The sequence below is a fragment of the Pleurodeles waltl genome, chromosome 3_1 (assembly GCF_031143425.1).
Source record: "Pleurodeles waltl isolate 20211129_DDA chromosome 3_1, aPleWal1.hap1.20221129, whole genome shotgun sequence".
NCBI lineage: Eukaryota > Metazoa > Chordata > Amphibia > Caudata > Salamandridae > Pleurodeles > Pleurodeles waltl.
In genome coordinates, this window is record NC_090440.1 from 1,912,838,357 (window position 1) to 1,912,982,535 (window position 144,179).

The window sequence follows — 144,179 nt, forward strand, 5'->3', positions numbered from 1 at the left end:
CCGTGACTCGAAAAGACTTCTTCAAAGAAAAACAACTTGTAACACTCCGAGCCCAACACTAGATGGCAGGATAATGCACTGCATGTGTATCTGCAGCTACACGTGCCACCGAACATGATGCTCCCCTTGCCTTGGCTGTTTCCGAATCTCTTCTTAACTTTTTTATGGTTGTGTCCACTTCTGGCCCAAACAGATGCTCCTTGTTGAAAGGCATGTTTAAAACTGCCTGTTGAATTTCAGGTTTGAAGCTTGAACGTCAGAGCCATGCATGTCATCTAATAAGTATGCTGGTATTTATGCCCCAAGATCCGGTGTCGGCTGCATTGGTAGCACATCTAATGGCATTATTTGAGATTGTTTGTCCCGCCGTAACTATGTGCTGTCCCCGCTTTTGAATCTCTGGTGGAAGGTATTGAAGCAACTCTTCCATCGCGTCCCAATGGGCCCTGTCATACCTAGCTAAAAGAGCTTGCAAGTCAGCTATTCTCCAGTGGTTCGCTGCTTGTGAGGCAACCCTTTTTCCTACAGCATCTAGCTTTTTGCTCTCCTTATCTGGAGGAGGGGCATCCCCTGTTGACTGGCTGTTAGCCCTTTTTCTTGCTGCCCCAACCACTATGGAATCTGGTGGTAACTGAGCTCTTATGAAGACTTGGTTTATATTTTTATCACCTCTAGGAGTCATAATTCTGGCCTTCATTGGTTCTTTAAAAATGTTTGTTGAGTGCCTAGGCATCCAAGGTAGCATAGGGAGACATCAATACTCCTAATGAGTGGATGTGAGTATTAAAGAGAAAATCTTCCTCTACGGGGTCAGTGTGCATCTGCACATTATGGTATGCAGCTGCTCTCGCAATGAACTGATTGTATGCTCTAGTGACTTCTGGGGGAGAAGGTCTAGCAGGGTATAAATCTGGTTCATTGAATGTAATGGGATCAGGGTCATATAGATCCTATGTATCTGTGTCCTGTTGAATTTCACTGAAATCATCCCTGTGTGGTGATCCTGAGGATGTCTGTGGAGAGACATGCATCTGGTATGTGGGTGATGGTAGTGGTGTGGAGGGAAGAAGAAGAGGAGAATGTGGTGGCGAAGGTTGTTTCTGCTGCACTGTCTTTTATTTTGTCCTTTGAGACCTTTTTTGGTGGCGTTCTTTTATCTAGGGTCTCTTAAAAGAATAATTTTCTTTTTATAGTCACTGGAGGAGAGGCAATTATCCTTCCTGTGTCCTTTTGTATGTTTAATTTGTGCTGTCGGACGTCCATAACCTGTAGAATTGGCTGTATTTCTGAGGTTTCTTGTGTGGAAGTAGTAATATTTCTATTTGGAGCTTTCGGTTCCAAAGTCTTAGCTGCTGATTGTTTTACTCTGACCGAAATTATCGGCACTGTAAGAGATGACTGGTTTTTCAGTTCCGAAATGGATGTTTGTAATTTTAGGCTCAACACCAGCACAGCTGGGTCAGTCTGTTATGCCGGTGCTTAAACTACTTTGGTCTTCATTCTTGGTGCTGAACCCAAAGGTTGGTCATCCGGACTTGTTTTTCAGACCTGACCACGGCCCGAAAGCAGTGGAGGACCGACGACCAGTGCTGGAGACTTTTTCAGTGTTGTTGGGTGGTGTGATGGGACACGTGTACTCACGTACTGCACTGAAGATACAGGGTGGCTGTCTGTATCAGAGTCGTGGTCAGAGTCTGAATCTCTAATGGAAAGCCCGTACTCTGTTCTTCCTCTTCTTGCGTGTGCTTCTCAACGAAAAAGTCTGGTGTGTCCTCTGTAGACTTAGACGCCATTTCCAGTTGACGAGCTCTTCGATCCTAGAGAGTCTTCTTGGATCTAAACAGCCTGCAGGTGTCGCAAGTCTTCTCTCGATGGTCAGGAGATAAACAGAGATTGCACACCAAATGCTGGTCAGTGTACGGGAACTTGGCGTGACACTGAGGACAGAATCGAAACGGAGTCCGTTCCATCAGCCCAACATTGAAGAGGGCCATAAAACAGCGAGGCTTTTTTTATAGAATGGTAGAAAACATTCAGAAGGCCTGATCCGATATCCACTGGAGCAAGAGGAAACCCTGCCAAACCTGACGGTGGAGAAAAAAACAATCTAACAAAGGACTCAATGCCTATGCGCAGTATTACCGCGAGGAGGAGTCATTCGATCTTGTAAATCGAAAACCTTCATCGAAGAAAAACAAGTTGTAACACTCTAAGTCTAACACTAGATGGCAGACTTATGCAAAGCATGCGTATCTACAGCTACACATGCCATCAAACATATGATTTTGGCACCGTGGGTCTCTACTGGGTGAGCAAGAGGAGTAAGATACACAATAAATAATGTAGGGCTCAAAGCAGAGCCCTGTGGTTCTCCCACTGTCCGTTCTCGAGTCTCAGAGGAAATGGGAGGAACCAATATCCGTTGTCTTCTTTCTTCCAAAAAGGAAAAGAGCCAAATCAGGGCTTGACCCACTATTCAAATTGATTGCAGCCGCCCCAGGAGACTGATATGAGGGACCGTGTCAAAGTCTGCAGATGGGTCTAGCATAATCAGCACTACCTTTTCCCCTGCATCTTAAGTGCCTTTGATGTATTCACTAACCTCCAAAAGTGCTGTCTCAGTACTAGAGTGGGGTCTGAAGCCTCATTGTCTTGGTTGGGGCATTTTATTGTATTCCAGATACGTGGTAGTGATTCACATGCTTCTCCAATGTCTTGGATAATGCTGGGAGCAGGCAGATGGGACTGTAATTAGACTGTGTCCCTGGATCTGCCAATGGCTTCTTCAGCAAGGGCAGAATTTAGACCTGCTTCCAGGAGCTTGGTACCTTGGCTGTTACAAGTGCAGTATTAAGCACTGTATTTACTTAAGGGTTAATTACGTGAGCCACGTAACACAAACAAGTTGGGTAAACAAGGGTCGGATGGAGAGTGTGATTTTAAATTCCTTAAGGCTGTCAAAGAACTTTCTAATGAAATAGGCTCAAAATTAGAAAGTGACACTTTGGTTACTGAGAACCTGCTTATCTGTATCATGTCCAGAACCTCATTGTTGGGCTGGAGGCCGGAGGTTAGACTGGCCGGGATAATCAGTATCTTAGACTGAAAATTAGATATTAACTGTTCACATCAATCAGTCGAGGGAATCTAGGGCAGGCTGCTGGGGCCAAGCTTTTTTTAACCATGGAGAAAATTTCCCTGGATTTATTACCTGCTCCAGCATTTAAGCCTCAAAAATTCTAGTTTTGCTATTTTGATTTCAGCATGATATTTCTTAAGTTCCTATGTAATTTTCTTTCTGTTTCAGACTATAACCTTTTCTCCACTGTCTGTCTAAGACTATACACTTTTTCTTCTCTTTCATGAGAACGTCGGTGAACCAGGGACTAGACGGCTTTGGTTTGCTTCTCACTTGGGAGTGAGTCTGCCACTCTCTTGGGAGAGAGTCTGCCAAGGTTGTGTCTAAGCAGAGTGGATAGGAGAGGGCTTCTGACTTCCCTACTGTGGGTATTTTAATGTGTACATCAGTACCATGCAGTGTTCCTCACTGTCATTCATATATCAGATTCTCAGTTTCCTCGCCCCACCATTTTAGTTTTTTTTTTTATTTCAGCTTGTAATATAGTTGACCATTTTGCAAGCCCTAGTAGCCCTTCCCTCGGCCCCTCACTCCCACTTTCCAACAAAATTTTGCTTTAGGATATCTGCCGGCCTTTGGTGCACAGTGTTCACCTAGTAATGAAAAAGGGGCTTAAAAGCCTCAGATCATTTAGAACTCCTAAGTCGAGTAACTATTTTACAGACGTGACCTTTGTGACATGCCCTTTGCAGCAGAGTTCTAAAGTCAATGTGCCCTAGCGGTATTTTTGTATTAGGGGACCTACTTGAGACCCTGCCTAGTAATCAAGTTTTTGAATACATTCTGTGAGGTTTTTTTTCCAGTCTTGCTTTTATTTTGAATGCAGGGTAAACATAAGAAAATGCCAACACAAAGTTTGTTCCTGATCCAAATGTGGCTTTAATTATCACACAATTATAATTGAAACATTCCAAAAGAATCATATAAAAAAATTCCTGAAAGTGAAACACACTGATATATGTAAAAAAGTAAAGGACTGTGAGGGGAGCGTCTCTGAAATGATAAAAGAACAAAGCGAGTTCCCCCACATTTTAAATAATGCCTGCAATTACATTTTAATAAATGCCTTAGTAAAAAAAAAAAAAAAATTTGATACTGAAATCATAATGTTCCATGAAATATAATTGCTTAAGTGTTGGAGAGAATACCAGGGAAGGAAAACAGGTGAAGAGCTAAACCCCTCACTCTTGATCAGGGGTTACTTGTCAGTCAGCTTTGTTAGGTATCCAAATAAAGTGTAAAGTCCTCCATTGTGCCATGTCTGACACCAATCAACACTGGATGGTGTCGGAAAAAGAAGATTCTTATACACAGTGCAAAGTAATGAGGGTACCTTGTAACCCCAAAAGAGTCATATTTAAGTCCCTACCCACCATACTTCCTCTGTCCTCCACACGGAAGAGTCAATTCCCCAAGAGGTTTCCAACACCTCAAATATGTTTCCTGCCTTCTATAAGATAAATAGTTACTCAGCACTCCTGAAGATGTGACATCTCAAGAGATAATGTGGTACACCCCCAGGGTGTTTTATGCCTGCTTTGCAATATTTTCAGCACTCCCTCACCCCTTTGTAGTTTTTCCAGCTAGCAGAGGGATGGGTGGATTCTGGTCACAAAAGTGCAATTTCTGATTACCTCCTTTCAAAAGTGCCAATGTCTGCTATGGCAAAAAGTGCTCTGAACCTTGAAATACTTTGTAACTAAGTTGTGTTTCAGTCGTGTGAATGCTTTACTGTTGCATGAATCTAGTTCTAAAATGTTAAGTGACAAGATGCTCTTTGTTACGAGGCTTGGCAAATGAAGGACTGAACAAGCCTCTTATTGCTAGATTAAGATCACACAGAGTGCCCGCATACAGAGATTGCAATGACTGGGATTCCTTTGCCGGCTATGAATTCCTTTACCTGCTATCAGGAAACAGGATGTGGGTGGCGTTGCTAGTCTGGGCCTTAATAATTAATATATTGCTTGAACCAAGAAACCATCTGCTGTACCTGTTGACCTCTCATACATCTGGTTCTGAAGGGCACATGGCCTTGTTAATATGTTGCATGAGCCAAGGAACCATCTGCTGTCACGTTGATCTCCTATACTTCTGGTTCTTGAGTGCACAGGCCTGGGTCTGCATATGAATCTAGAGAAGCTACTTCTTTGTTCCCTGTATTTTTTTTCTAACTCAAGAGTCAGAAAATCTCCTTCTTTCCACTTCTTTGGGAATCGAAGAGAGATTCCACTGTAGATACTAAGGGCTCCTCCGGGTAGTTGCTCGAATAATGAGGGTGAGCACCAGAGAATGGCACAGTGCCCCTTTCACATGCAGTAAAGAAACCAGGAGGAGGGAACTAAGTCTTTATCCAATGTCTAGGACAATAGGAGGCAGGGCTTGCTACAACAGGTTCTTACCCCAGAATGTGTACTTAATTCACAGCTATGAGGCCAATGTGCAATAATTCAAGGGCTTATGGAGTCTCAGTCTGGGTAATAGAAATCTGAACTCCTAGAAGGCACACAAGATGATGCATTAGATGCCCCTGGATCGCCTCATGAAAGACATCCACAATACCCATCTTTCTGCCAACTAAACTCTTAGACTTCAAGCTAAAGCTGTGGTACCCGCTTTGTTGTTGTTACTCTGAGCATATATCTACCATTCAGTCATTTCCTTCTGTTGCATGTAAATAAAATGTTTGTGTGAAGTTCCCTGTATGCAATTCTTATTAAGAGGCTTTGTGGTAGACCCTGATGACCTTTACTGTATACACCTGAGAAAGACACAGTGCATTATTCTGCAGGAAGTGCTCGTCTCTACCCAGGGAAGTCTTAGCTCAGGTAGAAGCGCTATTAGGACTATTGAGGCAGTACACCAGTGGGTTACCCTAAAATGTATTTGCTCTACTAACTCTGCAAGTGTCATTTTCATTAACACCAAAACTGCAATTTCCATGCCATCCCCCTGGAGTGTAGGTTCAGGTTCCCCTGCAAAGTGTGATATCCAAATATGCCAAAACCTATCCCTGAATGTCACGGATCCAGCCAGACTAAATCAAAAGATGGTCCTGGTTTCTTCAATCCAGCACTGGCTGCGCTGAGGGCCTCACGGTGCTGCACTTTGGGTACGCAAAACTCAACATGCCAAGCTGGGGAGGGTTACAGGTAGAGTTGGACTCGGCTCTAAAAGAATCATGGCATATTCAACTGCTTGGGGGTGTGGAACAAAAAGAAACAGGATTATTCTCTCTAGCAGCAGGTCATATTTACCTATACAAATACTATGCAGTTCATCACTCCGTGCTGCCTCTGTGAAAGGATGGATAGGGCCCCTCAGCCCTAAAAGCACCACAATGGCCTCTGTCTTCCGGGGGTGTACCACTGCCCCACGTGGCCATACAACCCTGAGCTGAGGGACCATAGAAGCTGGCTGCCTCATTCTGCTGGGGGGGGGGGACGTCTTCAGTCTGCATCCTCATTGTAAGGGGGCTCTCTTAACCCAGCTGTCTTGGTCAGTAAACAGTTGGGGTCAGGGGGCAGGGGTAGGTTTCTGTTGTCCTATACTTTTGTATTACTCTGTGAAACCTCTCTTCTGATTTTCCCAGGGCTCTGTGTGTAGTTTAAACTGATGTATGTGTAAAAGAAATATGACAAGCACTATAGTTAATGCTCTGCTCTCACAGCCTGGCGCCTGACTGCATACTGTTGAAGATTACAGTGTCTCGTGTTACGCAGGAGGGGAGTCAGTCATGCAGCAGGTAAGAGTTTCACAGCCGTCGCCAGAGGGCTGTAGTGAGATGCCACCAGTATGGTGAAGATGGGACACGTATTTTAGAACTGGAGCAACACAGCGGGACTAGGTGTAGGACGGGGTATACAGCCACGTAGAGGGACAGGACTCCACACGGTGGGACAGGGTGTTTCGGGGCCTGTAACTGTACAGCCAATCAGAGGCGTCCAGCAGAGCTGCACAGTGGAGCTTTGGGGCATGTAGAGAAAGAGTTTGATAGGAAGGTGTCAGGCAGAGGGGCAATGAGGCCGAGGAGGGCAGGACGGCGGAGCCTGGGGAAGCAGAGTGCGTGCAGGACTTCATACAGCGGGGTAAGTCATTTCAGCGCACTGAGTCCTGCGGCAGAGAGTTCTACAACAGAACAGAACTGAGGAGCTGAGCAGTCATTCAGTGGGGCACAGTACGTTGCGCAGGACTGGGACTTATACCGCAGGGAGTCACATGACAGAATGGATGACTCCATGGCGGGGACTCCTGCAGAAGGGTGTGCAAATGCACAGAGCTGCAGGAAGAGGTACAACATGGTCTTGCTGGTTCAGTAGGGCCTGAGTTGTAGAGCTGGGCACGAGCCCTACAGAAGGCCAGGCCTCACACAACGCGGCCAGGTGCACTAAGTATCAGGAGGTTTAGCTTAGTCTGCGGTGTCGGTGACCCAGTTTTCCTGGACTCTGCTGTCGACCTTCCAGTGGTGGTCCCCATTGAGGGGAGTGCAGTTCAATGAAGAAAGTTCTTTCGAGCAATTGGCAAATAATTCAAGTTGAAAAAACGACCCTACAACACTTGGCAAAGAGAAGAAGGTAGATAGAGGGTCGGGTTGTCCGCTTCTAGGGACCACTTGTGCTACTGATCCCGGGTCGACGGAGCCTGGGCGTGGAAGGCCGTGGGGAGCACCCAAGAAACAGGAGAGCAGTCTGCCAGGGCTACACAAACGCCTCGTGAGTGGGAGAGCCATTGATCTTCAGGAAGAGCTTGGCATCCTCGCTCTTCTGCTGCCTCTGCCGCTCCAGCCGCCGGCGGTAGCAGATGAGATAGAGAGGCAGGCAAAAGCCCATCATGCTCAGGCCCAGCAGACCCACGTTCACCTGCAGCGAAGAAGGGACCAATGAGCGGACGACACAGTGAAGGAGGGACTTAGAAGAGGACAGGGCAGGAGATAGTAAGAAGAGCAAAAAAACAGAACATGGCACGGAAGCATTAGAGGATGGAAGAGAAAGGCAGAGATAACAGGGTAGGATGAGCTCAGAAAGTGAGTGATTTGTGATGAAGGGAAAGTTGAGAAAGAGGGAATGGATGGGTTGATTAAGCAGTGAGTGAGGGAAATGCAAGGAGGGAGGATGATAAGAACAGGAATCACAAAAAGCACAGATTTGTATCTACAATTCATACACGGTGTTAAAAGCTTCCCTTTTTGCACCTACCCCACACCATTCGTTACAAAGGGAGGCCTTCCAAGACAACCGTTCTTAACCTGGGCCAAGACACCTACTGGCATGTCCTCAACTGTCTAACAAACTCATTTCAGTAGGTTAATAAAGTTTATATACATAGAAAAGCAACATGGCTCCGTACGGAGGATACACATGAATTTGGTATCCTTAGCTTGATAAAGCAAACAGAATCTATTAGAGACGACAGGTGGCCTTACTCGAAGCACAGCTATGGGCTGACCAAAGGAGAGCACATATTAGCACAAAATAATATACTAGAATTTAGCATATTCTTATGTCTCTTAGAAATAAACCAAAAAGAAAATCCCCAAACTTCAGATTAAAATGTCAATTTATTCTACATTTTTGTTTTGTGAGTTAGATAAAATATTTTATATTTGGGGTATTTATTTGATGTATACTTATTTCTACATTTTTGTATGTTGTTTTGAGGGCCAAATTGTGGGAACTGCGTTAGATAGGATAAAAATTGCCTAGGGTTGGTCCCCGGCTCCCAGCAGTGATTCGATGGGGGTCTCCAGAAGTCAAAATGTCAAGAACCAGTGTTGGGATAGGAAGGAAGAATATTTGAACTCCCTGCTTTACACTTGCATTCTCACCAGAAAACTCAGCGCCTGATTTGAATGTTGGCGGACAGAGAAATGTGTTGCAGCGTCGACCGAGTTCCCTCCCCGCCAACATTATGGTCTGCCCACCCTATTTAGAAGCAAGTGGATGCAGGCTTGATGACAGCGGAAACTACTCTGTCTTTACCGTGGTCAAACCCTTTGACATATAGGCCATTAGGATGGGCAGACATACAGCTGATTTTCATTACCCGTCACTACCAGCAAAAACGTGGTGGTAAGGGTCATTGAAAGTGCCTGCTGGGTCAGGAACATTTCTAAATGTGGTGGGTGCCACCTCCGCCAGGGCGACGGAGAACTTTATTCTGTTGCCCCGGCGAAGAAATGGACCGCTCGCCATTATGTAAATGCAGTTCTCACTCTCTTAGCAACTTCCAAAAACATGGATCCACTCAGCCCCATTCCTTTCTCACTTTCGCCAGCACCTTTCCTACCTACCTGCACTAAGTCACTCCAAGCATCTTTACATAGCTAGAGGCTTGAATTCTAAGTTGCAGATTGTACTGCGAGGAGGCGAGTTGGAGACAATCATAGCAGTGTCTGCACTGTGTGGTGTTTGGAAGGACACATTTTGAAGCCTTCATTCCATGCCCTTGTAGGGCAATACAGACTTGCAGGCAACAATAGTGAAATAATGGAATGCAATAATGTGCTTGCGGTTTCCGTACCTCCCTCCCCTGGAAATAAAGCACACAGGAAATGCAAGGTTGCCAAACTTATGAAAGAGATTTTAACGAAGTGCCTAAAAGCACCTATTTGCTGCTTAAAATATAAATGCTTTAAGTATAGCTTTTACGGTCGCCTGCTTATGCATACAAGTCTTGTGCTTTCTTGTGTGTTGCAGTTCCTCATTAAAGGAAAATGTTATCCTGTAAGCACCCTTTTGTAGTATGCAGTGCTGTAGAATCACAAGCGCTGCAGACTCCTGCCATCTAGTGTTGAGCTTGGATGTTTGCAAGTTGTTTTTCTTTTTTTTTAAAAAAAGGCTTTCTAGTCACAGAATGCACTGTGACTACATCCCTAGGAGGCAATACGCATGGTTAGACTCCATGTTGTTTTTCTCACAGTGGGTGAGAGTAAGTATGGAAAAGTGAGTGAACGTAGTATGCTGCACCATGTGTATTGTAGAAGTATGTTGAGAAAAAAGAGATGTGCAAATAGAGACCCATGCTTCTGAGGCGGAGGGTTGGTGCATGTGAATCTACAGTACAACATGCTATGAACACATGCTTACAGCATAAGTAACATTTTCTGTTTGTAGCATGTATTGCTGTAAATACACATCCTATGGATAGACTATAAAACAGTACCCCTACAAGAAGTCACTAGTGTGTGGATGATGCAGATATCTGAGAAAGTCCTTAGTACTGTCTGGCCAATCACATCCTGCTAGCAGGCGAAAATGTCCACGCACTAATTTTTAGTGAATGTATGCTGGGTTGATCAAGTAGCTGCCTTACATATGATATGCCAGCTAGAATGATATTGGCATGGAAGGCCATGATTGCTACTTTCTTGGGTGTATGATACGCTCTGAGGTTAACATGGAGAGCTCTTTCAGCTTTATGGTAGCAGGTCTGGATGCACTTGACTATCCATCTGGCATTTAATAATAAACATCCAAACCCGATGACGAAAAACCAGAAGCTAACATGGAGTTAGTGCTCATGCGCATTGCCTACTGAGGATGGAGTAACTGCATACCACAACTCAAAAGTCTTTCTTTGAAGAAAAACAACTTGCATCCGAGCACAACACTAGATGGCAGGAGTGTGCAGAACTTGTGTATCTACAGTAACACATGACAAAAGGAAAATGTCACTTACCCAGTGTACATCTGTTCGTGGCATTAGTCGCTGCAGATTAACATGCTGTGCATAGTCCGCCGTCTGGTGTTGGGTCGGAGTGTTACAAGTTGTTTTTCTTCGAAGAAGTCTTTTCGAGTCACGAGACCGAGGGACTCCTCCTCCTTTGTTTCCATTGCGCATGGGCGTCGACTCCATCTTAGATTGTTTTCCACGCAGAGGGTGAGGTAGGAGTTGTGTATGTTAGTAATAGTGCCCATGCAATGGAATGAATAAGTATGTACAAGATAAAGGTTAAGGTAATATATTTACAAATGTACAAATGTTGGAGATTACTTCAAAACGGCTACAGGCTCCCGGGGAGGCGGGTGGGCGCATGTGAATCTGCAGCGACTAATGCCACGAACAGATGTACACTGGGTAAGTGACATTTTCCGTTCAGTGGCATGTGTAGCTGCAGATACACATGCTGTGCATAGACTAGTAAGCAGTTATCTCCCCAAAAGCGGTGGTTCAGCCTGTAGGAGTGGAAGTAGTTTGAAATAAAGTTCTTAGTACAGCTTGACCTACTGTGGCTTGTTGTGCAGATAGCACGTCTACACAGTAGTGCTTAGTAAATGTGTGAGGCGTAGACCATGTTGCTGCCTTACATATTTCGTTCATTGGAATATTTCCTAGGAAGGCCATGGTAGCGCCTTTCTTTCTGGTTGAGTGTGCCTTTGGTGTAATAGGCAGCTCTCTCTTTGCTTTAAGGTAGCAGGTTTGGATGCACTTAACTATCCATCTGGCTATACCTTGTTTTGATATTGGGTTTCCTGTATGAGGTTTTTGAAATGCAATAAATAGTTGTTTTGTTTTCCTGATTAGTTTTGTTCTGTCAATGTAGTACATTAGTGCTCTTTTGATGTCTAATGTATGTAGTGCCCTTTCAGCTATTGAGTCTGGCTGTGGAAAGAACACTGGTAGTTCTACTGTTTGATTTAAGTGAAACGGTGAGATAACTTTTGGTAAGAATTTTGGATTGGTTCTTAGAACTACCTTATTTTTGTGTATTTGAATAAATGGTTCCTGTATAGTAAACGCCTGAATTTCACATACTCTTCTTAGAGATGTAATGGCAATGAGAAATGCAACTTTCCACGTTAGGTATTGTATTTCGCAAGAATGCATGGGTTTGAAAGGTGGACCCATGAGTCTTAAGACAATGTTGAGGTTCCATGAAGGAACAGGTGGTGTTCTTGGTGGTATAATTCTTTTTAGGCCTTCCATAAATGCTTTAATGACAGGTATTCTAAACAGTGAAGTTGAATGAGTAATCTGCAGGTATGCAGATATTGCTGCGAGATGTATCTTTATGGAAGAGAAGGCCAGATTTGATTTCTGCAAATGTAGTAAGTATCCTACTATATCTGTTGGAGATGCATGTAATGGTTGAACTTGATTATTATGGCAGTAGCAAACAAATCTTTTCCATTTACTTGCATAGCAGTGTCTAGTGGATGGCCTTCTAGCTTGTTTTAGGACCTCCATACATTCTTGTGTGAGGTTTAAGTGTCCAAATTCTAGGATTTCAGGAGCCAAATTGCTAGATTCAGCGATGCTGGGTTTGGATGCCTGATCTGTTGTTTGTGCTGTGTTAACAGATCTGGTCTGTTGGGTAGTTTGACATGAGGCACTACTGACAGGTCTAGTAGTGTTGTATACCAAGGTTGTCTTGCCCATGTAGGTGCTATTAGTATGAGTTTGAGTTTGTTTTGACTCAATCTGTTTACTAGATATGGAAGAAGAGGGAGAGGGGGAAAAGCGTACGCAAATATCCCTGACCAATTCATCCATAGAGCATTGCCTTGAGACTGCTGGTGTGGGTACCTGGATGCGAAGTTTTGGCATTTTGCGTTCTCTTTTGTTGCAAATAGGTCTATTTGAGGTGTTCCCCAAATTTGGAAGTAAGATTTTAGAATTTGGGGGTGAATCTCCCATTCGTGTACTTGTTGGTGATCCCGAGAGAGATTGTCTGCTAGCTGGTTCTGGATCCCTGGAATAAACTGTGCTATTAGGCGAATGTGGTTGTGAATTGCCCACTGCCATATCCTTTGTGCTAGGAGACACAGCTGTGTCGAGTGTGTTCCCCCCTGTTTGTTTAGATAATACATTGTTGTCATGTTGTCTGTTTTGACAAGAATGTATTTGTGGATTATGATGGGTTGAAATGCTTTCAACGCTAGGAATACTGCTAACAATTCGAGGTGATTTATATGAAACCTTCTTTGATGTACGTCCCATTGTCCTTGGATGCTGTGTTCATTGAGGTGTGCTCCCCACCTTGTCATGGAAGCATCTGTTGTTATCACGTATTGTGGCACTGGGTCTTGGAAAGGCCGCCCTTTGTTTAAATTTAGACTGTTCCACCATAGAAGCGAGATGTATGTTTGGCGGTCTATCAACACCAGATCTAGAAGGTGACCCTGTGCATGTGACCATTGTGATTCTAGGCACTGTTGTAAGGGCCTCATGTGCAATCTTGCGTTTGGGACAATGGCTATGCATGAGGACATCATGCCTAGGAGTTTTAACACCATCTTTGCATGTATTTTTTGTGTTGGATACATGGCTTGTATGACTTTGTAAACATTTTGAACCCTTTGTGGACTTGGAGTGGCTATCCCTTTTGTTGTGTTGATTGTCGCTCCCAAGTATTGCTGTGTTTGGCACGGCAGAATGTGTGACTTTGTATAGTTGATGGAGAACCCTAGTTTGTAGAGGGTTTGTATGACATAATCTGTGTGGTGTGAACACTTTGTTAGGGAGTTGGTCTTGATTAGCCAATCATCTAGGTAGGGGAACACGTGTATTTGCTGCCTTCTGATATGTGCAGCTACTACTGCTAGACATTTTGTAAAGACTCTCGGTGCGGTTGTTATACCGAACGGCAACACTTTGAATTGGTAATGTATTCCCTTGAATACGAACCTTAGGTATTTCCTGTGCGAGGGATGTATCGGTATGTGGAAATACGCGTCTTTTAGATCTAAGGTTGTCATGTAGTCTTGTTGTCTCAACAGTGGTAATACATCCTGTAGCGTGACCATGTGAAAGTGTTCCGATTTGATGTAGGTGTTTAGTGTTCTGAGATCTAAGATTGGTCTCAGTGTTTTGTCTTTTTTTGGTATTAGAAAGTACAGTGAGTAAACTCCTGTGTTCTTTTGTGGACCTGGTACTAATTCTATTGCGTCTTTTTGCAGTAATGCTTGAACTTCTAGTTGTAGAAGGTCTAAATGCTGTTTTGACATATTCTGTGTTTTGGGTGGGACGTTTGGAGGGAGTTGGAGAAATTCTATGCAATAACCATGCCGGATAATTGCTAAGATTCAAGTGTCTGTTGTTATCTCCTCCCAAAATTTGTAGAACTGGCTTAGTCTTCCCCCCACTGGTGTTGTGTGAAGGGGTTGAGTGCCTTGTGAGTCACTGTTTGGCTGGTGGGGTCTTGGGACCCTGAAATTTTCCCCAGTTTCTAGGGAATTGTCCCCCTCTGTATTGGCCCCGAAAGCCTCCCCTTTGGTACTGTCCCTGGTAGGTAGACGGTGTTGTTTGTGAAGTACTAGCTTGTGTGGTTTGACCTCGAAACCCCCCTCTGAAGGTTGTTTTGCGAAACGTGCCAAAAGTGCCTCTGCCCTGCGGGGAATAGTGCGCCCATGGCCTTAGCTGTGTCAGTATCTTTTTTCAATTTTTCAATTGACGTGTCCACTTCGGGTCCAAACAATTGTTGTTCATTGAACGGCATATTGAGCACTGACTGTTGTATCTCGGGTTTGAAGCCGGATGTGCGCAACCATGCGTGCCTCCTTATGGTTACCGCGGTATTTATTGTTCTTGCAGCTGTATCCGCTGCATCCATAGAGGAACGTATTTGGTTGTTGGAGATATTTTGTCCCTCCTCAACCACTTGTTTTGCCCGTTTCTGGAATTCTTTGGGTAGATGCTCGATGCGATGCTGCATCTCGTCCCAATGGGCTCTGTCATATCGCGCTAGGAGCGCCTGCGAGTTAGCGATGCGCCACTGGTTTGCAGCTTGTACTGCAACCCTTTTCCCAGCTGCGTCGAACTTGCGGCTCTCCTTGTCTGGAGGTGGTGCGTCGCCTGATGTGTGCGAGTTGTCTCTTTTACGAGCTGCTCCTACGACAACTGAATCTGGTGGCAGTTGTGATGTGATAAAAGCAGGGTCCGTGGGCGGTGCTTTATATTTCTTCTCCACCCTTGGAGTTATTGCTCTGCTTTTGACAGGTTCTTTAAAGATCTGTTTAGCGTGCCTTAGCATTCCCGGGAGCATAGGGAGGCTTTGATAATTGCTATGGGTGGAGGAGAGGGTGTTGAAAAGGAAGTCATCTTCGACAGGCTCTGAGTGTAAAGACATGTTTTGGAACTCTGCTGCCCTAGCTACCACCTGTGCATACGCTGTACTGTCTTCAGGTGGTGAGGGCTTAGTAGGGTACGACTCAGGGCTATTGTCTGATACTGGGGCATCATAGAGATCCCACGCATCCTGGTCATCTTGGCTCATAGTGGTATGAGCTGGTGAATGTGACGGAGTCTGTGCCGGTGATGTATGAGTTACCGGTGGTGGAGAGGGTGGTGGAGTTACCTTCTTTACCACTTTTGCTTGTGGTGTCTTTTCTTGTGGTTGGAAATCGAGTTTCCTTTTTCTCCTGATTGGGGGAAGAGTGCTGATCTTCCCTGTACCACTTTGTATGAAGATCCGCTTTTGTGTGTGGTCTACATCTGTGGTTTGTAAATCTTCCTCAAACCTGTGTTTGCGCATTTGGGAGGACAGTGATTGTTCCTCTGAGTACGAACTGGCTGTCGGTTCAGTTGCTGGTCGTTTAGGCACCGAAACCGTGTCTTTTGTTGTTTTCGGCTCCGACGAGATTTTTCTCTTTTTCGGTGTCGAACTTTCTCGGCGTCAGCCATCTTCGGTGCTGCTGTCTCTGTGCCGAGCAGCCACGTGGTGCTGTCTCAGTGTCGACCCTTTTCTGCAGCACTTTCTCGGTCCCGAGATTGCTGCGTGCCTGTGTCTCGACCCGAGTCGGACGACCTCGGCACCAGTTCGCCTTTTTTCGGTGCCGATGGACGGTCACCTACTTTATGGGTTGAGCCATGGCCTGTTGGCAGTGGCGTCCCCTGGGCTTTGTCTGTTTTCCCGTGTGGTGCTTGCTTCGACGTCTTACTCACGGTTTCTTCGACTTCGAATGCTTCCGAGTCCAATTCATGGATGGAGAAGGCTTCCTCTTCTTCTCCCTGTTCCTCGAACCCTCGTTGTCCTGTCGGCGTGGACGCCATCTGCAACCGTCTGGCTCTTCGGTCACGGAGCGTTTTTCTCGACCGAAACGCTCGACAGGCCTCACACGTTTCTTCCTTGTGCTCGGGTGACAGGCACAAGTTACAGACCAAATGCTGGTCTGTATAGGGATATTTACTGTGGCATTTAGGACAGAATCGGAACGGGGTCCGTTCCATCAGTCTCGATGTTGCACGCGGTCGGGCCGACCAGGCCCCGACGGGGGATCGAAATTACCCCGAAGGGCTACCGGAGCTCTTCAGGATTCGGTGTCGATTCTAATCTAACCCGATACCTAACGAAACAATACCGACGTAGTTTTCCGAAGTTATGACTATCTTTCCGTCCCGAAACACGGAGCGAAAAGGAACACGTCTGAACCCGATGGCAGAAAAAAAAACAATCTAAGATGGAGTCGACGCCCATGCGCAATGGAAACAAAGGAGGAGGAGTCACTCGGTCTCGTGACTCGAAAAGACTTCTTCGAAGAAAAACAACTTGTAACACTCCGACTCAACACCAGACGGCGGACTGTGCACAGCATGTGTATCTGCAGCTACACATGCCACCGAACACAGTTTCCTCATGCCAACTACAACACACCAGTTGGCAGGAAGCATTGTCAAGGCAGGGGACGGTGGAGCATAGGGCAGAAAAAAGTAATGCAGGCTTCGCTCTGCATATGTTTTATAGCCAACAAAAATGCAGTTCCGGCACAAAGCACAGTGGGAATGCATTGTTACTATTTCAATGCAGAAATACATGTCAAATCAGGCCCAAGTCTTTTCTCACATCAGTTCCTATTAAATCCTTCTTTTTATATATTAGTCAATTACTAGCAACTTCGTTTATACATTCTACCATGACCCTCCTTTGTCTGGGGAGTGTCACTTTGCACCTCCTTACAGAAAAACCTTTCTATCCAGTACCCAAAGTTCTTCCAGTGCCTTTTCTAATTCAGAGACTCTTTCACCTCTCTCCATTATCCAGGCACTCTCCCTAAAGCACCTTTCCTTACCAAGATACCAGTTCAGTACCCTTCCAACTTAGAGATTCTTCTGGCACCTTTCCATATCAGTCTCTTTCTGAATGCTCCCTCATCTATGGAATCCCCCTCAAGCACCTTTCTTTGCAAAGATACTCTTCCAGCAATCTTGCAAACCCAGCTATTCTTACAGCACTTAACTTGTCCAAGGAATCTCTCTAGTGCAACTGTCCTTACTTGGACACACGTTCAGTTACCTTTCTTTTCCAGGGAAATTGCTCTCAAGCACATTAACCTTACAGCAGCCTTTCTTATCCAGAGGCTCTTCCATTCCCAGAATGTCGTCAGGCACCTTTCTTGCCCTAAGAATCTCTATTGAGTATTTGTCTTTTCCAAAAGATTCTTTAAACACCCTCCTGCACCCAGGGAAACTTTCTTGAGCATCTTTCCTTACTCAGGGTTTCCCTTGACTCTTTCTTACCCAGAGCGGATCTCCATTAAGTGGACCCATCATGGCCAAGAACAATGGCTGTTGTATAAGGGCGAAGAGAGCACTAACAAGAGACTGTAGACCTGTCAGGCTTCCAAACTGCGTCGAGGGATACCTGGAACAGAAACACTGGATTAGAACCTGGAACTGCAATTTACTCTTGAAAATCAAGGAATGAGATTTCTATCCCTCCTAAAAACACATCCTACCCATTTTCCTCCATAGAGGCAGATCACGGTAGCCCAAAAACACACTCCATCCAGCCCCCACCCCGCTTACCAGCAACAGCACACCATATCCCCAAGCAGTTCACTCCAGGTAAAGCATTGTCCACTTCCCTTCACAGGTTCTGCACAACATATCCCAAAACAGCATTTATCAACATTTAAATGAAGCGGTTTCTAAGTATTTACTTCATTTGTGTCATTATTTCTTCAGTGTGACTTAGCAATTCTGCAAAGCAGGAGTCCATTGTTAAGAGTCTGCGAAAATGGTTCCTATTGTGTTCTCCTCTCTGTGAATCGATATGGTTCTAACGTTTAAGGATTAGCCACTCTGACCTGCCCCCCATCCTGGTGCAACACTACCACTAGATCATTCTAATCTCCCTGTAATTGAGACCAGCTCATCCAACTATTCCTACAGCGTGCACATCTTCAGCAGTGCTCCTGGCACCAAGTGATATGCATGATGCAGTGATGCCAAAAGCAGAGTCATCCCTAAACTTTTAAAGACAGTGACGGTTGCAGTAGGGAAATTATCCATTTTGAAGTGACTTAGATGGGAAAATAAATGCATCTTCCTTATTGGTGTCATGTTAATATTCTGGATAGCAAACTTGCGTTGGTCACGACAGCAAGGTGTTCGAGGACTACAGGCTGGTACCCAGCCTCATGAAAGATCAACCACCATGAAAAGGTTCTGTCACTGGCAAATATCTGCGCAGTGCTGAAGTTCAGAGTCTTTTCGAAGCTCAAAGGATATTCAGGTTACTGATCAAGGGGACAAGTACTTATCCAACTTTAGTGGCACAGAAGGGAAATCTGAGCCAACCAAAGTTCTGCTTTGTTCAAATTTTAAAACATTCTCCTTATAAGGGAGCACACAATTAATTTAGCCTTCGTTTTTACAGGTTTCTGGTGGAGGTACAAGACACAATAGGTGGAACTAGTAAAACATGTGGATAAATATTTACTCCAGACTTAGCGAAGGAGAAGCCCATTATTATAAAGCAGTAGCTTGCAGAGATGCCACTAGAGAATGCAGTCATGAACACTGTGTTACCAAATGGACACTTATATTTGCAATACACAGTAAAGCAGTCACAAACAACAGACACCACCACTGATGACCAACACAACGACAGGGGAGAGCCAGTGGAAAGAGATCCAGGTGAAAATGCATCCATCACCAGTCACCTCATACCACGGATATGGGGATAGTAGTTGCGCTCATTCAAACTGGGGTGAACTTGAGGTTAACCTACTTCGGAAAGGCTACCTTGGGTCCAGCCTATGTCAGGAAAACGTAGCTCTGCTAATCAATGACTAAGCCTAAATGTGGAGCTCCTCTTTTGGACTTATAGTTCACTCAAGGAAAACCTAAGTCAGGGGATGTGACAGGAATGTCCCAAGTATGGCATATGAGTGTGTTTCCCTGCCCTAAGTCCCCTACTACTCATTTATCTGCTCCTTTATCTGATATTCTGACTTTTATTTTGGCACTGGTGTTTGCTGATGAATGACTATGCCGAAATTTGAAGCTCCTCTTCTGGAGTCACAGTTAATTGGAGGAAACCTTAGGCCAGACGGGGTGGGAATGTCCCTTTTCATGGTGTAGGGGCATGTTCTCATGCCTTGCGTGGCTGACTGCATGTGTAGTTGGTATCCTGGCTTTTATATTGGCCTTGCATCAAGCTAAACAAGCAAGTGTGCATAGGCCTAATCGTATTCCTGACTATACAAGCTCCAGGACCTGTCCTGTGACTTGAGGGGATGCACTAAGGATAACCCCATAACGAATAGAGGACTACTATCCCTTTGATGGATATAGCGCATAAAGGGCCTGATTTAGATTGATGGATAGCCCGTCCGCCGAAATATAAATCCCATTATATCCTAGGGGATTTAAATTTCGGCAGATGGGCTATCAGTCACTGTTGTGACAGAGTAACTCATCCGCCAAAATCTAAATCAGGCCCCAGTGGTGGTGGCAGCATAGTGTACTTTGAGACTGATAGTGTGACCAGATGTTTTTTCTGAGTCAGTGAGAGTGTGATCTACTGGCCTTTTTGTGTAAAGCTTAGCTGTTATGTGAATACCCAGAACTTTGAAGTGACACCCTGCATGTATGTTGAGGATGGTGTAGTGTAGCATGTGTGAAGTGGTAGGACTCTGTTTGAGTCTGAGTACGAAACCAGTGAGATCAATTTTGGATGTTCCTGGTTTGCCATGGCATAAGACGGAGGAAGAGGATAGCTTCCCCAGGCAGTGGAAGTGTACTGCCTGCATTTGTGTGGCTGGAGGGAAAATACCCTTCAGAAGGATGGACGCAGGACTACCTTCAGAAATTTCATGATGGCTTTGCTAGCAAAACGCTGCTAATTAATATTTTAGTTGGTTGATGGTTAGGGTGTGAGGTCAGGGGACCCTTTCCTCTTTCCATGATTACTGCTCCAGAGAAGCTAATGACAAACAGCCAGGTGCAGAAACTTCACTCTTCGTTGTGTTCTTTTTGTGGGCGAGTCAGTTTGGGGCCAGTCCCAGTGGTACCTGCTATGAGAAGCAATACAGTACACAAAGGCTACATCTGGAGAGCAGCCTAAAAAAGACAACTGAAAGTGAACCACTCCAAGCTGGTTCTGAGTTTTGAGACAGTGGATCCACATCCCCTCTCTAGAAAATGTGCATATGGTGGGACCCAAACAACCCCATCTTGTCTGAGTTTCAAGTTCTTAATGACCAAGGAATGGCGTGCTCTGCAGAGTACTCAAAGGACTGCTGGTTTATCCGGAATAGTGTCTGACAGCCATTCTTCCAGGGTTGAGGAGATATTACCTGAAGTCAGCATTTGCTGCTAGAAGAGCTGAGGTTTTGTCTAGTGCCTAGATGCCTGCCTGCTGAGAGAGGGAAGGAGCCTACTTGACCCTGCAGGAGGAGAGACTGACCAAGGAAACAAGACCAGTGTGTTTCTAGCCAAAGCCACACCCAAGGGAAGCAAACCGTTGGGGAGTAAAACCAGGAGTGGCCTCTGTTGAAGACAATCTGCTTGACTCTCTGTGGCTCCGGGCTGCAACCACTACCACTTGTCATGTGAGGTTTGCCTGGCCCAATCAGGGCTATAACTCCTGTGAGGTTCACCTGGCCCAACCGGGGTTACAACATCTGCTGTGAGGCTCACCTTGCCTGACTAGGGCTACAACTGCCACGAGATCCGCCTGGCCCAAGCAGAGCTACAATTACGGAGGTACTTTTATCAGCCCAGGTTGGGCTGCCTCGGCTCCAGTGGCCTGACAGAACAGCTGTTATATAGCTGCACCTGCATGAGTCCCTAATCACCAAGGGACAGTGGATCAATTCGGGCCAGTGTGTGCAAGCAAACACAGGTCGCTTACGGCCTCTTAGCGACTGCAACTGACAACGGTGGGCTTCCGCCTCTGGTAGAATCACAACGCAGAGTCCACACTGGTCATGTGTAGGGGACTACGAACTTAAGTTCTACTCGCTACACCACTAGTGGTAAGAACTCACACAAGTGGGTGAAACGATTGTGCACTTGACTTGTGGGGCACCAGTAATATGCACCTGAACCTTATTTGTGCTACGGCGATAATTTATAGGGGCAACTTCATGCAGGGGGAAGCTTTGGGGAGATAACATGGAGGGCGACAAGTGGAGGTGACGTCCTACAAGTATTAAGTGCTGCTGTAAGACTAAAAAGAATGTGCTTTCTTAATAAGACAATGTCTGGGCTGAATATGAAATTACAGATGAGACATACTGGGGTCTCATCGTTATTGTGTGTGTTGGTTGACTGTTGAGTTCTGAGCTTGTATTCTCTCCACTACTTCCCTGAGAAGCCTGCAACTGCTCACTCTTGCTATCGTTAGAGTCAAGTGCAAAAAGGACTGTACTGGGCCCAGTTTACAGAGAGTAGGACAGGCCCCAGGAGGTCATTTGGGACCGGTACCCCTTATCTTTCCTGTGCCCACCAGTTCACCTTCCTCCCCTAGCCTCCCCAGGGGTCTGACAATAAGTCCGAAAAAAATGCAGAGAGAGACACAACTTTCCAAGCCGTGCGAATGACTCATCCCAAACCCCTTTCTTTTTTATGGCTGTTGGCAGTTTCCTCGCCTTGGAGCCTCCTGCTTTCAAATGTTTTTGTCTAATTCAATAACTGGGGATGTTTTTTAGGTTTTTGCATGCTCAAACATTTCACCAAAAACATTCACAGAGTAGGACATCTTCCAAAACACATCTGTGCTATTCTGTAAACAGGACAAGATCAACTACCGGGTGAGGATGTGGTGTAACGGCCAGAGCTGCTGAACTTGGAGCTAGGGAACCAGGTTTGTGTCTCAGCGTTGGCTTAATATCTGGTGATCTGAGGCAAGTCACTAAGGGAATGATTTAGAGTTTGGCAGACGGGTTATTCTGTTACAAATGTGACAGATATCCTGTCCGCCGCATTACGATCTCTACAGGCTATTGGATCGTAATATGAAGGATGGGATACCCATCACGTTTGTGACAGAGTAACCCCCTCCGCCAAACTATAAATCAGGCCATAATTTCCCTGTGCCTACCAAAAACGAAGGTGTCCTTGGAGAATTCAATTGGTGCTCAAGTAAAGTGCTCCAAACCTTCGGATCGGGTTCGCCCTTTATGAAAATAAGGGCTACATGGCGTCATCCGGCAAGCATATAGATGTCATAGAAGGGGGGCGAGGTATGGGTGGTCCTGATTTCAGACCTCTTTTAAATTGACGTTCACCAAAATTACTTGTTTTTCTATGCCTTTCGAGGACTATTCCTTATATAGCCGCTAGATGGCAGGCTAATGCAGTATATTAATCTATAGTAGTAGCAACAAAAAAAACTGCTTACGCCATGAAAAAAGTTATTGGAAAGTACAAATTTGATAAACATGCAGTTATGTAGCGGGAACACTACAAACAGATTCTGCGGATAAGAACTTTTTATGCCCTATGCTTCCATAGCCCATATCCTCCTAGTGGAAGTGCGCCTTGAAAAAAAAATTACATTTGACTTTTGAATGAGCATGTAAGGATGCAGAGCATGTCATGAATGCATACATTAGCTCATATATCATACACTGATGCACAGTTGCGGACAGGGGCTACTCTGAGGAGAGCATGTACCCACAGCAAACACCCATGCGTGAGTTGAAAGCTTACCAAGCATCAACAAAGCGTGGGAAAGTTGCTGGCTTTTCACCCAAAAGACAGCTTGCCAGTTGACCTAGTGACAGAATCCAACCAAAGGTCACAACTCAGGATTGATCTAAGTCCGCTCAACAACATGTATCCACTCCGGGGGTTCTGCTGGAGTATCAGTCACCATGTGTGTTAGTGCAACCGGTTTAATTGACGACTATGAAGACTAATTTGTTACTTTAAATCACAAAATTGGAATCAGAGCTGGTGTGTAGGGAGCTATCTTAGTCTGCAGTTTGTATCCATTAACATTAACATTACCAGATTCTGTTTTCAATAAAAAAGCAATATATAGTGTTAGTGATGTTGAGATTTGCAATAATTTTTGTTTTAATTCTTTCAAAGGAGTTAAAGGTGTTTGCTTGGCAGGCATTTTGGATCAGTATAGATGAGAAAAGCAAGCTGGCTTCAATATGAATGTACACTGCCTCTCATTTTCGTGTTCTGTGTACACATCTTAGAATGAAACATTTCAGCAGGGCACCGAGGAAGGTAAGAACTGCTGAACCACCTTGAATGGGATGCCTTATTCCATTCGGGCCACACAGTGATATTGACACATGCTCCTTAAGCAAATTCATGTCCCTGGAAGTGACTTGTTGGAGGAGGGCCAAACACTAACGAAAACAGCAGGTAACTCATTAACATGGTGCAACAGCTAAACCCTATTCCTCACGTTTGAAGCATCAATAAGAAGCTTCCAAGGTACCGCACACATTCTAACAACTCTTAATAAAGACTGTCATTACCATCTTCCATACTGAATGTCATGGTTTCCCATGAGTGGTCGTAGTAAACGGCTATCGATCGGGAAGTGCGTTGTGGGCATATCAGGAGCACACAAGGGAATGAGGGCTACGTCATCACTGTTCATTCCCTATCACCAATAACACATGGGGTGATCAGGTCCACCCTGCCCGGCTTCATCAGCAACGCGTGTGGAGTCAAAGGAAAGCTCTCCACTGCCAACAGATAGCGACAGCAGAGGAAAGCTGTCACACGCGGAACAAGTGATGAGTTGGGTATGAAGGAACTGGTAGCAAGGTAACAGACTCCGCTCAGCTCTCAGGAAATGAGTCAAGGGGCGATAACTTTCGTTACAAACAGCCTTTGGTGCACAGATAAAAGGGAGTTAGCTAGGCTTACTATTTACCTATCAGTGGAGGTATAGACAAAATAAGAGCAAACAGATGTTGGAAATCTGTGGATATAGCAAGTGGTATTAGAGGAAATTCTGTAATCTCAGTCACAGGACCGAGAAAAATGAATCTTATCTCATTACTAAGCATCCCAATACATGTATGTAAGACACATACTCCACATGCAACACTTCCCTGTGTGATCTAGACAATAAGTAACTTACACAGCTGCATAGAGACCGCCGACAGCAGAGTGGATGAATCCTCTCACAACTGTGTGCAGAATAAAGGAGAGGATCTGGAACAAAAGTAAGTAAGAGAGGAATTAAATCCCTTCCTCTAGAGGACCCTGGACACAACCTAATAACATCTTGCCCCCTTTTTTCCACCTCTGTGAATCCTGTTGGCAAAGTGAGTCTCCTCCAGGGCTCCTGTCCATGGCATCTACACCCCTGTTTACCTCATTCAATGATCTGCTCTCCTCATCTTCCTCAACACACCCGTACCCCCTTGTTAGTGGTGCATGCAACCCCTCTCCCTCCTCCATGACCCTCTCTGATCCTAGATAACCTGCTCTAGGTACAGGGGCTGCTCCTGTCTGGGAAACTGAGGGTCTCTTGGTTATACCCTTCCCTCCTGCCCTTTACCCACCAGTTCTCTCTTCCTTGCCCATCAGGTGCACTCCAACGCTTACCTTTAATCTTACCCAATTCTGTGCTGCCCTCCCAGGCAAATAATGCAAAACATGAGCCACCCTACAGCCGTCCATTCAGCACTGCCATCAGCCACCCCAAGGCATCCATCTCCCACCACTTACTATCCGCCACCACCTCTACCGTATGCTCTGCGTACACCATGCACCCACTCTCCGCGCCCTATGCTGACACCACGTGCCCTGGACTCAGACCTTCATCCGTCTTCCTGTTCCACATCCCTTGCGCCCAGCACCATCTCCTCCTACCGTCTGCCCTGCGCTCATCTGCCTTCATCCACACCAGTGCGACCCTCACCTGTAAAGGCAGATTATCAATGAGACACGTGACTCCGAATCCCACCAGCAGCAGGTTGGTAAAGGCAAAAGCTCTGGTTGCGTTTGTGATCTTCTGGATTTGACGGTCTCTTCTTTTTGGTTTTTTGTCGCCACTAGAAATGAAAGTTAATTAAAACAGCAGGTGAGATTTCATAATGCGACAGGGAGAAGCTAAAACTACCTACCCTTGGGAAAGGATGAGGGTCCTAGAACAAGTGGCAGCATGACCCAGTCAGCTATACTCCATCAGCTGCCATGGTACCAATTTGTTGAACCCCAACTGACAGCCCCCTCAAACCCAGTGTCTTTCTGCATCCGTGTAATTACCCCATTCCATGTGTCATTCACAAGCTCCACAATGCCTTGCCTTTATAGGCGACACCGCCTGAACTCTATTATATCACCAAAGCAGGCCCATCCCACCCGAAGCATTCTAACCCCTCCTTTTAAAGACACACCCTCTGACACCCCATCACACCCCTCAGTTCCAGAATTATTTTCTACAACTACCCAGTGACATTCACCTGCATCTCCTTTACTTCCACTAAGTACATCCCTCTGTTGCTCTGGCAAACTCTTAGCTGTGAACTCTTACCCTATTTACATCAACATGACCTCGGCCCCTTCCTCCACCCCAAATCTTCCACTTTGTATCCCCTTGGCGCTCCTCATTATATCGAAATAGAGCTTCTACCAAAAATAGCCAGCACACGCTTCATACACTATTTATAGAGTACCCCCACTATGTGGCACTGCCTGGTTGTAAGGAAATGCCTCCTTGGCATGGTTGCCCCCTGACTTTTTGCCTTTACTGATGCTATGTTTACAATTGAAAGTGTGCTGAGGCCTGCTAACCAGGCCCCAGCACCAGTGTTCTTTCCCTAACCTGTACTTTTGTATCCACAATTGGCAGACCCTGGCATCCAGATAAGTCCCTTGTAACTGGTACTTCTAGTACCAAGGGCCCTGATGCCAAGGAAGGTCTCTAAGGGCTGCAGCATGTCTTATGCCACCCTGGAGACCTCTCACTCAGCACAGACACACTGCTTGCCAGCTTGTGTGTGCTAGTGAGGACAAAACGAGTAAGTCGACATGGCACTCCCCTCAGGGTGCCATGCCAGCCTCTCACTGCCTATGCAGTATAGGTAAGACACCCCTCTAGCAGGCCTTACAGCCCTAAGGCAGGGTGCACTATACCATAGGTGAGGGTACCAGTGCATGAGCATGGTACCCCTACAGTGTCTAAACAAAACCTTAGACATTGTAAGTGCAGGGTAGCCATAAGAGTATATGGTCTGGGAGTCTGTCAAACACGAACTCCACAGCACCATAATGGCTACACTGAAAACTGGGAAGTTTGGTATCAAACTTCTCAGCACAATAAATGCACACTGATGCCAGTGTACATTTTATTGTAAAATACACCACAGAGGGCACCTTAGAGGTGCCCCCTGAAACTTAACCGACTGTCTGTGTAGGCTGACTAGTTCCAGCAGCCTGCCACACCAGAGACATGTTGCTGGCCCCATGGGGAGAGTGCCTTTGTCACTCTGAGGCCAGTAACAAAGCCTGCACTGGGTGGAGATGCCAACACCTCCCCAGGCAGGAGCTGTGACACCTGGCGGTGAGCCTCAAAGGCTCACCCCTTTGTCACAGCCCAGCAGGGCACTCCAGCTTAGTGGAGTTGCCCGCCCCCTCCGGCCACGGCCCCCACTTTTGGCGGCAAGGCTGGAGGGAACAAAGAAAGCAACAAGGAGGAGTCACTGGCCAGTCAGGACAGCCCCTAAGGTGTCCTGAGCTGAGGTGACTCTGACTTTTAGAAATCCTCCATCTTGCAGATGGAGGATTCCCCCAATAGGGTTAGGATTGTGACCCCCTCCCCTTGGGAGGAGGCACAAAGAGGGTGTACCCACCCTCAGGGCTAGTAGCCATTGGCTACTAACCCCCCAGACCTAAACACGCCCTTAAAATTAGTATTTAAGGGCTACCCTGAACCCTAGAAAAGTAGATTCCTGCAACTACAAGAAGAAGGACTGCCTAGCTGAAAACCCCTGCAGAGGAAGACCAGAAGACGACTACTGCCTTGGCTCCAGAAACTCACCGGCCTGTCTCCTGCCTTCCAAAGATCCTGCTCCAGCGACGCCTTCCAAAGGGACCAGCGACCTCGACATCCTCTGAGGACTGCCCCTGCTTCGAAAAGACAAGAAACTCCCGAGGACAGCGGACCTGCTCCAAGAAAGGCTGCAACTTTGTTTCCAGCAGCCTTGAAAGAACCCTGCAAGCTCCCCGCAAGAAGCGTGAGACTTGCAACACTGCACCCGGCGACCCAGACTCGGCTGGTGGCGATCCAACACCTCAGGAGGGACCCCAGGACTACTCTGATACTGTGAGTACCAAAACCTGTCCCCCCTGAGCCCCCACAGCGCCGCCTGCAGAGGGAATCCCGAGGCTTCCCCTGACCGCGACTCTTTGAACCTAAAGTCCCGACGCCTGGGAGAGACCCTGCACCCGCAGCCCCCAGGACCTGAAGGACCGGACTTTCACTGGAGAAGTGACCCCCAGGAGTCCCTCTCCCTTGCCCAAGTGGAGGTTTCCCCGAGGAATCCCCCCCTTGCCTGCCTGCAGCGCTGAAGAGATCCCGAGATCTCTCATAGACTAACATTGCGAACCCGACGCCTGTTCCTACACTGCACCCGGCCGCCCCCGCGCTGCTGAGGGTGAAATTTCTGTGTGGACTTGTGTCCCCCCCGGTGCCCTACAAAACCCCCCTGGTCTGCCCTCCGAAGACGCGGGTACTTACCTGCAAGCAGACCGGAACCGGGGCACCCCCTTCTCTCCATTCTAGCCTGTGTGTTTTGGGCACCACTTTGAACTCTGCACCTGACCGGCCCTGAGCTGCTGGTGTGGTGACTTTGGGGTTGCTCTGAACCCCCAACGGTGGGCTACCTTGGACCAAGAACTGAACCCTGTAAGTGTCTTACTTACCTGGTAAAACTAACAAAAACTTACCTCCCCCAGGAACTGTGAAAATTGCACTAAGTGTCCACTTTTAAAACAGCTATTTGTCAATGACTTGTAAAGTATACATGCAATTTTTATGCTTTAAAGTTCCTAAAGTACTTACCTGCAATACCTTTCGAATGAGATATTACATGTAGAATTTGAACCTGTGGTTCTTAAAATAAACTAAGAAAATATATTTTTCTATAACAAAACCTATTGGCTGGATTTGTCTCTGAGTGTGTGTACCTCATTTATTGTCTATGTGTATGTACAACAAATGCTTAACACTACTCCTTGGATAAGCCTACTGCTCGACCACACTACCACAAAATAGAGCATTAGTATTATCTCTTTTTACCACTATTTTACCTCTAAGGGGAACCCTTGGACTCTGTGCATGCTATTCCTTACTTTGAAATAGCACATACAGAGCCAACTTCCTACATTGGTGGATCAGCGGTGGGGTACAAGACTTTGCATTTGCTGGACTACTCAGCCAATACCTGATCACACGACAAATTCCAAAATTGTCATTAGAAATAGATTTTTGCAATTTGAAAAGTTTTCTAAATTCTTAAAAGACCTGCTAGGGCCTTGTGTTAGATCCTGTTTAGCATTTCTTTTAGAGTTTAAAAGTTTGTTAAAAGTTTGAATTAGATTCTAGAACCAGTTTTAGTTTCTTAAAAAGTATTCCAACTTTTAGAAGCATAATGTCTAGCACAGATGTGAATGTGGTGGAACTCGACACCACACCTTACCTCCATCTACAGATGAGAGAGCTAAGGTCACTCTGTAAACTAAAGAAAATAGCAATGGGCCCCAAACCTACCAAAGTACAGCTCCAGGAGCTTTTGGCAGAGTTTGAAAAGGCCAACCCCTCTGAGGATGGCAACTCAGAGGATGAAGATAGTGACTTGGAGGGAAATTCCCCCCCTCCAGTCCTACTTAGGGAGAGCAGGGCTTCTCAAGCCCTGACTCCACAAATAATAGTCAGAGATGCTGGTTCCCTCACAGGAGGGACCAACAACTCTGAAATCACTGAGGATAACTCCAGTGAAGAGGACATCCAGTTAGCCAGGATGGCCAAAAGATTGGCTTTGGAAAGACAGATCCTAGCCATAGAGAGGGAAAGACAAGAGATGGGCCTAGGACCCATCAATGGTGGCAGCAACATAAATAGGGTCAGAGATTCTCCTGACATGTTGAAAATCCCCAAAGGGATTGTAACTAAATATGAAGATGGTGATGACATCACCAAATGGTTCACAGCTTTTGAGAGGGCTTGTGTAACCAGAAAAGTGAACAGATCTCACTGGGGTGCTCTCCTTTGGGAAATGTTCACAGGAAAGTGTAGGGATAGACTCCTCACACTCTCTGGACAAGATGCAGAATCTTATGACCTCATGAAGGGTACCCTGATTGAGGGCTTTGGATTCTCCACTGAGGAGTACAGGATTAGGTTCAGGGGGGCTCAAAAATCCTCGAGCCAGACCTGGGTTGACTTTGTTGACTACTCAGTGAAAACACTAGATGGTTGGATTCAAGGCAGTGGTGTAAGTAATTATGATGGGCTGTACAATTTATTTGTGAAAGAACACCTGTTAAGTAATTGTTTCAATGATAAACTGCATCAGCATCTGGTAGACCTAGGACCAATTTCTCCCCAAGAATTGGGAAAGAAGGCGGACCATTGGGTCAAGACAAGGGTGTCCAAGACTTCAACAGGGGGTGACCAAAAGAAAGGGGTCACAAAGACTCCCCAGCAGAAGGGTGATGAGACAACCAAAACTAAAAATAGTAAAGAGTCTTCTACAGGCCCCCAAAAACCTGCACAGGAGGGTGGGCCCAGAACCTCTTCACAAAACAATGGGTACAAGGGTAAAAACTTTGATCCCAAAAAGGCCTGGTGTCATAGCTGTAAACAGCATGGACACCAAACTGGAGACAAGGCCTGTCCCAAGAAAGGTTCCACTCCAAACTCCCATCCAGGTAACACTGGTATGGCTAGTCTCCAAGTGGGATCAACAGTGTGCCCAGAGCAAATCAGGGTCCACACTGAAGCTACTCTAGTTTCTGAGGGTGGGGTGGATTTAGCCACACTAGCTGTCTGGCCGCCTAACATGCAAAAATACAGACAGCAACTCTTAATTAATGGGACTAGAATAGAGGGCCTGAGGGATACAGGTGCCAGTGTCACCATGGTGACAGAGAAACTGGTTTCCCCTGGCCAATACCTGACTGGAAAAACTTACTGTAAGGAAATGCCTCCTTGGCATGGTTGCCCCCTGACTTTTTGCCTTTGCTGATGCTATGTTTACAATTGAAAGTGTGCTGAGGCCTGCTAACCAGGCCCCAGCACCAGTGTTCTTTCCCTAACCTGTACTTTTGTATCCACAATTGGCAGACCCTGGCATCCAGATAAGTCCCTTGTAACTGGTACTTCTAGTACCAAGGGCCCTGATGCCAAGGAAGGTCTCTAAGGGATGCAGCATGTCTTATGCCACCCTGGAGACCTCTCACTCAGCACAGACACACTGCTTGCCAGCTTGTGTGTGCTAGTGAGGACCAAACGAGTAAGTCGACATGGCACTCCCCTCAGGGTGCCATGCCAGCCTCTCACTGCCTATGCAGTATAGGTAAGACACCCCTCTAGCAGGCCTTACAGCCCTAAGGCAGGGTGCACTATACCATAGGTGAGGGTACCAGTGCATGAGCATGGTACCCCTACAGTGTCTAAACAAAACCTTAGACATGGTAAGTGCAGGGTAGCCATAAGAGTATATGGTCTGGGAGTCTGTCAAACACGAACTCCACAGCACCATAATGGCTGCACTGAAAACTGGGAAGTTTGGTATCAAACTTCTCAGCACAATAAATGCACACTGATGCCAGTGTACATTTTATTGTAAAATACACCACAGAGGGCACCTTAGAGGTGCCCCCTGAAACTTAACCGACTGTCTGTGTAGGCTGACTAGTTCCAGCAGCCTGCCACACCAGAGACATGTTGCTGGCCCCATGGGGAGAGTGCCTTTGTCACTCTGAGGCCAGTAACAAAGCCTGCACTGGGTGGAGATGCTAACACCTCCCCCAGGCAGGAGCTGTGACACCTGGCGGTGAGCCTCAAAGGCTCACCCCTTTGTCACAGCCCAGCAGGGCACTCCAGCTTAGTGGAGTTGCCCGCCCCCTCCGGCCACGGCCCCCACTTTTGGCGGCAAGGCTGGAGGGAACAAAGAAAGCAACAAGGAGGAGTCACTGGCCAGTCAGGACAGCCCCTAAGGTGTCCTGAGCTGAGGTGACTCTGACTTTTAGAAATCCTCCATCTTGCAGATGGAGGATTCCCCCAATAGGGTTAGGATTGTGACCCCCTCCCCTTGGGAGGAGGCACAAAGAGGGTGTACCCACCCTCAGGGCTAGTAGCCATTGGCTACTAACCCCCCAGACCTAAACACGCCCTTAAATTCAGTATTTAAGGGCTACCCTGAACCCTAGAAGATTAGATTCCTGCAACTACAAGAAGAAGGACTGCCTAGCTGAAAAACCCCTGCAGAGGAAGACCAGAAGACGACAACTGCCGTGGCTCCAGAAACTCACCGGCCTGTCTCCTGCCTTCCAAAGATCCTGCTCCAGCGACGCCTTCCAAAGGGACCAGCGACCTCGACATCCTCTGAGGACTGCCCCTGCTTCGAAAAGACAAGAAACTCCCGAGGACAGCGGACCTGCTCCAAGAAAGGCTGCAACTTTGTTTCCAGCAGCTTTAAAGAACCCTGCAAGCTCCCCGCAAAAGGCGTGAGACTTGCAACACTGCACCCGGCGACCCCGACTCGGTTGGTGGCGATCCAACACCTCAGGAGGGACCCCCGGACTACTCTAAGACTGTGAGTACAAAAACCTGTCCCCCCTGAGTCCCCACAGCGCCGCCTGCAGAGGGAATCCCGAGGCTTCCCCTGACCGCGACTCTTTGAAACCAAAGTCCCGACACCTGGGAGAGACCCTGCACCCGCAGCCCCCAGGACCTGAAGGACCGGACTTTCACTGGAGGAGTGACCCCCAGGAGTCCCTCTCCCTTGCCCAAGTGGAGGTTTCCCCGAGGAACCCCCCCCTTGCCTGCCTGCAGCGCTGAAGAGATCCCTAGATCTCCCATTGACTTCCATTACAAACCCGACGCTTGTTTCTACACTGCACCCGGCCGCCCCCGCGCTGCTGAGGGTGAAATTTCTGTGTGGGCTTGTGTCCCCCCCGGTGCCCTACAAAACCCCCCTGGTCTGCCCTCCGAAGACGCGGGTACTTACCTGCAAGCAGACCGGAACCGGGGCACCCCCTTCTCTCCATTCTAGCCTATGTGTTTTGGGCACCACTTTGAACTCTGCACCTGACCGGCCCTGAGCTGCTGGTGTGGTGACTTTGGGGTTGCTCTGAACCCCCAACGGTGGGCTACCTTGGACCAAGAACTGAACCCTGTAAGTGTCTTACTTACCTGGTAAAACTAACAAATACTTACCTCCCCTAGGAACTGTGAAAATTGCACTAAGTGTCCACTTTTAAAAAAGCTATTTGTGAATAACTTGAAAAGTATACATGCAATTTTGATGATTTGAAGTTCCTAAAGTACTTACCTGCAATACCTTTCGAATGAGATATTACATGTAGAATTTGAACCTGTGGTTCTTAAAATAAACTAAGAAAAGATATTTTTCTATATAAAACCTATTGGCTGGATTTGTCTCTGAGTGTGTGTACCTCATTTATTGTCTATGTGTATGTACAACAAATGCTTAACACTACTCCTTGGATAAGCCTACTGCTCGACCACACTACCACAAAATAGAGCATTAGTATTATCTATTTTTACCACTATTTTACCTCTAAGGGGAACCCTTGGACTCTGTGCATGCTATTCCTTACTTTGAAATAGCACATACAGAGCCAACTTCCTACATTGGTGGATCAGCGGTGGGGTACAAGACTTTGCATTTGCTGGACTACTCAGCCAATACCTGATCACACGACAAATTCCAAAATTGTCATTAGAAATTGATTTTTGCAATTTGAAAAGTTTTCTAAATTCTTAAAAGACCTGCTAGGGCCTTGTGTTAGATCCTGTTTAGCATTTCTTTTAGAGTTTAAAAGTTTGTAAAAGTTTGAATTAGATTCTAGAACCAGTTTTAGTTTCTTAAAAAGTATTCCAACTTTTAGAAGCATAATGTCTAGCACAGATGTGAATGTGGTGGAACTCGACACCACACCTTACCTCCATCTACAGATGAGAGAGCTAAGGTCACTCTGTAAACTAAAGAAAATAGCAATGGGCCCCAAACCTACCAAAGTACAGCTCCAGGAGCTTTTGGCAGAGTTTGAAAAGGCCAACCCCTCTGAGGATGGCAACTCAGAGGATGAAGATAGTGACTTGGAGGGAAATTCCCCCCCTCCAGTCCTACTTAGGGAGAGCAGGGCTTCTCAAGCCCTGACTCCACAAATAATAGTCAGAGATGCTGGTTCCCTCACAGGAGGGACCAACAACTCTGAAATCACTGAGGATAACTCCAGTGAAGAGGACATCCAGTTAGCCAGGATGGCCAAAAGATTGGCTTTGGAAAGACAGATCCTAGCCATAGAGAGGGAAAGACAAGAGATGGGCCTAGGACCCATCAATGGTGGCAGCAACATAAATAGGGTCAGAGATTCTCCTGACATGTTGAAAATCCCCAAAGGGATTGTAACTAAATATGAAGATGGTGATGACATCACCAAATGGTTCACAGCTTTTGAGAGGGCTTGTGTAACCAGAAAAGTGAACAGATCTCACTGGGGTGCTCTCCTTTGGGAAATGTTCACAGGAAAGTGTAGGGATAGACTCCTCACACTCTCTGGACAAGATGCAGAATCTTATGACCTCATGAAGGGTACCCTGATTGAGGGCTTTGGATTCTCCACTGAGGAGTACAGGATTAGGTTCAGGGGGGCTCAAAAATCCTCGAGCCAGACCTGGGTTGACTTTGTTGACTACTCAGTGAAAACACTAGATGGTTGGATTCAAGGCAGTGGTGTAAGTAATTATGATGGGCTGTACAATTTATTTGTGAAAGAACACCTGTTAAGTAATTGTTTCAATGATAAACTGCATCAGCATCTGGTAGACCTAGGACCAATTTCTCCCCAAGAATTGGGAAAGAAGGCGGACCATTGGGTCAAGACAAGGGTGTCCAAGACTTCAACAGGGGGTGACCAAAAGAAAGGGGTCACGAAGACTCCCCAGCAGAAGGGTGATGAGACAACCAAAACTAAAAATAGTAAAGAGTCTTCCACAGGCCCCCAAAAACCTGCACAGGAGGGTGGGCCCAGAGCCTCTTCACAAAACAATGGGTACAAGGGTAAAAACTTTGATCCCAAAAAGGCCTGGTGTCATAGCTGTAAACAGCATGGACACCAAACTGGAGACAAGGCCTGTCCCAAGAAAGGTTCCACTCCAAACTCCCATCCAGGTAACACTGGTATGGCTAGTCTCCAAGTGGGATCAACAGTGTGCCCAGAGCAAATCAGGGTCCACACTGAAGCTACTCTAGTTTCTGAGGGTGGGGTGGATTTAGCCACACTAGCTGTCTGGCCGCCTAACATGCAAAAATACAGACAGCAACTCTTAATTAATGGGACTAGAATAGAGGGCCTGAGGGATACAGGTGCCAGTGTCACCATGGTGACAGAGAAACTGGTTTCCCCTGGCCAATACCTGACTGGAAAAACTTACACAGTCACCAACGCTGACAATCAGAGAAAAGTACATCCCATGGCAATGGTTACTTTAGAATGGGGAGGGGTCAATGGCCTGAAGCAGGTGGTGGTCTCCTCAAATATCCCAGTGGACTGTCTGCTTGGAAATGACCTGGAGTCCTCAGCATGGGCTGAGGTAGAGCTAAAAACCCATGCAGCAATGCTGGGTATCCCTGAACTGGTGTGTGTGAAAACAAGAGCACAATGCAAGGCACAGGGTGAAAAAGTAGAGCTGGAGTCTGGAAAAATGGCCCAGCCTACCAAGAGAACAGGAAAGTCAGTTGGGAAACCAACTGCAACACAGCAAAAGAAAGGGAACCTCTCTTCTCAGGAAGAAGTTCTGCCCTCTGAGGGAACTGAGCCTTTGGAGCTTGAACCTTATCAGGTTGAGCTCTTAGGCCCAGGGGGACCCTCAAGGGAGGAGCTGTGTAAGGGACAAGAAACCTGTCCCTCTCTTGAAGGCCTTAGGCAGCAAGCTGCTGAAGAGTCCAAAGGCAAGAAAAATGGAACACATAGGGTCTATTGGGAAGATGGGCTCCTGTACACTGAGGCCAGAGACCCCAAACCTGGTGCCACTAGGAGAGTGGTAGTGCCTCAGCTGTTCAGAGAGTTCATCCTAACATTGGCCCATGACATTCCCCTTGCTGGACATTTGGGACAAACCAAGACGTGGGAGAGGTTAGTCAACCACTTCTACTGGCCCAATATGTCCAACATGGTTAAGGAGTTTTGCCTCTCCTGCCCCACCTGTCAAGCCAGTGGTAAGACAGGTGGGCATCCAAAGGCCCCCCTCATTCCACTTCCTGTGGTGGGGGTGCCCTTTGAAAGAGTGGGTGTGGACATAGTTGGTCCACTGGAACCTCCCACAGCCTCAGGAAATATGTATATCCTGGTAGTAGTGGATCATGCTACCAGGTATCCTGAAGCTATTCCCCTTAGGTCGACTACTGCCCCTGCAGTAGCCAAGGCCCTCATTGGTATCTTTACCAGAGTGGGTTTCCCTAAGGAGGTGGTGTCTGACAGAGGTACCAACTTCATGTCAGCATACCTAAAGCACATGTGGAATGAGTGTGGAGTGACTTATAAATTCACTACACCTTACCATCCACAAACTAATGGCTTAGTTGAGAGATTCAACAAGACATTAAAGGGCATGATCATGGGGCTCCCAGAAAAACTCAAAAGGAGATGGGATGTCCTCCTGCCATGTCTGCTTTTCGCTTACAGGGAGGTACCACAGAAGGGAGTAGGGTTCTCACCCTTTGAACTTCTGTTTGGTCATCCTGTAAGGGGACCACTTGCCCTTGTTAAAGAAGGCTGGGAGAGACCTCTCCATGAGCCTAAACAGGACATAGTGGACTATGTACTTGGCCTTCGCTCTAGAATGGCAGAGTACATGGAAAAGGCAACCAAAAACCTTGAGGCCAGCCAACAACTCCAGAAGTTTTGGTATGACCAAAAGGCTGCACTGGTTGAGTTCCAACCAGGGCAGAAAGTCTGGGTTCTGGAGCCTGTGGCTCCCAGGGCACTCCAGGACAAATGGAGTGGCCCTTACCCAGTGCTAGAGAGGAAGAGTCAGGTCACCTACCTGGTGGACCTGGGCACAAGCAGGAGCCCCAAGAGGGTGATCCATGTGAACCGCCTTAAGCTCTTCCATGACAGGGCTGATGTGAATCTGTTAATGGTAACAGATGAGGATCAGGAGGCAGAGAGTGAACCTCTCCCTGATCTTCTGTCATCAGACCCAAAAGATGGCACAGTAGATGGAGTGATCTACTCAGACACCCTCTCTGGCCAACAGCAGGCTGATTGTAGGAGAGTCCTACAACAGTTTCCTGAGCTTTTCTCCCTAACCCCTGGTCAGACACACCTGTGTACCCATGATGTGGACACAGGAGACAGCATGCCTGTCAAGAACAAAATCTTCAGACAGTCTGACCATGTTAAGGAAAGCATCAAGATGGAAGTCCACAAGATGCTGGAATTGGGAGTGATTGAGCGCTCTGACAGCCCCTGGGCTAGCCCAGTGGTCTTAGTCCCCAAACCTCACACCAAAGATGGAAAGAAAGAGATGAGGTTTTGTGTGGACTACAGAGGGCTCAACTCTGTCACCAAGACAGATGCCCATCCAATTCCAAGAGCTGATGAGCTCATTGATAAGTTAGGTGCTGCCAAATTTCTAAGTACCTTTGACTTGACAGCAGGGTACTGGCAAATAAAAATGGCGCCTGGAGCAAAAGAAAAGACAGCATTCTCCACACCTGATGGGCATTATCAGTTTACTGTTATGCCCTTTGGTTTAAAGAATGCCCCTGCCACCTTCCAAAGGTTGGTGAATCAAGTCCTTGCTGGCTTGGAGTCCTTTAGCACAGCTTATCTTGATGATATTGCTGTCTTTAGCTCCACCTGGCAGGATCACCTGGTCCACCTGAAGAAGGTTTTGAAGGCTCTGCAATCTGCAGGCCTCTCTATCAAGGCATCCAAATGCCAGATAGGGCAGGGAACTGTGGTTTACTTGGGCCACCTTGTAGGTGGAGGCCAAGTTCAGCCACTCCAACCCAAGATCCAGACTATTCTGGACTGGGTAGCTCCAAAAACCCAGACTCAAGTCAGGGCATTCCTTGGCTTGACTGGGTACTACAGGAGGTTTGTGAAGGGATATGGATCCATTGTGACAGCCCTCACTGAGCTCACCTCCAAGAAAATGCCCAAGAAAGTGAACTGGACTGTGGACTGCCAACAGGCCTTTGACACCCTGAAACAGGCAATGTGCTCAGCACCAGTTCTCAAAGCTCCAGATTATTCTAAGCAGTTCATTGTGCAGACTGATGCCTCTGAACATGGGATAGGGGCAGTTTTGTCCCAAACAAATGATGATGGCCTTGACCAGCCTGTTGCTTTCATTAGCAGGAGGTTACTCCCCAGGGAGCAGCGTTGGAGTGCCATTGAGAGGGAGGCCTTTGCTGTGGTTTGGTCCCTGAAGAAGCTGAGACCATACCTCTTTGGGACTCACTTCCTAGTTCAAACTGACCACAGACCTCTCAAATGGCTGATGCAAATGAAAGGTGAAAATCCTAAACTGTTGAGGTGGTCCATCTCCCTACAGGGAATGGACTTTATAGTGGAACACAGACCTGGGACTGCCCATGCCAATGCAGATGGCCTTTCCAGGTTCTTCCACTTAGAAAATGAAGACTCTCTTGGGAAAGGTTAGTCTCATCCTCTTTCGTTTGGGGGGGGGTTGTGTAAGGAAATGCCTCCTTGGCATGGTTGCCCCCTGACTTTTTGCCTTTGCTGATGCTATGTTTACAATTGAAAGTGTGCTGAGGCCTGCTAACCAGGCCCCAGCACCAGTGTTCTTTCCCTAACCTGTACTTTTGTATCCACAATTGGCAGACCCTGGCATCCAGATAAGTCCCTTGTAACTGGTACTTCTAGTACCAAGGGCCCTGATGCCAAGGAAGGTCTCTAAGGGATGCAGCATGTCTTATGCCACCCTGGAGACCTCTCACTCAGCACAGACACACTGCTTGCCAGCTTGTGTGTGCTAGTGAGGACCAAACGAGTAAGTCGACATGGCACTCCCCTCAGGGTGCCATGCCAGCCTCTCACTGCCTATGCAGTATAGGTAAGACACCCCTCTAGCAGGCCTTACAGCCCTAAGGCAGGGTGCACTATACCATAGGTGAGGGTACCAGTGCATGAGCATGGTACCCCTACAGTGTCTAAACAAAACCTTAGACATGGTAAGTGCAGGGTAGCCATAAGAGTATATGGTCTGGGAGTCTGTCAAACACGAACTCCACAGCACCATAATGGCTGCACTGAAAACTGGGAAGTTTGGTATCAAACTTCTCAGCACAATAAATGCACACTGATGCCAGTGTACATTTTATTGTAAAATACACCACAGAGGGCACCTTAGAGGTGCCCCCTGAAACTTAACCGACTGTCTGTGTAGGCTGACTAGTTCCAGCAGCCTGCCACACCAGAGACATGTTGCTGGCCCCATGGGGAGAGTGCCTTTGTCACTCTGAGGCCAGTAACAAAGCCTGCACTGGGTGGAGATGCTAACACCTCCCCCAGGCAGGAGCTGTGACACCTGGCGGTGAGCCTCAAAGGCTCACCCCTTTGTCACAGCCCAGCAGGGCACTCCAGCTTAGTGGAGTTGCCCGCCCCCTCCGGCCACGGCCCCCACTTTTGGCGGCAAGGCTGGAGGGAACAAAGAAAGCAACAAGGAGGAGTCACTGGCCAGTCAGGACAGCCCCTAAGGTGTCCTGAGCTGAGGTGACTCTGACTTTTAGAAATCCTCCATCTTGCAGATGGAGGATTCCCCCAATAGGGTTAGGATTGTGACCCCCTCCCCTTGGGAGGAGGCACAAAGAGGGTGTACCCACCCTCAGGGCTAGTAGCCATTGGCTACTAACCCCCCAGACCTAAACACGCCCTTAAATTCAGTATTTAAGGGCTACCCTGAACCCTAGAAGATTAGATTCCTGCAACTACAAGAAGAAGGACTGCCTAGCTGAAAAACCCCTGCAGAGGAAGACCAGAAGACGACAACTGCCGTGGCTCCAGAAACTCACCGGCCTGTCTCCTGCCTTCCAAAGATCCTGCTCCAGCGACGCCTTCCAAAGGGACCAGCGACCTCGACATCCTCTGAGGACTGCCCCTGCTTCGAAAAGACAAGAAACTCCCGAGGACAGCGGACCTGCTCCAAGAAAGGCTGCAACTTTGTTTCCAGCAGCTTTAAAGAACCCTGCAAGCTCCCCGCAAAAGGCGTGAGACTTGCAACACTGCACCCGGCGACCCCGACTCGGTTGGTGGCGATCCAACACCTCAGGAGGGACCCCCGGACTACTCTAAGACTGTGAGTACAAAAACCTGTCCCCCCTGAGTCCCCACAGCGCCGCCTGCAGAGGGAATCCCGAGGCTTCCCCTGACCGCGACTCTTTGAAACCAAAGTCCCGACACCTGGGAGAGACCCTGCACCCGCAGCCCCCAGGACCTGAAGGACCGGACTTTCACTGGAGGAGTGACCCCCAGGAGTCCCTCTCCCTTGCCCAAGTGGAGGTTTCCCCGAGGAACCCCCCCCTTGCCTGCCTGCAGCGCTGAAGAGATCCCTAGATCTCCCATTGACTTCCATTACAAACCCGACGCTTGTTTCTACACTGCACCCGGCCGCCCCCGCGCTGCTGAGGGTGAAATTTCTGTGTGGGCTTGTGTCCCCCCCGGTGCCCTACAAAACCCCCCTGGTCTGCCCTCCGAAGACGCGGGTACTTACCTGCAAGCAGACCGGAACCGGGGCACCCCCTTCTCTCCATTCTAGCCTATGTGTTTTGGGCACCACTTTGAACTCTGCACCTGACCGGCCCTGAGCTGCTGGTGTGGTGACTTTGGGGTTGCTCTGAACCCCCAACGGTGGGCTACCTTGGACCAAGAACTGAACCCTGTAAGTGTCTTACTTACCTGGTAAAACTAACAAATACTTACCTCCCCTAGGAACTGTGAAAATTGCACTAAGTGTCCACTTTTAAAAAAGCTATTTGTGAATAACTTGAAAAGTATACATGCAATTTTGATGATTTGAAGTTCCTAAAGTACTTACCTGCAATACCTTTCGAATGAGATATTACATGTAGAATTTGAACCTGTGGTTCTTAAAATAAACTAAGAAAAGATATTTTTCTATATAAAACCTATTGGCTGGATTTGTCTCTGAGTGTGTGTACCTCATTTATTGTCTATGTGTATGTACAACAAATGCTTAACACTACTCCTTGGATAAGCCTACTGCTCGACCACACTACCACAAAATAGAGCATTAGTATTATCTATTTTTACCACTATTTTACCTCTAAGGGGAACCCTTGGACTCTGTGCATGCTATTCCTTACTTTGAAATAGCACATACAGAGCCAACTTCCTACACTTACACAGTCACCAACGCTGACAATCAGAGAAAAGTACATCCCATGGCAATGGTTACTTTAGAATGGGGAGGGGTCAATGGCCTGAAACAGGTGGTGGTCTCCTCAAATATCCCAGTGGACTGTCTGCTTGGAAATGACCTGGAGTCCTCAGCATGGGCTGAGGTAGAACTAAAAACCCATGCAGCAATGCTGGGTATCCCTGAACTGGTGTGTGTGAAAACAAGAGCACAATGCAAGGCACAGGGTGAAAAAGTAGAGCTGGAGTCTGGAAAAATGGCCCAGCCTACCAAGAGAACAGGAAAGTCAGTTGGGAAACCAACTGCAACACAGCAAAAGAAAGGGAACCTCTCTTCTCAGGAAGAAGTTCTGCCCTCTGAGGGAACTGAGCCTTTGGAGCTTGAACCTTATCAGGTTGAGCTCTTGGGCCCAGGGGGACCCTCAAGGGAGGAGCTGTGTAAGGGACAAGAAACCTGTCCCTCTCTTGAAGGCCTTAGGCAGCAAGCTGCTGAAGAGTCCAAAGGCAAGAAAAATGGAACGCATAGGGTCTATTGGGAGGATGGACTCCTGTACACTGAGGCCAGAGACCCCAAACCTGGTGCCACTAGGAGAGTGGTAGTGCCTCAGCTGTTCAGAGAGTTCATCCTAACATTGGCCCATGACATTCCCCTTGCTGGACATTTGGGACAAACCAAGACGTGGGAGAGGTTAGTCAACCACTTCTACTGGCCCAATATGTCCAACATGGTTAAGGAGTTTTGCCTCTCCTGCCCCACCTGTCAAGCCAGTGGTAAGACAGGTGGGCATCCAAAGGCCCCCCTCATTCCACTTCCAGTGGTGGGGGTTCCCTTTGAAAGAGTGGGTGTGGACATAGTTGGTCCACTAGAACCTCCCACAGCCTCAGGAAATATGTATATCCTGGTAGTAGTGGATCATGCTACCAGGTATCCTGAAGCTATTCCCCTTAGGTCGACTACTGCCCCTGCAGTAGCCAAGGCCCTCATTGGTATCTTTACCAGAGTGGGTTTCCCTAAGGAGGTGGTGTCTGACAGAGGTACCAACTTCATGTCAGCATACCTAAAGCACATGTGGAATGAGTGTGGAGTGACTTATAAATTCACTACACCATACCATCCACAAACTAATGGCTTGGTTGAGAGATTCAACAAGACATTAAAAGGCATGATCATGGGGCTCCCAGAAAAACTCAAAAGGAGATGGGATGTCCTCTTGCCATGTCTGCTTTTCGCTTACAGAGAGGTGCCACAGAAGGGAGTAGGATTCTCACCCTTTGAACTTCTGTTTGGTCATCCTGTAAGGGGACCACTTGCCCTTGTTAAGGAAGGCTGGGAGAGACCTCTCCATGAGCCTAAACAGGACATAGTGGACTATGTACTTGGCCTTCGCTCTAGAATGGCAGAGTACATGGAAAAGGCAACCAAAAACCTTGAGGCCAGCCAACAGCTCCAGAAGTTTTGGTATGACCAAAAGGCTGCACTGGTTGAGTTCCAACCAGGGCAGAAAGTCTGGGTTCTGGAGCCTGTGGCTCCCAGGGCACTCCAGGACAAATGGAGTGGCCCTTACCCAGTACTAGAAAGGAAGAGTCAGGTCACCTACCTGGTGGACCTGGGCACAAGCAGGAGCCCCAAGAGGGTGATCCATGTGAACCGCCTTAAGCTCTTCCATGACAGGGCTGATGTGAATCTGTTGATGGTAACAGATGAGGATCAGGAGGCAGAGAGTGAACCTCTCCCTGATCTTCTGTCATCAGACCCAAAAGATGGCACAGTAGATGGAGTGATCTACTCAGACACCCTCTCTGGCCAACAGCAAGCTGATTGTAGGAGAGTCCTACAACAGTTTCCTGAACTCTTCTCCTTAACCCCTGGTCAGACACACCTGTGTACCCATGATGTGGACACAGGAGACAGCATGCCTGTCAAGAACAAAATCTTTAGACAGTCTGACCGTGTTAAGGAAAGCATCAAGGTGGAAGTCCACAAGATGCTGGAATTGGGAGTGATTGAGCGCTCTGACAGCCCCTGGGCTAGCCCAGTGGTCTTAGTCCCCAAACCTCACACCAAAGATGGAAAGAAAGAGATGAGGTTTTGTGTGGACTACAGAGGGCTCAATTCTGTCACCAAGACAGATGCTCATCCAATTCCAAGAGCTGATGAGCTCATAGACAAATTAGGTGCTGCCAAATTCCTAAGTACCTTTGACTTGACAGCAGGGTACTGGCAAATAAAAATGGCACCTGGAGCAAAAGAGAAAACAGCATTCTCCACACCTGATGGGCATTATCAGTTTACTGTTATGCCCTTTGGTTTAAAGAATGCCCCTGCCACCTTCCAAAGGTTGGTGAATCAAGTCCTTGCTGGCTTGGAGTCCTTTAGCACAGCTTATCTTGATGATATTGCTGTCTTTAGCTCCACCTGGCAGGATCACCTGGTCCACCTGAGGAAGGTTTTGAAGGCTCTGCAATCTGCAGGCCTCTCTATCAAGGCATCCAAATGCCAGATAGGGCAGGGAACTGTGGTTTACTTGGGACACCTTATAGGTGGAGGCCAAGTTCAGCCACTCCAACCCAAGATCCAGACTATTCTGGACTGGGTAGCTCCAAAAACCCAGACTCAAGTCAGGGCATTCCTTGGCTTGACTGGGTATTACAGGAGGTTTGTGAAGGGATATGGATCCATTGTGACAGCCCTCACTGAACTCACCTCCAAGAAAATGCCCAAGAAAGTGAACTGGACTGTGGAATGCCAACAGGCCTTTGACACCCTGAAACAGGCAATGTGCTCAGCACCAGTTCTAAAAGCTCCAGATTATTCTAAGCAGTTCATTGTGCAGACTGATGCCTCTGAACATGGGATAGGGGCAGTTTTGTCCCAAACAAATGATGGTGGCCTTGACCAGCCTGTTGCTTTCATTAGCAGGAGGTTACTCCCCAGGGAGCAGCGTTGGAGTGCCATTGAGAGGGAGGCCTTTGCTGTGGTTTGGTCCCTGAAGAAGCTGAGACCATACCTCTTTGGGACTCACTTCCTAGTTCAAACCGACCACAGACCTCTCAAATGGCTGATGCAAATGAAAGGTGAAAATCCTAAACTGTTGAGGTGGTCCATCTCCCTACAGGGAATGGACTTTATAGTGGAACACAGACCTGGGACTGCCCATGCCAATGCAGATGGCCTTTCCAGGTTCTTCCACTTAGAAAATGAAGACTCTCTTGGGAAAGGTTAGTCTCATCCTCTTTCGTTTGGGGGGGGGTTGTGTAAGGAAATGCCTCCTTGGCATGGTTGCCCCCTGACTTTTTGCCTTTACTGATGCTATGTTTACAATTGAAAGTGTGCTGAGGCCTGCTAACCAGGCCCCAGCACCAGTGTTCTTTCCCTAACCTGTACTTTTGTATCCACAATTGGCAGACCCTGGCATCCAGATAAGTCCCTTGTAACTGGTACTTCTAGTACCAAGGGCCCTGATGCCAAGGAAGGTCTCTAAGGGCTGCAGCATGTCTTATGCCACCCTGGAGACCTCTCACTCAGCACAGACACACTGCTTGCCAGCTTGTGTGTGCTAGTGAGGACAAAACGAGTAAGTCGACATGGCACTCCCCTCAGGGTGCCATGCCAGCCTCTCACTGCCTATGCAGTATAGGTAAGACACCCCTCTAGCAGGCCTTACAGCCCTAAGGCAGGGTGCACTATACCATAGGTGAGGGTACCAGTGCATGAGCATGGTACCCCTACAGTGTCTAAACAAAACCTTAGACATTGTAAGTGCAGGGTAGCCATAAGAGTATATGGTCTGGGAGTCTGTCAAACACGAACTCCACAGCACCATAATGGCTACACTGAAAACTGGGAAGTTTGGTATCAAACTTCTCAGCACAATAAATGCACACTGATGCCAGTGTACATTTTATTGTAAAATACACCACAGAGGGCACCTTAGAGGTGCCCCCTGAAACTTAACCGACTGTCTGTGTAGGCTGACTAGTTCCAGCAGCCTGCCACACCAGAGACATGTTGCTGGCCCCATGGGGAGAGTGCCTTTGTCACTCTGAGGCCAGTAACAAAGCCTGCACTGGGTGGAGATGCTAACACCTCCCCAGGCAGGAGCTGTGACACCTGGCGGTGAGCCTCAAAGGCTCACCCCTTTGTCACAGCCCAGCAGGGCACTCCAGCTTAGTGGAGTTGCCCGCCCCCTCCGGCCACGGCCCCCACTTTTGGCGGCAAGGCTGGAGGGAACAAAGAAAGCAACAAGGAGGAGTCACTGGCCAGTCAGGACAGCCCCTAAGGTGTCCTGAGCTGAGGTGACTCTGACTTTTAGAAATCCTCCATCTTGCAGATGGAGGATTCCCCCAATAGGGTTAGGATTGTGACCCCCTCCCCTTGGGAGGAGGCACAAAGAGGGTGTACCCACCCTCAGGGCTAGTAGCCATTGGCTACTAACCCCCCAGACCTAAACACGCCCTTAAAATTAGTATTTAAGGGCTACCCTGAACCCTAGAAAAGTAGATTCCTGCAACTACAAGAAGAAGGACTGCCTAGCTGAAAACCCCTGCAGAGGAAGACCAGAAGACGACTACTGCCTTGGCTCCAGAAACTCACCGGCCTGTCTCCTGCCTTCCAAAGATCCTGCTCCAGCGACGCCTTCCAAAGGGACCAGCGACCTCGACATCCTCTGAGGACTGCCCCTGCTTCGAAAAGACAAGAAACTCCCGAGGACAGCGGACCTGCTCCAAGAAAGGCTGCAACTTTGTTTCCAGCAGCCTTGAAAGAACCCTGCAAGCTCCCCGCAAGAAGCGTGAGACTTGCAACACTGCACCCGGCGACCCAGACTCGGCTGGTGGCGATCCAACACCTCAGGAGGGACCCCAGGACTACTCTGATACTGTGAGTACCAAAACCTGTCCCCCCTGAGCCCCCACAGCGCCGCCTGCAGAGGGAATCCCGAGGCTTCCCCTGACCGCGACTCTTTGAACCTAAAGTCCCGACGCCTGGGAGAGACCCTGCACCCGCAGCCCCCAGGACCTGAAGGACCGGACTTTCACTGGAGAAGTGACCCCCAGGAGTCCCTCTCCCTTGCCCAAGTGGAGGTTTCCCCGAGGAATCCCCCCCTTGCCTGCCTGCAGCGCTGAAGAGATCCCGAGATCTCTCATAGACTAACATTGCGAACCCGACGCCTGTTCCTACACTGCACCCGGCCGCCCCCGCGCTGCTGAGGGTGAAATTTCTGTGTGGACTTGTGTCCCCCCCGGTGCCCTACAAAACCCCCCTGGTCTGCCCTCCGAAGACGCGGGTACTTACCTGCAAGCAGACCGGAACCGGGGCACCCCCTTCTCTCCATTCTAGCCTGTGTGTTTTGGGCACCACTTTGAACTCTGCACCTGACCGGCCCTGAGCTGCTGGTGTGGTGACTTTGGGGTTGCTCTGAACCCCCAACGGTGGGCTACCTTGGACCAAGAACTGAACCCTGTAAGTGTCTTACTTACCTGGTAAAACTAACAAAAACTTACCTCCCCCAGGAACTGTGAAAATTGCACTAAGTGTCCACTTTTAAAACAGCTATTTGTCAATGACTTGTAAAGTATACATGCAATTTTTATGCTTTAAAGTTCCTAAAGTACTTACCTGCAATACCTTTCGAATGAGATATTACATGTAGAATTTGAACCTGTGGTTCTTAAAATAAACTAAGAAAATATATTTTTCTATAACAAAACCTATTGGCTGGATTTGTCTCTGAGTGTGTGTACCTCATTTATTGTCTATGTGTATGTACAACAAATGCTTAACACTACTCCTTGGATAAGCCTACTGCTCGACCACACTACCACAAAATAGAGCATTAGTATTATCTCTTTTTACCACTATTTTACCTCTAAGGGGAACCCTTGGACTCTGTGCATGCTATTCCTTACTTTGAAATAGCACATACAGAGCCAACTTCCTACACTGGTGGTCCAGTGACAGGCCCAGGAACATAAACCTCCAAGAGTCCCAAGGCATCCTTTAGCTACAGAGAAGCAATCCGTCACCCTCAAATCACACCTTTCTGTGCATTTCTAGATCTATTTTCCAGTGGCCTCACACACTGACTGCACTCTACATCTTGCGTGCAACTCAGTGATGCGGTGAAAACATTAGATATGCACTATCCTCTTTGCAATTTCATGCCTGATACCCCTAGTCCACAGGCATTGGAAAACTCCATCTACCTCAACATTAAAAACAACAATGCATACACTACTCAAGAAATGGAAAAATGACCCAACCTTTCACAGTATGTCGGTGCTTCTGTCTCTCCACTCCTTCACCTCTACCAGCTGGAGGCTCAGCCTGGGCCCTCTAATCTTCCCCCATAGCTTAGCTCATCCATTGGACACATCACTACTTCATGTCCTGTTTCTTATTTTCTTAATGATGAGAAAGAGTAGATCCTCTGAGCTCTGACCTGAACCGTAGTTCTGAACCCTTTCCAAGTACCTATTAATCCCAAATGATCATCTCTCTGTGCCATGACAGTACCCACTACTTAAGCCCTCCTGAGGCCTTGGCACTAATGCCATGACAGTGCCATTCCTTGATGCTGTAACAGTCTTTTCCTAATAGCCCCCAAAGGTTACTTCCAAGGAGACAAGCAAGAGCCCCCTTATTCACCGTCACAGTATATTCTGCAAACACACATTAGATATGGGTCGTTTCCTACGTACGATGTGGTGTCTTTGTCATCTGGCTCTTCTGTGCCGTCCTCACACTCCTTCATCTTCCAGTCCATGATGTACCCGATGACTGGGGCTGTGAGCAGGCAGAGCAGCTGCAGGACTCCGAAGATGGAGGTGTACAAACTCACTGTGGAAAAGCCCATCCAGAAATAAATACAGCAAGAAACAAACTGTGAAATTACACACGAATGAGCCTCTACAACAGGTGCTCTATCTTCATGTTAGTGGAAATTCTTGTTCTCTCTAATATTTTTAAGGTCCTACTCCCCTGTCCCTTATAGGACAGGTTTCCTGTTACCCTTTCTCCATCTCTGGCAGTCTCTTTTCCCTAGACCCCATCACATGCATCTACAGTCATCAGATGAAAGTAGGGAAGGAAAACGTTACTTACCCTGTTAGCATTTATTTGCAGTGTGTAGTGCTGTAGATTCACATTCTTTGCATACTCCCGTTATCTACAGGTAGGCTCGGACAGTACAAGGTTTTTTTTTTAAGAAGAAGCGTGGAGTCACAGGATGTCGAGTGACTCCTCCCTTTTTGTGTTTTCTAGGGTGGCGAATAGGTCGATGGGTGGGATTCCACCAATGAAAGTACCCATGAAGGATTTATGGGTGGAGTTACCAATTGTTGACAAGTTGATGCATCCTCCTTAAGAGGTCCGCAAAGTTATTGTCCACCCCCAGGTGTTCCACCAGAAGATGAATATTGTGTGGATTGCCCAATGCCAAATCTGTTGCGGTAATGCTAAAAGGGGAGAGAAGTTCATACCCCCCCTTTTTCTGTATGTAAGACATTGCTGTCACATTGTTTGTGATTAAAAGTACCTCATTGTGTGTGTTGGACCATCAAGTAGAAAGGTTTGAGTACTATAAAAATGGCCATTAGCTCCAGGTAGTTGAGGTGCCCGCGCTGGTGAAGAGTTTTCCAGGTGACGTGTACAGTCATAATGCAGAGATAAGCACCCCACCCCAAGATTGAAGCACTGGTAGTAATGGCCACCGGTGGCAGAGGGTGTACAAAAGTCTTGCCTAACAACAGGTTGTTGCTGTTCCACCATTGCTGGGTGCAATGAGTACTGGCCTTTATCAACCCTAGATCTTCCCGTTGACCTTCCTCCTGTGAACACTAGATAGGCAAGGCATTGCTGGAGTGGGCGCCTGCACAATCTGGTGTTTGGAAAAACTGCAATGCAAGATGCGATCATACTCAATAGTTTCATTACTGTTCTCACAGTCAATGGACAAGTGGTGTGAAAAAGAGGCAGCAGCTACTGAAATGCCATCACCCTCTGCTGACTGGGGCATGTCTTGCCCATGACAATGTTTGGCCCTAACCCTAGAAAGGGTTGGAGCTGTTGAGGTTGAAGGTGGGACACTTCGGCATTTACTGTGAAACGTAGGCTGTGAAGCAGGTTTAGAGGTGTCTTGATAATGTACTTGGCCTTGTTGTCTGCTGCTACTCTGTCAGTTGTTGAGATAGTAGAATATGGGAATGCCCGCTCTACGTGAGTAAGCGGCCACCACTGACAAACTCCTTGTGAAGACCCTTAGAGATGTAGTGACCTCCAAAGTTTAGTAATATGAACTGGTAATGCTAACCACTAACTGGAGCTACTTGTAATGAGTGGAGTGGATAGGAATGTGGAAGTAGATGGCCTTGAGATCTATCACGATCATGAAGTTCCCCCCGGATGGAGCAGTAGGATGGCATCTTGCAGAGCTGTCATTTGAAAACGCGCCAGGCGGGATGTGCAGACTGAGCAGCCTCAGGTTTAATATGAGATGAAGGGAGAGGCCTGTGTTTGTAATGAGAACAGTGAATACATGCCCTCGTCCCATTGGTGTGGGGCTCTATTGCACCTTTTTGAAGGAGTGTTGTAACCTCTTGTAAAAGAAATAGATGGTTGTGACTGAGGGTGCGATAGTTTGGTGGAATGTTGGGTGGAGTGGTATGGGACTATAGGTAGTAATCCAGAAGTACCACTGCTAAGATTCACTAATCAGAAGTGATTTCCACCCAGAGGGGGTAGAAATCCCTTATTCTCCCGCAACAGGTGTTCGATAATGAGGGGGCACTGATGGAGAGTAAATGCTGGAAAGTGGGGCTTCCCTGCCCTGAGCTGCCTCTAAACCTCCCCTTACTATTGTTCCGGCTAACGCCTCCCCTTGAGTAATCCCTGCTTACTTGGGACTCATGGAAACCTGTTGTTGGCACTAATAGGACTGTCTCTGATCTAGAGTCTTGTCTTGCTCCTGCACTTTGCCTGGTGCATACAAAAGAAGCCCCTGGGTACTGCAGATAGCAGTGTGCCTATGGACATTCCAATATCAGTCTTTTTTTAATCTTTTCTAACATCTCGTCCACTTGGGAACCAAAGAGCTGTTCTCCATCAAAGGGTATGTTAAGAAGGTGGAGTGGTATCACTAGCCTAAAATCTGAGCTGCAAATCCATGGGTCGCGGCACAGCAGGATGTTGGTAAGGGCACTGCAGGAAGCAGTATCTGCAGTGTCTAGTGCACACTGAATATTCACTTTCCAAATGGTTTTTCTCTCTACAAGTTCTTCACCCCTTTACATAAACCTCAGGAAGGTGCTGTACAAGAGCCTACGTGTCCCCCAAGGTTTACCTGTGATATCTTGAGAGCAAACTTACCGAAATGAAGACTTGCCATTGGGTGATTGCACCTACTGTGACTCGCTTGAAAGCAGTGTTGACACCCTTAGTGTCCTTATCTGGAGGCGAGGGTATCCCCTCTTGCGTTGGCGGGTGCCTTCTTCCTTGCAGTATAAACCACTAGGTAATCATGGCGGGGGTGATCTCTGATGTAGGGACGGTCGATGGGAAATGCCTGGAACTTCCTCTTCACCTGTGGCATAACTACACTGGCTCTAATTAGATACTTAATATTCTCCATGGCTTTCTTTAGAATGCCCTTGAGCATTGATAAAAACTGAGCTGTGCATTCGGTTTTTTAGAGGGTTCCCACTATAGCCTTAGAACCCGCCGTAGCGGGCTCTACCGGCTATTAAAGGCCCGCTCCCCGCGTTAAATGCCCGAGCCGAAGGCGAAGGGCATTTAACAAGGGAGAGGGACTTTAATAGCCGGTAGAGCCCGCTACGGCGGGTTCTAAGGCTATTAGAACATTCTGCCACTCAGGGTAGAATGTGCTATTAAAAAAAAAAATGTTCACGGAGCCCGAGGGGATTAAAATCCCCTCGGGCTCCGTGAGGCTTTGTTCACAGCTGTTGCTGTGAACAAAGCGAACATTGGAATGTTGGTGCTGCGGGCTTTTACCGGCCTGTAAAAGCCCGCAGCACTCCATTGTTTTCAATTGAGCTACCAACATTCCAATGTTCTAATAAGAAATCAATGTCATCTTGAATGGGGTGCATCTCAGCTGTATGACGGTGAACTGCTGTCTGAGAAACTGTGTGAGATGCAGTAGTGTCCTTGGAAGAGGGATGGACTGATTGGATAAAACTCAAGGTCTGACTTATCTTGAGGGTCACATTATAGTCATCCCAAGGGATGCCCTCAACTACCGCCCCACCAGGTGATTGATGAAGGTCTCCCTCTACATTACGACTGTCTGTGCCAGAGAAAGAGTGAACTGGAGACTTTGGCGGAGGGGATGTGGAATATGGGCCTCGTGGAGGCAGTGGAGGTGGTGATCGGGACGGGTACCTGGGGTAGGCGTCAGTGGAGGAGGGCTTGTAGCCTTGTCTGTGTGTCTGTTAGGCAGTGGGTGCAGAGGTTCCTTGAAAGCCAGCGCTTCCTTGTGTCTTGGGAATGGTGGCGAATTACTCAAAGCTTTCTGTTGGGTGGCTTGGAGGATATATTTCCAGTCTCTGAGTGGACAAAGAGCCCTTTTGTCTAGCATCCAATTTCTACTAGCCTTTTAAGGATGGGTGCTTCGGATCTCTTTGATCTTGGTGTAGAGAGTGTATGATTGGGCTTGTGTGATTTCAGTACTGACTTTGGCCTCGGAGGGCGCATTCATGGACGAGGGTATTAAAGTGTGGTGGTGTTCGACTCTTTTCCTTGTGAGTATGCTTGACTCTGAAGCTGTATCTCTGTGTTTACTGGAGCCCAAGGTGGCAATGCACCAAAAGCCAAGGTCTTCTTTCCTGAATGTTCGGGACTTAATGCACAACTTCATCAGGCGTGGTGCTCGCCTCGGTGCGAATGCATTTAGGTGGGTGGGGCTTTAAACCAGTGCTTTGGTGCCAGGGTGATACTCACGGTGGCCCTAAGGTGTTGTCTTTTTCTTTTTTTCCTCAGCCCCATAGGCATCAATGTTGAAGCTGTTCCGCTGAGATCCTATCGAACGGAGAAACTTGAAGATAAGGTCGGAGGACTGTGCATCAGCTGGTGTGTGGATACTGCAGTGGGCTTTGTCCTCTCTTCCTCGATTTCGATAAGATCTTGTTCGTTTAAGATATGAGGAGCCCCTGCAGATGACTGCTGCAGCATCTTCAGTTGCTTTTTTCATTCCATCCCGCACCTTATAATCTTTTTACAGCAGAATGAAGTAGAGAACTCGTAGGACTTATGACATGGCAACTTACATATTTCAAACTTCTTGGCGATCAGTCCATGGAAACTTTGCATTGCACTGTGGGCGAAAATGGAAATGCAGTTTGCACCATCATCCTCTGCTTGCCCGCATTCTCCAAGCTGTTTTCACAGGGATCAAAAAGGACCCAACAAAGTCTTAGTCTGTTTTGTGATGTACCTTCTCTATGATCGGTCATGGCTGGTCAAAGAGCCGGTAAATGGCATGCAAAGATTGTTCTCTGTTCGTTGGTGTTTTGATATTAGTGAACAGTCTAGCCCATGCAAGCCGCCGAGAACATATGGATTTCGGAGCTGTTACTGAACACATCCAAATACGGTGGCGGAAAAAAACATTCTAAGGGTGAAATCGTGCCCATATGCATTGTGGACTGTGGGAGAAATCAGTCCATATGCTGTGTCTCGAAACTCCTTCAAAGAAAATCCAGTGGCTGAGCCCAGTATTAGATTGCAGGAGTATACAAAGCGTGTGTATCTACAGCCACACGTGCTAAAAAGATATAATTTCACTTAGAAATGTCCATGACACTGTCTGAACCCTAAAAGTCAATTTGTTTCAATGAATTATTTCTTGACAGACAACAATAACGAGACCATGCAAACTACAGTGTAAATTTATGAGAATGTTATGCACTGCTGCACCACTAAGCAGCCTCTAAAAGACAGACAAACTGTTAACACAACATGCAGAGCACTGAAGGGTTAGGCAATGTTAGCACATTAAGAACCTGAGAGCCTGCTTACCAGTGCCCATCACTGCATCAGCAGCAGTGAGCGAGAAGAGCCGCCACAGGAGCAAGAAACAAAAAAAAGCAAAATTATCAGAAATATCGCAAGGGTGAAGGCATACAGACAGACACACAGACAGGCAGCTCAGCAGTTACTTCGAGAGAGTTGGTGCAGAAGCCACTTTTAGCAGTCATACAGACAAACTGCATAGGTTGCTGGAAGGGTGTGAAGGGGTGAGCAAATGGTGGATATGATTAGGTACAGATCACTGCAGGATGAACAAGATGATATTTCCTATCTGTCAAAACCACCCAAGAGCATCTGTGAGAAGTATGGATCTCTCACTTAACTTCAATTAATTTCATTTGTTATATTTGAGAGATAAGATCTACCCCACTGACGTGCTGTGGTGCATTTGTCACTTTGGCAGATGTGTCTGTTTATGTCTGTGTATAATGACCACATTCTGCTGTAAAAACTCCATCCGACTTGGTGGTGGTGATGATGAATGATGTGCGTGTAACAGAAGACGTCACCAGCTTGTATATTGTTTGCTTCCCAACCATTTGGGAAGTGGGTTTCCTAATACTGCTGGTATTGCTTGTGTTAACATTTGACTAGGACTATGAACGTTTTAATAAGTCTCTGACATCACTCATCAGTACTGATAAGTGGCTAAGTGTGTAACTAAAACAAATGTTTTTTCTATTCACCGGAGAACATTCCCCCTTTGTAGACCTATCCTCTCTTCCCTGAGTCTTTTCGGAAACCTAGATGTTGGCAGATCTCGCCCTCCAAAGTCTATGTCTTTTGAGTGTCCATCTTGGCACGGAATGCATTTCTGAAATAGTCTGCTGTGAAGCGGCCACCACCCTCTCACTTCCGGGAAGGCGCTTGTAATATATCGATTGTATTTGTTAACAAGGAAGCTATGAACCGACCCTCAGAACACTATTACGTGTTAAAGAATGAGAAATCAACAATCCCAAGGCATGGCAGGTCAAGTCTCTGTATAAGTTGCCTGATAACCGCTTTCGCATTTTTTTTATTCTCTAAAAAGTTGGCAACCGTTAAACATAAGAATCCTGAAAACCACATGGGCTCTTCTACCAGCTCCAGGCCAAGAAAGTCTGTGACTATTAACCAGCACTTTCCTACATTTCTTAGTGTTTTCTTCGCCTGCTTTGACATTTCATTAATGTCCTAACTGATACCACTGTTAGCACTCCCTAGTGCAGACTCAACATTACCATTGCTGTGTGCTAACAACTGGGGATACACCCATGCCCTAAAGTACCAAAAACGAAAGCTGCTCAGGTTAAAGTTGGCACGTGTTCTTTAAACTAGATATAGGATGCAGAAGTTACTGGTGGGGCCCTCTTCTGGCCTAAGCTGAGTTTTCGATAACCTTTGTGCAACCAACATATGTATGGAACAACCCCTGCCTCAACCCAAAAATCATTGATAGCAACCCTGCCTTGTGGGGACAGAAATGGGCAGAAATAATACCTTTACTCATGGTGCCTGTCATCTTAGATAAAAAGTAGCCCTGGGTTTGACTCCAGCGCTTACCACACCTTGGATCATGTGCTGAGCCACAAGGTGCAGAGCCTATCGGTCCTGAAGCTGAAAAGCACAGCGTATCTATGAACCCTGATCTTAAGACACCCCAGCATTCATTTTACTGGGTTGCAACTGAGATCACCGGAAGAACATCGTACAGACTGCAAAGGACAATGCCCACAATTTTAAGCTTTAACAAAAATGCAATTAATTCGAGGCACAATAACAAGATTTCAAGATGGTGAACAACATGTAATCTATAACGGATTCATTCCCCAAGACACTAGTGGCCTCTGAATTCAAAGTTTAAAAGTTTCTCTTTTAGGACCCTAGGTCAAAGGAAATCTCTGTATTGAAGGGATATGGTGCCTTGTCCCCTGCTTTCAGGACACAAAGCAACTCAGAGCGTTGGTCTATCGTTTTCACAACTAATTCTGTTTTCCCTCCACAGTGATCATAGAACAGTCTCAGACCCCTGACCTCGGGCTACCTCAGACCCGAGCTCAGTACCGTACCTCTTGCCTCTTTGAACCCAGGACACTGAGTAGGTTGACAGTTCGGGTTCTTCTTGGGATAGAAAGCCTATGTTCACACCTCTTGCTACTTCACCTCTGACCCCTGGTCACTGTGGATACATAGCCCATCTGAACCATGAGCTCTCTATGTTCCCCTCTGGCCTGGCATCGAATCGGCACCGCTGGTGAAATTTCTATCAGCGTGCACCCACTCCTGGTGTGTGTGTCACTAGTGGTGTTGTGAACACTCTGATGACACATCAGTCAGTAGAGGAAGTGAAGCTCTCCCTGCTGAGGTCAGCTGCTCTCTTCCCAGAATTGCACCATCACAAAGAGAGAACTTGGTGTGGAAGGGTGGTTCAGGCCGCCTCCACCAGCCTCTGAGCAGTAGTGGAAGCTGGTATCTGGGACCCTTATGATCGTGCATTGGCACGAGAGGTCCAGTGTGTGCTAAAGAGAGAAACCCTGGCCGGCACACGTAGCCCCCTGTCCCGGACTGACGTGGGACTCCCAGAGTGGGAACGAAACGTCTGGTCTGTGCGAGCACTAAACGAGAACTGAAGTGGGAGCTGAGGGGCGTTTCACGGCACTGGCTACGCACGCGGCGCTGTACGTGCCTGGGGCTGGCAGCTGTTCACAGGGCTGTATCCGGAGAGCGCCGCGCGCGCCACCCTCTGCTTCAGCCTCTCAGAGCGCCACCGAGCGCGCCCATCTCCCCTTCACGCACCCCCTTTCACCTTCTCCCCACCCCTAACGCTCTTCTAGCTCTGTACTGACTGCCCGTCCCTTCACACCCTCCTTCCCATTACTCTTCCCCATCTGCCTCCCTCCCTCCGTCGTCCTCCGCATCTCCCCCTTTCACAAATCTGCTTTTGACTCATTGCTCGGCTCCAGCTCAGACAAGCCCAGACTGGTTCTCGCCCAATCCCTCATTTCTGCCTCTTCGGCTCTTTTGCAATCTGGATAATTTTAAGACGTAAACAATTCAGGAACTTAATCTTTCCGTTTGGCCGATGAAATCAACCACTAAAAATACTTCTTCAGCCTCAGACGTCAGAAGTGCAGCATGAACTGTCCGAGGGTGCCGGGGAAGGGGGCATGGAGACAGGCGCAGGCCGCCGCAGTCGTAGATACAGGAAGAGAGGGCTGTCAGAGACGGCCGAGTTGCTGCAGAACAGGTACAGACAGGGGCCTGTTGACTCGAGACAAGGCCAGTATACAGACAGATAGGAAACAGACAGACATAGGCTGCTGCTTTAGACATAGCGGATTCAGAGACAGGCTGAGGATGTCGCCTGCAGACAGAGAGGCCGAGCCAGGGAAGCCAGGTGCCCGGAGACAGGTAGACGCGTGCGCCCGGACATACCAGGTACAAGGACAAGCGGAGACTGCTGATATGAGACAGGGCAGCTACAATGATAATACGCCCCTGCCCTAACAGGGCAGATGCAGGCCTGTCAGAGACCGCTGACACAGGGACAGACAGGCCATCGCTGCCAGGGCGCTGGCACAGACAGAGCAGATTCAGAGACACTGACCCACACACGACAGAGGGCAGAGGCACTAAGAGCCTGGTAGCCGGAGACTCTTTACTGTGACTGATAAAACCAGCCCTGCCGTGAAACAAAACTAGACTCGGGGAAAGGCTGCCACCGTCAAAAGTGATGGGAACAAAGACATGACACAATTTACAGGGAGGGAACACTTTCCTGGGACGGGGTATGGATAAAGGGTGGCAGGCAATGCTTCCCTAAAGCAGAGCAAGTAGCGTGATGGACAGACACTGCTACCCTAAGTCACAGCAGGCAGTCAGACTGGCAGAGACATCACTCACTACGGAAGTGACTTACCGGTCTCCAAGTCTCCCTCCACAAGGAACTCCAGAATGTTGTTCATAGCACCCATGTAGAAGATGAGGCGAAGCTGAGTGATGCACATGGTGATCAGGCTGAGCAACAGGATGGGGCTGAAGACACTCTGCATAAAGGATGGTGTCGCTGCCAGAAAATAAACACACAACTTAACGCAAGGGTAAATTGACATCACACAGAAAAGCAAAAACAAATGATCAATTACACCAAACGAGCAATTGCTTAATAATCCCCAGACAATCCCTTTAATATCATGACACATTTGAGAGCTCTGGGAGTGAGGCATGCTGAAGGCACAAGATATCTACGTAGTGTCAAGCCTGATTTGTTTTTTAATTTCATGAAATACTTCAAATTGGCACTTAAAGTGAACCCAAACCATTGTTGATTAATCTCCCATACCACAGACGTCCCGTAAACAATATTCAAACGTCTTTGGAACTGCTGTAGCACGACAAAAAATATCTGAAATAATCTTACATTTACTGTCAAACATGCTCCACTAAATTACTCAAAGATCTACAAAAGAAACACAGGTTCCAAAAAACAATAAACATACGGAAAGCAAATCCTCCAGCACTCAAAGAACACCTACAAAACTGCTATATCATCACAAAAAACACCCTTAAAAGTTATCAACGCAGCTGCAAGGTCGTGCTTAAAACAGCTGCTTAAACGTTTCTAAAACAATCACTGAAAGGCATCCAAGAAAATGTCAGTAGTCGTGAGGGAGCTGTTTAATTTGACGGAAATATATGTGAGGACACTGGGGTACGCAAGTGTCTGTACGGTGGGTGTTGGAAGTCACGTTGGTGTGCTCTGTGTACACTGGTGGTGAATATGTACGCGCCAGGTCTTTAACCTGTGCTCTACCCTTCTCACTCACCCCTGAATCTACACTGAACATGCACAGTGACAAGCATCCTGCAGAGGGGCAGTGTGTGCAGTGGTGGTGTTGCGCAGAACATGGCCCCAACCCATTCTTTATTATTTACTCTTCTAATGTATGTCCACGTGAATAGGGATATCTGGTTGTAAATGTGGTGGATTTCTTCCATTGAGGTAGTGGTTGCGGTTTGCACAGTGCAGGCCACCGTACCTCTGTTTGGCCTTTTTCGCTTTAATTGCGGCGCAATGTGAAAAGGGCTCTCCTCAAAATTTGCATGCATGGGGCAGCACATTGCCCTTCTAAGGAAAACGTTAAATTTTTTAAGGGTCAGTTTTAGAAATGTAGGGGCATATTTACAAGAAAGTGGTGCATCAGCATTGTTGCGCCACTGTTCTTGTGCCCCCTACACCCCTCTAACAGCACCATGGAGCACAATACCACAATAGCACCAACATTTTTGGGCTATTGTGCCGCTTTTCTGCACTAGCACCAAATATTTTGACGCCAGTCCAGCAAAGCATAGGAAGGCTCATAAAAGATTATGGATGCATCATATAAAAATTACGCAAAAATGGCGCAGTGAAATCTAGTAAATTTCACTGGGCCATTTTTTGGGCCTCCCTGCATGGGAACGCCCCTTGAATACTTTTTTGCCTGGCGCAGGCATAATGTGGTTCAATGTATACATTGTGCCACTTTGTAAATATGGTGCGGAAAAACTGCCTCCTTATCGCCACATTACCATAAAAAAAATTACGCAAGTGTGGCGCAAGGGGCTTGCAAATATTACTCGTTATTTTCCAGCCAAAAGTGCTTCTCCTTTGCTGGATTAGCACAGCCTGCTTCCATGTGGAGTACGTGTGTTTGGTGATGTGGGTGTGCACCTTGATGCCCCTTTTACCTGCACTTTGGCTTTCACATTTCACTTCTAGGTCTACCGTGGACAGGCACAGCTTGCTGCCATCTTGCAGGGCTGCCAGTTCTTTGGGGTTCTTCATGGAGCTGCCTACGCTCAGTCGCCGGCCCACCGTTGTCACTTGCTTGTAGAACTGCTTGCCTGTTATCTTGTGGTCAAAGCCCAGCCAGCTGAACTTAATTTTCACCCTAAAAAAAGAGTTAGATATTCTGTGAGCACACCATGGCTTTCAGGAGACAGAATATTTTCTGCATTTCTTTGTTTTCAACTCCTGCCCTTGCATTTGATCTCTGAATGCTAGGTTTATGAAGAGATGAGAACCCACATTGAAGTTTTTTTTATATATATCCAGAAGATCTTTATTCATAAAGTTTACAAATCCATTCCTGTCATGATAATCTGAATGCTGCCTGACACCACTGGTGGAAGCTAGCTCATAAAGCGCATCATTTGCAGTTTACTGTAATCATTAAACACAATTTAAGCTTTCAAACACTGTTATTATTAATAATTTCATTTACACTGCATTGCTCTACATATTGTTGTAGCACCTGTGCACAGATCTGACCATATTATATTTTTAGAACTCACCCCTATGAGTGCCTACATGTGCACTAGTATTCTGTGTTTCATATGCAGGTGCAGAGTCAGTTTCTGTTACTCTGGTAGGCACAGGTGAGAGGGGCTGCAGGTAGGGTATTAAAGAATCACAGAACTGGTGGGAGTATGGAGAGAGTAAAGGGACGCAGAGATGAGAAAGGTACAAGCGGCCATACACATGCATAAATAACATGGAGAGTTATGCAGAGTATGAGATATCCGAGGTTGGAAACAAACCAGAGTCATGCTGAAGAATGGGTCCTAAAACAAGACAAAAACTTCCAGTCAGTAGATTTCGCCTATGGGGCCTATGTCCTTGGCAATCATTTTCAGCCACATTGTACAAAAGTACTGCTGCCGGGGCCTGAAACTAATGCTAAAAAATAACACTGTGACACAGCAGTGGCGTCATCTTGTAGGCATATACCAACAAGAATAAGCGTGGCTACAAAGTGAGGTGCACATAATTTTTCTTTGTATTAACCAATTTGAGATGGATTTCTAAATAAAAGGTTCCACAAAATGCACTTTCTTGATATAACACCAATGTGCTTTTTAAAAAAAAAAAAAAACCTGGAAGTGGGTTGAAGTCCTCCTGGTGAGTGGGGCAGCACGGACTGGGAAGGGTGCGGGTGGGGGACAGAAGCACAAGCGAGGCACAACAGTGAAGAAGGACACAGGCAATGGACAAGGAAGCACACAGAGTATGTCCTGCGTGTCAGGAAGCCAGAAGGTGGGAGGGCGAGGGGAGAAACACACACGTAAGAAAGAGGAACACTAAGTACATGAGGAAGACAGCTGGAAAACATGCCTTCTTGTAGAGTGCTTCATCAAAAAGAACTAGCATTTGCAAAGCAATGAGTCTCACATTTGCTCAAGTTAGAGCTATTAGTGTTGTAAATCCATAACAGGACTTTTCTTGCTACTTAAATTGAAAATGAAAAGTAAAACAGTTGACATAAGCGAGCTGATTCAAAGCGCCATGGCTGCCATGAACACAAGTGCGAGGGAGAGACTAAAAAATGAAAAACGTTTACTCGCAGTCAATCGTGTCGGCATTCGTGCAATTATCCACGTAACAAGGGCAGCCTGCAAGGCGGTATCATTTACCAATGAAAACAAATAATTTTTGAAAGACAAGCCCATGAACCAGTGGAAGTGATGGGCGTGCAGTGGTCGTGGTTAAAAGCCCACAATTCTTACAACAGGTCCAATCACTTGTGCGCTCGACCTAAAAAAGTAGCTTTCCTCGCTCTTGATTATTTCAAAACCAGTTGGGACAGACAACGCTCATTTTTAGGGCCCAGTGTTTGATCACAGACAGCAGTTTTCTGTTTCATGCTGAACTGACCAGTTGCTACAAATATAATTCGGGATCATGTTAGCTCTAGGGTGCAGTTTTTTTTTTAAGGGTCCAGCTACCAAGGGGGCATCACATGAGTAGCCTCCTTTTGAGTGTTCCATAGTGCAGTGCTCTGGACCTGACTCTCAGAATGAATCACTTACGTGTAGTCCATGTCCTCGGGGCCCGGGAAAGGCTCCAGGGGCCAGTTGAAAAAGCAGTTAAAGAAGACAAGGCCAGCACAGGCCGCCCAGACGATAAGGATGGTGATGAAAGGGGCTCCCAGGTCATAGATCACCTGCAAAGGAAGTGGCAGAGAAGTCACAATGCAGAACAGGATAAAGTCAGAGATGTTCTGATGACTCGAGAGAGTTCATAACTGGGCAGAGCCACAGATGGACGATACTGTGGTGAAGACAGTTCACTCTCGAACAGGCTGTCTTTGATACATGTGTTTCCTCTATTCCCTGGCAGGCACAGGCACAAGAAAGTTGCCATGTTGTGAGAGGTATTTCTGGCTGGCTGAGTCTGTTGCCTCCAGGGATCACCACAGAGTGTGGCTAAAAAAGGTGGCTCACCTCTTTACCGAATCATGGGCCAGATGTATCAAAGACCCGGTTTGCATTTCCTAAATAGGGAATTTAAAGAAATCGCTATTTGAGAAATGCAAAATGGGATGTAAGAAAATAGCGAATCCCTAATAGTGATTTCTTAAAATTTGCAATTGCTATTAGGGAATCGCTATTAAGGGATGGGACTCCATTGATCCCTATGGGCCATAGGTGCGAATGGATTTGCATTTCCTAATTTGCGAATTCCTGCTAGGAACTCACAAATTAGGTAATGTAAATCCTAGGGTGCTGGAGGCCTGAGGACCCCTTTGATGCACCCCCAAAGAAATTGTGCACATGTTAAGTGCACATATGCCATAGGGGCATGTAGCGCCATAGGGGCATGTGTGCGCTACATGCCACTTTTAAAAATGCATTTTGAATGCATTTTTAAAATTGAACATGGTTACCACCAAATTTGAATTTGTGGTAATTGCATTTCCTAAATGTCCAGTTCACATTTAGGAAATCCATGATACATGTGCTTTGGATATCGCAAATAGGAATTTCAAAGCCATTCAAAGCCTCAATTTTAGGGAATCGCTAAAAATTATGATTCCCTAAAATTGCACTGCACTGCCTTTCATACTTCGCGAAAGGCGATTTTGCATTCGCAAACAGTGGAATTTACCGATTCACACCGTTTGCGAATGCAACATCCTTTGACACATCTGGCCCCATACGCCTGTTTGTTAATCCTGAAAGAGTCCCTGCAGCAGCGAGTAACTCAAATTCTTGCCGCCCCTCTCCGCTCCTAGTTGCTGAGCTTGGGGAGTCTGAAGGGCTTGCTTAACAAGAACCAATGCGCAACCTATAGAGTTCTTTGTTAGCTGGGTGTGAGCTTCCAGTTTAATAAGTAGAGGGCAGAAGGACGATCAAAGCATAGTCATGCCCAGGCCATCCTAAACCCACGCACTCTTCACCCTTCAAGGAAATGAAAGAGGCATGCCTACCTCGGGATTAGGAATTCTGACAGTGTTTTGTTAAATTAACTGCTTCCAGTGCTTTTAACATTCTTAATTTTCTCCGACTGCATCTGTGTAAACAAATGTAGATTTCAGGCCTCGATCCTCCTGTTTATGGAGATTGAATCGAAATTGAAGAAACTCAATTTGAAGACGACGCAGAACAGATCTGCTGTGCTGTCAAACTAATGCCTTTACAGTGTGGATAGTATTTGGTCAGGGCCTTGGATCAAGCACACCTCCCCTCAGTAGGATTTCTAAGACAATGCGAAGGGGAGGCTAAGCCATTGCATTCTGTGTTGCAAGTTTAGCGCTGCCGGAGACCTGTGAATGTGAACTGTATCATGCCAGGCGCACGCTGGCACAAGTGCGGCCCGTTGTGAGTGTCTGAGAGCCTGAACGAGTGTGGCACTCTGCCTGTGAGCGTGGCACTGCCTCTGCAGGTGTCCCTCGCTGTCCAGGTGTGTCTCTCCGGGGATGCGTGTCTTTGACGGGTCAGGTGTTTTCAGTGTGCAGCAATGTGTGGAAGAGGGCCCAGTGTCTGGGGTGACTGTCTGCACTCGGTGCCGCTGAGGGCATCTGATAACAAGTGTTCTGCCAGGGACGGCACAAGTTATTTCGGACCATGCGCCTGATCTGTCGCCTGTTCCAAGGGTCGCGCTGAGCATGCGTTCAAAGGGCAGCCTTATTACTCACCTTAATTCCGGGAAAGGTGACTGCGGAGGAGGCGTACGAGCCAATCATCAGTGCTATCAAGGTGGACCGAAGGTCGCCGAACATATTAGGGAGCTGGAGGAAAAGAGAGCACAAGTGTCAAAGGCCACGACTGAAGTACGATAACAACCATTAAATAGCCTATTAATGCGTAAACACCGTGCGTTGCAGATCCGGAGCTGGGGCGCTGCAAACCTGGCAGGCTGTGTATGTGCGGGGTTGGCACGTGCAGTCGTGCTGGGTAGTGCAACTGTGAACAATGGCATTCCCGCCGCGTGCACGACAGCGCCATGCACTGCCCAGCGGCAAAGACTAACCAGAAGAAAAACAGGACACTGCGGCGTAAAAAGATAATTTACTTACTCAAGGACAAACCGGAATATTACAAAGCCTCAAGTGCAAGTTTGTAGAGGAAGCAGGGAGTTTTCAAGAGATGAAGAAACCACACCCGGATGGATGCATGAGTTACACTGGATTTTAGTGTCAGGCACACCTTCCTTTCGTAAACCACTGACACACTGTGGACTTGTATGTGGCCCCTGAAAGCTAACAGGCCTTGGGGCGCACGTGGCCCTAAGACAATGAGCAGTTCATACAACCCCAGACTGCCAGCAGGCTATGTGTGCACTGAAGGCAAGAACCCTCACAGTCAGGAATACTGATGAACTGCTCACAGGTGGCAATGTACACATGGCCCTAGAGAGAGTGAGTGCCCCTCTGCCAGGTCATGCCTCCCCACTGCCTCCCTAGATGAGCTTCCTGGCCCCTCGTTGTTCCAGTAATTGCTGGGCTCCTATTGGACAGCACCCCTTGACTTTCCTGCCTCTGGGAAGAGAAGATGATAAGGGTGAGAGGACTGGTGGGGGAAGAGATGTGGTGTGTGTCTCAGATTATTTCACTGAGGTGCAATGAGTTAAGGTGCAGTCTGTGAGTCATCCATTGGGTTGGGAAAGAGACTCTGGAATAGGACTCGGATAGCCGTGACAGTCACTGGTACTCAGCTCAAGGAGAACCAATAAAAGGCAAAGAAGCCAGTCAAAGCCAAGGATACTGCGTCTTCATCCAACCCCAGCTAACGATTCACTGGCCCACCCAGGTCATGCTCTTTACAGCAGCGGATGGGCCCTTCTCTCCAACTCATACACAGAGCATCTCTCACATACATCTTCAAAAGTATAAATCCCGTTCACAGAAATAAGCATAACAAAAAACTAAGATAAGCAGGACCTCTAATAGGCAGTCAAAACAGACTTTAATCAATCACAACTTGCGCGTTCCATGCACGTGCAGTGCTGTGTTGAAAGTAGGGTTTTCTTTATACCCTCTAGGAACCATCAACTGAGAAGTTAGTCACACTAACACTCTCACGTCCAGTATAACGTTGACTCGTGGAGAGTGTGTGACTGAGCTCAACACTGTCCGTGGCAGGTAAGAATTCTCCAGTAATTAGGAGACTTGCCAGTCATCTCAGGGACAGTGTCTGAATGACACAATACTCTCAGAGACCTGTAAAAGGATAAATCTCTTTAAATATTACAGAGTCAAAAATCTCAACCTATACCGAGTAAAGACACAAAGGGCCTTATTTAAAACTCAGCAGATGGGTTACTCTCTCACAACGGTGACGGATATCCCATCCGCAGAATTCTAAACCTCATTCCAACCCATCCCTCAAGTTTTAAACCAGGCCCAGGGTCTGGTTACCGGAAACATTTTCTGTTTCTAAGCTCATGGTTTCTAGCCATTTAATTCACTGAGATCTAGATGCATAATTAACAGGCTATCTCACAATAATGGTTGGAATTTCCACAGGCATTAACTATGGAGAGACAACCTTCCTTTCTTAACAGCCGTCATGTATATTCTCTTGAGGCAGGAGCTTCTTGGTGTTATAGGCAATTCAGCAGTCGATCACACCAGAACCTCCTCACTCCCAGCCGATGTTGCCAAACATCAGTACAATTTTTGGCCAAGTAGGGTACTGGCTAAACTGAACAGTCGACCACAGAGCTTTCAAAATTTCAGAGCCCTTAGTTTGTACGGCATAAAATTCCTACCTAGCCGACCCACTAACAGCCACAAATTAGTTGTATTGACGGGTCTGGCCCAGCACCTATGACTTTTAACTTTTGAATGCTGTGGTCTTACGCCACCCCTCCTTCTTTTGCGTCCTAAATAAATAAGGTTGCCTAAGGAAGGCTGGTGCTTTACAGCTTTGACAATAAAGCACACTTTTGATCTAATCAGTGCTAATCTACGAATGAAGGGCCCAGTTCAGGATAAATATTGCTACAGGTAATCAAAAATGAGAGCTAGCTCTACCACCCCTGCACCAATCTCCAAAAGTTACGTTCTTTTCACAGAGTCCTTAGAATACAGAGAGGCTCTGGGATGATTAGGTTGCTTCAAAGACAAAAAGCCTCACAGACCTCAGGATGTTAGGGAGTGTCTCAAAAATGCTGGCAAGCACTGGCACACTTGCACTGTTGGATTACTGAATGGCCTCAAAAGGCTGGCAGATTGAGGACTTCAGAATGCTAATGTGCAGTAGGAACTCCCAGGAGCCCTGCATACTGACTGACAAGCAGAATGCAGTGCCTTCAGGGACCCCGAAATTCAGACATGCTGTGGTATGCCAGACGAGCTCCAAAATTTTGGAAGAGCTGTCTAGCGTTAGCTGACACAAGGCAGGACAATCATAGGCGACAGGCAGATGACCTAGGGCAGTGGTTCTCAAACTGTGGTCAGGGGAACCCTGGGGGTTCACGAAGCCTCCTCAGGGGGTCCCAGACGGCTTAGAAAATGAAATAATATTAACAGATTACATCCCCTGCTTTCAGTAATGACTCAGTGGGGGGTCCCTGGATTCCAATAATGATTCAGTGGGGGTCCCCGGGTTCCAATAATGATAAAGTGGGGATCCACATAAGTCAAAAGGTTGGGAACCACTGACCTAGGGTGAGGTAATGTATGAGGGACATTAAAAGAGACACGTGTGGGCACCTGCTTGTAAAGGGCTTAAACTTGTATCCTGCATACAACGAGCTATAGGGCTCAGATTTGCCCACAGGACTCGGGAGGGGTAACCACCAGTCTGTACCGGACTGAGACTGATACTAGAAATGTTTTGACACTTAACAGGAAATTAATGTTTTCAGAGACAGGCATAAGAGGAAATGAAATCTCTCTGCAGCAGATTCTGATGAACCATGGCTATACACTCTTGAAACTCGGTTCTTCTTTTTTTTAATGTGTCACCTGCAGCAAATGAGAAGCAAACGTGCACTGAAAAGCACTGCTCCTCAATAACCAATTCTGTGTGCAACTCCCAATGGAAAGAGGCATCTTTTCTAAGACATAGACAAAGATCCCAGTAAATGCAATGCTGGGCAGGGACCCTTGGAAATGGTGGGAGCCCTTAAAAATGGTGGCCTAGCAGAGAATCCATAACATAGCGAGCACTTGGCCAGGACAGTCAGAAGTGGAAGGGAAGCCAGCCTTGGATATCCGAGAGAGACCCTAGAGAAACGATGCAGTTCACCGAATGTTTGAGAGTGAGGTAGAATTGAATCGCCTGTGCAACGGCTTTTTTTAAAAAAGAGGTGCCTACCACCCTGGGTGTGTGAGACTGGAAAAGAGGTGCAGTAACCTGGAATACTGGGGACGAAAACAGGCACGCGGGCAGGAGGGGAGCAGCAAGACCAAAGGCCCAGCCGCATTCTGCTCGAGATATTCGTGAGGCGAGACCTTTTAAGAGAGCTACCGTCAATCGGGGGGGGTGCACCACACCCTGGAACGGTGACTGAGCAGTTCTGGGTACATGAGAAACAGAGGGGCAGAACAAGGGGACGGGCTGATGGCAAGGGTCTATGCAATAGGGGCTTTGGGCTGAATACCATTATTTTTTCCAAACCCACTAGTCCACAAAGCTGTGATTTCAATGAAAAAGATCTGTAGTCTGTGAGCGAGCCTTTGAAGTACACAAATGCTGGTAGAGATGGTCCCCAAGCGTACACAAAATGCCCATGAATAATTCACGGGGGAACATTCAGGTCCGGTGTACTGGTTCTCCTTTGTACTGAGGGAGAATCTTAGCTTTCCCTATCGCAGGTGCTATGGTCAGGGGATCGGATGGAGTCCATGTTTGAGGTCATTGATTTAGTAAAGTCAAGGAAACTCTTTCTTTACCACCCAGTCCTCAGGTCCTGATTCATATTGCACTATGTTTAAGTCTTTAAAAATTCTGGGACTTCCATCTTGCTGTCCAGCATAATATGGGCCTTCCCCCCTCAAAAGAAAATCTTTGGCTTGAGAATCTCCACGGTTTAGGTGAGCACCCCAACATGACATGAAAATGTAACATTTTCACTTTTTCTTAGACCTCTGCCATTATCTGCAGAATTATGCCTGGCTATCTAATGGCATAAGCCAGTGGCTCGCAACCTTTTGACTTCTGTGGACCCCCCATAACACGAACCCGGGGACCCCCACATAATCATTATTGGAATCTGGAGACCCCCACTGAGTCATTACTGAAAGCTGAGGACCTTATCTGTTAATATTATTTAATTTTCTGAGCAGTCATGGGGCCCCTGGGGAGGCTTTGCAGACCCCCAGTGGTCCCTGGGCCACAGGATGGGAACCACTGGCATAAGCAAACGTATGCTCTAGTGCAAGAATCTTGAAAGCTGTAGCCCTATAATGTCATTTCAGCACCTGTGCGATCCCAGCAGGAACAGCCAAGATTCGTTCTAAGCCATGGGGCTGAGGGGATGAGTGGGATTCGTCTCCGGTGGCACGTGCCCAAGGAAAGCACAGCCCCTCTCACTGACTTTGCTTCTTCCTCATAGGGCTACAACCCTGTAGTCCTCCAGGACACGCTCACCTTGCACCTGCTACTCATCCTTAGATATCAGTCATCAAGCAGTCAGTTGTAGAGCCGTCAGTCAACAAGCAGTGAGCTGATGAGCTGTCAGTCAGTGCTAAGGCTCTCAATCAACAAGCAGTCCGGTATAGAGATTGTAGAGCTCTCAGTTCTACAGCCGTCAGTTATTAAGCAGTCAGTTGCGGAGCCGTCAGTCAGCAAGCAGTGAGCTGATGAGCTGTCAGCAGTCAGTCCTAGAGCCGTCAGTCAACAAGCAGTCAGGTATAGATATTGTAGAGCTCTCAGTGCTACAGCCATCAGTGATCAAGCAGTCAGTTGTAGAGCCGCCAGTCAACAAGCAGTGAGCTGATGAGCTGTCAGTCAGTCAGTGCTAGGGCCCTCTATCAACAAGGAGTCAGGTATCGAGATTGTAGAGCTCTCAGTTCTACAGCTGTCAGTTATTAAGCAGTCAGTTGTAGAGCTGTCAGTCAGCAAGCAGTGAGCTGATGAGCTGTCAGCAGTCAGTCCTACAGCTGTCAGTCATCAAGCAGTCAGTTAAAAAGCCCTCAATCAACAAGCATTGCGCTGATGAGCTGTCAGTCAGTCAGTGCTAGGGCCCACAATCAACTAGCAGTCAGGTATGGAGATTGTAGAGCTCTCAGTTCTACAGCCATCAGTCATTAAGCAGTCCTTTGTAGAGCCTATAGTCAACAAGAAGTGAACTGATGAGCTGTCAGTCCTAGAGCAGTCAGTCATCAAGCAGTCAGTTATTGAGATTGTAGAGCTGTCAGTTCTACAGCCATCAGTCACTAAGCATTCAGTTATAGAGCCCTCAGTCAACAGCCATTGAGCTGATGAACTGTCAGCAGTCAGTCCTAGAGACTCCAGTCCTCAAGCAATGAGCTGATGAGTTACCAGTCAGTCCTACAGCCCTCATTCAACAAGCATTTGCGCTGATGAGCTGTCAGTCAGTGCTACAGCCCTCAATCAACAAGCAGTTAGGTATTGAGATTGTAGAGCTCTCAGTTCTACAGCCATCAGTCATTCATTTTGGCAGCAGTGTTCTCCAACTGTTGAACAGTCATAGCTGTGCCTTCGCGCTGCTACTTCCGGATGCAGTGTTTCTGGCAGATGCAGAGTTCTCTAAATACTACAGCTGTGTGCAGCGGTCTGTAACTGCTTTAGAAGGATGCAGTGTTCTGTATCTGACATAACAGTGTTCCCTAACTGCTTCAGCCGGATGCAGTGGTGTCTAACTGCTTCAGCCGGATGCAGCGGTCTCTAACTGCTACAGCCGGATGCAGCGTTCTGTAACTGCTACAGCCGGATGCAGCGTTCTGTAACTGCTTCAGCCGGATGCAGCGTTCTGTAACTGCTTCAGCCAGATGCAGCGTTCTCTAACTGCTTCAGCCGCATGCAGCGTTCTCTAACTGCTTCAGCCGCATGCAGCGTTCTCTAACTGCTTCAGCCGGATGCCGCGGTCTCTAACTGCTACTGCCGGATGCCGCGGTCTCTAACTGCTGCAGCCGGATGCAGCGGTCTCTAACTGCTGCAGCCGGATGCAGCGGTCCCTAACTGCTGCAGCCGGATGCAGCGGTCCCTAACTGCTGCAGCCGGATGCAGCGGTCCCTAACTGCTGCAGCCGGATGCAGCGGTCCCTAACTGCTGCAGCCGGATGCAGCGGTCCCTAACTGCTGCAGCCGGATGCAGCGGTCCCTAACTGCTGCAGCCGGATGCAGCGGTCCCTAACTGCCACAGCCGGATGCAGCGTTCCGTAACTGCCACAGCCGGATGCAGCGTTCTCTAACTGCCACAGCCGGATGCAGCGTTCTCTAACTGCCACAGCCGGATGCAGTGTTCACTAACACCTACAGCCGGATGTAGCAGTCTGTAACTAATACAACCGGATGCATTGGTTTGTAAGTACTATAGCCGGATGAATTGGTTTGTAAGTACTATAGCCGGATGCAGCGTTCTGTAACTGCCACAGCCGGATGCAGCGTTCTGTAACTGCCACAGCCGGATGCAGCGTTCTGTAACTGCTGCAGCCGGATGCAGTGTTCACTAACACCTGCAGCCGGATGTAGCAGTCTGTAACTAATACAACCGGATGCATTGGTTTGTAAATACTATAGCCGGATGCAGCGTTCTGTAACTGCTGCAGCCGGATGCAGCAGTCCCTAACTGCTACAGCCGGATGCAGTGTTCACTAACACCTGCAGCCGGATGTAGCAGTCTGTAACTAATACAACCGGATGCATTGGTTTGTAAGTACTATAGCTGGATGCAGCGGTCTGTAACTGCTATAGCTCTCCAGTACGCTCAGAATTCTTGCCCCTGGAATGGTGCATCAATGAACACCAGGACATGTCTTCCGTCAGGGACACTCCTGAAGTCAACATGGAATAGAGTCCATGGTGAGGTACTTGCATCTTTAGTGAGCAAGGGAACCAACCTCGCAGTATCACTTTAGTTGACACTGCAGGCACTGGGCTACGTGCTCGCCTGCCGTGGAGTCCATTCCTGCAGTCTATCCTTGGTCTTTGCCATGCCCTGATGGCTCTGGTGGGCTTGTCTCACCAGGAGTCCTTTCATGGGTCAGGGTACCTCAGTCTGCCTGCCTCTGAGCATAAGGGCTTCACTCGTCACACAGAGCTCCGAGTGCACTCTCCAGAGCCAGGAGGGTCGCCCAGTTGTTATATTGGATTGCGTCCCTCTCTCGCTCACTTGCTCCACACAGCTGTCTTGTTATGACTCATAGACAAACTCTTTCAGCGAAAGGGCCTGAGGGCAGGCAGTCTGGGTGATCAGTTGGATCTGTGGCTTCAGTCGGCCTTATGGCTTCACTCGCTAGGCAAAGTGGATGCCTCGATTAAAAATAGGCCGCATTCTCCTCCCTTACAGTGGGCCTTTGTCAGTGGGCTGAGTGGGTCGGCGAACATAGCCAAATCGTGCATCAACCACCTACAGTACTTCGCCATCCCTAGAAAATGTCTCCCTTCCATGTAAAAAGTTGGTACTTGGGCGTTCCTCGGATCTATGCTGATACTCTCTGATGAGAATATGTAGTGATACAACATGAGGCGTTGGTCGAAGAATGTGCATTTGATCCCGCTAAGTTGACGCCTCAGTCTGACACTGTGGAAGTGCTCACATGTACTGATAGTGCTCATTTTAGGATTTGGAGTATATTAGCACATCCACTCTGATGTTGATTACCCAGGATAGTCCAGACTGGTTCCCATATGGCATTTTGGGGAAACCTCTGCAATGGAAATGATTCTAAAGTTCAGTCTTTGGTAGCATCGTAGCTCCAGGTGTGTTGTGATAGTCATTCGTTTGTAGCACTGTAGCTCCTGGTGTGTTGTGATAGTCATTTGTTTGTAGCACTGTAGCTCCTGGTGTGTTGAGAAGGAAGTAAAGTATCTGCTTCCAAGGTGTAAGAATAGTTGGTTGTAACCTGAGGTAAGGTTGACTTTGGATAATCGTTTGGCTCTGGTGAGATCTGCTACAATGTCTTTTATAATGTGTGTGATATGGTTCTCCCTCCAGATGCCTTGATTGTGGAGGCAGATATCTATGCAGAGCCTGACTGCTCCTGGTTGCTTGGGTTTAGGGTGATTACCATTGGAGATACCCAGGGAGTCGGACTGGACACCTTCTTGATTACTCGTAGAATTTTTGTCTTGCAGCTCCTCTTTCACTTGTGTCCTCAGATGAAAAGGGACGCTATGGTGCATCAATGCCAGTGATTTGACTCTCTCATGAAAGTGCAGCTTAACGCGATAGTCCTTGAGACTCCCTAGGCCTCTGATCACATGCCCAAATTCTAGTAGAAGGTTTTTCACTTAGTGGGTGTGTACTTGACTGGCGAATGCTATCAGCCCCAGCCCCAGATGTTCTGCAGTGCAGCAGCTGATGAGGGTATCTCACCCTCATGGTGACCGACAACCTCAAGTTGATCTGCTCTAGGTGCCAGACATGCTCTTCAAACATTCCTGCTAGCTGGAATAGGACTGTTGCTGTCACAAACAAAGATTGTTGTGTTTGTAGTGGCTGCTCAGGCTGCATTTCCAAGCATTGGTACGGTGGCATGTCCATTTTATTTACCAATGGCCTAGAGTCTATAAGAGCTGAGAAGGGTTGGCCGTTGATCTCAATGCTGCAAATGGGCTGTGGACTCTTGGTTGCTTTACCTTTTGCCGTTTCATCATCTCCCTGTGCATTGTGTAGAATCTAGTCTCTCTCCAGGTAGTGATTTCCCCACCTTTCTCCCAATCTAAGCTCTCCAACGAGGGCACGTGCATCACTCTCTTATCACCATGTCTGCATCTGGTTCCACTTCGGCACACTCTGTGAAGTGGTTCTCTGTGAAGTGGTTCGTCCTCCTACATCTTGAACGGGTTCAGGCCCGGTTCCCTCAGGAGGATGCAGGGTATCACACTATACTTGAGCGTGGACCTCTTCTTGTGGGTCGTCGTGTACAGGTGCTCCCCATCTCTCACGGTTGCACATAGGACCTCTCCAGTCCCTGCAGTGACACATAACACAAACCCAAGGCCTGCTGAGGTGTGGGGTGCAGTGAGGCCTCCCCAGTCCATGCTGTGACGCATAACACAAACCCAAGGCCTGCCGGGGTGTGAGGTGCAGTGAGGCCTCTCCAGTCCATGCTGTGATGCATAACACAAACCTAGCTCCTAGTTTTTGGGTTGTTATACTAGATATCTATGAATTCCTGCTCTCATCTTATCACACTTATCTACTCATCACTCTTATGTCATGTCTCTATCAAACTATCCTCCATTCTCACTCTGACTCATCCCAAATCCCTTCTACCACTTTCACCTCCTAAATATCTCTGCCTAAGCTCTTCCCTCCACATCTAACTCACCAAACCTCACTCTACCTCTGTGACCTCCCACACAACCCTACTAAATTCTCCTGCATTCATCTCACCCTGCTACTATGCTCTCCCTAACCCTTCCACATACTCTTCCCCCTCCGCCCCCATTTATTCATCCCAAGCCTTTGGGTTGAGTAAATGAAGGATATCCTCCCAATTAACACTTCTGGATTTCTTTCCTCCTCCACCCCTCCATTACTCCAGTCAATCTAACTAACAAACTCTCATATCCACGGCTCAAATTAACTCATAATAATACTAAAACTGTACTCATTATTAAACGATACTAATCCATCACTAATTCTTGTTGGGTTCCGGAGTAGCGTGCTACTCATCGAAAAGCGCTTCGACGCCTCGTCAGGGGTAGTAAGCGCTATATAATGAAAATGTCACTTACCCAGTGTACACCTGTTCGTGGCATCAGTCGCAGTAGATTCGCATGTTCTGCAATAGCTCGCCATCTGGTGTTGGGCCGGAGTGTTACAAGTTGTTTTTCTTCGAAGAAGTCTTTCGAGTCACGGGACCGAGTGACTCCTCCTTTTGTCTCCATTGCGCATGGGCGTCGACTCCATCCTCGATTGTTTTTCCCCGCAGAGGGTGAGGTAGGAGTTGAATTGTAGTAATAGTGCCCATGCAATGGAGTGACTAAGTATGCACTTATTTAAGGTTGAGATGATACATATATAAATAATTGAAGGTAACTTCCAAACTGCTACAGGCTCCCGGGGAGGCGGGTGGGCACATGCGAATCTACTGCGACTGATGCCACGAACAGATGTACACTGGGTAAGTGACATTTTCAGTTCGATGGCATCTGTCGCTGTAGATACGCATGTTCTGCAATAGACTAGTAAGCAGTTATTTCCCCAAAAGCGGTGGATCAGCCTGTAGGAGTGGAAGTAGTCTGAAATAATGTCCTTAATACAGCTTGACCTACTGTGGCTTGTTGTGCGGATAACACGTCTACACAGTAGTGCTTGGTGAATGTGTGAGGCGTAGACCATGTGGCTGCCTTACATATTTCTTGCATTGGGATGTTTCCTAGAAAGGCCATGGTAGCACCTTTCTTTCTGGTTGAGTGTGCCCTTGGTGTAATGGGCAGCTGTCGTTTAGCTTTAAGGTAGCAGATTTGGATGCATTTAACTATCCATCTGGCTATACCTTGTTTTGAAATTGGGTTTCCTGCATGAGGTTTTTGAAATGCAATAAAGAGTTGTTTAGTCTTTCTGATGTTCTTTGTTCTGTCAATGTAATACATTAATGCTCTTTTGACATCTAATGTATGTAGTGCCCTTTCAGCTACGGTATCTGGCTGTGGAAAGAACACCGGAAGTTCCACTGTTTGATTTAGATGGAACGGTGAAATAACCTTTGGCAAAAATTTAGGATTGGTCCTTAGGACGACTTTATTTTTGTGTAGTTGTATAAAAGGTTCCTGTATAGTAAACGCCTGAATCTCGCTTACTCTTCTCAGGGAAGTAATGGCGATGAGAAATGCCACCTTCCAGGTTAGGAACTGTATGTCGCAGGAGTGCATGGGTTCAAAAGGTGGACCCATAAGTCTAGTTAGGACAACATTTAGGTTCCATGAAGGAACAGGTAGTGTTCTTGGTGGTATAATTCTCCTAAGGCCCTCCATGAATGCTTTAATGACTGGTATTTTATATAGGGAAGTTGAATAGGTAGTCTGCAGGTATGCAGATATTGCTGCAAGGTGAATCTTAATGGAAGAGAAAGCTAGGTTAGATTTTTGTAAGTGAAGCAAGTAACCCACTACATGTTCTGGAGTTGTGTGTAATGGTTGTATTTGATTAATATGGCAGTAGCAAACAAACCTCTTCCATTTACTTGCATAGCAGTGCCTGGTGGATGGCCTTCTTGCTTGTTTTATGACTTCCATACATTCTTGGGTAAGTTGTAAGTGCCCGAATTCTAGGATTTCAGGAGCCAGATTGCTAGATTCAGCGATGCTGGATCTGGGTGTCTGATCTTTTGGTTGTGCTGTGTCAACAGATCTGGCCTGTTGGGCAATTTGATGCAGGGTACCACTGATAGGTCTAGCAGCGTTGTGTACCAGGGTTGCCTTGCCCAAGTTGGTGCTATCAATATGAGTTTGAGTTTGCTTTGACTGAGTTTGTTTACCAGGTAAGGAAGGAGAGGGAGAGGAGGAAAAGCGTAAGCAAATATCCCTGACCAGTTCATCCATAGGGCATTGCCTTGGGATTGTTTGTGTGGGTATCTGGATGCGAAGTTTTGGCATTTTGCGTTCTCCCTTGTCGCAAACAAGTCTATCTGAGGTGTTCCCCAGAGTTTGAAATAAGTGTTCAGTATTTGGGGGTGAATTTCCCATTCGTGGACCTGTTGGTGATCTCGAGAGAGATTGTCTGCGAGTTGATTTTGTATCCCTGGTATAAACTGTGCAATTAGGCGAATTTGGTTGTGAATTGCCCAATGCCAAATTTTTTGTGCTAACATGCTTAACTGCGTGGAGTGCGTCCCTCCCTGCTTGTTTAGATAATACATTGTTGTCATGTTGTCTGTTTTGACGAGAATGTATTTGTGAACTATTATTGGTTGGAAAGCTTTTAGTGCTTGAAAAACTGCAAGAAGTTCTAGGTGATTGATATGCAGTTTTGTTTGATGTACGTTCCATTGTCCTTGTATGCTGTGTTGATCGAGGTGTGCTCCCCACCCTGTCATGGAAGCATCTGTTGTTATTACGTATTGTGGCACTGGGTCTTGAAAAGGCCGCCCCTTGTTTAAATTTATGTTGTTCCACCACAGAAGCGAGAGGTAAGTTTGGCGGTCTATTAACACCAGATCTAGAAGGTGACCCTGTGCTTGAGACCACTGTGATGCTAGGCATTGTTGTAAGGGCCTCATGTGCAGTCTTGCGTTTGGGACAATGGCTATGCATGATGACATCATGCCTAGGAGTTGTAATACCATCTTTGCTTGTATCTTTTGTGTTGGATACATGCGTTGTATGATGGTGTTGAAATTTTGAATTCTTTGTGGACTTGGAGTGGCTACTCCTTTTGATGTGTCTATTATGGCTCCCAGGTATTGTTGTACCTTGCGTGGCCGAATCTTGGATTTTGTGAAATTGACGGTGAACCCTAGTTTGAAGAGGGTTTGTATGATATGATTTGTGTGATTTGAGCACTCTATTAACGAATGGGCCTTGATTAGCCAGTCGTCTAGATATGGGAACACATGTATTTGCTGCCTTCTGATGTGTGCAGCGACTACCGCTAGACATTTGGTAAAGACTCTTGGTGCGGTTGTTAATCCGAAAGGCAGTACCTTGAATTGGTAATGTATTCCTTTGAATACAAACCTTAGGTATTTCCTGTGCGATGGGTGAATTGGTATATGGAAATAAGCATCCTTGAGGTCTAAAGTTGCCATGTAGTCGTGCAGCTTTAGCAATGGCAATACTTCTTGTAGTGTGACCATGTGGAAGTGGTCTGATTTGATGAAAGTGTTGACTACTCTGAGGTCTAGGATTGGTCTCAGTGTTTTGTCCTTCTTTGGTATCAGAAAGTACAGTGAGTAAACTCCTGTGTTTATTTGTGTGTTTGGCACTAATTCGATTGCATTCTTTTGCAATAGTGCCTGCACTTCTATCTCTAGGAGATTGGAATGGTGTGTTGTTAAATTTTGTGCTTTTGGTGGTATGTTTGGAGGGAACTGTAGAAATTCTATGCAGTAACCATGTTGGATAATTGCTAGAACCCAAGTGTCTGTAGTGATTTTCTCCCATGCTCTGTAATAATGACCTATTCGTCCCCCCACTGGTGTTGTGTGGAGGGGGTGAGTGACATGTGAGTCACTGTTTAGTAGTAGGGGTTTTGGGGCTTTGGAATCTTCCTCTATTTCTAGGGAATTGCCCTCCTCTATATTGTCCCCGAAAACCTCCTCTATACTGTCCTTGGTAACTGGACGGTGTGGCTTGTGAGGTGCTGGCTTGTGTGCTTTGACCCCGAAACCCCCCTCGAAAGGGCGTTTTACGGAATGAGCTGTAATTCCCTCTGCTCTGCGGGGAGTAGAGTGCGCCCATGGCTTTGGCAGTGTCCGTATCTTTTTTGAGTTTCTCAATCGCTGTGTCCACTTCTGGACCGAACAGTTCTTTTTCATTAAAAGGCATATTGAGAACTGCTTGTTGAATCTCTGGTTTAAATCCAGACGTTCGGAGCCATGCATGCCTTCTGATAGTTACAGATGTATTAATTGTCCGTGCAGCTGTATCTGCAGCGTCCATGGAGGAGCGGATCTGGTTGTTGGAGATGGCCTGTCCCTCCTCAACCACTTGTTTTGCCCTATTTTGGAAGTCTTTGGGCAGATGTTCAATGAGATGTTGCATCTCGTCCCAGTGGGCTCTGTCATAGCGCGCAAGTAGTGCCTGGGAGTTCGCGATGCGCCACTGGTTTGCAGCTTGTGCTGCGACTCTTTTACCAGCTGCATCAAACTTGCGGCTTTCTTTATCTGGGGGTGGTGCATCTCCAGATGTGTGAGTTGGCCCTTTTCCTAGCTGCTCCTACAACAACAGAGTCTGGTGGCAGCTGTGTTGTGATGAAAGCCGGGTCTGTAGGAGGCGGCTTATACTTTTTTTCCACCCTTGGTGTGATTGCCCTACTTTTGACCGGGTCCTTAAATATGTCTTTTGCGTGCCGGAGCATACCAGGGAGCATAGGCAGGCTTTGGTAGGAGCTGTGGGTGGAGGAGAGTGTGTTGAACAGGAAATCATCCTCGACCTGTTCTGAGTGGAGGCTTACGTTGTGAAATTGTGCTGCTCTAGCCACCACCTGAGAGTACGCGGTGCTGTCTTCTGGTGGAGATGGTTTTGTAGGGTATGCCTCTGGGCTGTTATCTGACACTGGGGCGTCGTATAGGTCCCATGCGTCCTGGTCTTGGTCACCCTGGCTCATGGTGGTGTGAGCTGGGGAGTGTGATGGCGTTTGTGCTGGTGAAACGTTAATCAAGGGCGGAGGAGAGGGTGGTGGTGTAACTCTTTTCACCACTTTTGGTTGTGGTGCTTGTTCCGTCTGGAACTCCAACCTTCTCTTTCTCCTAATGGGGGGAAGGGTGCTTATTTTTCCTGTCCCCTGCTGAATGAAGATACGCTTTTGCGTATGGTCCGCATCAGTTGCTTGTAGCTCTTCCTCAAACCTATGCTTCTGCATTTGGGAGGTTAGCGAGTGCTCTTCTGTATAAGAGCCTGAAGCTGGGTCGCTTGCAGTTTGTTTCGGCGTCGAAACTGTGTCTGCGTGTTTTTTCGGCTCCGAGGTGACTTTTTTCCTTTTCGGGGCCGAAACCTCTCGGCGTCGATCTGTTTCGGTGCCGCTGTCTCGGCGTCGAGCCGTGTCCACACCGGCATCTCGGTGTCGAGGCTTGTCTCCAGCACTTTCTCGGTCCCGAGAAGGCTGCGTGCCGGTGTCTCGACCGGAGTCGGACGATCTCGGCACTGTTTGGGCCTTTTTCGGTGCCGACGGTCGGTCACCGATTTTATGGGTTGAGCCATGGCCTGGTGGCAGTGGCGTCCCCTGGGCCTTGTAAATGTTTCTTTGTGTGGTTTTCGACGTCTTACTCACGGTTTGTGTATCGTCGAATCCTTCGGAGTCTGAGTCTTGGATCGAGAAGGTACCTTCCTCTTCCTGTTCCTCGAACTCCCGTCGGGCTGTCGGTGCGGACGCCATTTGAAGTCTTCTGGCTCGACGGTCTCGGAGTGTTTTTCGGGACCGGAACGCACGACAGGCCTCGCAGGTGTCTTCGCTGTGCTCAGGTGACAGGCACAGGTTGCAGACCAAGTGTTGGTCTGTGTAGGGGTATTTATTGTGGCATTTGGGGCAGAAACGGAACGGGGTCCGTTCCATCGGCGTTCTTCAGCACGCGGTCGGGCCGACCAGGCCCCGACGGAGGATCGAAAAATTACCCCGAAGGGCACCGGAGCTCTTCGATCTTCGATGCGGTGTTGAATGTAAGTATGCCGATCCCGAACGCAACAATACCGACGAAAATCTTCCGAAATTAACTATTTTTTCTGTTCCGAAACTCGGAGCGACAGGAACACGTCCGAACCCGATGGCGGAAAAAAAACAATCGAGGATGGAGTCGACGCCCATGCGCAATGGAGACAAAAGGAGGAGTCACTCGGTCCCGTGACTCGAAAGACTTCTTCGAAGAAAAACAACTTGTAACACTCCGGCCCAACACCAGATGGCGAGCTATTGCAGAACATGCGTATCTACAGCGACAGATGCCATCGAACATACGATTACAATACAATACAATACGTTTTCTGCTTTTCTGAGAAACCCACATCTTACCCAATATACTGAACATTTCCCCAGTATGTTTCGACTCAGTACAAGCCTTTCCAGTAGCTGCGTCATATTCACCATGCTGGTGGGTGATAGTGATCCTGAAAGTCTATGCACATCTGTACTTTAAGCTTTGGCATCAAGGTGTCCCTGTCCTTAATAACTTCCCTTTTGGAGTGCACGATTTCAGACTATCACTGCGGGCCTGAAACTGACATTGTTATGTATTTCAAGGCCAGTGGCTTAAAAACTGCATCTCTGGATCTTTACTCTGCAGATGTTGAAGGCCTTTCACTTACTGAAGTCTTATGTGGAAGGTAAAGCACACCAAGAAGGGTCTTTGGGTCTTCTAATCTTGTGTGTGGCATTGTTGCTCCTTGGAACGGTGCTGCTGGCTTCAGGAAATCCTCTTGTCTGCGCCTCCACGGACTGAAATTCCTCTCCGAGGGACACGTTATGCTTTTATTCATTGAGTTGCCCTCTTCCACTCCCTCTTCCAGGAGCTTAGATGCGGAGCCCTGACTTGATGCTGTAGTGTAACTGGCACAGTGTTTCTCCCGGCCAACCTCTAAAGTCTTTGGCTTAAATCAGGAAAATGAGGCATCATCTCGAGGCTCCTTTCTTAGACCCCGAGTTTGTCCAGGAAACTATAACATCCTCACCCCACCTGAGGGGTTACCCAGGCCAGGGGCAGCAATAATTATAGAATTCCAGGTGTTTTGACTAGTACTATGATTGGAACCCTGTTATCACAAGGCATTGGAAATTATCTGCAAAATGGTAATTCCACACCCAGTTCCCCAGGTTAGCTCCTCGTTTCTCTCTGATACTTCACCTGCTGAAATCACTTCAGCTGCCGAAATCGCTGGATGAAATGCACAGGCTCTGCGAATCTCCCAATTCAGAATTACCTGGAACCTCCTCATGAGGACCTCAATGTTTGTCCATCAAAGAAATGTTTGATTACACATTATGAAGAATGTTAATTTGAAAATTAAGAAAAAATGCAACATGAAATTACTTAAAACCGGTCATTCTTGTCTTCTGCTTTCGTTATGTAGCCATTATCACATGATGGAATAGTCTGTAATTGTTGGTATCTCTGACACTGTCTCTAGTTCATCTTCTTCTGACTGAGGCCAGAACAGCCAAAGACAATCAATCACTCGATGAAACTGAAGCGTGGGTTTACAGCCAACATCATGGGAGTGTCTCATAAAGAACAAAACCCCAGTTTAATTTTACAAAGAAAAACAATTTGCTAATGAGTACAACCACCAAATGGCAATAAAGTGTTTAACTTGCGAATCCATAACTGATTCATGCTATAAAACTCTTGTGTGAAGCTCAACTCTGTTCTTTTCTGTGACTCTGCGTGTGTGCGCGTGTGTGCATGCGTGTGTTGGGTCCCATGAATCACAGGAGGCATAGCTAACATTATTACAGGGAATCACTTTTCTCTTCAGTTACATCCGAACTTAAAAATCACCCCTTCCTCAGTTCTGACTGTTTTTCCTCATTCTTGGATTAACGTAGACTTGTTGCCTTAATGGTACTTCTGGAGGTGTGACCTAGACAAAATCAAGGAGTCTCACAAGTCTTCCTGCTTCTGAGAAAGGGTGTTAGAGGAAAGGAAGTTAGGCTCCAAATTCCTATTGTAGGCCATCTGTCGGGCAATCTGTTGTTTTCTAATTTGCTGAATGTTTAGGGTTTGCCAGGACCTTGTTCATAAAGACGCAGATGAGCAGGACAGGTCAAGGCCAATCAGGGCGGGCCTTGAGTTCTGGTGCCACCTGGTGCGATAATCTTTTTTGGTTCCCCCACTCCCCTGTGACCTCCTCCTCGGATTTCCTCACTACCACCCATGTCTCCATAGCCCTTCTCTCATATACATTTCATTTGTTTTAAAGCACTGGTAAAGACTGGATTTACTGACTCATTCACCTATCCACATAAAATACAGATCTGTTGCTTCTTTGCAGCAGGCATATTAACCCTCCTTGCTACTTTGTGGTGAGTCAAAACTGCCACTAGACAAAAGTCCAATCTCTTTCTCTCTCTAGCAGAAATAGTAATAATAAGCAAAGGACAGTGTAAATAAATGGCTCCCTGTTGCAGTTACCCCCCACTTTTTGCCTGATACTGATGCTGACTTGACTGAGAAGTGTGCTGGGACCCTGCTAACCAGGCCCCAGCACCAGTGTTCTTTCACCTAAAATGTACCATTGTTTCCACAATTGGCACAACCCTGGCACCTAGGTAAGTCCCTTGTAACTGGTACCCCTGGTACCAAGGGCCCTGATGCCAGGGAAGGTCTCTAAGGGCTTCAGCATGTCTTATGCCACCCTAGGGACCCCTCACTCAGCACAGACACACTGCTTGCCAGCTTGTGTGTGCTGATGGGGAGAAAATGACTAAGTCGACATGGCACTCCCCTCAGGGTGCCATGCCAACCTCCCACTGCCTGTGGCATAGGTAAGTCACCCCTCTAGTAGGCCTTACAGCTCTATGGCAGGGTGCACTATACCACAGGTGAGGGCATATGTGCATGAGCACTATGCCCCTACAGTGTCTAAGCAAAACCTTAGACATTGTAAGTGCAGGGTAGCCATAAGAGTATATGGGCTGTGAGTCTGTCAAAAACGAACTCCACAGCTCCATAATGGCTACACTGAATACTGGGAAGTTTAGTATCAAACTTCTCAGAATAATAAACCCACACTGATGCCAGTGTTGGATTTATTAAAAAATGCACACAGAGGGCATCTTAGAGATACCCCCTGTATTTTACCCAATTGTTCAGTGCAGGACTGACTGGTCTGTGCCAGCCTGCTGCTGAGAGACGAGTGTCTGACCTCATGCGGTGAGAGCCTTTGTGCTCTCTGAGGACAGAAACAAAGCCTGCTCTGGGTGGAGGTGCTTCACACCTCCCCCCTGCAGGAACTGTAACACCTAGCAGTGAGCTTCAAAGGCTCAAGCTTCATGTTACAATGCCCCAGGGCACTCCAGCTAGTGGAGATGCCCGCCCCCTGGACACAGCCCCCACTTTTGGCGGCAAGTCCAGGAGAGATAATGAGAATAACAAGGAGGAGTCACTGGCCAGTCAGGACAGCCCCTAAGGTGTCCTGAGCTGAGGTGACTCTGACGTTTAGAAATCCTCCATCTTGTAGAAGGAGGATTCCCCCAATAGGGATAGGAATGTGACCCCCTCCCCTTGGGAAGAGGCACAAAGAGGGTGTACCCACCCTCAGGGCTAGTAGCCATTGGCTACTAACCCCCCAGACCTAAACACGCCCTTAAATTTACTATTTAAGGGCTCCCCTGAACCTAAGAATTTAGATTCCTGCAACTTACCGAAGAAGAAGACTGCTGAGCTGAAAACCCCTGCAGAAGAAGAAAGAAGTCACCAACTGCTTTGGCCCCAGTCCTACCGGCCTGTCTCCTGCCTTCCAAAGAACCCTGCTCCAGCGACGCTTTCTCCAGGACCAGCGACCTCTGAATCCTCAGAGGACTGCCCTACTTCCAAGAGACCAAGAAACTCCCGAGGACAGCGGCACTGCTCCAAAAGAACTGCAACTTTGTTTCAAGTAGCAGATTTAAAGACCCCTGCAACTCCCCGCCAGAAGCGTGAGACTTGCAACACTGCACCCGGCGACCCCGACTCGACTGGTGGAGAACCAACACCTCAGGGAGGACCCTCCGGCGACTCCGAGTCCGTGAGTAACCAAAGTTGTCCCCCCTGAGCCCCCACAGCGACGCCTGCAGAGGGAATCCCGAGGCTCCCCCTGACCGCGACTGCCCGAACTCCATTTCCCGACGGCTGGAAAAGATACTGCACCCGCAGCCCCCAGCATCTAAAGGAACGGAACTCCTGTGCAGGAGTGACCCCCAGGAGGCCCTCTCCCTTGCCCAGGTGGTGGCTACCCCGAGGAGCCCCCCCCTTGCCTGCCTGCAACGCTGAAGAGATCCCTTGATCTCTCATTGAAAACCATTACAAACCTGACGCGTGTTTGCACACTGCACCCGGCCGCCCCCGCGCTGCTGAGGGTGTACTTTTTGTGCTGACCTGTGTCCCCCCCGGTGCCCTACAAAACCCCCCTGGTCTGCCCTCCGAAGACGCGGGTACTTACCTGCTGGCAGACCGGAACCGGGGCACCCCCTTCTCTCCATTGAAGCCTATGCGTTTTGGGCACCTCTTTGACCTCTGCACCTGACCAGCCCTGAGCTGCTGGTGTGGTAACTTTGGGGTTGCTCTGAACCCCCAACGGTGGGCTACCTTGGACCAAAAACTGAAACCTGTAAGTGACTTACTTACCTGTGAAAACTAACAAAAACTTACCTCCCCCAGGAACTGTGAAAATTGAACCTGTGGTTCTTAAAATAAACTAAGAAAAGATATTTTTCTATAACAAAACCTATTGGCCTGGATTTGTCTCTGAGTGTGTGTTCCTCATTTATTGCCTGTGTGTATGTACAACAAATGCTTAACACTACTCCTTTGATAAGCCTACTGCTCGACCACACTACCACAAAATAGAGCATTAGTATTATCTCTTTTTGCCACTATCTTACCTCTAAGGGGAACGCTTGGACTCTGTGTATACTATTCCTTACTTTGAAATAGTGCATACAGAGCCAACTTCCTACATTGGTGGATCAGCGGTGGGGTACAAGACTTTGCATTTGCTGGACTACTCAGCCAATACCTGATCACACGACAAATTCCAAAAATTGTCATTAGAATGAAAATGTCACTTACCCAGTGTACATCTGTTCGTGGCATTAGTCGCTGCAGATTCACATGTTTGGCACAGTCCGCTGCCTGGTGTTAGTCTCGGAGTATTACAAGTTGTTTTTCTTCGAAGAAGTCTTTTTGGTCACGGGACCGAAGGACTCCTCCCTCTTTGGCTCCATTGCGCATGGGCGTCGACTCCATCTTAGATTGTTTTCCCCGCAGAGGGTGAGGATGGAGTTGATTGGTATAAATAGTGCCCATGCAATGGAGTGAATATGTATGTATGATAAGAGTTTCTAATAATTATTTACAAATGTTCAGATGTTTAAGGTTCATGATCTACTTCTAAACGGCTACAGGCTTCCCGGGGAGGTGGGAGGGTACATGTGAATCTGCAGCGACTAATGCCACGAACAGATGTACACTGGGTAAGTGACATTTTCAGTTCGATGGCATATGTTGCTGCAGATACACATGTTTGGCATAGACTATAAAGCAGTTACCTCCCCTAAAAGCGGTGGTTTAGCCTGTAGGAGTTGAAGTAGTTTGGAATAATGTTCTTAGTACAGCTTGGCCCACTGTAGCTTGTTGTGCATTTAGTACGTCTACACAGTAGTGTTTAGTAAACGTATGAGGCGTAGACCAGGTTGCAGCCTTACATATTTCGCTCATAGGAATGTTTCCTAGAAAGGCCATTGTAGCACCTTTCTTTCTGGTTGAGTGTGCCTTTGGTGTAATAGGCAATTCTCTTTTGGCTTTAAGATAGCATGTTTGAATGCATCTGACTATCCATCTAGCAATGCCTTGTTTAGAGATTGGATTTCCTATGTGTGGTTTTTGAAAAGCTATGAACAGTTGTTTTGTTTTCTTGATTAGCTTTGTTCTGTCAATGTAATACATTAGTGCTCTTTTGATGTCTAATGTATGTAGTGCCCTTTCAGCCACAGAATTTGGTTGTGGGAAGAACACTGGCAATTCTACCGTTTGATTTAAATGGAATGGTGAGATTACTTTTGGCAGAAATTTTGGATTTGTTCTTAGAACTATTTTATTGTTGTGTATTTGAATAAATGGTTCTTGTATGGTAAATGCCTGTATTTCACTTACTCTTCTGAGGGATGTGATTGCAATGAGAAATGCGACCTTCCAGGTTAGATATTGCATTTCACAGGAATGCATGGGTTCGAAAGGGGGACCCATGAGTCTTGTTAAGACGATGTTAAGGTTCCATGAAGGAACTGGTGGTGTTCTTGGTGGTATAATTCTTTTTAGCCCTTCCATGAATGCTTTAATAACTGGTATTCTAAATAGAGACGATGAATGAGTAGTTTGTAGGTAAGCAGATATAGCTGCGAGGTGTATTTTTATAGATGAAAAAGCGAGATTTGCTTTTTGCAAATGTAGTAAGTATCCTACTATGTCTTTAGTAGAGGCATGTACTGGTTGTATTTGATTGGCATGGCAGTAGTAAACAAATCTTTTCCACTTAGATGCATAGCAGTGTCTAGTGGAAGGTTTTCTAGCTTGTTTTATGACCTCCATGCATTCTTGTGTGAGGTCCAAGTGTCCGAATTCTAGGATTTCAGGAGCCAAATTGCCAGATTCAATGATGCTGGGTTTGGATGTCTGATCTGTTGTTTGTGTTGTGTTAACAGATCTGGCCTGTTGGGTAGTTTGACATGCGGTACTAGTGAAAGGTCTAGTAGAGTTGTATACCAAGGTTGTCTTGCCCATGTGGGTGCTATCAGTATGAGTTTGAGTTGGTTTTGACTCAACTTGTTTACTAGATATGGAAGGAGAGGGAGAGGGGGAAAAGCGTACGCAAATATCCCTGACCAATTCATCCATAGAGCATTGCCTTGTGATTCGCGGTGTGGGTACCTGGATGCGAAGTTTTGGCATTTTGAGTTTTCTCTTGTTGCGAACAAATCTATCTGGGGTGTTCCCCAAATTTGAAAGTACTTGTTCAGAACTTGGGGGTGAATTTCCCATTCGTGGACTTGTTGGTGGTCTCGCGAAAGGTTGTCTGCTAGTTGGTTTTGTATTCCTGGAATAAATTGTGCTATTAGGCGAATGTTGTTGTGAATCGCCCACTGCCCAATTTTTTGTGTTAGGAGGCACAATTGTGTTGAGTGTGTTCCTCCTTGTTTGTTTAGATAATACATTGTTGTCATGTTGTCTGTTTTGACAAGAATGTATTTGTGTGTTATTATGGGTTGGAAGGCTTTTAACGCTAGAAATACTGCCAACAGTTCTAGGTAATTGATATGAAGTTTTGTTTCGTGTATATCCCATTGTCCTTGAATGCTGTGGTGATTGAGGTGTGCTCCCCACCCTGTCATGGAAGCATCTGTTGTTATAACGTATTGAGGCACTGGGTCCTGAAACGTCCGCCCTTTGTTTAAATTTTTGCTGTTCCACCATAGAAGCGAGAGGTATGTTTGGCGGTCTACCAACACCAGATTTTGAAGTTGACCCTGTGCCTGTGACCATTGTGATGCTAGACACTGTTGTAAGGGTCGCATGTGTAGTCTTGCGTTTGGGACAATGGCTATGCATGATGACATCATGCCTAGAAGTTTTAGCGCAAATTTTGCTTGTATCTTTTGGTTTGGAAACATAGCACTTATTAGCTTGTGGAATGCCTGCACTCTTTGTGGACTTGGAGTGGCAATTCCTTTTGATGTGTTGATGGTTGCTCCTAGATATTGTTGTGTTTGACACGGTTCTAGGTGTGATTTTGTGTAGTTGATGGAAAACCCCAGTTTGTGAAGGGTTTGTATGACAAAGGTGGTGTCGTTTGCGCATTTTTTTACTGTGTTGGTTTTGATTAGCCAGTCGTCTAGGTAAGGGAACACATGTATCTGTTGTCTCCTGATGTGTGCTGCTACTACTGCTAGACATTTTGTGAACACTCTTGGTGCAGTTGTTATTCCGAATGGCAACACCTTGAATTGGTAATGTATTCCTTTGAATACGAACCGTAGGTACTTTCTGTGAGAAGGGTGTATTGGTATATGAAAGTACGCATCCTTTAGGTCTAATGTGGTCATGTAATCTTGCTGTTTGAGCAGTGGAATGATGTCTTGTAGTGTGACCATGTGAAAATGGTCCGATATGATGTAGGTATTTAGTGTCCTGAGATCTAATATTGGTCTCAATGTTTCGTCTCTTTTTGGGATTAGAAAGTACAGGGAGTAAACTCCTGTGTTTTTTTGTTGTACTGGTACTAATTCTATTGCATCCTTTTGCAGTAGTGCTTGAACTTCTAGTCCTAAAAGTTCTAAATGATGTTGTGACATTTTGCGTGTTTTGGGGGGGATGTTTGGTGGGAAGTTGTGGAATTCTATGCAATAGCCATGTTGGATTATTGCTAATACCCAATTGTCTGTTGTAATCTGTTGCCAAGATTGGTAGAATTGGCTTAGTCTTCCCCCCACTGGTGTTGAGTGAAGGGGTTGCGTGACTTGAAAGTCACTGTTTAGGTGGAGGTGTTTTTGGAGTCTGGAATCTTCCCCTACTCCTTGGGAATTGACCCCCCCGATATCCCCTGAAACCACCCCTTTGGAAGGAACCCTGATATGGTGTGGTTCTTGATTGTTGGCTGGTGGTGTCTGTGGGTTGGCCACGAAACCCCCCTCTAAATGGAGTTTTTCTGAAAGAGCCTCTGCTCTGCGGGGAGTAGAGTGCGCCCATGGCTTTGGCCGTGTCTGTGTCCTTTTTAAGTTTTTCAATGGCTGTATCCACTTCCGAGCCAAACAGTTGTTTCTCGTTGAAGGGCATATTAAGGACAGCCTGCTGGATTTCAGGTTTGAAGCCTGAAGTGCGTAGCCAAGCGTGTCTCCTTATGGTGACAGCAGTGTTGACTGTTCTTGCTGCAGTATCGGCTGCATCTAGTGAAGAGCGGATTTGATTGTTTGAGATCGTTTGTCCCTCTTCCACTATTTGCTGCGCCCTTTTTTGGTATTCCTGGGGAAGATGGTCTACGAGAAGTTGCATCTCGTCCCAGTGTGCGCGGTCATATCTGGCCAGCAGCGCTTGTGAATTTGCGATGCGCCACTGGTTGGCTGCCTGTGACGCCACTCTTTTCCCTGCCGCGTCAAATTTTCGGCTTTCTTTGTCCGGAGGTGGGGCGTCGCCAGATGTATGTGAATTTGCTCTTTTGCGAGCTGCCCCTACTACCACAGAGTCGGGTGGTAACTGCGAAGTAATAAACACTGGGTCTGTGGGTGGTGGTTTGTATTTCTTATCCACCCTTGGGGTGATGGCTCTTGATTTTACGGGCTCCTCAAAAATTTGTTTCGCGTGCCGTAACATCCCTGGTAGCATTGGGAGACATTGATATTGGCTATGTGTAGCCGAGAGGGTGTTAAATAAGAAATCATCCTCTATAGGATCGGAATGCAGTTGGACATTGTGGAAGTCTGCAGCCCTAGCCACCAGTTGCGAGTATGAGGTACTGTCCTCTGGCGGTGACGGCTTTGTGGGGTATGACTCGGGATCATTGTCCGGCACTGGGGTGTCATACAGGTCCCAGGCGTCTTGATCCTGATCGTCATGACTTATGGTAGTTTGCGCTGGTGAGTGCATTTGTGGCGGTGTTTGTGCCGGCGATGCCTGTGGAGGAGAGGGCGGAGGCGTGACTTTTTTAACCACTTTGGCTTGTGGTTGTGTGTCATCCTTTGGAAGTCCGATCCTTCTTTTCCTCATGATTGGGGGAAGGGTTGATATCTTCCCTGTATCTTGCTGGATGCACAGTCTCTTTTGTGTGTAGTCCGATTCTACACTTTGGAGCTCTTGTCCAAATTTGTGCATTTGGCCACTTAGTCCTTGTTCCTCTGAGTAGGATGAAGGTGTGGTATTTTTCGGCGCCGAGAGAGAATCTTTTTTCGGTTTCGGCACCGACAGAATTTTTGTTCCTTTCGGCATGGATTCTCGGTGCCGATGTTTTTCGGTGCTGGTATCTTGTTTTTGTCTCTCGGAGCCGCTTTCTCGGCTCCGAGGTTGCTCCATGGCGGTCCCTCGACCGGAGTCGGGTGTCTTCGCTATGGGCGTGCCCTTTTTCGGCCCCTTCGACGGGTCGCCTGATTTATGGGTCGAGCCATGGCCTGTTGGCAGTGGCGTCCCCTGGGCTTTCGGTTTGTCGATGGATTTACTTTTCGACGTCTTACTCACAGTTTGTTGCTGTTGTTCGACGTCGGAGTCTCCGGATTCTGATTCCGGAACCGAGAATGTTTCCTCTTCGTCGTCGAAACGTTGTTTTGTCGACGTGGACGCCATTTGGTGACGCCTGGCTCTTCGGTCCCGGAGTGTTTTTCTGGACCGGAAGGCTCGACAGGCTTCACAGGTATCCTCCTTGTGCTCGGGGGACAAGCACAAGTTACAGACCAAGTGCTGATCTGTATAAGGATACTTACTGTGACATTTTGGGCAGAAACAAAACGGGGTCCGTTCCATCGGCTTCGATGTCGCACGCGGTCGGGCCGACCAGGCCCCGATGGGGGATCGAAACTGCCCCAAAGTCTTCCGATGATCGGTGTCGATGTACCTAACTATCCCGATACCGAACGGAACAATACCGACGCTTTCTTCCGAGATTCTGACTAACTTTCCGAACCGAAACACGGAGCGAAAAGGAATACGTCCGAACCCGACAGCGGAAAAAAACAATCTAAGATGGAGTCGACGCCCATGCGCAATGGAGCCAAAGAGGGAGGAGTCCTTCGGTCCCGTGACCAAAAAGACTTCTTCGAAGAAAAACAACTTGTAATACTCCGAGCCCAACACCAGGCAGCGGACTGTGCCAAACATGTGTATCTGCAGCAACATATGCCATCGAACATTATTTTAGCAATTTGAAATTTTTCTAAATTCTTAAAAGTCCTGCTAGGGCCTTGTGTTAGTCCCTGTTAGCATTTCCTTTTAGAGTTTAAAAGTTTGGTAAAAGTTTGAATTAGATCCTAGAACTAGTTTTAGTTTCTTAAAAAGTATTCCAACTTTTAGAAGCATAATGTCTAATACAGATGTGAATGTGGTGGAACTCGACACCACACCTTACCTCCATCTACAGATGAGAGAGCTAAGGTCACTCTGTAAACTAAAGAAAATAGCAATGGGCTCAAGACCTTCCAAACTACAGCTCCAGGAGCTGTTGGCAGAGTTTGAAAGAGCCAACCCCTCTGAGGATGGCAACACGGAGGATGAGTATAGTGACTTGGAGGGTGATTCCCCCCCACCAGTCCTATCTAGGGAGGACAGGGCCTCTCAAGCCCTGACTCCACAAATCATAGTCAGAGATGCTGGTTCCCTCACAGGAGGGACCAACCTATCTGAAATCACTGAGGATAACTCCAGTGAAGAGGACATCCAGTTAGCCAGGATGGCCAAAAGATTGGCTTTGGAAAGACAGATCCTAGCCATAGAAAGGGAAAGACAAGAGATGGGCCTAGGACCCATCAATGGTGGCAGCAACATAAATAGGGTCAGAGATTCTCCTGACATGTTGTAAATCCCTAAAGGGATTGTAACTAAATATGAAGATGGTGATGACATCACCAAATGGTTCACAGCTTTTGAGAGGGCTTGTGTAACCAGAAAAGTGAACAAATCTCACTGGGGTGCTCTCCTTTGGGAAATGTTCACAGGAAAGTGTAGGGATAGACTCCTCACACTCTCTGGAAATGATGCAGAATCTTATGACCTCATGAAGGGAACCCTGATTGAGGGCTTTGGATTCTCCACTGAGGAGTATAGAATTAGATTCAGGGGGGCTCAAAAATCCTCGAGCCACACCTGGGTTGATTTTGTAGACTACTCAGTGAAAACACTGGATGGTTGGGTAACTGGAAATGAAGTGCATGACTATGTTGGGCTTTATAATTTGTTTATGAAAGAACACATTTTAAGTAACTGCTTCAATGAAAAGTTGCATCAGTATCTGGTAGACCTAGGACCAATTTCTCCCCAAGAATTGGGAAAGAAGGCGGACCATTGGGTCAAGACTAGGGTAACCAAAACTTCCACTGGGGGTGACCAAAAGAAAGGGGTTACAAAACCTCCTCAGGAGAAAGTGGGTGACACTAGAAACAAAGAAAAAGAGTCCTCTGTAGGCCCCCAAAAACCAGACCAGGTGGGTGGGCCCCGAGACACAACCCAAAACAAAGGTGGGTACCAGGGTAAGAACTGGGATGCCACTAAGGCATGGTGCCAAAACTGTAGACAGACAGGGCACCACACCAAGGACACCTCTTGTCCCAAAAACAAACCCCCTAGCAAAATCCCAGGGGTGACCAGTGTAGCCATTGGGGATGACTCCTCAGATGAGGAGGTCTTCATAGCCTTCAACTGGAAGAAGGGCCCAACAGGTGAGTTGGAGATTCCAGAGGGAAGTAGACACTTCCACCACCTACTGGTGAATGGAATCCCAGCCACTGCCCTGAGAGACAGTAGTGCCAGTCACACTATTGTGCATGACAGGCTGGTGTTCTCCAACCAGTACATCCCAGGTGAGATGGCCAGAGTAAGAGTTAGCCCAGACAGGGTCACTGATAGGCCTGTGGCTTTTGTGCCCATAGAAGTGGGTGGGACTTTTAGCTGGAGAAGGGTGGTAGTCAGTACAGACCTCCCCCTTGATTGTCTCCTTGGAAATGACTACCCAGAGGTTAGTCAGAGCCCAAGAGAGGCACTGGTCCAGTGCCAGTCCTCTCCCAAGGATTCTGGAGTTCCTGCCTCTGCAGTAAATGCAAGTAGGCCCCAGAAGAAAAAGAAAAGAAAACAGTGTAGGAAGGGTGGACAACCTTTAGCCAAGGTTCCAGAAAGCCAAGGAGATTCTGCTCCAGTAGGGGAGAACTCCAAAAGTGGCACTGGTAAAGTCCAACCTGACCCACAAGAAGTCCTGGCTAGTCAGGCAACTGTTCAGCCTGAGTGGGTGGCTCCTCAGCTAACAGAAGAAAGAGTGGAAGAAGGGTGTTTACTACAAGATGTGGTAACCCCCCACTCTAATACAGCAGACAGGCACCCTGAACCCAAAGAAGCCTGTAACTTAGCCCCTTCCCTTGTAGGTGAAGAGCTAAAGGTGTGGTTCTGGGCACTGACAGCTGTCAGTGGCCTCTGCTGGGTGTTAGCCTTTATGGCTGCACTATCCTTGGCATGGTGGTCTGACCCCATGCCAAATAGCAAGTTAGGCCCCCTGACCCTGTTGGTCATGGTGGGGTTACTCCAGCTCTGGGTAACCTCTTTGGGTAAGCTAGGGGTGACCCTGGCTAAGATAAGATTAGCAGAGGTGGATACCTCTAACCCCAAAATAGAGAGAATGGGTGAAGACATAAAAAGCACAGACAAGAGGCAGTTCAGACTAGGTCCTATCACTGTGGAAGTGGGTCAGTTCCCCAGAGGGAATGACCTGAACAGGAGGATGTAAGGCAGAGTAGGCCCTGCAACAAACCAGCCTATTTCCTCTACTCTTCCTCGCCTGACAGACTAGGAAGACTCTCCCAGCTTTGGCTGAGTCTCCTGGCCTGTGGGCTGGGGGGGGGGCTTGTGTAAAGAAATGGCTCCCTGTTGCAGTTACCCCCCACTTTTTGCCTGATACTGATGCTGACTTGACTGAGAAGTGTGCTGGGACCCTGCTAACCAGGCCCCAGCACCAGTGTTCTTTCACCTAAAATGTACCATTGTTTCCACAATTGGCACAACCCTGGCACCTAGGTAAGTCCCTTGTAACTGGTACCCCTGGTACCAAGGGCCCTGATGCCAGGGAAGGTCTCTAAGGGCTGCAGCATGTCTTATGCCACCCTAGGGACCCCTCACTCAGCACAGACACACTGCTTGCCAGCTTGTGTGTGCTGATGGGGAGAAAATGACTAAGTCGACATGGCACTCCCCTCAGGGTGCCATGCCAACCTCCCACTGCCTGTGGCATAGGTAAGTCACCCCTCTAGTAGGCCTTACAGCCCTAAGGCAGGGTGCACTATACCACAGGTGAGGGCATATGTGCATGAGCACTATGCCCCTACAGTGTCTAAGCAAAACCTTAGACATTGTAAGTGCAGGGTAGCCATAAGAGTATATGGGTTGGGAGTCTGTCAAAAACGAACTCCACAGCTCCATAATGGCTACACTGAATACTGGGAAGTTTAGTATCAAACTTCTCAGAATAATAAACCCACACTGATGCCAGTGTTGGATTTATTAAAAAATGCACACAGAGGGCATCTTAGAGATACCCCCTGTATTTTACCCAATTGTTCAGTGCAGGACTGACTGGTCTGTGCCAGCCTGCTGCTGAGAGACGAGTGTCTGACCTCATGCGGTGAGAGCCTTTGTGCTCTCTGAGGACAGAAACAAAGCCTGCTCTGGGTGGAGGTGCTTCACACCTCCCCCCTGCAGGAACTGTGACACCTAGCAGTGAGCTTCAAAGGCTCAAGCTTCGTGTTACAATGCCCCAGGGCACTCCAGCTAGTGGAGATGCCTGCCCCCTGGACACAGCCCCCACTTTTGGCGGCAAGTCCAGGAGAGATAATGAGAATAACAAGGAGGAGTCACTGGCCAGTCAGGACAGCCCCTAAGGTGTCCTGAGCTGAGGTGACTCTGACTTTTAGAAATCCTCCATCTTGTAGAAGGAGGATTCCCCCAATAGGGATAGGAATGTGACCCCCTCCCCTTGGGAGGAGGCACAAAGAGGGTGTACCCACCCTCAGGGCTAGTAGCCATTGGCTACTAACCCCCCAGACCTAAACACGCCCTTAAATTTAGTATTTAAGGGCTCCCCTGAACCTAAGAATTTAGATTCCTGCAACTTACCGAAGAAGAAGACTGCTGAGCTGAAAACCCCTGCAGAAGAAGAAAGAAGACACCAACTGCTTTGGCCCCAGTCCTACCGGCCTGTCTCCTGCCTTCCAAAGAACCCTGCTCCAGCGACGCTTTCTCCAGGACCAGCGACCTCTGAATCCTCAGAGGACTGCCCTACTTCCAAGAGACCAAGAAACTCCCGAGGACAGCGGCACTGCTCCAAAAGAACTGCAACTTTGTTTCAAGTAGCAGATTTAAAGACCCCTGCAACTCCCCGCCAGAAGCGTGAGACTTGCAACACTGCACCCGGCGACCCCGACTCGACTGGTGGAGAACCAACACCTCAGGGAGGACCCTCCGGCGACTCCGAGTCCGTGAGTAACCAAAGTTGTCCCCCCTGAGCCCCCACAGCGACGCCTGCAGAGGGAATCCCGAGGCTCCCCCTGACCGCGACTGCCTGAACTCCATTTCCCGACGGCTGGAAAAGACTCTGCACCCGCAGCCCCCAGCATCTAAAGGAACGGAACTCCTGTGCAGGAGTGACCCCCAGGAGGCCCTCTCCCTTGCCCAGGTGGTGGCTACCCCGAGGACCCCCCCTTGCCTGCCTGCAACGCTGAAGAGATCCCTTGATCTCTCATTGAAAACCATTACAAACCCGACGCGTGTTTGCACACTGCACCCGGCCGCCCCCGCGCTGCTGAGGGTGTACTTTTTGTGCTGACCTGTGTCCCCCCCGGTGCCCTACAAAACCCCCCTGGTCTGCCCTCCGAAGACGTGGGTACTTACCTGCTGGCAGACCGGAACCGGGGCACCCCCTTCTCTCCATTGAAGCCTATGCGTTTTGGGCACCTCTTTGACCTCTGCACCTGACCGGCCCTGAGCTGCTGGTGTGGTAACTTTGGGGTTGCTCTGAACCCCCAACGGTGGGCTACCTTGGACCAAAAACTGAAACCTGTAAGTGACTTACTTACCTGTGAAAACTAACAAAAACTTACCTCCCCCAGGAACTGTGAAAATTGCACTGTGTCCACTTTTAAAACAGCTTATTGTGTTTTATGTAAAAAGTATACATGCTAATGTAATGATTTAAAGTTCCTGAAGTACTTACCTGCAAAACCTTTCAAAGGAGATATTACATGTAGAATTTGAACCTGTGGTTCTTAAAATAAACTAAGAAAATATATTTTTCTATAACAAAACCTATTGGCCTGGATTTGTCTCTGAGTGTGTGTTCCTCATTTATTGCCTGTGTGTATGTACAACAAATGCTTAACACTACTCCTTTGATAAGCCTACTGCTCGACCACACTACCACAAAATAGAGCATTAGTATTATCTCTTTTTGCCACTATCTTACCTCTAAGGGGAACCCTTGGACTCTGTGTATACTATTCCTTACTTTGAAATAGTGCATACAGAGCCAACTTCCTACAGACAGGTCTTGACATTTGTATTGCTGCCTTGAAGCTGGATGCAATGCTTTTATATCTTAAGTTATTGCTAAACACAGTGCCTCCCCTTAGGTCAGTGCCCACAGTGCAGGTCAGTGCCATGTGCGGCTGCACAGGTCGCACTGCCCTAAAGCCAGCCCTGATGCCAATAAGCCTTTGAATGATAAACCAGGTCAGAACCAGCAATAATGGATTGGCAAAGAAAATGTTGGGATGTTGCACACCGTAATATATGTCCATTGTTTGGACTTGAGAGACAGGGGGCATCACAAAGCCAAGAAAGCGATGAACCAACAAGGGGAATCAAGCTACTTGATAAACCATGGGCCCTCCCCTAAAGATTAGCCTCTGGCGGGATCCTTCAAAGAAAGCACAAACCTGCAGTGATGAGAGAGAGCGCCTATACGGGCTCGTTTAATATGGAACAGGATTTTATAAGCAGCACTGGACTCTGGAGCCAGTCTGCAACAAACAGAAGCAGAAGTCAAATAGAATGAGTAAAGGGTATTTTCTCAGCCACTCACTGCTCTTCAACCAATGAAAGGGGAAGCATCAAAGGCACACTTGCTTATGCACTTGAACCAAGAGCATGCAGGCAGCAGTATCACTCCACTAGAGACCTGATGCTTTAAAAGCTGGCCTTCTGAGAGCCACGCTACACTGTGCACGAGTGGGGCCCATATCTCACAGTTAAGAGCCTTCATGGCTGCAGTGTAGTGTGATACTTCGTTGCTCTCACAGGCCAGTGCTATGGCGTGCCCAGGCACTGCTTTTCGCACTGCCCACTGCTGCAGTGTGTCTTTTCACTGATTCACTTTCACAACCTACTCTATGCATTCCTGTGCTATGTATGCCGAGAGCAGTCTAGACTGACAAGCTTGGTTCTCCATGCCCTGCACTGCATAGTGCACGAGCACTGCACTGCTCGTTACCCACTATATGCAGAGCTCACGTGCACAGACATTGTCCTATATTTGCAGTGTGCTATGCATTGCCTTGCTCTCACTGCCCAGAGCAGGCAGTGCTGCAGTGTACTATGGTACGGCTTCAGTATTACTGCTGAGTGCGTGAACTGATTCGGAGTACGCTCAGTTCCATACTTGTTGCGTGCAGTTTAATGTGCCTCGTACCCCCCTAGCCCCTGCATGCCTCACACCAATATACAATGACACCGACTCGCTCAACTGCCTATTGCTGAGAGTAGCCCGCGCGGACCGGCTCGGACCCCGTCCACTGATGCATCGTGTTCTGGCCACCGCTCCCACGTTGTTGCAGTAGGCCCTGCCACTAACTCCCTATCAATTCTCAGTGTAGGCAGTGCTGCCCCGCCACAGCAGGCAGGCAGAAGCACTGCCTCGTTCTTGCTGTGCACCAAAGGCCAAGAATGTGGCATTTGTCAGGACAATTTCCGGGCAGTATTAAAGAAACATGCACAATGCAGGAGAGCAGCAGAACTGCTCTGCACTGCAGTGAAAGTGCCAGCCTTTCCCCTGCCTCTGCAAGCTCATCTGCATTTCACACAGTTACCCAAAGACTGAGTTACAAAGAACAGACACACAGTAACATGTAGACTCCTCTGGGGATGTAATGCCTTTGCCCTATATTTCCAGCCTCCTTCAGGGCAGCCCTTAGTTAATGAGCTTGAACCTCCATTCTTGCAGTTTCCAGTTTCCATCGATGTGAGCATCACAAGCTGATGCTCTGGGGTTAATCATTACCCGAGGCACAGACGCACTTGGCACAGAAGGATGAACACCAAGAACTCTGCGGTGGTAGCACTGCATGTACCACACTCTCTCACTGCCCGTGGCTGCAACGCAGACTACCCTGAAACTGTCCAGCTCTGCCTGCCAGTGACGCACTGATGCAATGCACTTTGACATTGTCTCGCTATCCCCGTTCAACGCTGAACTGTTGCAGGGTGAACTGTCTCCCTCACACTTCTCAGCGAGCCAACCTGCGTGCACGTTGTGTGCTGTGGAACCTGAGTCAGCATCCTTCTAGCAAGGTGCCCACGGTTCAACCCTCAGCACCGGATGTACCCGCCCCTGAGCCAGAGGTCAGATCCTGTTCTTCAGCTTCACAGAGCTGACTGTAACTTGACTCCCTTCCTCATGCCCCAGCGCGAAACGACCTTCATTTCTCTCTCTGTGTATAAAAGGTCGAAGAAACTGTGAATTGTGTCACTAAGAATCACCACGGTACACCAGAAGATATAAATAACATTAATCATCTAAGTCTACCCATGAGCACTTCAAAACATAGGCAAAACATATCTGGCATTTTTCCCATGCCAAACCTTGAAATGACAGACGAAAGTCACAAAATATTAAAATGTGTGAGTCACCTTATGTTGGGCTATGTTACCTGAATTCACTGATCACACTTCTACTGCTTCAGACCCCTGTAGCACTTTGAGAATCACAATGCTGTTTCTGCATGGTTCAGTTTTTAACACTAGCTGTCGTCTTGGTGTTCTGGTGTTATTATTACTGTGTTTTGTCAATAGGTGAATATCACCAGATGAAAGGCATGGTTTTCAAATCCAAAATCACCTGTTGCTGGAGAAATTCCAGTCTCCAGCATGTTGCGTTTCTCTCCTTCATTGTGACACACTGTGAGTTTGAGGTCAAAACCACAAGTCATACTGCCTATCTCAGGTGGAAGCCCAATAAGATATTCAAGTAAAGAAGACGCTTTACTAAGTTCAACCCAAGGATGGCAAAATGATGCACCATATGTCCATCTGCAATACATTCACATCCTTAATGTTGTGTTCCGATAGTTTAAAAAGCACGATCTATATGATGCTCAAAAGCTAAAAAAAAAAAAACGTTGACAGCAAGGGAGCACCCTCGTCATCTTTTGGGGTCTGTCAGGCAGTGTGAAGACCACTCAGGAGGCCCTGAGACAAAAAGGTGTGTGAAGTGGTATCAAAAATCAGAGACGATGCAAAATTTAACCAAAGCTTCCAGAAAGCAGGTGTTTGCATTGGTAAGCAAAGTATGACTGACCTGTTTTTAACACTTTGCGAATGTTGAAGAGCCAATACTAAGCACACTTCTGCTATCTAGTGGTGGGTCTGTAATATTACAAGTTGTTTTTCACAAAGTCCTTCATCAACATTCAGGCCAAACAATTTACTCGCGAGCAAGTAATCCTTACTTAAATCCAGAATGTACTGTGGCACAAACCCAACTTTTATTAAATGTAACCTCCCATCTGCCCCCTGCCTGTTAATTGTGCGTGTTTTTGTGAAACACATTATGATTGCTTTCCTCATCTTACCCTCTCATTTGGAAGGGTCCGTGAATCTACAGGAGCACAAGCTGCAAACCTATGATTACAGGTAAATAACATTTTCCATTTGCAGCATGTTCCTGTCATAGACTCACATGGTATGCATAAACTTTAAAGCACTGCTGGCACTTTCCTAATGTGGTGTGGGTATGAAGGGGAAAAGGGTCCAAATAATGGTTTTAAACCATGTCATTTATTAAGGCCTCTCTCCATTAGTGTGATCTTTTCTGATACCCAGGGTATGCAAGGAGTGTACCTAAGTGGAGTGGGGTTAGTGAACACGTGACCGCTTAATAGTTGTATTGTTAGCAGGACCTCAGATTGCAGTAGGTAAGAATTTCAAAGATGTCCTGGCAGAAACAGTTCATCTATTTCAGTAAGAAGACTTTCCACAGCAATTCCTTGAGATGGCAGGAATACATTGTTTCAAAAGCAGGACACGTGCGTTTTGTAAGATTCACCTTCAATTCTCATGACTTGAAGTATGGCAACATCTGTGACATCTATTCATTATGCAGTCCCATAACACTTATGGCATGAAATCATAATCCATGTGCTCTCACTTATTGAAGTACATGTTTGGAGTGTCAGAGTGTATTTCCCACGTGTGTACTGCACTTTGCTTGCTTCTTAAACTGTCAGCCATGATGTTCTCTGCCCTCGAGAGGTGCCTGGAAAGGAGATGCACTTGGCTCCTTAAAGCCCAAAGCCATTTCTCCTGTGCTAGTGTAGAGAGCTGGACAGAGCGATCCTCATTGTCTGTTCAGATCAGAATCACTGTCAGTAAACACTTTCTACAGGCTCAGTAATGAGTAAGAGAGTTTGCACTTACGGTGAGCGAGGTGAAGGTCATGCACATCCCGCCGAAGCCATTGAGGGACAGCGAGACGAAGATAAGGACGGAGAGGGCTGGAAAGAGGAGATACCGTTTCATTATTACCTCAGAGCAATGCCCTGGATTAGTGACACCCGTGCAAATGGCAACAGACCGCCAAGTCATACAACAGTCCCACCCCCATCACCACCCCTGCGAGACAAAGAGTGACTTTCCCACAATTGCCTTCTTCTTCGGGTATTCGGAGTCTTGCCGCCTAGTCATGTCATTTAAATGCATAAATAAGCCTGTACTGCACAAATAACAGTGCTGCATCTGAACGTACGTCATTTCCACTGCTCTTCTCCCCACTCGGTCCGGTGTACCACACCAACCCGGGACCTCACACCTGCATACAGAGAAGACACTCTCACCCACCCCACCTCCCCCGTCCCTTTGTGATGTAAGAAGGATGAACTCACAGTTTGGATTACTTGCGCTGTAAGCAATCATCAAACACGACACCGCGAAGCAGGCACTGCAAAAGATCGTACAACATTAGGACAAGCATGTTGGTTCGACACAGGGAACTCGTCTCCACCCCAGAAATAAGACATAGTGCAAAATTACTCTGCTTACCTAGGAAGAAAGGAGGTGGGTGTTTGGGAAAAGGAAGTAACTAGGGGTGAGGAAGAATAGGGATCTGGGAAAGATGAGGTAATGGGAGAGAGAATGGGAGATTCGTCCTGAAAGGTTAATGACATATCTAAGACCGAATTTGCAGTCATTGTTACTTTTGAGAAATTACACAGTTTCATAAGGTAGTCAATGGTACTAATTTGTAACTGAGGGTCTCTTAAATCTGAAAACCACAAAAATATTTACGTATAATAGAGACTGCTTAATGTTGAAAAAGCTTCCACTCTAAGGTGACTATTTGAACACCAAGGGGCTTATTTGCAAGCCCCTTGTGCCGCGGGTGCGTCACTTTTTTCCATTTAAAATGTGACGCACCGTCGGCGCAAGGGGCATGTAAATAAGCCCCCAAGTTTCATAACAGTGCCCACACTGCCTTTACCGACCCTTTCCTTTAGGGTATGGGTAGACCCCCATCTGTCAGTTTGAAGTTTCTGTGACACTGCTGCAATTTCTGTTGAGTGACTGAGAGGTGTGACAGGGATAAAAGTAATTCTTTTGTCTCTATCGAGTTTTCCCCTTCCGAGACACCCATTTCCTAACTTTTTCTTTGCTGGTAGTCCACCCTCAGGTACTGTTGGGAGGATCCTTGAAGCTATCAAACACTTCCTCATCAATCACAGAAACCAATCTTCAGATTCCCTTCATACTCCGGTTGTTTTTGAGACAAGAAAGATCTATGCTGCCCGAGCCACAGAGAAGCTCTCTTGACTTCTCCAACGGAAGTTCATAAGTTTAGCTTGAACACTCTATATAAGATTGAACTGAGAGCCAGCACCATGTACCTTCTTTGCAGTGGGGATGTGGACAACAAGGAAAAGGATTAAGCACAGTGCAAGCTGTATAGTCTTAAAGCCAGCTGCAAAGGGCTACCTTATTTGTTAAACGACTTGAAGTGAGGGAAAGGGCCTTTAGTAACTGGTAGGCCCGTTGGCATAGGGGCTATAAGGCAATTAGAACATTCCATCCCCTGAAGGTAGAATGGTCTACATTAAAAAGGGGAACACAGAAAGACAAGCATTGGAATGTTGGAGCAGAAGGTCCATACCAGTCATTATTGGCCCTGGCCCACTTCTTTGTCTTCAGTGGAGCTCCAAGTATTCCAATATTCTAATAAACATTAGAACATTCGAACGTTGGCAGCTCCATTGAAAACAATGGAGTGCTGCGGGCTTTTACTGGCCGGTAAAAGCCCGCAGCGCCAACATTCCAATGTTCGCTTTGTTCACAGCAACAGCTGTGAACAAAGCCTCAAGGAGCCCCAGGGGATTTTAATCCCCTCGGGCTCCATGAACAATTTTTTTTTTTTAATAGAACATTCTGCCCTGAGTGGCAGAATGTTCTAATAGCCTTAGAACCTGCCGTAGCGGGCTCTACCGGCTATTAAAGGCCCTTTCCCTTGTTAAATGCCCTCGCCTTCGGCTCGGGCATTTAACGTGGGAGCGGGCCTTTAATAGCTGGTAGAGCCCGCTACGGCGGGTTCTAAGGCTATAATACAGACAGCTACCACAACCTTCTGACAACATCACTGAGTTTCCTTGCACCTCCTTTGATTAACTTGTCTGTTACTTTCAGGTGTAAAGTTTCTTGCACTGTAACCATTGCTACTAATAAAATAGTGTTACGGCAGGAAAGCATTTAAAGAATGTGAATCTATAATGAATTATGGTACAAAAACGACTGAAATTTAACTCAGTGGTTCTCGTTTAACTCTGTGAAACACATGCTTGCATTACTCAACCATCTTTCCATTCCATGCCCAACAATCAATTATAAAAAGCCTTGTGAACATTGTAACTAGAATGATCGGCAGCTTAGCTAAATGCTCAAAAGAACAGGTGACAAACTAATATAACAATTTTTTTTAAATGAATCGAATGCTTGGATTAATCTCAGCCACTGGTAAATACTTGGGGTGCATCTCAGTTTATCATTATTTCGCACACCATGCCACCTCAGTTTTGACCAAGCTATATGCAAATTAGTCGCACTCTGCTACAAATGGAACAGTCCAGCCCGAAATTCCAAGCCAGGTCCTCCTTGAACCGGAACACAAGCAACCCACGAACGGTTTTGCCCGAGTTATGGGCTCATCAGCCAGTTACAGCTTGGTTTCAGTGACACAGTGAGCAGGGGACCCATGTGTGGACATACCCGTCCCACTTGCGGCAACAAACTGTAATATACATATAGGCATTTGCAATGCAATGGGGCTCCCATTTGCTCGAGTTAGAGCTATTAGCATTGTAAACTCCTAATCGGACTTTTCTTGCCACATAAATTGAAAATGAAAAGTAAAACAGTTTCACATAACAAACCGGACTTTTCTTGCCACAAACTGAAAAGTAAAAGTTTCACATAAGCAAGCCGAGGGCCACCATCAGCGCAAAGCAGACACATAAACAGAAACAGAAGTTAGCTTTCAGTGAAACATATCAGAAAAAGTGCAATTATTAATGTAACCGGCAAAAGTGCAAATATCCATATAACAGGGTCGATGTCATGCAAAGCGCTCGACTACTGCCCAGCGAGACAGCGCTGGAAATAAAGAGAAAAAGTAGTCCAGAAACCATACCGCAAGCATGGAGCCTGGTATGTTTTCAGTAGTTGGTCGGTGCGCTGGAGGAGGGCTAAACACCGAAAAAGACATGACGTATGCATGCCTTTCACTAATGAAATCAAGCAAATTTTAAAAGGCAAGCCCACAAACCAACCAAACTGATGGGAGTGACATGGGCGTGGTTACAAACCCACAGAGAGATTACACCAGGGACAGAGCGCTTTGAGCTCGACCCTAAAAAAGTGATTGGCGGAATGCTTTTTTTTAATACTTCACTTTTTTATATACTTCAGTTTGTATATTTCAAAGGAATAAAAGTTCATCCCTAACTGGTCTGATCCTAATTTGTTGCCTACCGAGGCCCTGATAGCCCCATTCACTGTGCACATCAAAACATTTGTAGAACTTGCCTTTTTGCTACCCAAGCACTGCAAAGAACGTTGGTGGGGCCCCAGTTCCAGTAGGTGATGGCATTCTGGGCTTACTGGGCTTCGGAAGTGTTTTACCAGGAGCTCAGCTTGGAACCAACCAAACTGCCCAACCTCACAAATGAGCTGTTGAGACCAGAGAACTAATAGCCAGACAATACACTGCCAAATTTACCTGCCAAGAGCCTCATGGATTAGCTAGAAGTAACCAAACTGCGTAACAACTGGCAGCCTCTGAAAGTTTTCATACAAACACTTCCCATAGGTAAACGCTGGCCACAGGGCACCATGTTAAAGAAAACCAAGTGTGTCAAGGATATGAATATATTTGGGGGTCATATCTTCTCCCCCAAAAGGTGCTAAGACTTCACAGCTTTACATGGGTATCTTTGTTTTAATTGCTCTTTTTATCTGCCTGTAAAAGTAGGTCTGTCCACCTTGGAAATAAGAGCTTTAGTTGGACATACAATTATTGTATGTTATTTACTGTGACATGCTGCATGCGTACCCGCAACAATATCCACCACTTCTACCTTAAGATTCCTAAAGAACCCAAAACCTCTAAGAAAAGGCTGCTCATCCCCCTTATGGGGGTGACTTTCCTAGAAAGTGAGGGACCCTGCCTCTTCTGGATGAGCACCGACGAGGGAAGCTTGACAACAGCTGCTGTGCAGGTGACAGGCCCTGATCCAGCAAACGAGTAAAAAACAGACTTGGGGGAAGGGTGGTCAGTGCCAGATGATGGGGGCTGAGGGTGGGAGTAGCAAAAAACAAGAAATCACTGGCCTCCAGACAGCGTAGCAAATAGCTAATAAAGTGGCACGTCATGGTCCCACAAATGGAAATTACTGGCCAGGAATGGAGGTGAAATACACTGAATGAAGGCAGACTTTACCTGACTTGGGTGAGGAGCCAGCCCTGGGTAAGTAGGTGACTGGCCCTAATCCCGAATTTACAGGGTGGGGACTTCCTCCACTATCCTTATCTCAAGCAGCCTTTAAAGTCTGCACTTATCCATGACAGTTGAAAGCAAGAGTGAGTAAGCTGTTTCGAAGGTGGCCTGCTCTGAGGACAGGGAGAATTGGTCGAGCAGAGGGAGGTCAGTCACCCAAGGGAGATTCAAGGCCATGGCCCTGCAGACAGCAGAACTCACCTGCCCAGCAGACGCAGCTTGCGGGGTCCATACTTGTCCATGACAATACCCAGAGGCAGGGTGATGGCACTGAGCAGGAAGGAGCCCACTGTGAAAGCTAAGTTGAGCATTTCGTCCTGTTCTTTACAGACAAGCCACCCGTTCAGCTCAATCAGCAGCGAATCCTTATCCGACTCATTCCCCGAACTCGAGCTGTTGGTATGGTTCTCTGCAGGATGAAGGAGAGCAAAAGGAAAAGAGAGATGGTAAATATATAGCAAACATGTGGCAGCTATGGCAACTGAAACAACTGTAGGCATTTATCAAGGGAACAGAACTTGCAGGCACCAAAAGAACACATACGAATTACTGAGATCTTTACTGTGACGGTAAAGAAATGATGGTCAGAGCCTGGGTGGCTGAATGGCTAACAAGATGGAGGAGGTGACGTGAGCAACAACCTTCCAGCTTAGAAGAAGGTTTAGTGAGCTCTTTGGAAAGAGAAGAAAGATGAGTGAGTAGGTCCTTATCGCAATGGAAAACGCAATGCAAGAGCCAGAAGGCGCTCCACTGGAGATGCAGTCTTCCAAGGAGGGAGCTAGAACAATGTGTTTTAGTTGTGTTGTTGATCTCTGGTACACATGACAGCTGTCCCATCCCAGAAGATACTATGGTTGTGAGCACAGCCAATTGTGTGGTGACTATTGTTGAACATTAATAGCTAGTGTCTGATTCCACTGAGGCAAGGTGGGGGATCCGAGTACCATCAGTGTGTATCTAAGCCAAGGGGCTTGGGCAAGAGGGGTCCTGTGCATGTTAAAGGATGCTGGACACAGTGGGGTGAGCCATAAAGGACTTCTGAAACCTTGTGAAGTCTCCCAGCTTGACCTTGGTGGGAATGGCTCGAGTGAAAGAAATCCTTTCAATCATAACTGGGCCTTCTCTTCCCCACTCCAGGGACCCCTCCCCCCCCCCCCCCCCCCATTCTATAGATATGCTCCGGATGGCACTGGAAATTGAGCAACGTGTCAGACGCGGGGTAGGGGAACAGGCACACATTTGGGGGGCCGGGCACAGGCCTGGAGCGGGACAACAGCTGGCAGGGCATGCATGACCCGGGTACACAGGGAGACCAACGCAGAGCAGCCCGAGGTGGGCAGACATTCCAGGGTTACGGGGGAGAAGGCTAAGCGGGGTGGGGCACGGCGTGGGAGAGGAAGGCAGGCAACGCAGCTGAGAACCGCCACCGGGGCGAAGACAGAGGATGCAGAACACAGAGCGGGCTGGAGAGAGCCAGACACCGAGCACGGGGGGGTTTGAAGGGCGGACGTCGTGGATCAGGGGGGTAGGTGTGCAATGTGGAAACTGCAAAACACTCGGGGCCCGGGGCAGACACCGCGTGGAGACAATTATATGAAAGGACGGGGAGGGGTGGATGGGCCGGCAGTAAAGGGGACATCGGGGAGGGACACTGAGTAAGTGCCTGTAAGACTATCAGGTAGAGCGTCAAAAACACATTCCTGAGATCACTTCAAGTAAACTACCAAACAAACCGGGCGGGAGTCCAGCAGTTGAGTGACCTCTGCTGACCTCTATTGCAGCAGGAGCTGAGCCGGGAGCTCGAAGGAGCCGCCCCTCCCGGGAGCTGCTGAGCGGAGTCCCCCGCACAGATCTCCGGGGCCATTCCTGTAGCCACACGGGCCAATCTCAAACGAAACTTTGCCTTCTCCGTGAGCCACTGCCCTACCCCTCAAAACGTGCCTGAGCCCCTCTCGCTCCCACCCCCTCCTCGAATTCGTTCTTTAAGAAGGCCCTGCTCCCTCGCACAAACCTTTGGCCTCTCTCAAAGCGACGCCTGACCTGTCTCACAAAGCAATGAGCCACTCTCAATAATGCCCGTGGCGCTGCCCACAGCCCCTTTGCAAAGCCTTCACACAAGAGCTGCTTAGCAGACAGGGGCACAGTTCCCACTGGTGCAGCAGGTGCAGTGGCATCGGGGCCTTTAGAACCTAGTATTTACTACTCCAATAGCAGTTTAAATGAGCCATTTCCTTGCTCGCTCCAGTGCACGTGACATCATCGCTACCTTACTGCTTGCAGTCTCCCCCCCCCCTTATCAGATACCCCGTATTTTGAATAGACATGCGTTTGCTGTTTCCTATAGTCCCCTCAGGATGAGACTGGGATTACCTCCTTGCTGCTTCTACGGGAACCATCCTTTCCCACGCGCAACACGTGAGTTTCCCTGATGAAGCCATGGCAAAGCGGAATACGGGGACGGGGTCCCTAATTCTCCCTGACAGACTGTTGGCAGATTTTAGTCCATCGGGGTCTGCGGTCCGAAGTATGCAGGAAAGCCGGTCTTTAATTCCAGTCTTCGGACACTCATTCTGAACTTGGCTAGCACGCTACCATAGATCCAAGAATTTTATTCAGTGGGACACCCGAGGAGTGGTGTCACAATAGCTTTAACAGCCCAACGAGACATCAGCAAACAAAAAAGTATCCCAGAGCCCTCAATGTTGATGACCTCTTATCATGCATGATTGGGTAAAGGGGCATTTGTTTTAGAATGGCTGGCCCCAGTAAGAAGAGTCTGCCAAATTTCTTATCTCATGTACCTTATTCAGAGCAGCCCGGCTTGTTCCATGACTCTCTGATTCTAGCAGGAGGCGGTACACCCATGCCCCCAGTTGTGTCCGCTAGAAGACTGTTTAATTTCCTAGCAGCGTCCTAAAGAAAGTCCTACAAAGCTCTTGGTGTGTCTCAAAGAAGGCTAGGTAATTGCATTTTGGGGCTCCCAGTGCAAGTTATTTTCTTTTGCTTGGTTTTCTTGATATAATTCTGGCGGACAGCTTCTATGGTGAAAGGTAATTTATTGGTACAGTGGGCACTAAGCGTTGCTGTTGCCAACAGTTAGTTGGTGGTTATGGGGATTCTAATGAATGCTGCAGTTGGGGGCCAAAGGTGTCCTGCGGTGATGGTTTCCAGCGGTACTCCTGGGATGATGGTCACAGAGGAGGTCCTCAGGTCTGTTGCTAATGGCTTCGGCTGTGCGGTGTCAGGCTGTGCCTGCTGGGTTGTGCTGGCTAAGGGGTGCCAGATGCAGCTGCTCTTGGAAGAGGTTGCGCTGGGATACAGGACTCCAGATGTGCTTTAATGAGACTCATTATATAAGCCCGTAGTGTCTGGCTGTGGAAGGTATTTGGGCCACTCTTCTTAATATAGCTCCAGCACATTTATAGACGCACTGCTCGTCATTGATTAGCAGAAGGCAACTCCCTGGCTCTGATCTGCACCCATGGCGTGGCCGGGCTCTGTGCACAGTCCTGGATGGGCCCGTTCTGTTTAATATTAGCTGAGAGTCGGATCTTGCAGATGGTTTTGTCAAAGAGGTGGGAGGCCCATGTTTGCATACGACACTCATGCTATTTCTGAGCCATCTGGCACAAGACCGCCATCTTCCCCTCCCATCTTCTTCCAAACATCGCTCCCCTTACTTCGCCATCGTTCTATCTTTAACTTCATTCTGTCCCTTCTCTCTTTCCATTTGCTCATCCGTTTTCCCATTTCCTCTCTCCGTGCTTCTCTCGATGTCCAATGCAATTCAAGTAACTCTATAGGCATGGATATATATATATATTAATTCTGGAGCACATTTTTTTGAGAGTAGAGCGCTCTACATTTGATAGAATGATAAAAACTAAAACGTGCGCCGATTTTACAAATTTACATCGTGTGACAATACATAAAGGATGAGCATATTAAACGTTATGATGACAATGAGTGCTAGTGAAGAGAGAATTCTACTTTCTATTTAGAAGAATGGAGATCGTAGCTACCTAGTGAGTCCAGAGCCCTTATTCACGGAATCGAAATTCGTTCATTCCTATTTTCAAATCGAGGTTTGAGGGGGTTGGTTGAAGGTTATGCAACCTGTGCTGAATATCCATCGCTTCTATGTATAGAATAACTTAAGGGAGAGTAAGGATATGAGTGCAGTATTGGAATTTGTCGCCCACCCCTAGTTTCAAGGTAGCGTTGTTGTCCACAGCATCTCTCTGAGCCTGCTTCCGTCACTGCCCCCACTCCCAGTGTGACACAATACAAAGTATTTCACTGGCAGAAGTCGGCAAGTATTGACAAAACGAATGCACGCGGTACACAAAGTAATACATTGTGTATAAAATATGCTTCTGGTCTAGGCCGCGTTTCTCTGAGGCTATTCTCTCTCTGGTGACGTACGTGGATGTTTTTTACTTCATTCCGCGCTGTTTCTGGTATCACCCCGAAGACAAAGCCGACCTTGCGGCTCCCTCGTGCCTTACCTCGGCCTCCCATCCCCCTTCTGCACCACCTCCCCTCCCCCGCCTCACTCTTTTTTGAGCTGTTTGCTCACCACCCCCAGTTTCCAGACAAGAAGGTTATCAGTAGGGATGGGGTTACTACAGGAAACAGATGTGGGTGAAAGGTCGGGAGAAGCAGAACAACAAGCCGCAGCGCACCCCGGTACAGGCCCAGGCTGAGTCAGCACAGAGAGCTGCTGAGTCAAGCTAGGAGGGCTCTGCTGTGCTGGGCCAGGCCCGCGAGCTTGTGCTGGGCTGGGGATGCGCAGTGTTTGGTTATTCGAGCCGGGCCTGGGAGACCTTAGACATTAAAAGCAGCTCTGTTACTCGTAACCTGGTCCTACTCGTCCTCTGAAGTCATTACTTGTGAGGTGACTCCCACCCGAAGCAGCAAACACACGAGTGCTGAAAACATAAGCCCCGCCATTAATATAGCTAGACTAGCGGTAACGACCGTCGGTGTGTAAATCCAGCAATGCTGAGACGTAGACATCATATTTCATGGGTCTCTCTGCATCCAACTAGTTTCTTCCTTGTAGTAAGTGCTCAGCTGCCTGGGTGCCACTAGGTGGGAAGGGAAGCGTACATGAGGCCAGTCTTTGGAATGTGAGACTATAACGCTGGGTCGGTCTTTTTCTATCTAGAGAGAAGGCAAAATGACTTAGATGTTAAAAAAACACTCACAAATCCCACAAGTAATGCTAAATTTAAGCCCTTCTGTAAACTTCAAGTACAGAAAAGGCCAAAATACCCCAGCTATATAAGCTGATAACGTCATAGACTGCTGTGTGTTTAAAACAGACCTTTCATATTTGGACCTGAGAAATATCCCCGATTGGTTGACTTTGGTTTTCTCATTTTACAACTGCAAACCCCTTCTCCACTTTTTGGCTCCGAGATTGTCACTCATACAAATCCCACTGAATTAGTCTGTCTCAGCTTCCCCTCTCAGAATCAACAGATAGATGCAAGTCACAATGAACCAACCTGCCACCTCGCCTATTACCTTTTTGTTTTTCCTGGAAGTTATTTACTACTCATATTTGAAGCATGGGAGCTTTTACACTCTCCAAAGAAATGAGCTGCAACATTTTTATTGTTTGTCTTTTTCAACCACTTGTGCCCATTAGGTGGGTCCAACTAGACTTAGACAGCCCTGTTTTTGAGTGCTGTTCACCACCCGGATCTAGGAGGTCATCGGTGCCTGGGCAGAACAGTTTAATATTAGGTGGAATAGTGTGCATAAAACAGGCCCAAGCACCTTACATGGACATTGTTCCCCACTGATATGTGCTCACGTTTGAATCTGAGCAAACAGCACCTGTGTCCTTGCACAAATGTTGTGTGCTAGGGAGGATTTGTAGTCACAGTTTGTCCTGGCTGCTAGCAAACAGCTGTAGCACCAACAAAATGGAACACTGTGTTTTAACTGATTGCAGCGGAACTCAAACCCCAACAAAAACAGCAATAGAAAATTGATTTTTTACTAAAACAAAGGTGTTTTTTTCACTTTGATGCAACAGGGCTAGAAGAGTCATGATACAAGTAGGTATTAACACAAGCAAAATACAAAACCTTACCCAGAAAAACAAAGATGACTTGTTACTTTTTGACTTATGTTTCTGGCCTTTAAACGGTAAGGAAGCTTGTGACTGTTTACCAGTAATGATCCGAGGATGGAATGTCATGGCAGCAGCATTTTACTTGTGCAATCATCTTTCTTGCTGAACTACATGCTGGAACCAAATATGACTTAGTAAGGGCCAAATAAAGCTCTTTCAACACAGGAAACAATCTGCAAATGTATTGGGACTCCCACAACGTTATTGAGAGCTATATAACTATTGCAATACAATACAAGAAACATCTGTTCTAGTAATAGTACCAGTCCAGGTCACTATAGACATGTTCTCTCTCTGCTCTCGTACAGCACCTGGCATGAAGGAGGCTCCCCTATTGTTCCGCAAGTGTAGATGCACCCTGCCTCAAAGCCAGCTCTCGTCACCCTCAGCGCAAAGTAAAGGCAAGACCAGACTCAAGACAACTATAGCCATGGCCCACTTACAGCACAACACACTGTATAGTCCATTACTACTCATCTTAATTATTCACAGTGATGAAGCAGCAGGAACGAGAAAAGAAGCCTCAGACGTGCAAGAAAATGTGGATGATAAGTCAATTAGTTCGGTCCTCAATACTAAGGCGACGTGGGCGTGGTAAAGTTAAGGGCCTGCATGTAAGCCACTGCCGTTAACTGGATCCTGTGCCTCGCTTCCCCAACAATGCTGTAGCCAGGCAGTCTTCACTCTGTGGTCACTGCTTCAGGCATTAGTTTCTTCAGCATGTTCCAGGGCACCATCATTTGTATGGCCTTCCTAATCTTAGCAGGCGTGGGGCGTGTGGCACTAAAGCACCCAGTTCCTTCCCTTTCTCCTACAATGAAGCCTGTACGGAAGAGGCAATAGAACTCTCACACAGGGTGGCCCCCATATGTGGCGAATATTTCCCATTGTCACCTCCGTATAGACTGAGCATGACAGGAGGCCAGGCCCAAGCTTTCCATAAAAGAGCAGCTCACAGACATTTCTTTGTTCTAAAAAGCTTCCAGAATCCCCTTCACTGTTTTTGTTGCCTGAATGGGTGTCCTTTTTTTGGTGCCGAACCTGGTTTGCTGACAGCACTTCTTAGGACTTGCCATCTGTACGCCATTTTCAGGAATTAACTAGTGGTCCATGGAAGACTGCCACAAGTAGCAGATTAACAAAATCCAGAACTGCCATACTTTCTTGCATCTAGTCTCATTAGGTAATGCCTGGGAAAAGCACATGCTGATTAATCCCATCCTGAGTAATCTTGGAAATAAACCATTTAATAAGAATGTGACTTGGGATATCCCACAGCTAAGAAATGGGTCAGGTTTAAAGTTACATGGGCGTGCCCTCCATTGCACTGACATTGCGCTCTGCTTCCACATAACCTACCAGTGCGACGTTCAGCTCACCGTTGAATGTACATGCTTACATACATCAGACACTTCCCTTCTACGAAGTACAGCGACGTAGGGCGTCTAGTCCACTACAATAGAGTGGTGCATGCCACCCTAAAGGCTGATTCACTTTCATTGTATGTGCCTCAGCCTTCTGGGCATGCCATTCCATCTACGTACCTTATGCAAGGTGCAAGGGTCCTGGCTGTGCAAGCCAAAACAGATGCTTTGTACGATTCACACGTGCATTAATCTGGAATGGCAGTAATGGGGCAGCTTTCCTACAAAGTACTCTGAAAACCGAGTCTCCTTTAGGCCTTTACCTACTTAAGTGGCCTGTCCCTATTATTGCTGGCCTTTACCCTCCCCGTATCTCTCTCTGGGCCCTTGAGTATCTATGATCCTTGTCTTAAATGCATTTTCTGAGCACCCGAGTATTTCTGTTCCCCATATACCCCCTCTCTTTCTGACTGGCGTAGCTCAGCTCTTATTCAGGCTGCTTTCTTTAGGACCCTGACATTTCTACCAACCACCTGCCCTCTTCCTACTTCCTCTGGGGCATCTCTGGTTCCAGTCGTGCTACCCTCAACCCCCTGATTTTCTGCATTCTGAGATTACTCCAGTACCTGTCCACCTCTGGCTTCAATAGCATCTCTGTAAAGTGCACAGCTGCCTACCCATGTGCTCTGGAGTATCACTGCTCATCCTTATTCTGAACTCTGCAGCACTTCTACCCTACTTTGGGGTATTTCTGACGTTAGCCCAGCCCCCACCTCTCTTAGTACCCAAGGTCTCCTGGCAAGCCATCCTGCTTTCACAAGACATTCTCTTGTCTCAGCAAAGAGATCGGAGTTCACTCCGCCCCCTCAGCCACTTTCTTGTGAAATCCTGGACCGTGTAATATTGCTGGCGAGGTAGTTCCTTCTCTGTACCCAACGTCAGCACTTTAAACAGTTCTAAGATCTTCATGCGTCAGGCTCCAGAAGTCAGGCCGCGCCCCATATTTAGATGCACAGGGTCGTCAGATCCCGCAAAGCCTTAAGGAGGCAAGAAAAGGAAAACACCTGCACATGCTGACAGCTCAACGCCCATTATTATGCCTGGCTTGAAAGCGCACAGTGCTATTTTGGCTGCATGCCCTGCTGTGCTATAAAAGCTATTGAACACTGACAACTTACGTGACATACCTAAACCAGTGACCAGAGGACCAAAGTTCCAGGACCTTAGGGAACGCTACTGTGGCATGACCCATAGAGGCAAACAAGAGATCCAGTAAGGAAAAGACTACACTTGGGAAAATGAGGGAAGCAAGGTCAACGAAAATAAAAGGGAACAAGTTAACTTGGCATCCTCTGATGCCCCTCAAACTGAATCCAAACAAGACAGAGTATTGACAACAGTGACTTTTCCTCGATGTTATCCTGGCTAAAAACAGTGGCCACTTTGTTCCATTACGCCAAGCCTCTGGACAATCTACTAGAGTCCTAACTCTATAAAGCATTACATTGACAGAATCTACATAGGGGCACTTTTTCTAAAAACACCTTCTCAGAATCCCATCTTGTCGCTCAAAAATATCCAAGACCAGTGGCTCCAGAAAAGCGTGTAGGGATTCACAGAAACTCATTGACTAAATGAATAAATAAAAATGATATGTATTCCTACTTTTAAGAAACACTCGCTCCTCCTCCATATCTATTTAGAGAACTCGAGTAAGGATGCTCTCTTCTGTAATATTATCTAGGTTATATTGTTACGATGGGTACAGTTTTGCTCTCATTAAGGTGCTTTGCTGCCCATGTTGCAGCAGGTTCGGTGTAATATAAATGTTTTAATACAATATATAAACTTCTGGGAAACAAAAAGGGGTGGAGAGGTCCCCTTATGAAGGAAGCACGGTTTAGGGTTGGACAAGTGAACTAACGGTGGAGAGGATGTCTGTTAGGATGGGGAGGACGTAGTCCACAGTCACAAAAACCCAAGTGTACCAAAAGAAGGCACAGTGCCTATCTGAACCGCCAACAAGCGCCAGGAGGAAATGCTCCTCAGCAGAAAAGTGGGAGCCGACCCTTCAGCTCTCCTATCAAACAGCAGATATGGGCCTGCCAGAAGCGCTTCTAAGGGACCTGACTAGGTGTCTGTCTCATTTTCTATTACAAGAGTGCACCCCAAGCTATACTTCGAGATGCAACCCAATCTCTACATCCAGAGGTGTGTCTTGCTCTTTCGTAATGGATGAGCTTCACTTTCTGCATTCGGGGGCGCCTGCCCGAAACGCATCTCCACTACTCCCAGACCCAGGCTCTTTACTCCATGGGGGTAAAGGGCTCTCTACTTTTAAGGTACTAGTGTGCTCTTGCTATCTACTCCATTGTGCTAACCAGACTTGTATCTGCCTTCAGGGGTTCTTCCACTCGTCCCGAGTCCCAGGCACTTTGTAATCTTCTCTCTCAATTATGGGGCCTCTTGGCCCATCACTCGTTGTAGTTGAGCAGCTTTCAAACCTCCCTGTGGACAAGTTGCACTCTAGTCAGCTTAAAGATGATCTCCACAGTCTCCAAAGCCTTCCCAAGGGCTCTTTTTCTTATGAGGGTTCCACTCTCCCTTGCACTTGTTGGATCTTTCCAGAAAATCCCCAGAACCCCCTATGGTTTTTGTCCAGGGGCCACATGCCAGAAAGAAACAAGTGAAACAGACTGTGCCCAGCAGGTGCATTAACAATATGTGCATGCACGAACCTTAACCGTTCACTCTGCCACCACTTCAACCAGACAAGAGAAAGGAAACATCACAAAGATTACTGCACTGCAAATTTGCTATGGCAAAGATACGGTAGTGCTATTCCTAATACTGCCCCACCGCACCCTACTGTTCCAAAATATAGGCAAGCGTCTTATAAGTCAGGACCGAAAGTAAATGCTATTCATTAATGGTTATTTTTCCAGAGAACAGCAGCACCGGCTACCCCACCATGCACAGTAATAATTAACAAGCAATAGAACTAGTGAATGGAAAACTCCTCCTCCCGTCTTCACTGGCGCGTTCCCTGGAGCCGAGTAGCTGTGGCATCTACCTTGGAAAACAGGCACTTAAAGGGCAGGGGTGGAGGAGGAAATAAAAAGGGGGTCGAGAGTCCAGTGCTTCAGAAGTACAGGGAAGTGTGGCAACAACGAACAGGAGTGTGACACAGTCTCACTTCAGAAGGGAGGAGATGGCTGTCTCAAATACGCCAGGCTCTCTAAGCAGAGACCTTGGACCTATCCGCCGCCACCAGTGGGCTCCCTCCTGGGTCAGCACATTCAGGTGTGTTCCTTTTATGGAACTGCTTATCCTTCCAATGACCTCAAAGTCAGTGCCATGCTTACCTGGGTAGTGGCAGAGGTAGGAGTAAAAGCCCTCTGACTTCAGCATAATGAGCAAGGACCCCCAACCCAGCAGGACGGCTGAAAAGAGGAGGTTCTCGATTACTGCAGTGGAGGCCATCCACCATCGGCGCTGGTGGGCAGTTGCTAGTGTGGGAGCCATGTTGAATGTTTGAGGAGGGGTGTTTCTTCACAGCTCTAGATCTGAAAAACAGAGAAAGACTATCATTGCACTGCCACCACTGACTGCATCACCTCAGCACACAGCCCACCATGTCACATACTACAGTGTAGAGGAGATCTACAATGCTTCTGCACGTGAGCAAATGTCTTTAATAAACCGTCCAGTTCAAATTGAATAACTCTACTGAAGCGGGGTGGGAGAGGGAGGGTCAGCATTTGGATGAAAAGGAGGAGGGAGCAGGTAGATTCTGACAAAACATGACATTCAAAATGCAATTCTTCTCATGATGGGGAGGGACAGTATGTGCACACAGCTCTCTTTATTGTATGTATAGGTCACCTCAGGGACAAGCAATATAGTAGTACATTAACCTCCCCTGGAACAAGTCCTCAATGTGTTGAGGGACACGAGTCTTAAGAGCAGGCGCACCTGTTCTCAAGCCAGGAAAGTGAATGTGCCCAGCTATGATAAACCCTACCCTCTCCATCCCATGGAAGCTCAAATGTTCAATAGCGCTAGGTTGATGGAGTAGGTAAGGGAGACACAAAAGACAGAGTTGTACACACACTATCAGAATTGTAGAACCAAAACAGCAGAGTACCACAGGAGTATCTGCCAACAATATCTGACTGTTAAAGAAGAACGTAATTTGTGTATTTTTACTTGGGTACCCTGGGAGTGGAGTATTCCCATGTAATAGGTTATATTTCAATATACCTGCATAAGAAAAGTGGCCAGGAGCCTTCCTTGTGACACTTGCCTAACTGAACTCTTATCTGCCAAACACAATGGAATCCACCGGTTTTATATCTCAACCTTGAAGACTTGACTTTAAAGCAACGGTGGCGGCTATCATCAAAAATAAATATTGATCCAAATGGTTTGGAGACGATACTTGTGAAATCCAGGAATTAAGTCAACTAGAAGCTGAGGGAGAAGCCTGATCCCTGCCATGCAGCCAATTTCAGCTCTACCTCTAACGTGTGTCTGCGCTTGCACACTTGGGCCACTAATCTTATAGTACGACTGAAGGTACAAATGCATGCCCCTAACCCTGCTTAAGTATGCAAGTTTCTTCCATTCTGTATCTACTCAGTTTACATGTCTTGTAAATAAGCATTTGTTTAGTTTAAGCCAGTCATTTGTTTTAGCTTTTTTTAGGGTGGTTCAACACTCATGGACATTTGAGAGTGCCGCTTTTTTTTACTATTTCTGTAAGCAGGGATGCACTTTCTCCTACTATCCACACTTTCGGAACCCACAGGAGTCTACTTGAGAGCCATGCTGTTGGGAATTTGAGCGATTAGAAAATATAAATGGATAACTGCACACTGAGGTTCTCTCTTGACTTGAGCATTTCTGTGGAAAGAAGCATTTCCTGTTTCTTTCCCTTTTGCAAGCTCTGAATACCCACTCGGGTGGATTAACCGCGCTATACAAATAACACCTGATTGATTGATATTATTTTATTGCTGAAATTATGTTGATACGTGTAAATATATGTACATTTAACTTCAACATTACCTACGAAGTGCATTAAAGTCAGTTGACAAATAAAATTACACTTTCGTGCAATTTTGCAATATCAACATCCGAGTGCTAAAACGTTAACGTGCACGGGAAGAACGACACAGAGAAGGCGGTGTGACAAAAAAGGCCGTGTAGCCTGTAAAACTGTGAAAACAAGCTATCAAAAATAATGTCTATAAGACCAAGTTCAATATATTTGTAACAGATGAGTCTTTAATGAGGGTGAGTGAGTTGGGATACAAATATTTTGAGCGACCGTTCAGAAGTGCAGAGTTGGAGAGGTTTGAAAAGAATTGAAGGACAAGATATGCAAAAATCCCAAAGTGTTTGATTTTTTTTAAAAACATAGGCGCCGTTCCATTGTCTCTCGAAAACAACAGCCAGCAAGAATATACTATATCTATATATACCATCCCTACTGACCCACCGCGCTCGCTTTCTTCGCTTCTCAATGAGCTTAACCTATACAATAATGCGCGCTCCTGAGAACAGTGGTTCAACCTCCTGCAGCCTCATAGGTCAAAACTTCGGCCTCGGCTCTTCTCATTGGCGTGCTGGCCGGTCGCTAGGCTGCGGCTCCCACGCCTGTTCAGCTGGAGCCGGTTCGAACCGGCAGGCGCGAGAGAGTGGAGCACCCGCAGAATAGTCGGTGCACGCGGAAGAGTGACGCTACGCAAGTGCCCGGGCGGCGCGCGCTTTGCAGACTGAGCTCATCCTGCGGGACAAGGGTACAGCGGCGCACGAGCCTAGCTAACAGTGCCCGAGTCTGAGCGCGCGCCGTACTACCTAGAGCTGAAGTTCTTGCTTCAGTGCCCATGCTGTCATCATTTAATGTGCTTAGTTATTGCCCAAATTAATTGTTCCCGTGTGCGTTCTATGCTCCCAAGTCAACATTTAATTCCTAGCAGCCTTACAACTCTTCCTAATGCTTAATTTAGTAGCCGTTGCTTTGCCATTGCCCTCATTATTACCACTGCTAGTGTCCGCAACATTCATCTCATTCGTGATTTTAATGGATACTCAGTATGCCTGCGATTGTTCCTTACTGTCTGTCATAACGCAGAATATACCCTCTTCCCCCATTTTAGCCAATCGCCAGATACTGCCGCAGTTCTATAACCCTTGTCGCCACTGCTATAGTTAATGTCACTACCGCTGCTTTGGTACACAGTGAACCAGCTAATGCCCCAGTAACCCTGCCTTTTCTCCCAATACTTGTCATTGATCTGTTATTTCACCAGTTCCACTGTTTTAGTCCCCGGTTTGTGTTACTGCCATCACGGCTTAGTGTACTTATTACTGCCCCATCTCTCTCGTGCTACTGTTTTAAAAGCTCAGGCTATTTACCCAATGCACCCCATGATGCCCCAGTGAAACGGATAGCACTTTTAAAAGCCCTGTCAATGTGCCGGTCGTACACTATTAACCACATCCTACCGTTCACAGTGCAACAGTTACTTTACCAATAGGGTGTCCAAGATACTAATACAATTAACTTTTTTACTCCAGTGCACCTGTCACTTATTATTGTCAATGCTCGCAGTACTATTTTTTTTAAATCCCCTTAATTGCCCCGTGCTTGTGGTACTGCTACAAATTAGTTTTTCTCAGTACCTAATGCTACCGTTCCCTAAATAACCAGGAAAACGAGGTACTGCCCTCGTAGTCCTGCCGCTCTCCTAGTTATGTTTTTAATGCAACATTGCCCATGCCACTGTAACAAATAGTGCAATTCCGTTGAGCCCGTTATCGCACTATCTTTCCAACTATACTTAATGTTCTTGTCGTCCCCTGTAACTCCGTAGCTGTCCGTGGTTTTAGATTATTTCTCACGTGCCCCTGTTATTTGCCAGAATTGCGCAGTTATCGATCATCCTAGTGCACAAATGTTATACCCAATAGCTCTAAACCCTGCACTAACCACCCTAAAACTGGCAATTGTTTCGTCTAATTCCCCTCTCATCCATTTGGCCCAATGCTTTTCTTATTACCACACCAATGTTCCTATTATTGCACGCTATCCTCCAAATATCCCAGCCTCTGCCGATCTAGCTGCCCTCTGATCTCCCTTTACTGCCTTCTCGTTACCTTGGGCTGTGATGGAGCTGTTGGTCCTGCTCCCTTTGTTCGTTCCTGGCCGGGCTTCCCCTCTCCCTAGCCCGGTGATCCTTGCCGGGCTCCCCCTGCCCCACAGACCGGCTTCCGCGACCTGCGCCCGTCCGCACCTTTCCTTGGGACTCTTTATTCCGATCCTTTTATTCCATAGTCCGAAAGGGATAAACACGGCCCGTCGTCGATTGGCTTAGCGGGTCGCTGCTGTGCACTGGTTTGAAGAATGAAATGATACTGTTCAGTGATTGGTTGGTGACTGTTTCCAGCCTGGACTGAACGAATCAGCTGCAGAAGCATTCTGAGACAAACAACTCTCAGAAAAATACTTTCTGAGAAGAGAAGGAACGAAAACAAAAAAGCCGGTGACCCCCACCCAGAAATATCCCTCTACCGGATAAGTGACGTTTTCTTGCCTCGAAGGTATGCTTCCAGACAAAGACCTTCACAAATAGAAGCGAGAGATTTCTCTTACGAACCTCCAACCCATTTCGTATTAAATATATCCCCCCCACCATCAATGCACTATCGGACCCTCTAAAATTCCAAAACAGATTGGCATCTAAAGCAAAGACATAACGATAATCTGCAAAACAAACCTTCTTAGCAAAAACCATAAATAAACCCCTCATCCAATTTCATCTATGCCAGACACAGGCACAACACCAAATATACAATTTCATTGACGTGTCGAAAATAAAAACGGACAAAACAAAGCAGTCGCCACCCGCCCTTTCATCACTAATGCCTTTATCAGAGGACAGGCTTCTCCATCTATCTATCGAAGCCCCCGACAGCCTGCAAAACAGCTCAACAGAGCCCTCTTAATAACGTCCAGCTACAACTGCTCATTAAAGCCCCCAACATACACCTTCACTAAAGAGCCTGTAAACTCTTCAACAAATTCGGAATAGGATTGCAACATTTATATAGCGTTTACTACCCCTATGTGGAGCACTGAAGCTCTTACCTTCATGGGCAGTATGCTACACAGTGTAGGGTGCGTGTTGGAAGGGTGCTGCCTTTGTTTTTGATCCTATGTGGGAAGTGTTGCCATGCACGAGGACCACGTTATAGGGTGCAGCGCTTAGTAGTGTGGTTGGTGGATGAAGAGGTGTGAGAGAAAAGTGCATAGTTTATGGTTTCCACTAGGCTGGCAGCTTTGAACAGCTCTGCAGGTCCAATTGTGGTATTTCTTATGGTAAGAGTCCATTCTACTGTTACTGCAGTGGGTTGTCAATTCTAAGATATCTAGTTTAAAAGGTTATGGTCCTGAGTAGGCAAGTTTGGAGGAAGAAATGTTGGCAAGACCCACCAGGATGAACTGTGTTATTATCAATCCATGCCTGATTGTCATTGTAAGGTGTAAAGAAGCAGTCATCATATGTAGCTAGTTGGTACCTGTAGTGGTGGACTACATTCGAGTTCTGTGATTGGCTAGCAGTACGTGGCATATCTCTCAAGGTATTCCACGCCTGTTCAGTTAATGATGGCTGGCTTATGGGCTATTACTGGATGATGGACCAATTCATAGTAGGTCTTTCTTATGTGAATAGAGCAGGATTGAGCAGCAGCATTTAGGGGCGTTATTATGTAGCCTGTATGAACTTCATTCAGCTGCAGTCTACCGAGTGTTGTGGTATCAGTATTGGTATGGGCCAGAAGGGTCATATATTAGTTGACATTAGTATATATTACCCAGGCTCAACGTCAGTCAGCCCTTCTTAACTTATCTAAATATTGATGCTAATTTGCTGTTTGGGCGGTTCCACATCCGTTTAATGCACGTTGTGGATTGTACTTGAAGATGCAATTATTAAGGTATTTTGAGAAGATGTACATATTTGGGAAACAGTCATGTTATCACTTATCACTTCCCTTCTGAAGTATATATGCTCCCAAATGTTTCAAGTCATGGCTGGTAGCGAGTTCCAGATCTTGGCAGCTTCTACTGAGAAAGCAGTGCCTCCTATGAAAATATTCCAGTAAAGTGGTAATTTGACCCACAGTGTGTGATAGGAGCTTAGTGCCTGTTTTGTTTGTACTGCTTTATTTTTACTCGTACATATAGTCATTTTCTTTGGGAGGCTTTGCGGACAATACAGAGCACCTTGACTATTACACTTCTGGTTAGAGGTAGCCAGTGGAGTGACTGCAGGAGTGGAGTAATGGGCTCGCTTTGCGAAGGTGGAGACAGAATCTTGCTGCCCCATTTACAATTAGTTGTATTTAGTTTATGATGAAACTGGGAGTGTGATGCTATAGGCTGCTTGCAAAATCAAGTTTGGAGATTACTAGTGTGAGGATAGTTTCTAGCTTTAGTTGGTGTCAAAGGTATGGAAAGATGCAACACTGTGTTTTCATTGTAACCTGTGGGAGTTTTTAGGCAGGGAGGCTTAGGTGTTTCAATCGTGTTAGTGAGTCTGTGCTGCATTCATACATTGGACTGTTTTGATATTAACTGCAGGCATATCTAAAAAAATGTGACCTTTTACATTATTCCTTGGGTCTGTGGTTTATGTGTAATCTCACCTGATTAGTCTGGCTTGACACCAGCCTCTTAAACTGAGATGCCACTGGCCCATATACATAAGATGCTGGACTGAAACAAGGATTTGCAGCTGTTGGCAGTTCTGATTCCGCTATATCTATTAGCCTACCTTAGTAGACTAATCCAATAAATGGATGAGCTGTTTCTTGAAAGAAAGGAATGAAGAATAGATGCTGGTCCAGTATTTGGCTACAAGAGGTGCATTGAAGGGTGCGTTGCTGTAGAGAAGAGGCTTTCCACAAGCAGGGGGCTTTTTTGGATAAATGGAACTGGTAGTTGTGGGCGAGAACATAATCTAGATTTCCATGTGCAGCATATTTCTGAGACTGAGTTAAATGGTTCAATTGGAGAGGGCTTCTTCAAGGACATCCACAGCAGGATGAAAGTGATTATGTTCCTTAGAAAGAGCATAATGTAGATGAGCACTAACCTACCCAAAGCTCTCCTGTTCAGATCACCAGAGTTACTGCCCACAGAGGCACCTTCTACATCCCCAGCAGTGAAGAACCTGGGAAGTGGTTGGTGACAGCTTCTCCCTCACACAATGTAGGGCCTGAATTAGAGTACAGCAGAGGGGTTACTCGTCCCGTGAAGGATATCCTGTCTGCTGAAATATAAATCCCATTATCTCCTAAGGGATTCATGTAGGAAGCTGGCCCAGTGTGTGGTGGACAACTATGGTGTTACACCATATATTGGGTACAAATAAACCCCTATTAGTGAGTGTTACAGTGTCTAGACAGCCAGGGTTCTCTATGGTAGCTGTGGTGAGCTTCCAAGACCTATCTAAAAGCCATGTGAAGCACTTGCAGTACCACAGTAGCCACACAGTCACTTATCACACATGAAAGGAACTACACAGTGCTGCAAAAATAAAGGTACTTTAATATAGGCACACTAAACTAAATTACCATAACAAATATACACAGGTAAGTAATTAGTAATTGCATACATTATCAAGGGCCCAATAGGGGAGCCAAAACATATACCAAAAAAATGGAATGCGAACTGGTGTCCCCCACCAGAGTGTATGGTGTAGTTAGACAATCGCTGGGAGAGAGCGGAACCCCAAAAGGTAAGTATCTAGAAGATCCCCAGCACCTGGGTGCAGAGAGGTAAATTACCTGGTTTTCCCATGGGCTAACACGGGGACATCATGGTTGGAAATTGCGGAAGCAGGATGGGACCAGTGGAACCTAAGGACGGATTCTGGTTTAAAAAGACCTGCAAAAAGAAGGGGACAAAGTCCAGTCCACACAGGAGTGACCAGGTGGGGAAAGAGCTAATACCCACCCTTCTGTAGCTGAAGATCCGGGTCAACAGTGATGGATGAAGTCCAGCTGTGGGGTCCAGGAGCTGCAGAGGAGTCGCTGGAGTCATCTGCAAGCTGTCCCTTGATGGTTGCCAGATTGCAGATGGGTCTGTGGTCAGGATGGCCACTAACAAGCAAATGCAAGAGGAGGTGTCAGAATTTTTGCAGTGCTGTGGAGAACCAGCAAGGTCCTGGAGACTCGACCCTTGGAGGGGATCCGGGCTAACCCTCAGAAGACAGAAGAGCCAGCAGAAGCAGTCGGAGCCCCCACAAGCAACCCACTGGCAGCAGGCACAGTAAGTCGCAGTGAGACACAGTCAGCACACCTGAAGAGGAGTCCCACGTCACCGGAGCAGCAGAGAGGAGACTTTCCTTGCAGAGGTAGAGTGCTGGGGGCTGGCGCTACTTGAAGCGTGAAGATCCCCCGGAGCAGGAGTCAACAAGCCTTGGTTGCTGCAATAGTCACTGTGCACAGGGATTCTGTCCTGATGGTAGAGGCAATGGCTCACCATCTCCCACTTTGGACAGAAGGCAGAGAGAACACAGGGGATCTCTCAGAACCACCACCTATGTTGGATAATCTTCACAGATTTGGAGGACAGAAGATTCCACCAGCCAGACATCGTTGCCTTAGGTGCCTGTGAACTCCAATGGAGATTCCTTCTTGCTTCTTGGTGCAGCTGAAGACTTGCCATCCCCAGAGGATGCACAGCTGTGGAACTGTTGCAGCTTGCTGACAGGAGCCATGGAAATAATGTTGCAAGGAGAACTCAGGCTTTGCAGTCTTGTTCAGTTCCTGTGTTGCCAAGCAGCGGTTCCAGAGGCCAGGAGCAGAAGAGATCTTTGCAGAGGAGTCCTGATGGAATCTTGCATGATGAAACTGGGGATCCACTCTCAAGGGCGACCATGAATGACCCTAAAAGGGGGTTTGGTCACTCTCTGGAGTGACCACCTATCAGCATGGGTCTCTGACGTCAGGTACCTGGCTTACCCAGTCAGATGCTTCCAAAGGCCTCTGCGCATCTTGTTTCCAAGATGGCAGAACCAAGTGACCACCTGGAGGAGCTTTGGACGCTCTCCTTTCTTTTGTGTGTTCCGTGCCAGAGCAGGGAACAGTGGCCCTTGAAAGCACACCAGTGGCATGGGGAGGCTACCTCTCCCCAGCCCTGTAACGCCTATTTCCAAAGGAGAGGAGGTTGCACCCCTCTCCTACAGGAAATCCTTTGTTCTGCTGTCCCCTGCTTGAGCTGGTCAAGCAGCAGAGATGCATAATCGTGTCTGAGGGGCTGCCACAGGTCGGGCTGCCCGCAGACCCTGGAAGCTTGCAGGAGCACAACTGGGGGATCATCTAAGGTACCCCAAGGGTGATTGGAACAGTGCCACCAATATTGGAATCAGTATTGGGGTATGATTCTGACATGTTTGATGCCAAACATGCCCAGGTTCGGAGTTACCATTATGTAGCTGGACTACAGGTAGTGACCAGTGCCCAGTACAAGCTAAAATGGCTTCTCTCACTTACGAAGTCCAGGGAATTGGAACTGGAGTTCGTATGGCACCTCTGCACATGCAGGGGTGCCCACACACACAGGGACCTGCACCCTCCCCTTAGGGATAAAAGGACCTACCATAGGGGTTACTTACAGTGACCTGGTGTAGTGACCAGTAGTGAAAGAGTGCATGCACCTTTTCACGCAAGCTGCAATGGCAGGCCTGCAGACACAGTTTGCATGGGCTCCCATGGGTAGCATAATACATGGTGCAGCTAATTGGGGACCCCTGTTACTAGAGACTTACAGTGGTACACCAGTAAGCCAATTGTGGGGTGTAAGAAGTACCACAGCAACTACATTTGGAGGGAAGAGCACAATCACAGGAGTCTTAGTTAGCAGGATCCTAGTGAAAACAGTCTAAGCACATTAACAGGCAAAAAGAGGGTAACCATGCCAGAAAGAGGTGACTTTCCTACACTACCTCTCATACGAAGGACAATAATACTAACCTTGCCCAGTTGAGTCTTCATTGTCTAAGTGGAAATAGCTGGATAGTCCATCTGCATTGGAGTGGTTACTCCCAGGTCTACGTTCCACTGAATAGTCCGTCCATTCCCCGTAGTGAGATGGACCACCTTAACAATTTGGGATATTCACCTTTCATTTGCTTAAGCTATAGGAGGGGCTTGTGGTCAGTCTGAACAAGGAATTGAGTGCCAAACGGGTATGGCCTCAGCTTCTTTAAGGCCCAGACCACAGCAAAGGCCTCCCTCTCAGTGGCTGACCAACGCTTTTCTCTGGGGGTAAACCTTCTACTTATAAAAGCAACAGGTTGATCCTGACCGTCTTGGTAAGTTTACAAAATACTGCCCCTATTCCTACCTCTAAAGCATCTGTCTGGACAACAAATTGTTTTGAGTAGTCAGTGCTTCTGAGAATGGGAGCAGACCACATGGCCTGTTTTATGTCATCAAAGGCTTTTTGGCAACTAGCTGTCCATAGGACCTTTTTTGACATCCTTTTGGATGTGAGGTCATTCTAGGGGGCTACAATGGAGCCGTATCTCTTTATGAACGTTTGCAGTATCCAATCAGGCCAAAGAAGGCTCTGACCTGAGTTGGAGTAGCAGGGGCAATGCAATCTATTATGGTTTGGATTTTGCCCGGTAGAGGCTGAATTTGGCCTCCACCTACCAGGTGACCCAAATAAACCACTTTGCCCTGCCCTATCTGACAATTGGATGCCTGGATAGTGAACCTTCTCTAAGGCCTCCAGTACACTTTCAAGGGGGACCAGGCGATCCTCCCAGGTGGAGCTAAAGACAGCCATATCATCTAGATATGCTGCACTGAGCTTTACAGGCCTTGGAGAACTTTGCTCACCAACCTTTAAAATGTTGCAGGGGCATTCTTCAAACCAAAGGGCACCACCGTGAAGTGATAGTGCCCACTGGGTGTTGAGAATGCTGTATTGGGTTTTGCAGCATCAGACAGCTTGATCTGCCAATAACCTGAAATCAAGTCAAATGTGCTGAGATATTTGGCTGCAGCCAAAGTATCTATCCGTTCATCTGCCCTAGGGATTGGATGGGCATCACTCCGCATGACTGTATTGAGACGTCTGTATGCAACACAAAAGCTAATTTCTCTTTTCCCATTTTGGGAGTGAGGCATGGGTACCAAGATAGCCCTAGGGCTGTCTAAAATCTTAATAACTCCTACCTCTAGCATCTTTTGCACTTCTGCTTTGATGCAGTCCCTGACTTGGTCAGGCTGCCTATAGATTTTACTTTTTACAGGCAGATTGTCACCAGTGTCAATGTCATGTTCACGCCAGGTAGTTTGGCCAGGCGTTAAAAGAAAAGAGTTCTGAGAACTGTCTGGGCAGATTTTTGCAGTCAGGTTGTTGTTGGTCAGAGAGACAGTCAGCAAGAACTACTCCCTCCTCTGAACTATCAATTGGGTTGTGGGAGAGGAGGGCAGGGAGAGAGCCACTCTCTTCCTCATGACCTTCATCAGTGGCCATGAGCAAAGTCATGTCAGGCCTGTCATAATAAGGCTTCAGGCGGTTCACAATAAGCACCGTGTGGGGGGCTCCTTGGAGTGCCCAGGTGAACCAAATATGTGACCTCACCTTTCTTCTCCACAATGGTGTGGGGGGCCACTCCACTTGTCTTGGAGTGCCCCGGGAGCCACAGGCTCTAAGACCTACACTTTCTATCCTGGCTGGTAAACAGTCAGTATAGCCTTTTGGTCATGCCACTGCTTTTGCAGTTCTTGACTGGCCTCAAGGATTTTGGTTGCCCTCTTCATATACTCTGTTATCACAGATCTTAGGCCTAGTACATAATCGACTATGTCTTGCTTAGGGAGTTTGAGAGGTTGCTCTCAACCTTCCCTTAAATGACAAGTGGACTCCTAACCGGATGTTCAAACAGAAGCTCAAAGGGGCTGTAGCCCACTCCCTTCTGAGGAACTTCCCTGTAGACAAAGAGGAGACAAGGCAACAGGACATCCCATCTCCTTTGGAGTTTTTCAGAGAGTCCCATGATCATGCCTTTTAAGGTTTTGTTGAGCCTTTCAACTAAATCATTTCCTTGTGGATGGTAAGGGGTTGTGAATTTATAGGTTACACCAAACTCCTTTCACATTGCTTTCAGATATGCAGACATGAAGTTTGCACCTATGTCTGACACCACCTCCTTAGGAAAACTCACCTTGGAGAAGATTCCCAGGAGGGCCTTTGCCACTGAAGGGACTGTGGTGACCCTATGGGGAATTGCCTCTGGGTACCTGGTGGTATGGTCCACCACCACCAGTATAAATCTGTTCCCAGATGCAGTTGGAGGGTCTAAAGGGTCAACAATGTCTATCCCCACCCTCTAAAAGGGTACCCTAACCACTGGGATTGGAATTAAGGGGGGCTTTGAGGTGCCACCTGACTTACCATTGGCTTGACAGGTGACACAGGAGCAACAAAACCCCTTTGTGTCCTCAGACATATGAGGCCGGTGAAAGTGTGGGACAAGTCTGTTCCGCCCCAAGTGCCCTGCAAGGTGAAAATCATGTGCCAGGGTCAACAGGAACTCCTTAAACTTTTTAGGGATGACCAACTTCCTGGTGGCACCAGGCTTGGAGTCCCTTGCTTCAGAGTAAAGGAGGCCATTGTCCCAGGAGACCTCCTGGGTCCCATTGATATTCCCTGCCTCCTGAGCAGCAGCGTGCTCTTAGGCTCTCAAGAGAAGGACATGACTTCTGGCTTAGTTCCTCCCTGGTGGGTCCTCCTGCACCTAAGATCCAAGCTGTATCAGTTTTTAGCTCCTCTCATGTATGTTCCTCACCTGAAGTCTGGAGGGGGGTCAATTTCTCACCATGCCTGCCTCTCATTTTGGGAATTTCCTGGGCCATTTTTCTAGTCTCCAGGGTCCTTTGCGCACCCTGTTTCTTAGCCTGTGCTCTAGTCAGTGCACAGATATGTCCAGAGATGCCCAGCATTGCTGCATGGCCTTCTAACTCCATTTTGGCCCAGGCTGAGGTCTCCAAATCATTGCCCAGTAAACACTCCATAGGTAGGCCAGAGGATACTACAACTTTCTTTGGGCCAGTAACCCTGCAGCTAAGGTCAACAACAGCCATAGGGTGGCACTTAGCATTGTTGTGAGTGTCAGTGACTTGGTGTGTGTGTCCAAGTAAGTGTTGTTCAGGGGACACCAGTTTTTCAGTCACCATTGTGATACTGGCACCTGTGTCCCTGTAGGCCTCAGCCTCAACACCATTGATAAAGGGATGTTTCCTCTACTTACCCATATTAAGGGGACAAGCAGCTCAGGTGGCAAGGTCAATACCACCCTCAGAGACCAAAACTGCCTCAGTGTTCTCCCTGACTAACCCAGAGCCCTATGCCGTTCCCAAGGTGAACCCAGTTACAGCACTGGACTGACAACTACTACTACCAGTGCTATTGCTAGGGGCACTAGAAGTAGAAGTGGTAGTGGTAGTAGCAGGCTTGGTGCTCTTTTTAGGACAGGTGCTGTCACTTGCTCTATGGCCTTTTTGTCAGCAGATGTAGCACCAATGTTTCTTACAGTGGGCTGAGGAAGAAGAGGATTTAGTCCCACCTCAGAAAAGATTTGTGGGTCTGATGAAGACTCCTTCTTTTTATCTTTGGGGTTGTCCCCACCTTTCTCCTAATCCTTGGAAGAATCTGTCTTCTTCTGGGCACCCCCAGTGTGAGTTTCCTTACCCACTATTGTGCGAATACATTTGTCTGCCATCTTCCCCAATTTTTGGGGAGAAGACTGATCTGAGTCCACCAGATACTGATGCAGTTTGTCAGAATAGCAATTGTTAAGAATGTGCTCCCTTATGATAAGATTATACAAGCCCTGATAGTCATGCACATTACAGCCATGCAACCAGATTTCCAGAGCCTTGACAGAGCTGTCCACAAAATCTACCCAGTCTTGTGAGGGCTTCTTCTGTGTCTCCCTAAACATTGTAATGTATTTCTCTGTGGTCAACCCAAACCCATCAATGAGAGCATCCTTGAGTATCTGATAATTGTCTGCATTTTCTTTCCTGGGAGTTAGGAGTTTGGCCCTCCCCTTATCAGCAAAGAAAAGCCACAAGTTGGTTTCCCACTGTCTTTGATGGTCCTTTTGAACTCTACAGGCCCTCTCCAAAGCAGTGATCCACTTGTGGATGTCGTCTCCAGCCTTGTAAGGTGGGACTATTTTGCTAAGATTCCTGGAGTGATATGAGTCCTCCCTGACCCTGGTTTCTCTATGGCTGTTGTTGCTGCCAAAATGGAGTGTGATCCCCAAAATTCTGTCTCTCCCTCTCCACTGCTAATGCCTCTCTATCTAGGGCTAACTGTTGCTGCCGCAGCCTCAGCTTAGCCTCTGCTAGTCTTGGTTTACTGAATTCCATCTAGGGATTCCCCCCTGAGCTAGAGTAGTCAGTTTCATCAGATACTGCTGAGATTAGGGTATGGACAGACAAGGAGGGTTTATCCCTCCTCCTGTGGACCTTTTGCCCCAACCCCCAGGAGAAAAAGTGGCCCTACTTGTATGTCCCCCCGTTTCACTACCATGTGTGCTCCCGAGAGGACTATGGTGTTCCACAGAATCTTCCTGACCCTCCCCAGTAGGATCTAAAAGTCTATCCTATCTAACACTGGAGGGTCAGTCTCTTCTTCCTGCTCTACCTGGCCCTCTGAGCTTTGGAGGTCAGATTGAATTAGCAATCCCAGGAGTAGAGTTTTGCTGGAATTTCTCCCCGTCTTCAACTTCCTAGAGTCACATAACTCCCTCGGTTCCTGAAAGGCGAGGCCCTCATTCTTAGATTCTGAGGCCTGGGTTATGTCCTCTACTGAAGACAAGTTACCTAGAGTAGTGTGGGTGCACCTACCTACTCTAAAGGGCTCGACTTCCAAAAAATTTAGAGGAAGGGCTATGCTAGACCCACAGATTACCTAAACCAAAAGTCTAGAAATCCCCACTACTACAGTGTAATGTGTCCCCAAGGCTAGTAGTGACCTTTCCTGTGGAAAGTCACTGGTGACTGAGCGGTAAAGCACTTGCAAGTGTCTTATTCTACCACTGCACGATCAATGTAGGAAGCTGGCCCAGTGTGTAGTGGACACCTATGGTGTTACACCTTACTCTGGCCCAGCTTCCTACCTATATCCAAAGGAGAGAAGGTTGCACCCCTCTCGTACAGGAAATCCTTTGTTCTGCTGTCCCGCATATTCGTGTCTGAGGGGTTGCAGCAGCGCGGGCCGCCCTCAGAGCCTGGAAGACTGGCAGGAGCAGAACCTGGGGATCCTCTAAGGAACCCCCCAAGTGCATGGAATCATGCCACCAATACTGGAATCAGTATTGGGGTATGATTCGGACATGTTTGATACCAAACATGCCCAGGTTCAGAGTTACCATTATCTAGCTGGACTACACATACAAAGTCCAAGGGATTGGAACTGGAGTTTGTAGGGGTACCTCTGTTCATGTAAGGGTGCTCACACACACAGGGAGCTGCACCCTGCAGTTTGGGCTAAAAAGGCCACCCATAGGGATGACTTACAGTGACCTGGTGTAGTGACCAGCAGTGAAAGGGTGCATGCACCTTTTCACACAGGCTGCAATGGCAGGCCTGCAAACACAATTTGCATGGACTCCCATGGGTGGCATAATACATGCTATGGCCCATGGGAGACCCCTGGTGTGCCAATACCCTGACTACCTAAGTGCCATATACTAGGGACTTACAGGTGTACACAGTATGCCAATTGTGGGATGTCAGAAGTACCAAAGAAACTACATTTGGAGGGAAGAGCACAATCACCGGGGACTTGGTTAGCATGATCCCAGTGAAAACAGTCTAAGCACACTGACATCAGGCAAATGTGGGGGTAACCATGCCATTAAGAGGGGACATTCCTACAATTTGACCCTTCCACAAAACTATAAATTAGGCACATAGGGGGTCATTACAACATTGGCGGTAAAAGGCGCTTACCACCGTGCAGAAGATCGCCAATACACCGCGGCAGCGGCGGTAGTCCGCCACAGCTATTATGACACACATCTCGGAATCTGCCGAAATTCAGACACCCACACAAGTCCGCCACACCAAAGGTCAGTGTTAAACTGGCGGAAACAAAACCTCCCCCTCCATGCCAACAGAAACACGCCCATGCTATTACGACCCACGAATCCATGCGGCGGCCTTTCAACCGCGGCATTCCATTGGCGGTACACACCGCTGCGCTCAAAATACACACACATCTCCAAAACACCGCCACATTGGACAATTCAAAATACACACACCTGATACACATACAAACACCACTCCCACACACCCAACACAATATAAAACACCCACCCACATCACCCACAAACCCCTACGACCAAAAATCCGAGACAAAGGCCAGAGAGATAGCACAGATTAGACAATCCCACCACACAGAGGCACACAACACCATCACCCACACCACATCCACGCACAAAACACCACACACCACTACACATCACCACACACATCAACACTCACACCGCCCCACACATCACACACACCACCCCATGTCACGCCAAAGACACCCCCGCTTCTCCGAGGAGCAACTCAGGGTCATGGTGGAGGAAATCATCCGGGTAGAGCCACAGCTATTTGGCTCACAGGTACAGCACACCTCCATAGCCAGGAAGATGGAGCTATGGCGCAGAATCGTGGACAGGGTCAAGGCCGTGGGACAGCACCCAAGAAATAGGGAGGACATCAGGAAGAGGTGGAACGACCTACGGGGGAAGGTGCGTTCAACGGTCTCCAGGCACAACATCGCTGTTCAGCGGACTGGCGGCGGACCCCCACCTCCTCCCCCACAACTAACAACATGGGAGGAGCAAGTCTTGACCATCATGCATCCAGAGGGCCTCGGAGGAGTCGGTGGAGGATGGGACACTGGTAAGTCAAATCTTAACTAACATATCCCCCACCCTACCTGCATGCCATCACACACCCCCACCCTCACCTCCATCACTCCAAATCCTCACTAATGTACTAATAACACAAACCACCCATCCCAACACCAAGCCCTGCATGACACAACTAAGCATGGACACCCAGCACTAAAGCATGCCCACTGCACATACCCAGAACACCCCCCAAACATCATCACACAAGCCCCCACACAGGAATGCCTGCACTGGGCTACACAGACATCCACCCATTGCACACCATCACACACACAAATGCATTAATCATGCTATTATGCCCCTGCAGGAACCCGAAGGACCGTCACCACACCAGAGGGTCCAGACAACACCACTCCACCCCCAGAAGAGTCCCACAGTGACGATAGCAGCTCTGCCCTACTGGATCCTGATGACCAGCCCGGACCATCACGGGCCTCGGGACAGTCGGTTCCCCTTGCACAGGCACAGCCCAACACTTACCTTCCACCCTCTGGTAACACCAGCACAGCACCCACCCAGCGGGCCCAAACCTCCGTACCCAGGACAGGTCAATCAGCGGTGTGTCCACCACTACAGGGAACCCAGGGTAACCCACCACCCCAACAACAGGGACCTGGGGGCAGTGGTAGTGGGCACACGGTCCAGGGGACGGAGGCACAGGAAAACAGGGGAACTGGGAGGGCTGCTGTGCGACAGGGGGCGGACAGGCCAAGGGAACCCACTCTCCACGAGGCCCTATCCTCCATCATGGGAGCATACCACCACTCCCAGGAGACGATGGCGACGTTCCTGGACAAGTTGCAGGAGACCCTGGGCCTGCAGGAGGAACAGTATTTGGGGTTCAGGGAGGAGCTCAGGACCATCAGCTCCGCCCTGGGCACCATTGTAGGGGTGCTGAAGGACATACAGCAGACCTTGAGGGACACGGTGGCACTCCAAGGGGCCCCTGACACTAGCCAGGACGATGAAATGCCCACCGCCTCCGCCGGCGCTAGTGGACAGGATGCCCCGCCACAGGACCACCACACCAGCACCCCACCCCCTGCAGACGGACAACCATCACGCAAGCGGTCCCTGAGATCCAGGAACAGGACAGAGCAAGATGGCAAGACCCCCGCCAGGAAATGAGACCACCCTGATTGTCCTCCCACTGTCCCACTTTATTACCCTGTCCATACTTAAACTGCGCAGCTCCACTTCCTTTGCCCAGATGGGCAGTGCACCTGTGAGACTAATAGACTGGACTCTGCCATGGACATTCCTCCGCCATCACCCATCCTCATTTTACAACCCCCTCCCATTTCTGAGCACTTCAATAAACACCCTTGAAACACAAAACAATCTGGAGTCAGTCTGTGATTTAGTAAATATGTATTATCAATGACAGTGTCATAATGCGTTTCCTATTGTAAAGCCAACATACCTATGTCGCACATCACAAGTCCTTGAAGGATGCAAGCAGATGACACACGTTGGTAACCACACCTGTGAAACCGTAATGGAAAGGTACAACTCAGTTACCAAATACTGGTTGAAATCGACAGACAGGATAGAGGTAGACGTGTGAAAGTTAATGTAATGGTAAAAATGAAAATGTTCTCACCTGTGTCTCACTGGAAATATTGCTGTATGACCGACTCCCTGTTGTCGTTGTCTTCTTCCTCAGCTTCCTCCTCATCACTCTCCACAGGCTCCACAGCTGCTACAACACCGTCATCTGGACCATCCTCCTGCAGAAAAGGCATCTGCCGTCGCAAAGCCAAATTATGAAGCATCGAGCAGGCGATGATGATCTCGCACACCTTCTTCGGTGAGTAGAATAGGGAACCACCTGTCATATGGAGGCACCTGAACCTGGCCTTCAGGAGGCCGAAGGTGCGTTCAATCACCCTCCTAGTCCGCCCATGGGCCTCATTGTACCGTTCCTCTTCCCTGGTCCTGGGATTCCTCACTGGGGCCAGTAGCCAGGACAGGTTGGGGTAACCAGAGTCCCCCAATAGCCATACACGGTGCCTCTGGAGTTGAGCCATCATATCAGGGATGCTGCTATTCCGCAGGATGTAGGCGTCATGCACTGAGCCAGGGAACATAGCATTTACCTGGGAGATGTACTGGTCTGCCAAACAGACCATCTGAACATTCATAGAATGATAACTCTTCCTGTTCCTGTACACCTGTGCACTCCTGTGGGGGGGGGGGGACCAGAGCTACATGGGTCCCATCAATGGCACCTATGACGTTGGGGATATGTCCAAGGGCATAGAAGTCACCTTTCACTGTAGGCAAATCTTCCACCTCAGGGAAAATGATGTATCTCCTTACGTGTTTCAGCAGGGCAGACAACACTCTGGACAGCATGTTGGAAAACATAGGCTGGGACATCCCTGATGCCATGGCCACTGTTGTCTGAAAAGACCCACTAGCAAGGAAATGGAGCACTGACAGCACCTGCACATCAGGGGGGATTCCAGTCGGATGGCGGATTGGTGACATCAGGTCTGGCTCCAACTGGGTACATAGTTCCTGGATTGTGGCACGGTCAAACCGGTAGGTGACGATGACATGTCGCTCTTCCATTGTCAACAGGTCCACCAGCGGACGGTACACCGGAGGATTCCGCCATCTTCTCACATGTCCCAGCTGACGGTGCCTACGAAGGACAACAGCGACGAATCAGTCATTTTTCATCCAGGTATGTACCCACAGTTACACACAAGACTACACCACTCACAAAACCCTTCCTGTATGTGTGTTGAGTGTAGGCCTAGCTATGTGTGACGCAGAGGTAAATATAGCCATGTGGACCCCTGAAATGGCGGCTGCCTGACCCCTAAACTGGGACAATGGGATTGTGGGGTAACTGCGCTGGCGTTGCACACTGTCGCAGTAGGCGGTCGTAGACCGCGGCGCAATGCTGCATTGGTTAACATAGGACCCTATGGGTCCAGGGAGCCAATGAACAGGTGCGCCGGCGGTGATGATGCGCACTGCCGCGCACGTCACCGCCGCGGACGTCACCGCCATTTTATATCTGTTCCATCGCTAGATACCTGACCTTCGACAGGAGAGGACCTACACTGCAAGTGCTGCTGTGACCTCGGTCTGGAAGCGACAATGGCTGCTGCGTCTGGGGAAAGGGCCCCTGCCTTCACTGCTCAGGAGTTGGAGAAACTGGTAGACGGGGTCCTCCCCCAGTACACGCTACTCTATGGTCCTCCAGACCAACAGGTTAGTACACAGGGAGCACGTTGTATGGGCTAGGCCTGGGTGGAGAGGGCTGGTTGGAAGAGGGAAGGGGGCAGAGTTCATAGGACATTAATGCATGTGAATGAATGGGCCACATGGCCAGAGTAGGGAGGGGGCCACTCACATCGACGGTGCATTTGGTAATGACTGTTCCTCTTCCCTTGTGCATGTCATGTAGGTCAGCGCCCACCAGAAGAGGGACATCTGGCGTGCCATCGCCAAGGAGGTCCGGACCCTGAGGGCCCACCAGAGACGGGGCACCCACTGCCGGAAAAGATGGGAGGACATTCGCCACTGCAGCAAGAAGACGGCGGAGGCTCAGCTGGGGATGGCCTCCCAACGTGGGAGGGGTGCCCGTCGCACCATGACCCCCCTGATGTTCCGGATCCTGGCGGTGGCCTACCCGGAGTTGGATGGGTGCTTGAGGGCATCACAGCAGACACAAGGGGGTGAGTACAACCTCATTCTGCGGACTTTGCGCGTAGTAGAGGGGTCTGGGTGGGGGAGGAGGCCTGTGGATGTACCTAGGCCAGCCAGAAACACGAAGACTAGGCCCCTCTGTAATGCAGCCCATGTGGCACTCTACCCCACCTCAGTATAGTGCCAAGTACAGGTATAGCTGCCCCTGTGGCATCCATGTGTGCAGATGTCCACCACTGCCATGTAGGCCATATCCCAGAAATTGCATATGCAGAGGGCAGGAGCACGGCGTAATGCAGGGGGCTGCTGTGTCTGTCTTATCCGCCAACGGTAGCGGTATGCCATGCACTCAAACTGTCTTTCTTCTGTCCCCCCCCTTTTTCTGCTCTCCCTGTTCTTTTGTACATCAGTATCATCAGGCGGAGGTACAGTGGCACTGGAGCACGAGGGAGCTGCATCCCACATGGCCATGGAGGGCCACACCACGGACTCTGAATGCACCAGTGGGACGGAGGGCGAGGGGAGCTTCACGTCGGCCACCGGATCACCAACCAGCGACACGGACTCCCTTGTGGTGGCGGCACCATCTGTGCGCCCCACTTCTACAGGTACAGCCGCCACCTCCCCAACCAGCACCGCACTCCCAGCAGCCCCTCAGCGTTCGCCCCGTGCCCGCTCACCCAGGAGGGTGGGCATCACCTTCGCCCCAGGCACCTCAGGCCCTGCCCCAGTCACCCCTGCTGCCCTCAGTGAGGAGGCCATTGACCTCCTCAGGTCACTCACTGTTGGGCAGTCTACCATTGTGAATGCCATCCAGGGTGTAGAACGAGAGTTGCAACACAGTAATTCATTCCTGGAGGACATTCATTCTGGTCAGGCTGTCCTTCAGCGAACCCTGCAATCTCTGGCCTCAGCACTGATGGCAGCCATTGTCCCTGTGTCTAGCCTCCCCCTCCAACCTCCTCCACCCAGACCCAATCCCCTGTACCCCAGCCCATCCCAAGCACACCTACAGACCAGCATGCACACAAGTCAGCACACACAAGTAGCTCAAGCAAACATAGGCACCACACACACCACAGGCACTCACGCAAGCCTCACCCACATACAGACACAGCAACATCCACTGCCTCCACCGTGTCCCCCTCCTCCTCTTCTCCCTCCTCCCTCCCAGTCCCATCTACACACACACCTGCATGCACCACATCTACAGGCACCATGAATCGCACAAAGACACCCAGCACCCAAAGCCACTCACCTGCACTCACCACCTCCACTGCCATTTACACGTCCCCTGTGTCCTCTCCCAGTGTCTGGGACGCCCCCTCCCAAAGTACACAAACGCCGGCAATCACTCACCCAACATCCATCCATCTCACGACAGCCTCCAGTACCTGCACCTGCACCGGCACCAAAAACACCTAAAGTGACACCTCCTACAACCACCTCCTCTTCCTCCACTCCCAGACCCCCTCCAACTACCCATCCCAGTGTTCGTCAGAAACTGTCCCTCTGTAAAGTTGACCTTTTTGCCCCCACCCCCACCCCTCCAATTCATCAGTCCCATCATAGCGCCTCAGCCAAAAAGCCTCCAATACCAGTGGTGCCTGTTCAAGGTTTGTGGAGTGCCCCGGCCACCAGGGCAGGCAGTGTGACCCGGAGCCAAGGCACTGGCAGCCCACCCCCTGTCAAGGCTCTGAAATTGGAGAGTGGACGACGGGACCGTGTGAAGACTCCTGGTGGGAAAAAAACTGACATGGGTTCCAAGGGGATTGGAGAGTCAGCTGTGACTCCACCAAAGGTGGGGAAGGGCCAGAGGAAGTCTGCCCAGCCTGTTGTGAGTGTCACAGCGGAGAAGGGCGGCATCATTCCCGGCGGTCGAGACACAACCGCCAGCACCGTCGTCACTGGTCACGAGAGCACCGCAACCACCGGAGTCATAGCCCAGGAGGGCCCAAGTATTGTCACTGGTCAGGAGGCCACCGCCGGAGTCACAGCCCAGGAGGGCCCAAGTATCGTCACTGGTCAGGAGACCACCGCCACCGCTGGAGTCATAGCCCAGGAGGGCCCAAGTATCGTCACTGGTCAGGAGACCACCACCAGAGTCACAGCCCAGGAGGGCCCAAGTATCGTCACTGGTCAGGAGACCACCGCCGGAGTCACAGCCCAGGAGGGCCCAAGTATCGTCACTGGTCAGGAGACCACCGCCACCGCCGGAGTCAGTGCCCAGGAGGGCCCCGGCTGCCACAGTCCAGGTGGGCTATGAGGGAACGTCATGCCACACACCAATGCCCAGTGTAGGGAACGTCATGCCACACACCAATGCCCAGTGTAGGGAACATCATGCCACACACCAATGTCCGTACCAGAACCACCATGGCAAAGCACCGCTAAACAAGTCAGAAACTGCAAAGTCAAGCACCGCTGAACAGGGCAAAGACCGCCATGGCAAAGCACCGCTGAACAGGTCAGAAACTGCAAAGTCAAGCACAGCTGAACAGGGCAAAGACCGCCATGGTGAAGACCGCTGAACAGGGCAAGCACCGCCATAGCAAAGCACCGCTGAACAGGGCAAAGACCGCCATGGCAAAGCACTGCTGAACAGGTCAGAAACTGCAAAGCCAAGCACCGCTGAACAGGGCAAAGACCGCCATGGCAAAGCACCGCTGAACAGGTCAGAAAATGCAAAGTCGAGCACCGCTGAACAGGGCAAAGACCGCCATGGCAAAGCACCGCTGAACAGGTCAGAAACTGCAAAGTCAAGCACCGCTGAACAGGGCAAAGACCGCCATGGCAAAGCACCGCTGAACAGGTTAGAAACTGCAAAGTCAAGCACCGCTGAACAGGGCAAAGACCGCCATGGCGAAGACCGCTGAACAGGCCAGAACCGCCATGGCAGAGCACCGCTGAACAGGGCATGCACCGGGTAAGAATGAATAGACCGCCACATCAAGCATCGTTATCCCATGTGCAGCTGGGACAGTGACAGGACAGGAACCTTCACGGGGAGACTAATCCAGTCTGGGCACGAGTCCCCCTCCAGAACCAGTGGAGACATGCATCCACTACCTCAGTCCTGCACAGGATGAAGCACTCTGGGCACCAGTCCCCCTCCAGAACCAGTGGAGTATGTTATCGACTTTAGAGACTGTGGCTTTGCACTCCCCAGGATGGCACAGTGGGCAAGCCACCCACTGTAGAGACTTTAGAGACTGTGGCTTTGCACTCCCCAGGATGGCTTAGTGGGCAAGCCACCCACTGTAGAGACTTGGGAGACTGTGGCTTTGCACTCCCCAGGATGGCACAGTGGGCAACCCACCCACTGTAGAGACTTGAGAGACTGTGGCTTTGCACTCCCCAGGATGGCACAGTGGGCATGGAGCCCCGTCGTGGATCTGGCTTTGCACTCCTCCGGCGGAGGTGCCCCCCCTTCCATTCCCCCTGAGGTGCCTGTAGTATTTCTATCTGATGCCCCGGCAGTGTTCTCTCCGATTGTGGTCAGGTATATTTGGTGGGCCTCGCCCATGCATTTTTGGACTGTTGGTGCACGGACATTGTTATGTACATATCTGCACTACTTCTCGTAATGTATATATTTCGGCCTGAATTTCGTATATATCTGTATATTTTTGCAAGACATGTATATTGCAACATTACAATGTTTAAACGGATTTCGCTTTGTCTTTTCATTCTTCCGGGGGGATTGTGGGTTGTTACTGTGATTTTTGTGGATGCATTGGTGTGTACGTTGTAATATGCGATGGTGGGGGTGTTTCGTGGGTGTCCCCCTAACTTTTGCCTCCCCCCTCCCCTATGTCGTAGGTGCAGTACTCACCGTTGTCTTTGGCGCCTACGTAGATGGTGGTCGTGGAGGAGCAGAAAGACAAGCACAGGGAGTATTTGGAGTTCGGGCTCCATGGAGTCCTCGTTCCTCGTGGGTTGTGTTCAGGTGAGCGTTTACCCATTGCAAAAGCTGTTTCCGAAGTATTTTTATCCACGGTGAATCCGCCACGGAAAAGGTGGCGGATTGGCGGGTTGTGATACTATGGGCGGTACATTGTCTCCCGCCTGTCTGTTGGCGGTGACCGCCGCGCTGCTTGTCTGTACCGCCGTGGCGGGCGGTGTGTTAAAGTGGCTGTCTTTGTTGGCGGTTTCCGCCAGGGTCATAATTCCCTTTTTTTCTCCGCCGCCCTGTTTGCGGTATTACCGCAGATTTAACACCGTCCGCCAGGGTTGTAATGACCACCATAGTCTCAAAAGTGGTTATGGTAGCAGTTACAAACTGTTGCTAGATGAAAGATGGAATCATGGCTCCATGTCTAGACACTCATCACAATACAGCCCCTTCAGAGCAGTTATTTTTCAAAGTCAACTTCTAGATCAAGCTATTCAAGTGGTGCAGCGTGTTCAGTATAGAGAAGCAAGCAACAGAGAGAAAAACATGTCAACACAGGACACCTGTACTGGCAAAATCCATTGGTTAGGAGTAGAAAAGTGACTTGACTTCAGGAGATGAAAGAACCTTCTGGGGAAAAGGCAAGCCATGTCTTCTGAAGTGATGGGTCTATGCCACTGTAAGGAATGATATAAATATTGAACACATAATATTGTGCAGAATTTGGGTAAAAGTTGAGCTGACGAACAGCAAGTTAGAATTTACCCAATTTATATTAAAAAGAAACACATTTGTAAAGAAAATACTTAAAAACAATTCATAAAATAGGATTTGAGTATAAAAAAAATGTACTCTCGATAGTCAGTTGTGTGTGTCTACTGCGACCAGGTCAGGAACTATTGGTAGCTAGTATATAGGCACATGCCTCCTATACGGTTGTACGACGGAATGCCGACTGACAAAACAACGGGTGCCTAAACAACGAGGTCGGAACACCGACCTCGTTGTTACTACTAATGCCTTTACCACGAATGCCTTAACAACGATATTTTGTTGTAAAGGCATTCCTGGTAAAGTCATTAGTAACAGGCACCCATTGATCCTGCATGCCTCACCCCTCCCCCCCAACCCCACCCCAAAACCTAAAACCCCGACCCCCATCCCCTCCCCAAAACCAAAAACGCCCCACCCCCCCAAACCCACCCGAAATCCTAAAACCCCTGACCCCCCACCCCCTCCCCAAAACCAAAAACGCCCCACCCCCCCAACCCCACCCCAAAACCTAAAACCCCGACCCCCCACCACCTCCCCAAAACCTAAAACGCCCCACCCCCCCAACCCCACCCCAAAACCTAAAACCCCGACCCCCTCCCCAAAACCAAAAACGCCCCACCCCCCAACCCCACCCCAAAACCTAAAACCCCCGATCACCCACCCCACCCCACCCCCTCCCCAAAACCTAAAACCCCCCACTTACCTGAGTCGTCGCCTCATCTGCGTCGTTCTCCTCAGCCGACTACCTTGTTTGTACCTTAAACATGCATGTTCGTTGTTCAGGACATGCGTGGTTAAGGCACAAAATAACGAAGTCGTGGTTAAAGAAAGCGTTGTTCCGCTTTCGTTAACCAGGACTTCGTTATAAAAAAGTCGGCATAAAGGATGTTTCCCCTCCTATACCTATAAATATAGGAGCCCACCACATCTGTTGCACTCTCTTAGTAACAGTTTCACTATATGTCTGCCTTTTTTGTGCCATTCCAAGCCACTATATCACTATGGCAACAATGAGGACCTAACTATGAGCCCTGAGGACAATGAGGAAGTCTACCATAAACACTGGTTGTGTTATTCTGCTCTTTGGAGGCAGGCCACCATGCCAACTGACAACAAATTGGCCTCACCATCACTCAGCACACATATACTACCTGGGACATCGTTACTTTGATCGACACTGCCAGACAGGGCATCGTCTTCCTTACTGAGACATGGACCAACCCCACCTCGGGACCAGAATTCACCATCGCCATCCCGAACGGATACAGCATCCTAAGGCTGGACCGGCCCTCACGTCTGGGCGGAGAAGTACTCATCATACACAAGTCCTCACTACATATCAAGGCCAACTCAGAAGAACAGTGCACCACCATGGAACAACTTCACTTCCTGGTCCACACCAATCACAACGCTTCAATCCACGGCACCTTGGTCTTCAGACCACCCGACCCCCTCCCAGCATTCATCGACGACATTGTAGACAGGGCCACCAACGACTACCTCATCCTTGGTGACCTAAAATCCCACATCGAGGACCGCAACGATCCAAACATCACCGCTCTACTCTACAACCTCACCACCCTCAGCCTCAGACAGCTGATCACCGTGCCCACGCACATCGCAGGACACACACTGGACCCCATCTTCACCTCAAGCAACCGGATCACCATCAAGACCATCTCCACCCCAGACTGGACCAACCACCGCTGCCTACACTTCGCCATCACCACACCAAGTAATTGCATCCACGCCCCCAGGAAATGGAACGAAATAACCAACGAGCAACTCTTGGCAAATCCCTCCCTCCGATTACACCAACACTGCAGTACGCAATCTCAACGCATGGATCACCGAATGCGTCGACACTCTATCCCCCCTCTGTCTGACATCGGCCAAGCACATACCAAAGAAAGCCAGCTGGTTCACCACCAAACACCAAGAATCCAAAAGCACCCGCAGGCGCCTAGAGAAAAAATGGAGGAATAGCCAAACCAGCGAAGCCCTTGCCTCCTTCAGAGCCGCAACCGCCATCCACTGCCAACACATCAAGAACGCAAGAAAGAATGCACTCTGGGAAAGCATCAACTCCTCCACACATGAAGGAACGTTTCTCAGTCATCAACGAGCTCACAAATCCCCCCTCCAAAGCCACCAGCATCCCCCCTTCACAAGACCTCTGTGACAAACTCGCCACCTTCTTCCACCTCAAGATCTAAGACATCTACGACAGCTTCCATTAGGAAAACCAACCCAGCACCAGAACCTACAACCGACCCACCCCCTCAGAACCCACCCAGACCATTCACAGCTGGTCCACGCTCTCCATGGAGGAAACAGAAAGAATCATGAACAGCACCCACTCAGGAGCCCCCACCGACTCCTTCCCACACCACATCTACGTCAGAGCCAGCACATCCATTGCCCCCGAGTTCCAGAACACGATAAACCACTACATCAACACCGGCACCTTCCCCGAGGACTGGAAACATGCCGAAGTATGCCCCCTCTTGATGAAACCCTTGGCCCACCCATCAGAAGTAAAGAACTTACGGCCCATCTTGCTGCTACCCCGCATGGCCAAAGTACTGGAGAAAGCCTGCAATGCACAACTATAAAATGTCATCATGGTCAACAACTCTCTGGACAGGGCCCAGTCCGGGTTCTCCAGCAACCACATCATGGAGACAGCTCTTTTTGCAGCCACCGACAACATCCAATCACTTCTAGACTGCAGCCACACCGCAGCACTCACACTCATCGACCTCTCAGCAGCATTTGACATGGTCTCCCACAGCACACTATGCACCAGAGTCCACAACATAGGAATCCGCGGAACAGCCCTGAAATGGATCCACTCCTTCCTCTCCGGAGGGACTCAGAGGATCAGACTCCCTCCCTACACATCTAAACCCACAGGAGTCAGCTGCGGAGTTCCCCAAGGATCCTCTCTGAGTCCAGCTCTTTTGAACACATACATGACCCCACTCGCAGCCATCGTCAGAAGCCACAGAATGAACATTGCGTCATATGCCGATGGCACACAACTCATCATTTCCCTCACCAAAGGCCCGGACATGGCCAAAAGGAATTTCCACGTGGGAATGGAAGCTGTCGCCACCTGACTGAGAGAAAGCTTCCTCAAGCTCATCTCTGACAAGACAGAGCTCATCATTTTCGGAAACTCCACCTCAGCATGGGATGACTCCTGGTGGCCCACATCTCTCAGCACCCCGCCTTCACCGACTGAGCACACCTGCAACCTAGTCACCATCCTCGACTCCTCCCTACCTATGGCCCAACAGGTAAACTCAGTCACCTCATCCTGCTGGCACACCCTCTGCAAACTCCAGAAAATTTTCAAATGGATCCCAGCAGACTGCCGCAGGACAGTCACCCACGCCTTAGTCACAAGCAAGCTTGACTACGGCAACGCTCTCACGCCGGCACCAGAACGAGAAACATCAAGAAGCTGCAACTCATCCAGAATGCCGCCACCAGACTTGTCCTTAACCTCCCACACCAAGAACGTATCTACCAGAACCTGAGGACCCTCCACTGACTCCCAATAGAAAGTCATACCCAATGTCGAACCGGCCAACCTGAACCACCGCGTCTCCTTCGACACCCCGACAGATCCCTCCGCTCCACTCAACTGGCTCTGGCCACTATCCCTCACATTCGAAAAACCACCGATGGAGGATGATCCTTCACCTACATTTCAGGAAAGAGCTGGAACAACCTGCCCCTATACCTCAGACAAAACCCATCTTCAGGAAGAACCTCAAGACACGGCTCTTTGGATGAGGCTCCCCCCTTCTCCTGTGCCTTGAGACCCTCACGGGTGAGTAGCCGCGCTTTACAAAAACTGATTGATTGATTGCCTGCCTCGTCACCCATTGGAGGTTGAGAAGGAAATGGGCTTTTGGGGGCACTTAGGAAGCCGGACCAGTCACATGACGGTGCCCATGCTGTGCGTATAATGGGGTGAAAAACACATATCATGGAGGAGAGAGGCCCTGCTTTTCCAACACTGCCTCAAACATGTGCCACCTAGGTGGGCAGCGGTACGTCTCATAGAACGTTAGAACGCTCCTGCCTATACTCTTAAAACCTGTCACTCTTCCATACTGTCACCAATCAGAAGAGAAGATGAAAGGCCTACTAGGTGAGTCACGCTTGAGGCCCTGCTTCCACCAACACCCAGAGGGCCTTCAATATATCCCTGCCTGCAATTCTGTGGAAACCAAACCTGCACCACAATCTCCCAGGCAGCGGCAGATATGGCATCTCCTTCGGCGACCATTCTCCTCATCCTCTGCTATCAACCTGAGCCTCCATGAAAACTTGTGCACCTCAGCGCCTTCTCCAGCCTACTGCTATGCCTCTCCTAACTGGGCCAAGGATAACCCATTCAGAATTTGACTATCAGTGTTAGCAATGACAAGCAGTCACAGGCGTCTCAGGAAAGTAGTAGGAGGGTGCATCAAGCTCAGGACTCAGCAATCCACTAGCAACGCAATAATGAACACTTCAAATCAGTGCTTGTCGTTTATAAAAAGAA

General features: G+C 48.0%; 1 protein-coding gene across 1 annotated transcript; it reads right to left on the minus strand.

Annotated features, from left to right (window-relative positions):
- Positions 1–3,994: 3,994 nt before the first annotated feature.
- Positions 3,995–118,602, minus strand: SLC43A2 (solute carrier family 43 member 2). Its single transcript, XM_069226110.1, has 14 exons — positions 118,439–118,602; positions 114,640–114,840; positions 103,964–104,171; positions 99,609–99,664; positions 99,145–99,221; positions 62,930–63,022; positions 60,822–60,955; positions 58,701–58,903; positions 56,890–57,036; positions 47,645–47,783; positions 25,206–25,338; positions 24,420–24,493; positions 17,594–17,717; positions 3,995–7,998 (listed from the first exon to the last, which is right to left on the minus strand). Exons 2-14 carry the CDS (start codon positions 114,797–114,799, stop codon positions 7,837–7,839), a joined length of 1,710 nt encoding a protein of 569 aa, XP_069082211.1. The 5' UTR covers positions 114,800–114,840; positions 118,439–118,602; the 3' UTR covers positions 3,995–7,836.
- Between the last annotated feature and the right edge of the window lie 25,577 nt (positions 118,603–144,179).

What these genes read in the sequence shown, in the direction of transcription:
- SLC43A2 (XM_069226110.1), bottom strand. Translation starts at nt 114,799, where the DNA reads ATGGCTCCCACACTAGCAACTGCCCACCAGCGCCGATGGTGGATGGCC. An exon ending in ATGTGAAAGCCAAAGTGCAG is followed by an intron (nt 57,037 to 58,700) that starts GTAAAAGGGGCA and finishes ATTTTCTGGCAG; the next exon opens with CGACACCATCCTTTATGCAG. An exon ending in TTAATGGAGATCCGCTCTGG is followed by an intron (nt 7,999 to 17,593) that starts GTAAGAAAGAGT and finishes TCTTCGCTGCAG; the next exon opens with GTGAACGTGGGTCTGCTGGG.